The 144,179-nt window shown below is 40.1% G+C and overlaps 1 protein-coding gene and 2 long non-coding RNA genes across 4 annotated transcripts; 2 read left to right on the top strand and 1 right to left on the bottom strand.

Annotated features, from left to right (window-relative positions):
* The first annotated feature begins 31,568 nt into the window (after positions 1 to 31,568).
* Positions 31,569 to 34,289, top strand: LOC132075824 (uncharacterized). Its single transcript, XR_009418829.1, has 3 exons — positions 31,569 to 31,638; positions 31,724 to 31,770; positions 33,968 to 34,289. It is a non-coding gene; the product is annotated as an uncharacterized LOC132075824 (long non-coding RNA).
* A 21,846-nt stretch (positions 34,290 to 56,135) lies between these two features.
* On the bottom strand, positions 56,136 to 61,071 carry LOC132075711 (uncharacterized). The gene is made up of 3 exons (XR_009418809.1): positions 60,990 to 61,071; positions 57,547 to 57,757; positions 56,136 to 56,684 (listed from the first exon to the last, which is right to left on the bottom strand). It is a non-coding gene; the product is annotated as an uncharacterized LOC132075711 (long non-coding RNA).
* Positions 61,072 to 64,574: 3,503 nt separating this feature from the next.
* Positions 64,575 to 120,271, top strand: UBE2E3 (ubiquitin conjugating enzyme E2 E3). 2 transcript variants are annotated; one of them, XM_059475826.1, is made up of 6 exons: positions 64,575 to 64,764; positions 66,049 to 66,251; positions 68,404 to 68,454; positions 114,741 to 114,873; positions 116,593 to 116,740; positions 117,758 to 120,271. In XM_059475826.1, the coding sequence occupies exons 2-6, from the start codon at positions 66,058 to 66,060 to the stop codon at positions 117,853 to 117,855; spliced, it is 624 nt and encodes a 207-aa protein (XP_059331809.1). In that variant the 5' UTR covers positions 64,575 to 64,764; positions 66,049 to 66,057; the 3' UTR covers positions 117,856 to 120,271. The 2 variants fall into 2 exon arrangements, with proteins under 2 accessions (XP_059331809.1, XP_059331810.1); XM_059475827.1 differs by lacking the exon at positions 64,575 to 64,764 and adding an exon at positions 65,172 to 65,225.
* Positions 120,272 to 144,179: the final 23,908 nt, after the last annotated feature.

The raw sequence follows: 144,179 nt of genomic DNA, 5'->3' as shown, positions 1-144,179 counted from the left end.
TGGGATTTTAAGAGTATTTCAGTCTCTCTGTTTAACTCACATGCCTTGCACTTACTGGAAAAGAAAACCATTGTCCGTTTCTAAGGATGACTGCACAGGTCACTTCCACACCATCCAGCTCTAGCTGGGTGTCACAGCTCAAACAGCTTGTCACAACCTGGACAGGCTGTGTGCCTGCTCAGTCTGAGCCAGCACTGCCTGCAGATGACAGCAGTGCCCAGCAAGTTACAGCCGAGTCCTGGGGGATCCTGTCACCTGCAGCAATCCACAGGAGGGACACCTGGACAGGTTAGCTTCACAGGGCTTCTTTACCATCAGGAATTAAAGTTCTCCAGAAGAGACAAAAGATTTTTCTCCTGATCTATTGCCACAGTGGCATCACAGTGCTCTATATAACAACTCATGTTTTAATCCACCCCACCACTCAGAACAGTGAGAGGCTATATGAGTGACACACTTGGGGACAGGTCTCCTTAAATCATGAGCACATGTACTACAGCACAGCAACACTCCTGCACTCTACTGTGTTATTTAAGGTCCATGAAGTTTTTACATCATTTTGCATGCACATTGTAGCTATGAGGTTTTATCTTCATGGAATTCAGAATCTATATTGTTCCAGAACTTCTCTTATTTTGTGTTTACTCTGCCTCTGATAAACTTTAAAATTTTAGCTTGTTGAATGCATTATTGTGGGACAGTGCTAAATCTATGCAATAATTAAATTCAAAGATGAGTGGTGGCTTAATGTACCACTGTCTGAGTCAGACTTTTTGATAGGCTTACTTATCAAAGCAAAAAAATAGTTTGGATTCAGTCCAAGGTGAGAAGAGCAGTGGTTTAGGAAATCAAATATTAGCTGTCTGAAAACAGAAGCAAAAGAACCACCCACATCATTTCAGGCAACTCCTGGCATTTAAAGAAAATTTGAGTCAGTGACTTATACACTAAAAAGGTGTCTCTTGAATTTGGCTTACCCAGATGTACCTAGCTAACGATTTTTACTATTGAGCACATGCTGTCAAACTTGCATATCAAAGAAACAAAAACAATGTACAATATTATAAGGTAACCATTGTGAAACAAAACGCCACGAAATATAACTAAGGATGTATGAGGGTAGAGAGCCCTCAAAAATAATAGTAGAACTTTTTTCAAGGGGACAACCAGATGGCTCAAGAAGAGTGCAGCAATGGAGGAATCTACTAGTTACAGTGTCTGTCTACCATAATGTTCTCAAAGAGGGCAATAAATGTTCATCTTTTGCACAACATGTTTCTATTTAAAAAATGGGAAAACTGATGATTTTTTTATTTATAGGACACATTTATTGACAAAGTTATTGATGGTAATAGAATTTTTTTCCCCGGTAAGGCTAGATTCTTTTGCTTATCTTCTTTCAATAGGATTCTCTTCCCTCTTAGTCCCCTTTGGGGACTTTGGGAGGCCTTTCCAAGGTTGTTATGGATGTGTTACATCTGTAATATATACATTATTATTGCAGCCTGTCAGCCATACTCCAGGAGCTGCCAGGTTGACTCTTCATGTTAACTTCACATCAGCATTCTTGTTGAGGCTAGTTTCTCTAGAATATAGAGCAAAGCCAGAAAATATGTATATCTCTTACTGAAGGAATAACTCCTTCAGTAATCCCAATGAGCAAAACCACCTCTTTTAAGTCTCATTTGTGAAATCTTCCTCTCTGCATTGGCTTGAAAGTGTTACTGCCTGCTAGCACATCCAATTCAGCTAATAAGGTAATGTGCTTGAAATTTCCCAAACTATATAGAACTGCTCTCTAATACTTAGCCTTTCTTTCTGCTGAATATTGTTGCTTCAAAGAAGGGTTAACACAACCTCCATTAGGAAACCAGCCTTGCAGACGACACAAATGAGGAGGAACTCAGACCAAAAGTATGAAGTCAGGGCAAAGATACACACAGCAGGCCAGTGCAGCCCTCCCACAGCCAGCCCTGAAGCTGCAATAGCCAAAGGTATTATCCACAAACAGGTCAAGCTGCATTCACTGGGAGGGATGTAGGTGTAGAGCACCAGGGAGATTACATAAAGCAGCTTTGCAGTGCTGTGAAAAAACATCAGAGAAATGGCAATCTCATGGGGTGAAGACAAGGAAGGAGAGACCCTCCATGTATGATTAAAAGCAAAACTTTTAAGTCTTTCATAAAAACAGAAGCAACTTATTTCAGGACAGCGTTATACAGACTACATCTGTCACAACTAAGGAAAGGTTTTTTGCCAGAGGATCTGTCAGTAGTCAGCTGGCAGACAGACAAGATTTCTGGGAATAATCACAGCTAGAAAGCATCACATTTTGTGGCAAGGAACATGAGAGGGATGGACATGCAAAAGACATCAACAATTGCAGAATTAAGTGGGCATGGCCTTCCTTCTTGTGATGGGATAAAAGACTTGCTGAGAGGGAAGATAATTTCCATGCAGCAGAGTTAAAAATAAAGTGAGAAATCTATGTATTGCAAGGGTACTGAGGCAGTTCCAGGACACGGAGATAAGACTATGTGGGTATGTACTTTAACTCACATTAGCTTCCTCCTTTTTGTATCTCTGCACCTGCAACTTCCTCATATGTGTCTTATCAAAAAGCAGGAAAGACAGTTACAAATATTTCTGGTTTGACCTCTTAACTATTTGATTAGAGATGGAGGGAGATTAGGGCCCTTAATGACACAGGAAGGAAAAGCTTCTATTTGCAGAACCCACTGGGTAGCAGATAAAATCATAAATCTCTACCATTGAACTGGATTTCACCAAAAGTGTGGATTTATCACTTGGCTATATATTCAAAACGCACAAAGTGGGATGAGCTAAGGGAAGCACATTTTCTCTGTTTGCTGAATTCATGCAAGGTCTTGCAAGTAACACATAAATGAAGTCAGAAAAGCATTTTGTTTCTGTTCACATCTCTGAAACAGGCCAGCAACTGGAAAGTGCAGCCACCACTTTGAAAAGCAAAAAGGCTCCAAGGACACAATGGTAAGAGTAAAAATTCTAATAGTTACATGCTATTAAGGTGTGCAGATGAAATGTAGAAAAGACACACATGGTGTCTCTTTGCAGTGAACTGGTGCACATAACTCACTGGAAGTAAGGGCACATGCAAGCACTGGTGCAACACCCTTCAGGAAAGGGCACTCAGGGTATGTCAACCAAAGGCTGAGAAAGAAGCATTCAAATTCTGATAGCAGCAAACATTTAATGCCAACAGAAAATGATTAATTGTTCATATCTGTGATAAAACATCTTTTTTTCCCCCAAACAACCCAAAATTGATCAAGTGAGAACAAGCTGCCAAAACGACACCCACAAAGATGATTTCAAGGACAAGTTCTATCTAGAATACTCATGCACTTGCAGTGAGGGAAGAATCACACTTTAGGCTACTTTTTTATGCAACATATATATCTACACACAAATTAAAGCTGAACATAGGCTGAACTTCTCACAGTTTGAAATGTGGAATTCAGATGAAGTCCCTGTTCCCACAGCTGATTCACCAGCCCTTAACTAAGGAGCCCCTACCCCACATAAGCCTGATCAAGCCCTGGAATAAGGCATGGCACAGCATTTTTGCACTGCCAGGGTAAAGGGTGTGTTCCACAGAGGACCGTAGGAAGCTAGAAATGGCTTCTGTTTCTTGGGAAATAGGAGCTAGGAATTAAGAAAGACCAGAAGAGGGACAAGAAAATTGCTGGAAAAAGAAACTTGCCAAGAAAATCTCTGGGAGTTATGGAAAACCAGTGACATTAATCTGGTTCATTTGTTCTTTCCCCACATCTCCAGCAACAGAGATCTGGAAACGATGAGCTCACAGCACCTCTGGTATTTGAAGTGTATAATTTTTCAGGCAGCCAAGCTTGCATTTTCAGACTGGAACAATCTGACAGTATTTCCTTGGGACAGAGGCAAGAATATCCTATACAAATTCAGTAAGAACTATGCTGAAAGGATGAGAAACAAAAATAAGTAGTTTTAGTCAAATTGTCAAAGCTCTTTTTCTCCCCTAATTTATACCAGGAGTTGCATGGCCCAGAGCAACATGAAAAGCTAAAAATTGTCACATGCACAGCACACTCATTCTTTTTGTGGGCTTGGCATCAGCTCCTGCTCTATTTGTCACTTTGGTCCCAGCTCAGAGAGCACAGGAACAGGCAAGAACCAGCCCAGCAGGCTGGTGGGTAGCCAGGACACCCCTGGTGGTGCAGGGCAGGCTCAGGAGAGCAGGGGCCCTGCCTCAGGGACCCCTCCATCCATCCCTCCTCTGTTTTTTATCAAGTCCTGCCCATCTGCAGGACTTCCCTGCTGAGACACACACAGGAGCACACACACACAGACACTGCTGTGAATTGACTTTTCAAAAAAAACCCAAAATGCATCCTTGGTTCAGCAATCATTTCAAGATAAGAGGTCTGTTGAACATTCATATAACACCAGATCCAGAGCAAAAAGCAGCAGCAAATAACACCTACTACTGCTCACCAAAATACTACTTTGCATTAATTTTTTTTTTATCCACGAGAGATTTTTTTCTGCAACACAAAAAATCAAGAGACCTTCTCTCATTGCACTGCTTTCTGGAACACAGGCTGTATATTAAGTTAGAAGACCTATACTTTTTGGTGATTCAGAAATCACCTCTTGGACCACAGGGTCTCACAAACAGCTTTTAAGTGCTACTTATTTAAATAACATGACTGCCCAGAAAGGAAAACAGTGATCAAGGAGCATAATGCACCACTTCTGTCAGAAGGTGCAGCCTTATTTGCTGCATATTAAAATTACCAAAACCATTTACCAGACCTTTACAGCCTCATATATTCAAGTGTAAGATGTAGTTCTGCTTGGAAAACTAGCCCAAGAGTAATGGTTTATCATTGAGTTAAACCTTTACTATATTTACTCCATCTTTATTTTTCTCAATTTAGAAAAATAAAACAAAAAAATGTGGAAGAAGTGATAAAGGTGTATGTTTTCTAGCCTCTACACTTTAAAACTACAGTAGGATCTTCCCACACTTACAACATGATCAATACAGAGGGGTAATGTGCTAACAAGGTTTTAAGAAATGAAAAGGTTGTCCTTCTGTCCTTCTTCAGCTTTACATAAAATGCCATGAACAAAATCAGCAACAAAGTCTTTTCAGAAGAGGAGGGTTTTGCTGTCATATTTCAGCTACAAAAAAATCCTGTTACAACTCCATAAATGCATAATCCACACAACTGGGTTTGAAGCTCCCCTCATCTGCCAGCCTATCCCCAAGACAGAGGGAAGGGCTGTGGAAGAGAAGGAGCCCAGGACAAGAGCACTGGTCCTCTCCACTCACCTGATCTTCCTTCTATGGAACAGGCACAGCAGAGCAAAACAATAAAACACACAGATTATAAACAGAGAGGTCAACTGTGACCTGCAGAAGTGAGAAGTCATCTTCTAACCACAAAGCTACCAGTGTAGCCTCAGGACTGTAGGCACCATCTTGCTTGCTCAGGAGGTGTTTAAATAAGCTCTTGGTTTTTGTGCTGGCTCCACTCTGAGGACAACTTACCTGAGTACAGAACCTGAGTACAGAAGTTCATCCCTTTGGTTTAAAAAACCAATAATTTAAGTGTCAAGGACTAAATTTGTGAAGACAGAGCTTCTTTCTTATGATAGGACTTTGCCTTTTCATCAATAGAAGAGTTTTGCAGCTCCCAGGCATGAAATAGCCAAGGAACCAAGGAACTCTGGGGGTCCCTATGCAGGAGGCCAGGCCACCAGACCATCCCTGGATCTGCTCCAGAAAAAAAGCTTTTTCTTCTATAAATGCAGCAACAGCTTTTAGTTACCAGAAAATTCTTATTAAACAATCTCATTATTTGACTCTTCAGCTCTATTTATGCAAAACATACTATTACAATTGTTCTAGTCAAACAGAAGAAATCAACTTGTTTCATGCAAGGCTGAAAAACAGGGATCAGGAGAATTCAGAGTAGACCAAGTAGACCAACACTTTTGACATGTCAGAAAGGAAAGACCCACAAAGCTTTTCATTACTGCACAAGAATCGTCTCAGTCTCTCTTCACCCAGCAGCACTTCTCACCTATCATTTCACCTGATCCTTTCTAAAAGCCAGCTCATAAAAACACAAAGAACTGATCAGCTGCAAGTTGTGACCCAAGATGAAATCCCCACAAGGTTCTGAAAGAATCACTGGAACACATTTCCAGGAAGAAATGTCAGCCTCTGTCTACTGAAGAAGGCTGCTTGTAACAAAGCCCATCTCCCACTTAGAGCAGCACAAGACCATCCACTTTTGTATCCCAAACCAACACACTAGAAATCAGTCCCAGTGCACTTAATTACACTCTCTGGAGCAAGTGAGATGGTCACTATACCTCAGGCTGACATCTGAGAAAACCCCACCAATTCACAGGATTTAAATACGTGAACTGCATTGGAAAAGCATTAGACAAAGCTGATCACTTCTGTCATGTTACTAACAAGACTTAGTTTGATGCCTTTTCTCTCTTTTTTTGCCCAAATTAAGTTTAGGAAGTTTGGCTACTGCTGCCAGGAGACTAACAGAAAACAAGATGGTTATCAGAGACAAATCAGAACAGCTGCAACTTTGAGCTTCATCTTACATTATATCCAGCACAGACCAGGTAATGTTGAATTAACTTGAAGCTGTAATGCAGAACGAGTACATTCATAGTGATACAACTCTTGATGAGACTAGACTGATTGCAAAGACTTCAGCAGGTCAGCTGTAATGAAGCAGTTCAGCCATTATGTTCCCTACTTTTGACCTATACTCCCAGTATATTTTAGAGTATATTACAGTCTGGCATTTTGATTGAGAAAATTAATCTGTTCTTAGAGCAGTAGAAAGGTTGAATGGTTTGCAACAGTTCAGTTTGCCCTGCAATAATATTCTAATAAATTTTTTCTTATCTCAACCCTGCACAAGGCTTGCACCCCTAATAGTAGAGAATTTACTAACATGTCAATGGTGCTTCCTTCCCTTCCCCCAGCAGGCAGGGAAAATATCCTGAGATGATGAATTTCTCTGCCACATTTATATATATGGTTACCTTTGGTTTTACTCTCCGAATACACCTCATTTTCATACATAAATATTTGAAGGAACTACAATTTTATTTGCTAGATCTAAGATCAATGCTCTTGTTAAGCTTTTTTTAAAACTTGAAGTGATGCATTGATAATAAAAGAAATGAGACTTGTGCAAATGAGCTTAAGACCTAAAAATATTGAGGGCTAGTGCCTCTGCCAGTGTAAGTCAGCACACTTCCCTTGATAAAGCTCTGTTAGTTAAAAACAGCCAGGATCCAGTCCCACCTGGATTGCCTCCTAGGTAGATAAAAGTAGTGCTGAACTCTGAGGCATGAGCCAGTACCAAAGAGATTTCAAAGAAACTGCTTGTGTTTCCCCAAAGTTAAGCTCAGATTCAAGCTACCCACTACCTCTAAAGAACATTTTATTCTTTAATATATTATTTAACTACCTTTTATTCAAGCATACAAAGTCCTTGATGAACTTGCTTGAAAAAATTGTACATGGAATAGTCCAATAAATACAATTCTGTTTTGCAATGGTATCAAGGATCAGTAATTATATCCTCTTACTCTGAAACATATATGATACTTGATGTAAAAGTGAACACGGCTCTGAGCAGTCATTTAAGAAAAAAAGAGAACCTGTCAAACTAAATATCATAATCCCGTGTAGTCTGATCATAAAATGAAATACTACTGAAAACTGACTGAAGGTTTTGCTAAACTACAGGATAAGATCTTGGCAAATAAAGCTGCTGCAAATGTTTGAAAGGATCTTATGCATGTGCTGGATCATGCAGCAGTTTAAAGCACTTCCTTCCATTAAAGAGCTGGGGCCTCTTTCTGTAACTAACATGCTTGAATTTTATCTTAGCCTGTGTAGGAAACATTCTTTTGCATCACAAAATACTTCAATACTGTACTTCACCAGAGGTTAGAATCAAGTTTACTTACTTGCTTGCTCAAAAATGACTGAGAACATTAATATTTTGATGGGAAAAGGTACGATATTGCCCGGTATTTAATCTGCTAGCTGCATTTCCGCAGTCTCACAGCTTAACAAAAAACAAACTAAAAGGCTTGAGTCCTGCTCCTGCAGGCAGTCTGTGCACAGTCCCATGCAGGAAGTGACAGTGTGAGCTAAGCTCCCAGCCCTCAGGACAGAGGCCAGGTGTAGCAGCGTGTCCAGCAGCTCCCTGCTGCACTCCTACCAGGCAGCTTGAAGAAAAAGAGTTGCTTTTCACTCAGATGTTACAATAACAAACATCCAACCTTATCTACGCAAGGCAATGTACACAAAAGCACGGTACAAGGCTACAGGAAAGTCATCTTTATTTCTTTTAGACAACTGAAATGGGATTGCAGACAGTGAATGATATAGCCCTTCCTCCTTTCAATGTCTTCACCTTAGTGAACAACAGCCTAGCTCAATTATTTGTAGAAGATATATAAAGGCTGTTGCTGAAGGATGACAAATCAGTTATCAGAAACATCATCTGAATATATACAACGCCTTCTAGAATAGTCTAAGATCTATCCTTGTGGCAAGCTTATTTGCCAAATGAAATATTTCAAATAATTACACAACTACAGAAACATATATGGAAAGGTTCATTATAGATAATTTCATTTAAATTCATTCTTCATTGCTTCTCAGAATTTCCTAGGCCACTCAATACAGCTATATAGCTCAGAAGAAAAGCAAGCCACCTTTTGTTAAACTTTAATAGAAACAATGTAGCAGGTTTTATAGATACAACATATCCAGAATTTATTCACTCCTGACTACAATTTAGGGATTTTTCCTTTGCCTTCTGTTTCCTTGATAGTCTCGTGCCTACAGAGATTTTGTTTCCTAATTTGGGAGGGGCTGTGAATGCATGCATGCTGAAAAGTACTATGCTATTTACATAATTTTGGCCATTGACTTCAATGAGAATGAGGCTAGAGCCAATAAGGCATGTCACCATAAAAGCAGCTTGCAAACTCTAACTGCTCATTCTTCCCACTCTGCTAGGAAGGTGAGATTAGTGATGCCATTATCATTGCCTTACGCTGCAGAAAGAATTGTCACAGCAGCTGAGAGACTGCCAAGGGCCTCGGAGGGAAGCAGCGTTTGGACAAGGAAATAGACTCAAAGAAGCTCCTGGCTTCAAAGGGCAAAAAGCACTTTTCATTCCTCTGAAGAGAGAAGCAAGATTTAACTAATAATAAGCCTATCAAGTGTTTAGGTGGAAAATTAAGATAGGACAAAGGCACAATAATGATCTCAAACATCTTAGTGGTATCTAGCTTTTTTAACATTCCAAAAAGCATCCATACTTATGTAGATAAAAATGATAATGTAATGAGAACTATGTACACTTCCACCATACACTCACATTTAATCTGCCGAGAACATGAAGGAGATGTCTTAACTTTGTGTGTAGGTGTAAGTTTTGAACATTTTAGAAACTTAAGCAACTTGAGTTACATGAATCTGTACATAAAGTACAGGAATTAGTACACAAAGTACATGAATTATGTCGCCCATTCACTTGCATACATGCTTGGCTATGAATGCCAATAGAAAAGATAAAAGCACTACCTCAGAAATTTCTTTGAGCACATGGTTCAAAAATTTCACTGCTTTAACTAGGCTAGTGTTTCACTCTTCTGTAGTCTGTAAGTACCTGAGCAAACCTTTCCTCCCTTGTGCATTCAGATTTAAGCATGAGATTAGTTACATTTAATCAAGACTGCATTACTGTTTGCCCCCTGCAAAGATGACAGCAGCATGGAAGGTTTATTCTAATTTTTTTTCCAGTGAGTCAGCCTAAAATTAATACAGTCCCATCCCAGAAATGCACAGAAATTAATATAAAGACTCCATTTTAGGCCTGATACCAAGGCAAGTAAAACCAAACCTAGAAAATTACATACACATACCTCAGTGTAAAAAACCTGAAGAGAAACTGGTTTTTTTGCATGTAGAAAAAAAATGAGTTTCAGTGAGCTGCTAAGTTTTAGAATAATTTCTAGGAAAGATACCATAGGTGAAATCCAAAGAGGATTTTAGTGGTTTCACCTAAACCACTAAAAATTAGCATTTCCTCTTTACTGTCCACTTCTCTCTAAACACATTTCTTTTGTCCACCGATAAGTCAAGGCATGTAAATTCCTCTTTCAAAGTATGGCCTTTGCAGAGTTAAGAGGAACTGCCCCAGCAGTTCAAACAGAAGTAGTTGCAACACTCAGAATTTGCCATCTGACCAGGATTTGAAGATTGATGCTAGGTGGCAACAGATGGGTCAGAGCTACCTACTCCCAACCAAATTAAGAACCCCTCTGCAAAGGAGCTAAACTACTTCGATACCATATTCAACTTGAGAATCTATAAAAACACTGGGAGGGCAGTAAGGGGAGGGACAGGGAAGCCTTGCAGGGAAGGAGGAGTTTGGCCACAGCTGCACCACTGGAGAAAGAGGGGATTCTGCACTAAATCAACCATGCATACATGTATAAACTACACTGCTGCTGAGCTGCAGCATTCAGAGGCCTCATGAAAAAAGGATGAACCACAAGTCAGACATGCAGTTTGTCCCCATATTGATCTCTGAAATGGGCCCTGTGTATTTAGTGAAACAACAAGCACAGGAAACAAAACTCACCAATGAGGAGATAATGGCACATCAGTTAATAGGCAGCAAAAACAAAGGGTGAAGGGATGTGCAAAAGAGCCAACAGTGCCTGATATTTCAAAAGGTATTTCAGAACAGAGTAAGCATACCTTGCCCTTAAGCAAGCTATAAATAAGCACATGTTAGAGGCATCACTGAAAGACAACTCAAAACAGAAAGCACTGTCAGGCAAGTGTATTTTTGTATGTAGATCTCTTGCTCATACTACAAAGGAGCCTGAAACACCTGACCTAAAATGAGGAGGAAGTGGCAAAGACAGGGCTCTAAATGTTCAACTCCAGGTCAATACTACTGAAAAATATTCTTACTTCTACAAACCTAAACCCAAATTAGCAAACTATTTACAATTAAACAGATTTGCTGATAACTAAGCCTATTGCCTGTCTATGCAGAGCTAGGATGTATGCAACACAAAGACCAGTCTGGTGGTTTATAGGCAGATTTATTTCACCTTACAGCTTCAGCCACTGTGAATGTTAAATCTGTAAAAATCAGATTATAATCAATATAAAAATAACAATCATAAGAAAAATGTCTATCCTGAATTATGATAGCATAAGGTCTATAATGGATCAGATAAAATGAGAATCTTTTCATTGCTCAAGTACTAGGTTCAATCTCAGGGACTGTACACATTGGCAATGAAAAAGCAGCTTTACATCAGCTGGCTCCCTGCTAACTCCTGTCCCATCTACAGAGATCCTCCTTGGCCTTCTGCAGCCAGCAGGCCAGCTGTGCTGCTCCACTTCTTACTGGATGCATTTCAGTACCAGAAAAATGAAACACTGCCTGGAATAGAAACTGCCCTGGGCCAGCACTGTCCTCTCACAGGCAGCTGGCCAGCCTGAACACCCAGGTCTAACACAGGACACTGTTATCACCTCACTTGCTGATAAAAACAGGCAATCAACTTCAGTTGCACAATATTTCATTCAGCTACAGAGCAATTCTGGGGAACTTCTGAGAAGCGAGTGCCTGTCTAAGCCATGCTGCTTTGCCATATTCCTTCCTCTTTTTGCTAACCATACCAATACTGTCTGGCACTTGGATTGCTCTGCCTTGAGAACACTCATCTTGCAATTACACTCAATGCTGTTTGCTGGAAGGCTGAAAGCTCCAGCTGCAGAGAGGCTGCACAGAGCAGCTGCTTGCCAGGAGCAGAAACCTTGGAAAGTTACACAGAGAGTGTAATTAATGATGCCTGCTCCCTTGACCAGGAGAACACTTGGACCCAAGATATGAAGCAGCAATTACTGAAGTGCACTTGCAGAACCACAGAAGAGAACTCTAATGTAATAATAAGCAACAATATTCTACAAACTGGGTACATGTGATGCATCATTCAAATGATTACTCACACTGATCACAGGCAAACAGAGGCAGAGATATCACACACTCAAGGAAACAGTGCCAACCCAGCAGAAAAAACCCCAAAATATTTCTAATAAGAAAGGAGACTTATGTCTTGAGATGACTGGGCTTCCTTCCACATGATCTCATCAGATGATGGACACTCTATCTTCACAGAAATAATGGCTCTATCTGCATCTCCATATCCTGGAGATGCTAGAACTAGGCAGGTCTTGGCAGGATCTACTTTTATACTTTAAGGATGCTTTAAAAATTGCCATTATTATCATATCTGTAAGCATTTCTTGGTGCCAATGAAGAAATGCCAAACAATGGAAGCTACACTTACTCTTTGCTTCACAGTCACATTTTTTAAGACAGAGTAGAGACCAAGAAAAAGAAAACTCCCACTCCTCTACTAGTCAATGGTATAATTGTCTTTCGTGTACCTCAAAATCTGGAAGGTACACGAGAAATACATCAGCAACTCAGGTATTTGAGTGCTCCAGGCAAGATGTGCCACTTATCACCAAAGTCAGGATTACTGTGCTGGACTGAATTATATAATTATGAGAGAACACTTTCTGAAGGAGAAATCTCAGACTTGGAACCCTGAGTGCTCAGGGTGCTCACCTCAAACTTCCCTGCACCACTGCAAGAACTATTTCACTAGAGGTTCTTTTCCTTTTCTTCTGTCAACCAGCATTCAAGGAACAAGGTGAAAACGGGAAAGGTGTGGTTTCTGAGGAAGATGATTAAGTTTCTCCAACTCGCTCTTGAAGTTTTGGGTATGGTGACAGACTCCAAATGTTGGAGAAGAAAAATAAAAATCAGGGATGGATCAAACCTGCTCAGGACAGTTATTGCATGTGATGCTTTTCCTAAGCTGAAGTACAGACTACACCAATCTAAAGATATGAGGTATTAAAAAAACATACAAAAAAGTAGACTAAAATCTCAAAACTAGTAGGTCAAAACACCTTCCACAAAGGAGTTAAACTGAGGCTGTGGGATTACTCAAGCCATGTTTGCAATGGCTTGGCAAGTTCCTGTGCACTTGGTGGTTTGAGAAGGGTCCTTGCCAGTCCTGGACACAGCCCCACAGCAGGATGTCTCCACATCTGGCAGTATTTACTATTGCTCTCTGCCTCTGGCAGGGAAGGGAAGAAGGAATGGGGACTGGCACATGGCCAGGGCTCTTTAGCTGGCCTGAGATCCAAAGGGGGAATGGCTTTCCATCTTCTCAGCCATCAGCTCCAGCTGAGAGCTGCACTGAAACAGCTTCCTTTGCTGGCTTATCCCAACTCTAATACTGTAGTTGACATTAGAGATTCATTTAGGGACGACTGCTATCAGTGCTATATTGCTTCCATAAGCACATCAAAAACCACACTAAACCAGTGCAGTTTTAAAAACCAAAGTTATTCAGAAAGGGAAAACCTCCAAACAAAAACAGCTAAACCCAGAAGAACTTTAATGTATTAAGAGTTTGATAAACAAATCATGACAAAGGAGTGTATATCTCAATATGACTATAGCTTTTCTTGGTCTCCCAGGGTGAAAATATCTTGACTTGTCAACTTTCCAATCTATTTATGAAGTGAAAAAAAAAATTGTAACTTAAAAAAAGAGAAAACATAAAAGAAAAAGTACCTCTTTGGGCAGGGGAATAAATGTGAATAACTTCTAGCTTGCTCAAGGTAAAAGGCTTTCAACTCTAGAGAAAGAGTATTGAGTGGCATGATATCCTGGAACAGAGCAGTAATAGAAAGTGGTGATTTACAGTACTTGAGAAAGAGAGGGTAGAAGCAAGACCTAGTTGGCACAGTTTATCATTTGACCTTTCTACTTCTCCACACTTGGGCTGATGTCTCTCTGAGAAGAGACAAAAGTTAGGTTATTTCTGATCTGCAGTGTTGCAGAGTTTTTGAGCAAATCTCCAAACTAATGATAAAACAAATTTCAGTGGCCACAAATTCTTTTGGAGCACACCTGTAAAATATTAAACAATGGTCCTTAAAAAGGCCCACTCATTAATGTACTCAGACATTGCCCATAAAGTCTCAAGTTGGTAAGATTAAGTCAGACTTTTTTCAAAGTTTGCATTGATAAACCCTGAATGTATTTTACAGGTTTTACATCTGATGAGATCACTTCTTGTTTTCCTCTGCTTCAAAGCACACAAAACTCAGGACAAATTCCAACCTCATTTAAAGTCAAACTGGTTGGCTTCAGATGGGAGTAAAGCCCAGGTCAGAACTGGCTCTACTCCTGTATTTCGTGAATGAAAGAGACATGATCTCATCAGGGTATTAAAGATCCTTTATAAGATGAGTTTGCACCTGTCAAACACAAAGCTAGTGTGTACAAAATGAACCTCATAGTACATGAGTCCTCACAGAAATGGCAATATCCCATTCACCATTCAAATGGAAGGAAACCTAAGTGGTACATACAGCACACTAAAGTTTTAGGGCAAGGGTAATTTGACAAAATTAGCAGATGTTGAAAAAAATTATTTTTGCTCCCAAGAAGTACTGGGCAGATTCAGTTTGGCCAGAAAACACTTACCATGATGATTCAGGCATACAGGAGAGGTGGAAAGGCATTTTTACAAGGGCATCAATCTATAGGACATGGGGTAATGGCTTAAAACTGAAAGTTAAGTCTGGGTTAGATATAAGACTAAACTCTTCACTATGAAGGTGGTGAGACACTGGAACAGGTGTCAGCAGAGAGGTGGTGGATGCCCCATTCCTAAAAGTGTTCAAGGTCAGATTGAATGGGATCTGGTCTAGTGGAAAGTATCTCTTACTGACAGGTATTGGGAGTGGAACTGGATGGTCTTTAAGCGCTATGATTCAAACTGGAAAGTTACTTCAATTGCCAAAATTTAATGCACTTCTCACATCCATTTCAAAGTTTTATAGAAAACAATGTTTATAAGGTCTTATTTCAACATGCTCACAAGGAAGTTTTTCTGCCAGAAACAATTCGATTTAATTCTTCTTTATATACAGAAAGCCAGTATTCAAAGGCAAACAAGTCAGTTATTGTAAAAGAGAAACCGTTATACTGAATAACAAATGACCATTTCAATGAAGGGTTGCAAGCTTGAAATGGATTATTTGTTAAAATAAAAATTAAAGAAAAATACTAATTATCTAAGAATTGAATCAAAATCAGTATTTAAATTTAAAAAAAAACATAGTTTTTGCTTAGCCAAGCCCCTTCTTCAACAGGATTAAACTGCTTAAATAAGTGTAGCTACTTTTTGCTTCAGATAATGCTGAATCAGATTTGTCATCCTCTATAAGATAAATTGCATTTATTCCATCTAAAAGGAACATCGGTCTTGACTACATTCTTTCTTCATATTAAGTGTGATGTACTGTTATTCTCATACAGCACTCAGTCTCAGAGCAGCACAGATTGACATGGCCATCCCCCTCTGAAGAAATAAGTGTCCATATGCAGAGCTGCAGAGAGGACAGAGCAAAGAGCTGCTTAGAACACACAGGTTTTTCAGGCACATGCAGAGGAAATGAAGGTCTGTATAGCTCCTGACTCTGCACAGATTAATTCTCACTCTTAACCAGACTACAGATGCACATTAATGCTTTTGCTGCTGTACCAGTAAGTGTCAGTAAGGAGAGTCATCATGCCTAATTCCAGAGCTCAGCACAGTTATTTGTCAGATACTCTGGGTTAGAACCATTCTGTTTATTCAATCACACTATAATAACTGAGAACTTCAGTACAGTTGACTGGGCATTTATTGTGGACTCACCATCTCTCATGGATCCAAATGAATAGGGACTAAGTACTAAACCACTGAAAGTACACTAATTCTTTGGAGTATTTCTGGTAATGCACAAAATTACTTTTGACTGCAATTTTAAGAAACAGGATAGGTGATTTCCTAGTGGGTCAATTTTGGGATGACAGCTCCCCACGATCACCTTTTCAGCTTCCACTGGGAAGCTTCTATTTCTATCCAGTCAGAAAAATGAGGTGACTAGGACCTTGCATGCAACCTTGGGGCTAATACTGGCAGGGGTGAGTACTGCTCTTGGTGTCATATTTGATCAGAAAGAACTCCCATAATAGTTTGATCCTGCTTCTTAAACATCATATCCTATTCAGTGGCAAGCTGTTAAGCCCTACTGATAATATTTCTAGACAGAGATTAGAAACAGCCTTTGTATTTTGTGGCTTCAAAAAAAAAAAAATAAAACTTTCTCAGCTTTGGTCTTTCCACATCCCAATTTATTTGGCTCCCCATGGCCTTTCCCCACTTTCACCAATAGGAAATCTTGTAATAACACAGATGTTCAACTGTTCCTCCTGCTTTCCTCTGCACTGACCTTGCTGCAGCACCACATACAAGGCAGCCAGGTTACAGACCTGTCATTCTAATGCACAGCACCAGGAACCACTGAGGTGATGGAAACCAAAAATCCAACTCACATGTAAAGGCATTTAAGACATGGGAGAACAAGTATAGAGCTTTCACTTTTTATTATGCCTGACTTTTCCACCCCAATTCCTCAGACAAATTCCAACAGCACTGACCTATGTCAATAGCTACTTTTACCTTGCAGTTGACTGTGTCACCTTCACTGCAGGCTCACAAATTGATCTATGATTCCCTTTTTCTCCTGATAGTTAGACAGCAGCAGATTGTGGACACATCTCAGTTAAGCAGGAAATTCTATCGTTTGACATAAAGGCAGGGGTATCCCCATAGAACACCTTCCCTTCTTTTATCTCTAGAGGGTCTCTGTTTTTCCCTACTATTTTGCCAGGCCTGAATCATCAAGTTTCTCAGTGTGGTGCCCTGTTATAACTTTATCATTAAAGGAATAACTGCATTTTATACACAGTAATCCTCACAAATTCTCTATAACGCGGGAGTGTTATTCATGCTCCTTTTATTTCAACTCAAAAACATTCTATTCCTGCTCTAATACAATGTTACACAAACCTGATAAAAAAAAGCCCAATTACTATAACAGGAAAACATGTTCAGAACTCAAGAGCAAGGCTGATAAGCAGCCAGATAACACACTAATGAGTAAAATTCCTGTCTTCTATTAAGCGGTTAATGAAGGTATCCAAGACACCTGTAGCATTTTACAAAGGAAAAAATAAAAAAGTCCAAACACAGCATTAAAAAAAAATATACAAACTTGTGGTATATTAATTTATCCACTTTGAATGTGGATTAAAAATATAGCTAAAAATTAATCTTTTGATTGTACAATCCTTATCTGGTTATATAAACTACATAATGGAAATTGGTCAACAGAAATATGAGAGATGCAACAGGTAAAGACTACTGAAGACTCAGATGTCACTGCATGCATGAACTAGTTGTTCACCAAAACACATTATTGTACTTGGCCTTCATCTGTCCTGACTAAACAAGTGCACTTGGAAAGTGGAGCAAGGCTGAGCCTTAGGAGAGAAGGTGTGGAAAGACTCTGGAGCAGCCGTTGTGGTCACAGGCAAGCATCTCCTCCCAGAACTGCATTTAAGTGATTCTGGTACTGCAAATACTTAGTGCAGTGGGAGAAAAAGACCCCGGAAAAAATAAACAATACAAGCATGACAGCTGTTCTGATTTCTCCACAGAAGTGATTTGGACATGAAGATAGTGGTGAGAGGAGCAAGGCAAATGTGGTGTCATATACTAAGCTTTGTATATGACACCAAACTAATGACCACAAACAGCATCTGTAGCACAGCTCACATAAGCAATACTATCCACCTTAAATATCCTGAGGGTTGTAAAATCTGCAACTATCATAACTTCTACTCTGAATATTTGTTTCTCTACGTAACAGTGATAATTGTGCTTATTTCTTCCTGTTTGTTAGGTAAACAAGTAGCAATGACAGAGCAAAAGTCAATCATGACAAACCTTAAAGACTTGTGATAAATGGCAGCAGTTAAGGCCATTGGAAAATAACTCTACAGGTAGCAATGCTCTCTAGCTCCCCATCCAGTTTGCTCTCACAAGGTGTGGTGAAAAACATCCATCCCAGTAACAGCCATGAGAACCACAAACAGTGTTTTCCATCTAAAACCAGGCAGAGCAGCCAGCAGGCAGAAGCATCACAGAACACAAGTATGTTGGTTTTCCCTGCTTTTCCTCTGCAACCATGGGCATGTATTTGTCTGACTCTGTTTCTCCTCTGCAAAAATGAAGATAACTACACAAGAGCTCTTCAGAATTTACTAACTCTTGAGGGCTATCAAGTACTAGATGGAGCCAGCAAGAAGTACAAGAGAAGGCTGGCAGGCTGCCTTTTCCACAGGATGGGGTAATGTCTTTGACTACATGTAGAGAAGAAATTTTTACAAGCACAGTGAGACACTGAAACAGACTAGCCAGAGAGGTGATAGAGGCCCCATCCCAGGAAACATCCAAGGTCATACTGGACAAGGCTCCTAGCAACCTGCTCTAGTTGAAGATATCCCTGCTCATTGAAATGGAGTTGAACTAGATGACCTTTACAGGTCTTTTCCAACACAAATCATACTATGGTACTTTAAGCTGTGATTTCACTGCCCTTGGTGTTTTCTCCTCTTGTCCACTCTAAGATAAAAATCTGCTACTGATTTAATCACCAGAAAAGGAGAATCAGTTTAACAGGCAGCAGTTTAATACCTTGAGAGAGCTTAAATAAAAACTTTCTAATAATGAAGCACTGACTTGGGTCTACTAACCTCGTACTTTGATCTCAACAGGGTAAATGAAGAATGAGGCTGCTACATGCTGGCCTTAACATCAATTTGTCCTCCCTCTCAAAGGTCTGCATTTAGGCCTCAAACACTCAGAAAGATGACATTTGTGCTACAGAACATAATCAGTATTGCTGTTTTAGGCATACCAAGTTGAGGTTTCCACACCTGTCAGTGTTAGATACAGATGGTTTATAAAGACAAGAGCTGCAGCCAGAAGAGAGGGCAGTCACACCAGGGCTTGCCTGCTCTGCAGCACATCCCTCTGTCCCCCCTCCAGGCTCTGCCATGACTGCCCACAGTACAGCACAAGGCAAAGTCCCCACAGAAATGGGGCCTCCTCTGTACCCTCTTCCACAAGGGCAATGGGAACTGCTCAGACAAAGCTGCTTTTGGAGCCACAGCCAAAATCCTCACCTCACTGAGTCAAATGGGAATGTGCCAATGACTCCCAAAAGGCTAAACTTCTGCCTTTGCTGAGACTATAATGTATCCACAGCCTTGACTCACTTCCAACACCACACTGATATTTGGAGGCTGCAGAAACATGCACATATTCATTGTTCTGTATCAATCAGATAATCAATACTCAAACTGTATCAATCTCCATTTTTATTTCAAAACAATTTCCAGAAGCAGGATGATATTTTAAAATTTTATTTCATATTGAATTATACTTTGAAATAAATCCTTATAGTTAATTTTATAGTTATTGTTAATATTATTTTATGTCACAGGTCAATGACAACACTAAATACGACACATTGTACTGAGCCATGTCACAAGTTTTATAAACGTGTCAGATTAAGTCACAAAAATATTCTCATTTTTAAGGGTGACTACTGGTACTTAGAACACTTTAAACTCCTAACTTTATTTTCTAGGTCAAAAGATTTCCTTTTACCCTCTGTAATAAGCCTTGTTGTTATTTTCCAGATCAAATTATTTCTCAACTGAAGAACAGCTGCTTTCAATAAATTTGAGCTTCTAGTATGAAACTAAACAAGCTTCTTTCAACTATGGGATCTTTCAGGGACTGCAATTACTCAGAAATAATGCAAACCCTGTTTGTATGTTTTAGTTATATATAAAAGCACATTTCAAACCGAAGTGCTCTTTTAGTCAATTTAAAGTTTCAAGTGCCTTCTAATATACTTAATTTCAAGACAAATTCTAATGTAACTTATTTCTGTCTATGGAAAGAAAACATAATAACACATTCTGACTTCTAACACAAGATGTTTCCATGTAAATCAGCTCCATGTCTGAGATAAGAAATTCAAGAAGTTGAAAAAAATCCAGTTTATTAGAAAAGGATACTTCAAATTTTGATTTAATAACTTGGAACTGGTAAAAGTTATCATTTTTCCTCCACAGCAGAAAAGTTGCTAAAAGTTTCAAGTTTCTATGTGACTCTGCTTTTCCAATACTTCCAGGTTTTGATTTATTATTATCCAGGAACAAGCTTCTAAAATCATTTTTGCCAATAATGCTGTAGCCACAAGGAGGAACATTTTACTGAAGGGAGTCAGAGCAGTGCAGTGCCAGGGAGAGACCAGGAGTATCTGCTCAGACCCAAGCCATGCTCTGGCCATTAACAAATTTTCCATGAGCAAAGGAATTTCCAGAGAAAAGAAGTTTCTTACTGGACCTACATGTTCTCCCACTGCAGGTGGTCACTTCCTTTTCATAAAGGATGTCATCCCTTTCAATACCAAATGACATTCTGTAACCAGCTTCCCATCCAAAATACTGGCATGAGATTTTACTCACATTACTTTCCCACCATGCAGCCTCAACAACACTGCCCTGGTGTTCCCAGGAAAGCAGCTCCCTTGAGAAAAGGACTTGGACAGAACAGTGAAGTCCCAACTCCTTTGTTCACCACAGGCTGTAGCTCCCCTCAGATTTCTTTTGACTTGCTCCAGCAATACCAAAAGGAGGAAAAATCATTCCTAACTTGCAAACCTAGCTAATCAAAGCACTACACATCCATTTTGACTAAGTGGAAGAGCACAGGCCTTCTCCGGGCCTCTTCAGTGCAGAACACTCTTGGTACAGAGTGAAGAAATCACTGCCTAAACAATGAGATACCATTATTATTTTGTAGGAAAAATAATGCATATAGACAGAACTGTGCTGAAATTGAATTGTACACATCAGACTATGGTTTCATCTGGAGCTTCTCTCATTATTTGGAGCAAGCCAGGAAAAGAAAGATCAAGGCAGAGGAGAGAAGGCTGGGCAGCATGCACAACAGGAAGAAACAGCAGAAGATTTAAAGGAGGAGTGGTTTCAGCCAAAGTTGAAGCAGAACCAACCCCTATCTCCAGGCTCAGACCCAAGCATTACCAAGCACAGCCATCAGTGCCCACAGAGGACAGCCCTGCTGTGGGGACACCCTGCCTCTCCCACTGCCCACCCCAGGGGACAGCAGCCACACTGCTCCCAAACATACTGTATAACCACTCACACAGTAACCTCCACACAGCTTAGTCTGCAGTAAATCCTCATCAGCATTTACTCTGAGGAATTAAAGGATTACTTCACTAGAACTGCCTGAAATAAATACCCTGAAGACAACTTCTTTAATAGTTTACTAAATGAACAAGCCCAGTTTAGTTGATGCATCCCTAAGAGCTGAACAAGATTAAGCAGTGGCCTCTTGATGCCCTCTCCTAATTAATCCCCATCAACCTCACCCCAGCAGAGGCCAGAGCAGACACCAGGCTCCTCCTGCACCACATCTCAGGTCCTCCACCAGAGCCCTCACCTGCCTTCCCTCTGGGGCAGCACCCAGCCTGCTTCTCCTGCTTTTGAGCACCAAGAACTCCCTTCTGCTTTAGCCAGCACCAGTCCCAAGAGCCAGGCTGCACATCTCTCTGTCAGCACACTACAGGGCTGATCCCATAACACTTTACTGCTGCAAGCAACCCTGCCAAGCTTTCATTTACATCAGGAGCCAGACAGCTCAGGAGAACTAAGAAGAGTGCAAGGACGCACAGAAAAGGTTGGGCTCTTGCAGTCCAATTGCTGTAAGCACACAACAAATGTACATTAATCTAAGATTCAAGCTCATTTAGATTTTTTTACATCCAAACCATTATATGAAGTCTGAAAAACTACTAAGCATTCTTTTATATCTTTAAATCAAGCATAGCTTATGCCCAAATGCTTCCAGAAAATAAGCTGAAAGCCCAACCAAGCCAACCTCTAGACTGCAGATATTCAGCACCATTACATTATAGAGATTCCTAAACTCCATAGTTTGTGTCACATTCAAGCAACAGCAAAAAAAAAAAAAAAAAAAAAAAGCACAGTGGGGAGATGTTACAATTGTTACAAATTTTTTTAAGAAAAAGAAAATCTAGCCATCCTCTCACCCTTTTTGTTATCTGAAATGCACTTGTCCAGAAAGGGAAATCAACACATCCAGTGGAGTCATCTCAGCTGGGAATTCATTATTAAAATTCAGTTATTAGTGATTGCCTATCCTCTTAGCCAATGTCATCTCAATTTCATAGCATAAGCTTCAGACCAGAACACAGTAACTCAGATGACCACTCAATACCAGTCAAATGCCTTGAGGCATCCCTAGATACTTATAGGAGTTGCAGGAGACAGAGAAGGAATGTCCTACCCAAGGGGCTTTCTACATGTGAACCATGGAGACCCCTGCACCACTGGCCTCATCTCTCCCATCTACTTCTCTTTCATGGAAGGCGAAGCTCCATGCTCATGTTTATTCCAGGCCAGGTGCCAGCACAGGTGCACCTAAAGTTAAGATCTCCAAGTCCAAATTAACACTATTCAATCTGTCATTAATGGAAATACACAAACTTCCCAGCTGCTCTAATTCAACATAAGAAGGGTAGTGACATGGCTTGAGCTGATGCCAGGAGCTAAGGAAATACCCAGGCTCTCCAGGGATTCCATTTTGTTTCCTTCAGACAATGATCAAGACCTGGACTAAGCCCCGTGCCAGCTGTTACTAGCAACAGCCCTCAACCCAGCCACAGCCATATCAACCATCTCCACCAATGCCCAGTGATAACACAAGCAGAAACCCGCACACTCTGCCCCACTATAAGAGAAGTCTATTTCTGGAGCCTTAAAAAAAACAAAAACACTGGAACTCTAATGAATTTAGTGGTACTCATACTTGCACCATAATTACAGTGTCTATATATGCACTGTCTAATAATATAAATTCTCATAAAAATTTTGGCTACTCTGCTTCTTCCTACAATCATCAGGATTATGGATTATTCCTGTGTTATGAAAAATAACTTTTGGAACACACGGTAGTAAAAATAAAATAATAACAGCACAGCTGGAGGCACTTTTTCTGCAGCTACAGTCTTTTTTTGTATTTTTTCTTGGGTTGTCCATTATATCTTTGAGCCAGTACAATATATCAGTATGGTTTTCATATAAATTTAAATTAAGAGAAAAAGTAATTCCCAATCATTTGTAATAGCAGCAGAAACATTTCATCTCCCTTATGAGGCTTCCACACAGACCACATGGAAGCGGAACTGCAAGAAGCCAATTTCATCTACTTTGCTTGCAATTTTGAAACAAGAGAAATTTTGGCATCTGCTGCTAACAGTTCAAGTTCACAACCATTTGTAGTCCCCCTTGAGAAGTGTCAGGCAGTAGCTACAAAAATGTTCTGTAGGATCTTGGAGATTTCAGTATAGGTTATGTACAGGTACTTTCATCACTTTTCATGAAGTGTTCTAAGTGTTAATAATGAAATCGGCCAGAGCCTATTAAACACTGTCTGAAGTGACAGCTCTGCTATATTATTACAGTGTTTGCACAGCAATCATTCTGCAGGTTAAGTTATTTTAGGATGAGTGGTGTTTAAATTAAATATAGTCCCCTGTGTTCTTGTTTCATTTAAAGTCTTCCACAGACTGCCTGTCTCAACATTGTGCAGCATCAGTAAGTTTTGCTGAGTCTCATTTGTTTGTTTTGCTTTTACCCCTTAGTATTCTTTTTGTCAGCTGAGATGAAGAATTTGAAAGAGTCCTGCTGTAATATTTCACAGGTTTTCATAGCACAAACCACCACAGAGCATGAATGATGGTGGAAACCAGGCTTAAATAACTTGACCCAAATAGCACACGCAAACACGGCACACCATCTTAGCCAATCTAAGTATCCAACGACTTCTACAAAAGTCAGTGCCACATTGGGCCAAAGTGAACAAGGACAGCAAATCCCAGGTTTGTTCTATCCAGGTCTTTCTCTATAAGCACAGATAACAGAAATACTGTATTTAAGTTCTTTAAGAACAGCTTCCATCTCTGCTATGTTGTTAACATGGCTGTACACAAGTACTTACCTACTTAAGAGCATTTTTCAGAGGCATATTATCTCCTTCAGACAATTTATGGCATTAATGAGATTTAACTAATAGCTTTCTTGAAAAGTGAGTACACTGCTGTAGTTGTGATCCACCTATTTCTCAACAGGGAAATATTTAAAGTTGCAGTCTATACTCCACTTTCCCCAGTGGGTTGAAAACCCATAACAAAGATTAGCAGTGTATCCATTATTAATACTTACTCAAGCACATTTTAATAAACACCACATACATATGCATATAAGTACATACTCTACATCAGCCTCTGAATGCTCATGGCAAGGTATTTCCCAGAGCATACACAGCTCCTGCTATGGCACCAAGTAGATTTACTGTCAGCTGAGAGACAGTCCAATTTGTAGGAGCAGAAAGAGTAAAGAGACCAGCACTGTGAGGCTGCAGAAGAGCAAAGATGGAAACAGAGCAATGAGTTGGATGGAGGTCTGAAGGATGGGCCCTTCCTAAAGACACTGCTGAAGGACAAGCACAGCCCACAGTGGGGGAGGAGGACACAGCCAGTCACAGGGTTTAGTTCAGATTTAACATGAAATAACTATACTAAGGCTGGGGTGAATGAGGGAGAGAGAAGAAGCAGAATACACTAACAATAATTTTTATTACCATGAGAGCTATAACAAGACTAAACCCAATGGAAACAATTAAAAGGATAAAAATCTCTCCCTAACACCTGAAGATACTCCAGCAGTGCAAGGACCACTGCATTCAACTCAGCAAAGTTCAAGTAAGTCAAACCCCAGTACCAGTAGTTTTTCAGAAACAGGACAGACCACAACCAAAATAAACTTACACACAGTCAACACTATAGCACCATATCTATACAGCCATATTAAAAAAAAAAAATTAAAACCAAGCATTTCAAAAGACATTTGCTTAGGAAACAGTTGTGGTATCTTAATGCACTTCAGCCCATACTTTCTCTATCAAAGTTATTCATCATCCAGAACCTGCAGCCTCAGAGACATAAAACCACAATAACTTACCTGCCCATCCTGTGGAAAGGAGCCTACACAAATCTGAGGACAGCTCCATGCTCCCAGCAGCTGCTATACTGCAGCCAAACCCCTGCTCACCCCCAGACACTGGGAAAAGCCCCAGGCCGTGCCCATCCCGACCACTCAGGCTCTGGCACAGCTCCTCACAAACAGCTGGGCACTGGGAGCAGCCCAACCTGCCCCAGCTGGGACCCAGGGCCAGGAGCCACCAAAGGCAGGCACAGAGCCCACACCTGAAGCCCCACAGTGCAATGGCGATTATGCTAAATGTCACACAGGTGGGACCAAGAGCGCTGCAAGTGAGCACAGCTGAAATGGGTAAAGAAAAGTGCTGTGTCACAAGTTTTACTGAGGGAGTAGTTTCAAAGTATATTCTGATTTTTTTTTTTCCCTTTTATGTCAAAATTGAGTGTGTGGATCTCTAAAGTCACAGTATAGAAAGATCATGTGGATGCTCCTGAAGGAGCAGAAGGCAGAAAGGAAAAGGCAGTCCAGGGAATACCAGGTGAGGGACACCAATAACAATGAAGAAACTGAAAAATTTATGGCATTTTAATACATGTTGAATTACCTATTGTATTAAAAAGGCCATTCCTACAATTCAAGATGAATAGTGGATTTTATTCACATCCTTTTTGAAACATTGAACCATGGAAAGCTGGGCTTCGAGTGGTTGGGCAGGAATGACATGAAATTACCAAAACAGCTACTTCACATTTACCTGAATTTGTATTTTCACAATAGTAAGGCTTTTGGAAATCATCTTTAAAAATATTTGTTTTCTGGATGCTCAAAGTAACACCTTAGAATGATTCTGCAGTTCTGAGCAGACAAGATTGTCACTCCTAGAGCTAGACTCCTTTTAGCTGTCATGAGATGAGGTTTCAAATTCCCAGATAACTGAAAATCTTGACACACACCACATGTTCCCAGAGTCTGCCATGCTAGAAACACTGCTGAACATAGTAGTTCCCTCTCAGCTGAGTATTATTTAAGTCATATGTGGATATTTGTAGGGTCAGGGGCCTGGGCTATAAAGAGCTCATGGGATATACTGTAATAAAAATGGGAACTAGCAAATTCTTGCTTGAGTAGCATTTATGAAGATTTATTGTAAAAATATGTAAACATTAAGTAATAAATGTTGTAAAATATCAGAATGTTACAGGCTTTAGCTGCTCTGAGTGAAAACATTTTACCTAACACAGCTTTTAAAATAGCCCATGAATATCCATGCTTTGCCACTGCTTTTGAATTGAATGATCCCTCGAAAGCAGCACCATAAATATTTCCACAAATGAGTGATCTGTTCACACTATATCCCCTAATGCTATCTTATGGCAGAGCAATCAAATAACTCACATGTCACATCACTGCACACAGCAACAATAAGGTGTGCTCTGACTGGGTTTTAGCACATTACTAAGAGCTGCATCACTGGTTGTCTCTGAGGATCTAACCTGCCTTTTTAGAGACATATTTCTTGACAGCCTGTCAAGAAAGGCTGGAGATGCACATTGAAGAAAGAATACCTTTATCATCTCATTTTTTTTAGACATGATGAATTCTAATCTGGGCTGAGTCTCAAAAAGATCTGAACAAAAGGATGAATAGGAAGTAAAAAAAGAGGATTTACAAAGGTGTTTTTATAAAATGAAGTTTTAAAGGTAGAATATGCAAAAGGAAATTTTTATCCATCAGTTATAAAATCTTCTAGTCTAGTCAGTATTTTAAAATATAAGAAATTAATTTGCTGCATTTATACAATTGTTAGCTTTTTTAAAATGCTCTCAAGAGTTTCTTTGGAGACAATGACAATTGTAGCAGCCAGACAAACGCACACACAAGGTTCACTGAAGTTGAGTGACTGAAGAAAATATTTCATGGCTGATGTTCACAAAACTCCAGGTCTCTGCTTGATCTTTCCTGCAATGGGTTCAGGCTGAAAAGGGGGCTTTGGCATGCTTTTGGCATTTTTTGTTCTGTCTGCATTGAGCAGATCAGTCCTGAGGAGAGAGGTGCTGAGCATGTTCACCCTTCCTTCGAGCTTTTGCTCTCCAATGCCCCACTGTCAGTCAGGTTTGATGAAATCAGCAACTTTGCCCTAGAAATGGGCTGCTTTGGGTGCCTACACAGAGGCAAGGAGAGCTTAAAATTGTCCTTGTACCTGGTGTGGCAAGACCAGGGAGGTTTTCCAAGGCTCTGTACCACCAAGTGCTGTGGCACTTGCTGAGTCTACCCAATGTCTGCAGCTCCCTAGTGGGAAGCTCTGTGGGAAACCCGTTATTCTTTTTATTTTCAAGTAACCACTGAAGAAAGCCATGTGGTGGAGATTGATGTCAAATGCCAAAGAGATGAACAAAATCAGTCTGGTCTACACTTGACACCACATCACTTATTGATTTTTTATTTCAAAAATGAATGAAGTAAAACACTGCTTTAATAAGGTTCCTTTTTCAGAAATAAAGAATAAAGCATTCAGAGGCACAAGTAGGGAAATTATGAAGGAAGAGGAGTTAAAGTCCACTTAATGCAGTTTTCCTTATAGAAGCCATTCTTGAGAGAGATGGCCTGGTCTCCCTCCCCTCCTAAAAGGAAAGAAATAGTCCTGCAGGTGGACAGCAAACAAAACTTCAACTAGATCGATTATTTCAGGAGACACACCCTATGCTGAAGTAGCTAACAGTGCTGGCTGACTGACCTCAAAGCCAGTCCTTCCTGTGAGGAAAGACCTTTCCCTTTACGCTGCTGCTGGGGAGTGTCCTCAGGGGCTAGCTCTGCCTGGCAATTAGGAAGCTGACTTTAACATCACAGCATCCAGTGTGATATCTAACTTTGCCCCTGGGTCAACTGGTAGCATCAAGGACATTACCTATTGGCTAACAAATAACAAAAATGAAGTGTGGTTGTAGAAATAATAATACTCATACAACAGCACAAAGACCTATAGGTTGTAGGAAAATTAAGAATACCAGATGTTACTGTTCTTTCCAGTTGCCACGCAACCACAGCCGCCCTGCTATGCTTCACCCTCCTAATCTCCTTAACAGCTAACTCTAAAACAAGTACAATTAATTCCCCAATGAACAAGACAGGACATGACCCAGTCCCATGGTTACAGGAGTACTTTGATTGTTTGTATGTAAACACTGAACAGATACAGCACAAGCACGCAGCGTGGCACAGAGCTGGCATTCTGTACAACAAACACAAGCCATTGTTGCAAACTATGAACTTTCCTGTAGGGCAGGTTTTTACAACTACTCCCAACTCCTATTCCTTCTGCTGCTTAGGAAACACTCTGCCAGCTCTCTGGTGATGCAGGCAGCCTCTTACCCTAGAAACCCAGATAGAAGAGAGTGTGCTGCACTTCAGCTGAGGGGCACATAGAGGCATTAGGACACACAGAGCCCACTTATGCCCTCTGAAAATAGCTTTATGAATAATGATCATATTTTCTCTTTTAAGAGCAATGTCTCAGGTGATCTGCTGTGTTGTGGTTTTAAACAAATAGTTTCTGTACCATATGTATAAAAACATGGTTGATACAGCTGTGCTAAATCAGATCACTTCCATTATCAATAAAATGGATGGTGAACAGTTGCTTCTGCTTCTAACAAATATTTGTGCATGTTTATAGATTTAGAGAAAGTAATAACTACACAAAAATCCCTTTGATTCTGATTTGTTCTCATTTGCACCAGGCTTAGACCCATGATACTAATATTTCTTACATAGCTTCCTGACAGAGTGCAGAGCTGGTGAGCAGCCACAGAAATTATTCAATTAGCACTGAATATAAAGATATCCCAGGGTTTCTGATTCAGCATTTAAGATTGTATTGTAAGAACTATAGATTGTACAAGTGACATGCCAGTTTTTTGCAATGTCTTATTTCACTATATGGGGGAAAATACATGAAAGGGGAAAAAAAGCTGTTCCAATTAATTTTCTATGAATTCAAGCTTGGGGGGAAGCATGTATTTGCATATAAACTGTGTAGCAATAATAATGATGACATTTCATATTTCAGAAATTATAGCTTTCTGATATTTTTAAAGGTGTTCTTAAGTGATAAATACTTCAGTTAAGTATATGATAGATATGCTCTCAAACATTTACAGGTGGTGAAAATTCTCTGTGCATCAGCTGTACTGGAAAGAGCAACATATTTGGCTGTGCAGTAGGGTTGTGTTAAATGCTTTCTTTTTCACACCTCCTGTGAATATCCTGTTCCCTCTCAAAACTTCTCATGATGGATTGCTATTCCTGCTTTCAGCCCACTGCCAGAAGTCACCACATTCTCCCAGTGTAATCAGATTTCCCAGGCCAATGTATCCACTTTTGATATAGAGACCTTGACAGTCCTGCAAAAACCGGGAAAGAATTAAACAGCTACATGTGCCAGGGTCTCATCTTCAGAATACCAAAATGATATGCTGATAAGGCACCAAGAGTACACCCATGCCTGGAACTCTTATTCCAAAGATTTCTACCAAAGGCTTCCAAGGCGTGGTTGGAAATGCAGCATATACCCTGTTGTGTTGGCCAATGAAGAGAAGAGCAGAACTGACTGGTTACTCCCAAAAGTGGATGGTTGCCTGTCAGTTTGGGGCTTTTAAATGGAGGTTGGTAGGAAGCAAGTTAGCATGGGCAGGGATGTTAGAATTTAGTTAGTCAGGGAGCAGCATCTGAACTATGTTGTGTCTAAGTCAAATAGATCTTACCCTTGGCTTCATAGCACAAGTATGTACTTGTCCAAATTATGGTTTCATGAGCTCATCAGGTTTTAGGGTTTGCCAATTTCCCTGCGCTGTTATTCAAAGCAAGGTTCACAGAAAAAAAATCACATGCTGTCTTCATGAAAGCTCTGCATAGCTGTGTTCTAGAGCCAATTCACACTTCAAAGTCAGCCGTGATCATGTTAGGCTATAACTTTTCACAGCAGCAAGCACTGGTGCCATGATTTCCTATTACTGTTTCTCAAGCACATGGAAATGCACAAAGTAATTTTTCAGTGTCATACAAACTAATACCCAAATCAATTAAAACAATATTTTAACATTCTGATTATATACTTAGATTATTAATTGCTAGTCCTGTCCTCCTTATATTTTCCCATCTTCTCATTATCTTGTTATTGTAGTGGATGGAGGATAAGGGAGAAAGACAAACCTGAGTGGTGTTGTAGCCAGAGGGGCATTTAAAATATTGCTCTGCACCTGGGAAACAGGTTTAATTACTGGTGCTCTCAAAATGTTTTAATGTAAACAGGTTTCCTGGTGGATCACATTTGCTTACTGAGAACTATCATCCCCCCAAACACAATCCACTTTATGATGGGGTTTAAAAGGCAGGTATCATAAATTAGAGCAATGAAGCTTTTATGATTAAAGATGTTTCATCTGCTTTTAATGCCTCAAATTATAGAAACTATAACAAGCCTTCCCATTAAAATTTAAATAGGATTAAGAGTCTGAAATTCTCTATAGAGTAGGTGTCATAAGCCTGATTCTTTCTGAGTTGGTACGGAGTACAAAGGAAGAAGGCAGCTCCTACCCTCTTTTGGGCAGTTTGGAATTGGACTGGCTGTTGGTGTGTAGGGGGATAAAATATAAGTAAATAAAGGTAGTATAAAATGTAATTTTACCCCCTAAAGAGTTGCACCTGAGCCAATTATTAAGGCTTAAGTGCAGGCCTGATGTTAACAGGCCACACCTGTAGCCAATAAGAAGAGTATTATAAAAGAGTGGATTGGATGGTTGAGGGGAACTGGAGTCAGTTGGCTACTGCAAGGATAAGGAAGAGGCAATGCCTAGAGGAGCTGCCTATGGGAAGCATCAAGGAGGTACAAAACTCTAGTAATATGGAACCCTTGCAATGTAATGACAATAGAACTCTTGCACTATAATGATAACATTGGTGTGCTTTAAAGAGACTGAGAGTACCCTAAGCTGTACACCAGAGGCAGTGTTTGATGTTGCCAGGCTGGGCTGTGCCTGTGGCTGGTGCTGCTTGCTCTGGAGGCACTACAGCACACTGCCTGCTCTCTGTCCTGCCCCTCCCCTGCGCCCCAGGGCACCTCTGGGACCGGCAGCACACCTCCTTCTGCCTGGTCCAAAAGAGAATCCACCACTAAAATACCTGCACCCAAATTCAGAGAAGATTCTGATTACTCTGTTGTGTTTGATTTATGTAAGCATCTAATCCTATTCGCGTTACTCCTGGTAATAATTCTGAGAGCAGGTTTCATATCAAGCAGTGTTTGTCAAAAGTAGATTTAAAGTCTGTAATTATAACATCTGCTGCCACAGCATATTTATATTCTGCTCATCCATTCAAGATACAGAAACATGGATCTTATTTGACCAAGCACCTTTAGGTAAGGAAGCTCTGCTTTCAGATCTGCATATTACCTCAGAATTTAAAGGGGAAAAAAGTAAAATAAATGAAATTATTTCACGTAGGTGGTACATGAAAGAGGAACCTCAATTCATCTTATAAATTATTCATGGTGAGTTATTCACTTGACTCATATAGAGATAAAGAACGTGATTTTTTTATACTATAAAATCTACTCAGACTTAAAACCTGTATTAATATGAAGTAATGTGTGATTATAGTTGGAGATGTACTTTTAAATAATTCTTGTGAAATTCTACTTTACTAAGGACACTTAATAAGGTGTCTGTTCCTTGGTAAGAGCGCTCACATGGAAAGCATGCAAGTGAAATTAAGAATTCAAGAAAAACTAAAAGTCACACAACTTGATAGACAAAAGTTCTTTCATTCTTTTGAGGGATGAAGCAAACAAGGAAAGTCTAAAACACTCTAAGGGCATTCCTCAAGATTTCTGTTGTGAGACCACAACCTTCTCTGTGTGTACCACAGCAGACTTTAGAAACTGTTTGCATTTTTGGCAATATTTAGTAGTTCAGACTCATAAGATCCTTTTTGCTAAATTATGGAAAGTCAAAACCTGATCCTTCCAGCCTTTAATCATGTTAACAATGGAACTATGAACATTCCCACTGATTTATGACCAGATTTATAGTTCAGGTGAGTGAAAATACATACATACTTGCACATTAGAAGCCTCAGAATCGCAACATGGAACCTTTTAGTCAAACAAGGCCAGTATTTCAGCACTGAAGCACTGCTATCAATCAATGCCCCACTGAAACAGAGCTCTGAATTCAAGACAATCCTTTTCTTAGTAGAAATATCTCCCAGAGCTCCACAACTATAAGAATTTGGAACATTTTCCCCTATATTCATTCATATTTATACCATTTTGGCCTGCTTCAGCATGTTAGGATCAGGACTGAACTTGAAGATACTCTAAGTTTGATTAATACTTCATTTTCTTAGCTGAGATCCAGTGTCATGCATCTTACACTTGACTAAACACCCCTGTATGAGTGAAAACTCATCTCCAATAACTAAAATCCTTCACTGATCAAATATAACTCTGCTAAATGAGAGAAACTGAAGTATTCAACAGCTCCAGAAACCTGTTCACATGTGACAGCACAGACTGGAGAGATGTAATAACAGCTTGCCACTCCCTACCACACACACCAACTAGTTTCCATGATTATCTCATATTTTAGGGTAATTATTAACACTAGGGAAACTGGATAGATGGTGAAGCCATCTAGATGGTGGGATGGGAAATAGCTTTTCTGTAGTAAAGACAGCAGTAAATCCTTTCAAATTTGCAAGATTATTGCCACATTTTATCTTTCCCGGGAAGGTTCTGGCCCACCAACTCAGCAGAGACCAGTGTCATACTTTACTGTCCCTCTGTCCCTGATCCAGTGATCAGGATGTCAATGTAACATTGCTGGGCATGTTATGGGCTCCTCTTGGTCCAGTTTACCAGATCACCATTGCTTCTGTTAACCAGTGTGATTAAGGCCAGTATGAACTTTAGGCATGTGCAGTCACGTTTCATTGCAATAGAAGGATTGTCACTAAGAAGATTGATAAATTGATGCAAAAGAAACCTGATATGCAAAGTTATACCCAGACCTCTTCAACAGGATGTCAGATATTTCATTCAGTTCCCTGTATTTTATTTAGTGATACAAATTTTGATCAAAAGACACCTTTCTGCTTCAACTTACAAATAACTGCAAGATCTAAAATTACCTTTTTTATAATACATTAATATTAATAGGTCTGAATTTCATCCAGAGAATTTAGAGAACTGTTTATTTTCAAGGAAATAGTATAAATCAGTAAGATAATTATCATTAAGTTGTCATTCTATTGTATTAATTTATTACATCATTCATTTCTAGTAGAGGCATAGCTCAGAATCAGAAATTCACCAAGGAGTTTTTATTTTGGGTCCTAAACAGCTGATCTTCTGTCTTTAAACAGTATTTTTGCTTAAAAGTATGCTTTTTAAAATGGTATGTGTTAGAATTGGCAATTAGAAGTTTTAATTATAACGCAGAGTTTTAGCATAATTTGTCTCACCTCACCTTTTTTCTGTCAAGAACACTGCACTTTTTCCCTTTCAGATATATTTCTAATAATTGCTATGAATTGGAAGTACAAATTCTTTTGTGCTTTACTTTCACCTTTCAACTTTTAATCCAAAGAATTAAATGCACTTGCAAAGGATTTTTCCTTCAATAGACACATATTAGAGACAGGCTTAAGCTGCAATGTTTGCATCTGTACCTTCATTTTCTTTATAGGCACGAGGGAAACAACCAATAACCTGTATAATTTTGGAAAAGAAACAACTTCATGACAATTTAGAAGACAATTTCAATCACTTAAAAATAATTTCTTCTAGCAAAGACTACTAAAAGTTTCCTCTCTTGAAATCTGAAATTCAGCAAAGAGATCCATAGCTGATCATCTCCTAATCCAAACAAGGCAAAGCAGAGAGCAGGAAGCTCTGTGCCTCTGGTCTTTTCCTGCAGCTAAGCAGCCACCCTGCTCCTTCTAAAAGTAATCAAAAGGGATTTGGACATTGCTAGCATACAGACATAGAACTGTCATCACAATATTAAAACACAGAAATGAATGTAGAACAATCTGAGAGTGTCTAGCCATGAAAAACCAGCTTTTATCCTTCAGCTAATTACTTCTGGAGAAAATTTTTGATCAAATCTCATTTTTAACCTTGCTGTTAGTTGGTGAATTAGCCTGTTTTTCTCAAGTGGGTGTTGGCTGATAACAATGTCTTATCTAATGTCATACATCTTCAAAGACTTCTATTTTTTAAAAGAAGACTTACATTGGGAAAGAACAGGAGGTGTTTCAAGATGTATGTGTCCCATGATGTGCCTCTCATGGAAATTTTTTTTTATTTATCACTAAAGCAAATATTTGAATGTTCTTCTCAGAAAGGACAGCTTTTTGTAGAACAAATTGTTTCATAAATACCAAGAAAAGTCATTATTTTTGTGTTCTTAACCCAAAACTTCTATATTTTGGGGAGGAAGTAGGGAGGGAGGGGGAGAGGATAGGAGAATACTGATCAGCTAGAAATTGTTACTAGAAAGAAAGAGAATTACTTTTGCTACTGTGAGAGGGACAACAGCAAAATAGCTTTTGCAATGACTTTCTAAATGGATTCATAGTTACAGTGCAGCACTGCACACTGCAAAGTTGTTTCTACACTAAACATCAGCTTGGATATGCTCACATTTTTTGGAGTGAAAACAAGTGTGCATTTTTCTCTAGAGGACTGCATTGTGGCAACATTTGCCTTACAAATGTGACATAGAATTTCATATTCTTTGGGTGCTTGCTGGAAACGGACCCTGTACCATAGGTTTGAAAATTCTTATGTATTAATTGCTGCTTTGTGTTTACACACAGATTAGCAGGCTATCTAGTACTTACATTCTTGCTAAGAAAAATCTTCTGGGAATGTGAAACACAGACTTTGGCAGTTCCTTTACCAGGAGACAGAAATGCAAAAAAATGTGCAAGTTAATCTGCATTTGGTCTGTGTCAAATGTTGGATTGCAAGTGTACATGATGCTTACCCAATTACTGTTCTGTGTGAGGGAAGAGTAGAAGAACAGTGCCAAAACATTGCACAAAATTCAAAGTTAGCAACTTTTTACAGTTAAAAAGGTGTCTTTGAAAGACCTTCCTATAAATTTTATAACTTAAATAAAAACTTAAAAACTTTAAAACTGTGTGGATTATTTAGGGCTTTCTATTATTGCTAAATAAGGACATTTTCTGCATGGTTCTATGCAAACCCCTTGTTCAGAAGAAAAGTTTTGCAAAAGGCAGTAAATAGGCACTTACCTATTGACAGTTTCTTTTGCAGGAGGCAAACCTAGTGAACTCCCATCTTTTTCAAAGAAAATTTCAGTCCTGGATACAGAAATTGTATTAAAAGTTAAGATCCATCTCCTGTAAACTGCAGGTTGTCTGCAAATATCCCCTGAGCCAATGTGTCCTTGGATCCTGCAAAAGAGGACCAGAAGCTTTAATTCATGGTTTATAAATATTGCTCAGGGTACTTGTCTTTTCAGTCCTTCTCTGTAATTTCTTCCTGTGTGAAGTACCAAGAATCAGCTTTTTCCCGCACAAGGATCAGGGTGGACACAGCTTGAGCAGAAATGATGGCTGAACCTGGTAACAAGATGTGGCCCACACCCATGGACTGGAGACAGGCTGAGCACTAAAAGATCTCCCAGCGTTTCAGATGCTGGTCCCTACCATTACCTCAGTGCCTCAATGCCTCTCATCAATTCACTGGTGCACACTGCTCTGGCTGTGACTGCTCAAAAATAGAAACTTAGACCACCACATTCAAATTTCAGAATATTTTTATAACCACAGTGGGTACAGAAACAAGATTTCTTGTATTTTAGTGAGTGCTAAATATGATCCTCTCTATGGTCCACAGCAGAATGATTAAAACACCATTAGAAAACCCAAATATCCATCTCTGTCATATTTGCTGCACTGCTGCTACCTACCCTAACCCTTCCAGTTAAGCTTAGGAAATTGGTTGCAGAATAAACCTATTTTAAAAATTGCCATAAGTTTTATTCTAGTAAAACATTAAACTTTTTGTTGTTGCTGTAACCACAATACAGCATATGAAAGGATATTTTTCTGAGTGACAGCTGAAAATCCATTATCTGTATCATGTGCAGCAGAAATTTCACATCCATGCTCATCACAGCATTAAGGGCCTGAGAAAAATCTATCCAGTTCAGTGACCTATTATCCATGCTATTTGATTGGATGCAGCCAATGCTTTTTCCTCTGAATAAAACTCAGCTTTAAAAATTTTTAAGATTTCTTTACCCTTTTAAGGGAAATACGAAAGATATGCTGTACTATAGTTGTATATCATGCTAAAATGGTATGGTGCAAATCATTCAATATGTATTGAAAAAAAAAAAGAAAAACTGTTTCCCATACATTTAAGGGAACCAGTACTTAATAATGGTAAAACAAATGGAACCTGCAAAGTACTTTAACACCTGAAATAGAAGCATTAAGTTGCACAGTTTTGAAACACAGCAGTACCTGTAGAGACAGAAAGGAACATCGTGGAATTTCAAAAGTCCCTACATATGTTTTCAACCCACCCTTCTGTCAGCATGAATGTCATGATGGACACATATGTCTGCAGCTTTAAATTTTGGTCCCTCTATTCCTTTGTTTGTAACATAATACCTCTGCAGAAAAACAGCCCCAATAAGAAACAGGGCGATTTCTCACACCCTTATTTCAGGATTTCTGCTGCCTTTTTTCCTTCAGTCATTGCTCTGCCTGCATCTGAGCAGGCTCAGTGGGGAGCTGCTCTGTAGGAGCAGAGGGCCAGCCCTGCAAAGCACTCTCACTTTGGCAGCATTATTTGCTCTGTTGTGTGCAGCAGCAGCTTGTCCTCTGACAGGCAGCAACTCTGCAGGTTTTGTTTGCAGGGGGATAGAATATAAATAAATAAAGGTAGTATAGAAAGTAATCTTACCCCCTAAAGAGTTGCAGCTGGGTTCATTATTAAAGATTAGGAGCAGGCCTGACTTAACAGGCCACAGCTGTAGCTGATAATAAGAAGAGTGTTACAAAAGAGTGGATTGGTTGGTTGAGGGAGCTAGAGTTGGTTGGCTACTGTGAGAAGAGGGAAGAGTCAGTGCTTAGAGGAGATGCCTATGAGAAACATCAAGGAGGTATGAAAAACCCTTCCACTAAGGAGACAACAATATGAAACCGTTGTAACATAACATTTTTTGACTGTGGCTACAGGGAAAAGTTCGCAAATAGTGATGGCTTTGACTGAAGTAATATTGGAAGGAGCCCAGTTATTCCTCTTCTTTTCCCTACTGAGACTGGCAGTGTGCACCTCAGGAAAGTGCTGTCCTTGTACAATGCACACAGACTTTGTAGTAGTTATTAGAATACAGAATAAAATTTTGGCAGTGTTCTGTATTGATTATGGATGAACTGCAATGGTATCAGTGAAGCTGCCTTCACTACTGATTGCTTCCCATTGCATAAGATAAGACCATTCACAGTTAACAGCTGTTTCTTCACCTTTCCTCAGAAGCCAGAATTATGGAGGTGCTTGTGTGCCCGCTGAAATCAAACTGGCTGTTAATGACTGCAGTGCTCACAAGAAGCCTACTTTTATATTTAATCTTTTATGGCAATATATACCAATAAGATTTGTACCATTCCACTTAAACTTTCAGCTTTTAAGATACACTTTTCAAACCATGAAACCTATGGATAAATTTTTCAGTGGGTTGGGGTGTACTCAAGAAGAGAATAGCAGGACAAGAAAGACAAACAGGTTGCAAAAGGGATTTAAGGGATGAGAATATCAACAAGGATACAGAATCATAGAAATTCCCTTAAAATTCCCATGTAACATGCTAATAAAGGATATTAAGTACAGAAGTGTCCTGAGGGACAAGACAGATGCAAATATTAAGAATGAAGTAGTAGCTAACCTTCAGGTTTTGGATTAGCATGTGCTATGATTCAAGAAAGTCCATGGAAGCCCATCAACAACAGTCACTACTCCTTTCCTTTGTCCAGGTCCACACAGCAAAGAACAACTTAATACTCAGGCTAAGAGGCTTAAGTATTGACTTTTACATAATTTTACTGCTTTTCTGTCACCAGGGCTACAGCTATGACTATTGCTACTACTGGTAAAGAAATAAAAGTTCAGCTTTTGCTGAGTGCTTTGAAGTATTTAGGCAGACAATGCAACTGAACACAAAAATAATCATTAGTTTCTGCCAGGGAATGCAACAGAAAAATCTAACACAATTCAAGGTCAACATTTTATAAACAGATTATATAATATTTGTTGGGTATGACAGAAGAATGGAATGGTAAAGCAGAAAGTCAGAAGCGACTGCCATAAAACATCTTTGTTCAGTTAAAGAGCAATTTGTGATTGGAATGTAATCAATACTGGAATAGAATTATTTTTATTTATCCCATAGAGAAGAAGAAAAAGTAAGTTCAGGTAAGAAAACTGTAAAATTATTTTTCTTTACTGATGGTATTTAATGCTTTTTGTAACTAAATGCAGAGCACTTGGGAGTTCACCACCACTATCATATTCATTTTATAGACACTGAAATTGAGATACATGATCAGAACAAGTAGGTTACAAAAAATATATATCCAAGAAATTGCCAACACCAAAGAACAGACTGTGGAGCCAGCAGGCAAGTGGATATAAAGAAGAGAGGGAGTGCACATGTACGCCATACTAAGCACCCACACAGTTGCTATTTGTCTATTATCTTCCACACATAATGATCTCTCTTAAAGCAAAAAGGTAGCCATACAATCTCTATCTGATTCTTATTGCACATAATTGTTTTCCTGCATTTGATAAAACAGATTGAAATTACTGATGCATTCTCAGATTGTTTCTCTGGCCTATTTTATCAAATGCGTTGGCTAAATCTGTGTCAAGTGGCAATTTTGCCTGGTTGGACTTACTGTGACTGTCAGACATTTAGGCCATTTCACCAGTGTCTCCATAAGTAAGGAACACTGTTCCAAAGTCCCAAATAGCTGACAAGTGCACAAAAGGTATATTTTCAGTTCAGCAAACTTGCTATCATCACTTCTGTTTTTTGTTTATTATGCAAACCCAGTGGCATTCAGTATTTCTGTACAATTGATAATTGCTAATTATGGAAGAAAATGTTATCTGATTGTCAACCATGGAATCAAATGAATTGAAAATATTCCATCAAGCATTTAACAAAAGTGTAGAAAAAGCAGACTAAAAATAACAATGAATGTGTTCTTTGTGTTGAAAGATCATTGGCAGAAGTAAATCACACAAAATTCAGATACTTATTGCTTAATCATCTCACATTTCATTAACCACAGCTGCCAATTGTCTTGTGCAATGTGAATTGCTTTTCCTAATGAAAAAAAAATTGTAGGCTAGAAATCAGTTTCACTAAGATGCAGTGTTAGAATGCAAATATTAATTTCTGAATTAATTCATGACAGAGGGCTTGGCCAACCTGAGCTAATCACACCCCTGGGGTCCTCTAATCCTCTAAAGCTGATTATCTCATGATTGTCACACCCACTGGGAGTTGCCTTTGTCATTAGCAAATTCAAAACTGTAGTTTAAAAAAAATACAACTTGTTTTGATGCTAAGGTTGGATAGTGAATAGCAGCTCCAGCTCTAATCCTTTGGCTGCCTGACAGGAGGAAATGTACTCTGGTATGTTTTGTTGCTCCCTCAAAATTGCTAGGATTGAGGAAGAATGATCAGCTACAAAGTCAGGAGGCAAGATTATATACTGATAAGACAGGTTTATTCCCCCAAACTTAAAGCAGATACCAGTAATAAACACATGCTATCATCTTTTTTTTCCCCATTCATTATTTTCTGAGTTTGTTTTGAAGGCAAATTAGCATCAAGATGAAGCTATTTGTGCAACAAAAATCATGAATATGGTTGTACAAGACACATCTCATGATGTCCTCGACAAAATCTGTACTCTATCAAGACTGTACAACCTGCAGGTGGAGTAGATAAATTCACAGAATGCATTTGAAACAACTGGAAGTGAACAGGTGACATCTGTCTCCAGCATGTACTTCTTCAATTTATTTACTAGACTACATCAGTAGAGAACTGAAGTCAAAGATTAAAGCACACTGCTGGGGCATTTACCCATACACAGCCCCATTGTGAAGGAGTTTCTCCATGTGAGATAATTTTAGTTGTGTTCTGTGAAACTCATGATGTACAAACACTATAAAATTTGAATCTGTGTCAAGCTGCAAAATTGTGTAGGGAGGGTATGATTTCAATTATTCATCACAGTTGTTCAATTTGCATTGTTTTCGTGCCCGCATTTCCAAGCTGTTGGAATTTGTTTGATACATTAGCTGTCTAACCACTGTATTTAAGTGCAGGATAGTGGCTTACCACTCCCTAATCCAAACACTACTTGTGTCTCATTTGAACTGTTTACATTTCTTATAATGACTCTGTATTTGTGGGATTCTTTTTTCCTCACTGTTTGTTTTAAATAAAAATAGAATAATTGTAGGTGGGCAGAGGTGTGCCCTCAGTTGCAGGTATGGGATATGCTAGAATGTAAAATCTATTATTTTTGCAGCTGGTATATGAGAACACTGCTGGTACTGCTTTGAAATTCTCAGAAATGCTAGTATGACATATTTATTTTGAATGTATACATACATTTAAGGTCTCACTCAGCTGTCGTGTCCAACCTATACTGCAATATGGAGTGAGTCTGCTTATGAGATTCACACTTATCTCCTGAAGATTGCATAGGAGATTTGAGACTCCTTCTGCATGAAAGCTTGCAAGGTGCAATAAAATGTGTATTGTGTGGAAACATGTGACGTGATCTGCAATGTGCATAGCATGGCTCATGATGTTCCAGCAATATAAAGAAGTGCATGATCTGCTGTAAAAGTGTAATTGTGCGTGCTTTACAATTAATTTTGCACGCAACCTGAAATTTAGGCTACTAAATTGGTGTTCTTTCTTGAATGAGCTGAGAAATTTTTATCAGGCAAGTTAAAATCTATTCTGCCTCACACCCTGATGATCTGTTCTCTGTCTACTGGCACTGCATGCATGCTGCTACTCCTGTGAACATTTGTACTTCCCTCAGGTGTGCTGCAGGGCCTGTCCTCAATGGTCCACATTGGATATGCATGCTGAGAAATCCAGGCCGCACAATGAGAAATTTGCACTGGATTTGGTGAAGGCACCACTTCTGTCTCCCACAAGATACTCCACATATATGTACTATGAAATTTTCATTGTAAAAATGACATCAAATTTTACCAAAACAAAGGTAGCACTGTAGTAAAATTGTGCTAAATACAGAAAGACACACATGCACATGCAGAAAATAAGGTCTTGAAGATACTACAGAATTTTACCAAAACTCTACCTACAGAGGTGGCAAGATTTTTTTCCTCAAATCTTCCTGATTCTGCATGAAATTGGAAATGTTGTTTCACATAAAATATTTCAGGTATATTTTTGTTATAAACTTTTAATGGACTTGATAATCATAATTAAAGTTTTATAAATTGAGTTTATTCTGAAAAAAATTACTATTATAATTTCAAAACCAGTGCTGCCAATCTCCCCAAGTCTTTTTATACATGATATTTTCATGCAGCCCCAGCTCCCTCTTGCAAACACACATGGAATCTTTTAAATTTTAAGTGAATTACTCATGTTAAAATAGAAAAACAAGAACTGAAAATTCAAGGCTTTATGCACATGGACCAAATGAAAACCAGCCACCACTGGCCAGAGAAAACTTTTTTTTAAAGTTGTTTTACAGTGACAGAAAAGCTTCTATGCTGAAAATTATAGAGAAATACTAAATACCAATTTCTCTGAATTAAGAGTCATATCACTCCATCAAGTTATCCATCTATTCAAAAATGATGACTTTAAGAGGCTGCTTTGCCATGGATTTTATAGGGTAAGCTAAAAAACCTGCAAAAATCAAAATCTCTAGGGTCACGCAAGAAATGAATATCAGATTGTATGCAAATCAGAATTTAAAATAATATATATTTTTCCTTACATAGCACTTTGATGGGTTTGTTTTTTTAAAAGCTACTTATCTGAAGCAAATTATTTATTGCATCTTAATACACTGTGAAATTCTCACAGGAAATGTGGACATCTAAATTAGCATCATATGACAGTGAAAACAATTGAGCTGTAAGAACTGAATTTACAATTGTATTGGTGAACCCAAGTCTTTCCCTGTACTTGCCAGTGATTTAATTCCTCAGCTTTTATTCTAAAAAATGTTTTTTTTTCTGATTGCTTTAGAATCTAAATCTTCAAACGGTTTTGATCATTAAAACTTGTAAATCTCTTAGAAATTTTTCAAAATATTGATGCATTCTACACTCTCTTATTCTGGAGAGTGAAGAATGTGTGTGTGCAAGCACAGGTGCTTGTGTGTGAACACACTTTCCTCAATGTGTCACCAACAAAATGAACAGTCTGTCTTTTGAAGTATGACCAAGCTTTTTACAATGCAACTATGGAGCAGGAAAGAGAAATGAGATTTAAAAAAAAAAAACCCTCCCTTCTTTTGAAAGCTGTGTATAAACCAATAATTTACCATGGAGGGAGGAAATAATTTTGATGGATAGGACAGGTTTGGGCAAAACACCTTTTTTTGAAAAGATTTTTTTTTTAACTTTTCTCAGCATCATTGCAGCACTGAGTCACCTGTTTGGTATCCAAGACAGAATCTGATCTGAAACATCTTTAACAGTTTATGGGTGAGCATAAAGAGATGGATACAATGTTCAGCCATGACATCACATTTCTTCGTAAAGTGCCTCACGTAGAGAAAAGTCTTGTGATGAAATTGAAACATGTCAACACTGTAGCACACTGCATGACTCAAATGGAAATCAGGTGGTAAAAACATCGTTTAAAGCTGCAAATACACTATTTTTATTTACTTATATTTATTGTGGCAAAACAGAGGCCTCGTCAGAAATCAGGCTCACTCTGTGTAAGAAACACATTTTCTTGGCTCCAAAGGAGAGGGAGAGCTTGATAGCTTATATTGCATATTCTATAGACAGTTATGTGGACCCTATTGGCTTCTATAATATTTTGAAAATGCATTCACAATAATATTGTATTTCCATGCTAGTAATGTCAGTGGGAGTCCTGGTAGTATGCTATTTAGGCACACTGAGAAAATAATAGGATTTACAATAGCTGGCAATTTGTTTTCTACTGCCACAATGTCTGCTTTTGTTACAGTCTTTGTAGCTCTTAGAAATTTCTTTCTGGCTATTCTGTTCATCTTTCCCACAGAAACATTTCTTCAGTGTGAATTGCTTCAGTATGAATTGCAGTGGTTTTGCTGCCATGAGTTTTTATTACTAGAACTAATACAAATAGTGCAAATGTTTTTTCCAGAAATAGTAATTCACATTTTTAATGTTTGTGGGGCTGATGGATGGTCTCACCAGCAGTACTAGCATGCAATTTCAGAAGACAGAGAATATTGCCAAATCCTGGTAGAATGCTTGTTGGTTGTTCTTTTGTCCTTAATCACTTCCAATTATTGGAGGGAGCTGTACCTCCAGGTTCTTTATTTACCCATTGCCAGGCCATTTTGAGGATTTTTTCATATGTGATAAATTAAGAAGGGAGGTAAAGGAAAAATAGCATTTGTCTATTATATTTTATATAAAGATCTGTAGTCCTAAATTTCTTTTTGAAAGTCCTTTCCAATCCCATAGCAAACTGACTGTTGCTCTGGTCACCTGCCACACATGGATAAGAGTAATTAATTTTTTTAATTGCTTACCATTTTCTTCAGGTTAATCAGTCAGAGCTGTCTTTCTACATAAATGGCCAGCAGAACTGAATTCAACACTAGGACCCCCAGACCTAGCTAGTCTCAAACCCAGACCTCCCCAACTCCATCTACTGACCAAAGATGCTTGCAGCCAGTGCCTGAATCCTAAAGGAGTGTTTCATTCTGTGGCCTCATCCCCTGACTCAGCAGCCAATTTTTCCTGCTGGGCAGGGATGAGTCCAGGAGAACCTCAGTAACTGAGTGTGAGGCTGGACTCAGGGCCAGCCTAGTCAGATGGCATTTGGGACACTCCTAGCTGAGCCAGCACCATGGGACACAGCCTTTGGTCCCGAGGCCAGGCTCCAGACAGGGACCCAGTGGCACAGTCTCACAAGTGCCCACTGTGCACTGGGGAAAATGCATTTAAATATTCTGTCTTTCCATACTCAAGAAGATAGAAACTCATTTAGTAAAAGATGATTATTAGAAGTTAATTTGCTGTATTTTTTTCTGCCAAATTACCAATTAATGTAGCTGGAAAGAAGTATTTTACAGATGTATAATCAAGCCCTGAAAGGAAAGCCTCAATTGAAGCCTCTAACTATTAATGTATTAAATTATCATGATGTATCTTCAGCTGATTATATCAAGCACTCTTCTAGAATTTGAGGAAGTAGTAATAAATTAAATTATAAATTACTATTGATTATTTTTTAACTTATTATCCCCTAGATTTTGATATGAATATTGCCAGCTGATGCTGAGATATAGTGAACATAGGCAATGGTTTCAAACAGATACCTCTGCATAATAATTGTGTATTAGGGCTGCATTTTTATCTATGCTCCATTGCTAGGTCATGATGATTTATGGCAATCCTTTTCAGGCATGAATGTATGCACATGTACACAATAGCAAGTTCTCTTCAGATAGAGGAAGAGAGCTAACTACAAGGTTTTAGTTTAATTTTGTTTATCCAAAACTGCTATCAACACTAGGTTTTATTTAATGCATAAAATTACTAAGATAGCTAACAGGTTCTATGATACCTAAAAAGTCATATTTGTATCACTACAGTTATTCTAATAAATATATTACTTATTAATTTTTAGCATAAAAATGCAATCATTTTACAGTACATAAGGGTGTTTTATTGGTCATTACAAAACTCCATTTTCTTTCAGATAGCTCCCTGAAGTTTTGTCTCTCAACTACAGAAATATTTCTGAATGCATTTTTAGAGTCACAGGTCAAACTATCTAAAAAAGACCATTTGAAAACTGACTTTTGAAAGTGGCCGGCTACATGATTCTGTTTACCTTAGCAAATTCAGCCTGGAAATGTAATCACAAGGTTTCATAGCTTGGTGGAAAAGTACCTTTGCATCCTACTTGTCCTAGGCTGTCCATATAGTCAGCTTTTAATAGGGAGGGAAAAGCAGATGCAGAAGATTATTGTGTCTTGAGAACGTCCATATAAAACAGAGATGAAATAATAAAGAAAAATACACTTTTCATATGTATGTCTAGATTAATATTTCTATCTTAAATTTTAGTAAATATTCAGAAACTGCATATACAAAGACTAGACAAAAAGGTGAAAGTAAATGCACTGTAGTGTTTGTTGCTTAAGTCAATAATAAAGGCCTGTTTTTTAGCTATAACCATAAGAATTTCACATGTAGAAGTATTAAAATTTCACAAAAGTAAGGCAAAAATGGCATTGAATAATATTAGTAACCTTTGGATTTTAAAAAAGAAACATCTGAAATATTACTTAATTTTACATAGAAAGCAGCATAATAAAAAAAAATCTTAATTGAAAAATGGAGGCACCAGAATACAACTCTGGAAAAATGTTATTGAATTATTAAATTATCCAGGAATGGTTAACTTGTAGAAAGCTCCTAAAGTAAATCGGAAGAGTAAGCATCAAAAACCACCAGCAGTCCTTCCTTGGTCTCCCTGTCAGACCTTGCTTACAAAGATACATCACCTTAATAACCTCTGTTATCATCAGTAAACCTTAACCAGCACCTATAATGATTATTTTGAATTTTAGGTGGGAAGCCATGAATATAAAATCAAGTATTGTAGATAATATGCACTGCTTTTTTCTTGCAATTTGTGATTATCACCTTCAGAAGCCGTGTGAAAATGTTCTGGCCAGAAAGAGAAAAAGTAAAGCTAAATGACAATTCCTTAAAAAAAGGTTTGAGAAAAGCAGAGGAGTGATTCTAGGGAAAAATTAAAAGTATGGCAATTTTTAAGAAGTCTGATGAGTCAGAAGAACATTCCTGAAAAGGTGTCCTATTCTACAGAAGAGATTTAAATATCTTCTGGTTAATGTGTAAAATCTTGCAAGGCAAAATTGAAGATATTCATCTTATTCAGTTCTTATTAACTTTTAAAATAATAGGTGGATTCAATTACTATCATCAACACTATAATCTGATGCCCTGTTTTCAGTACAGAAAGTGAAAAATTTATTTCCCTGTACCAAAGAGCTTTATGAATTAGGGTAAATCAGTGAATCATGACATCAACAGTTCTTGTCATTTCCCTACTTTTTCTTGTTTGCTATACTGTCTTACACCTTTCACTAAGTATGAAAGAGTGGAAGAAATGAAAATCTTGAAAAAGTAGCCTGACTCACAAAATATTATAATCTAATGTCCACGTCAATAAAAATCAAGATTGCAATAGTTCCTGTGAATAAAAACCTTGTGGATTATGGAGTTAACTCTTTCTAAGGGATTGGGACAAGCTGTTTTCCTGGTCCCAGTGGCCTTATTTCCTTCCTGAAGGAAATTACCTCAAAGCAGTGGTAGACATTCCAAAGGTTTTTGCAAAGAGCATGAAAAATGTATTAACTGCTCATGCAGTGTGACACCTTACCTGCTGTTATTCATTATTATGTTTAGGAACAGGAATAGGAAGTGCTGTAATTACAAGCCCCAGCCCCCAACAGACCCTTCACCCAAAGTTAGTGGAATATTGTTGTGTTCAATGGTTTGTTTTTGTTCTGCTCCAGGGAGTTCTGTAACCATGAGCACACTGGGAGGGATAAGAATCAGAAAGAGGAGAAAAAGAGCACACAGCATAGAGAATCATTCTGCAGTTGACATTCCAACAAGGGGATGACAGCCAGGCACCATTTAAAGCAACAAAACTGTTCAGGAGACATTGTGCACAGCAGAAGAGCTGTGTATGTGTATGTAGTTGGTGCATGCAAATAAGAACTGAAGATTGATTCCTTTTCCATTATCTATGAAACTTAGATAACCATTTCCTTTAAACAATTAGATAAAATCAGTATGATCCATCTTGGCTTGAAGCAACCCAAAACAACAGGGCTAATGTCTTCAGAATTATTAGCTTGTTTCCAGCACTGACATTAAAAAATATTGCACAAATTTTTACAGAGTTTTAAAGGCATATTTAGGTAGTTTTCTATTAATAAGACATTATTGCAACATTGCTATAGCAACCTAAAAGTTATAGTTGAAAAAAAATTTTTAAGCCTTTCTACCCAGGTACTTCTAATTTTCAAAGCTTTTTGAAAATCCTTTAAATTGCTCACTGGTTTCATTTAAATACTTTAAGTCTGTTGTTAATAGCAAACATTTTAGAAAAGTTTTTTTGAGAGGATTGTCTTGCTTGAAAAATCAGAGTGTAAGAATATCACACCTTGCATTAAGATGTATATTCAGAAGATGAGGAAGTATTCAATGAAATGAGTATAAAGGCAGATATTGAAATGATAAGTAAGGCTGTAACTTTATACAAAAAGTAAGTCAGTAAATTAAAACTGTTAAATCCTTAACACCTGCAATACTGTCCTAAGCAGAGAGGTTAACATAGGACAGAGGGCAGTATTAAATGACTAAAGGAGGCAGCATACACAACAATATAAAACACTATGTAAGCACAGGGTTATTTTGGGAAACAATTTCTCCACTTGTGTGTACAAACCCTTATGCTGACATAGGGCCAGATTTACTGTGGCAGAAATGCAGCAGAGATGACAAGAAAGCCCACAAGCCTGTCAATGGGAAGTTTTCCCTTCAACAAGTAGTTTTCACTCAAAAGTAACAACAGTTTTCACCTACAGACCTGTATGCAGGGCCAAGAGCTCAGCTCTGTGGCACACCTTGGCTACCAGGTGAAACTGCTGTGCCTTGTCTGAAGGCACACCTGTGTGGAGATTTCTTCTCCTCCTCATGAAAGAATCCATAGGCAAGGTGGAATAACATAGAAAACTCATTATTTTTGTTATCTGCAAGTGTTACCTTGAGGACAAATTGGTCATTCTCACAGCTGACATTATCCTTTCTGGCTAAAAGAGAAAAATCTAATTTTCTCCAAGATGTAAAATGCTTTAATTTTTCCAGTCTTCGAGCCAATGTTGAATTGTGCTCTTCTGGACACAGGGAGACAATCATGGAGTGTATCTCCCTACTCCAGAGCAGAACTAACCTATTTCTAATAGATGTTTTTCTCTAGCACCTTCTCAGAAACACTCCATGACATCACAATCTCACTGACAACCTGCTTTATTGTTGCATTGCACTTAGGAAGGTGTAGTAATCTTAGGAAGGTTTTCCTGATGTCAAACATAAATCGCTCTTCCTGTAATTATGCTGAATTTATCTCTTGAAGATAAACTACTGTGTTCAGCAGGAGATGATGTGTGGATGATGATGTGGTGACTTGAGAAAAGACATCATCACTCCTCAATGTGCTACTCTTACAAGACAGGTGGCTTATATTTTCACTAGAGATCATTCAGTTGAAAAGACATATTCATCTGAAGGGAATAGTCCAGATTTCAAAGAAATATAATTTGCTACTGCTGATTTTTTTTTCAGTTATACACAGGATATATTATACAGTATTGTATACAGTACAATACAAATAAACAATCTTACAGAGGATTTTGTAGGGAATGTTTTCTGTTTGTACAGAATAAAAATTAGGTCTTGAAGGAAAAAATGCAAATTTTTCTTTACACATTTAAAAACTTTTTTTCATAGGTACTGAACAGCCTACAGAAAAAGTCCCTTATAAGTAGACACATACTAATAGACAATAAAGACTGGAGTGTTCTCAAACATCTGAAATTTTTTCAGGGTGTAAGTTCCTTGATTCCTTCAGAATACACCTAGAAAAAAATAGTCCATTCATAGCATTTGTTGACAAAAAATGATGATTTCCTATTTTAGGTAAATAAAAATTTTACATTTCCTAAGGTTAAAGGTTTCTAAACACAGCTGTTTCTGGCATATTCAGAGAAGAAATACATATGGAAGAGACACCGACTAACATTCTGTTTCTTTCTGCTGAGTAGTTTATCAAAACATCTGACTTCTTTTCTTCAGGAAAAGATGACCACATTTAATTAGTTAAATGCTTTCTGCACAGCTTTTACTTGCTGGATTTTACACCTCTGGATATTGATTTATACCTCTGGCAAACAATGAATGAGAAATGTAGAGAAGAATATACAGGCTAGCACTGTTCATCTGTGGACTGGAAAAGACTTCAAACTTTGGGGACAGAAGGGGACTCAAGTAAGCTTTTACACCAGAAACAGTGAGTTCAATTTGCACATCAGTCCCCAAAGAAAACAGTAACATAGGTTTGGCTGGGATAGAGAGGATGTGATCAAAGACATCAATATGTGATGGATGTAGACTGCAGCAATGACAATCTCATTTTTAATAAGGGTACTGAAGCTGCTGTTGTTGAAGGTTTAAATTCAGCCATTGTCTCAGCAGCCCAAAGGGATGATAGCAGCATGCAACACTGTGAATATAGTTAAGAAAAATAAAGGAGCTATTACATCCCAGAATCACAGCTACATTTCTGCATTGAGGCAATTTGGCAATTTAGTGACACCAAAAGCTGACAAAGCAGGAGAGGCAACTGACACACACTGACACAGAGAACCATTGGCAGTACAACTGCTCTTGGCAGGGAATGTGTATCCAGATCCAGACCTGCTGCAGTGTAATTGCAACTCCATGGAAATCAAACATTTAAACTGTGCAAACTGGGTCTGAATTCTATCTTTCAGGTTTTATACCAATTTTAAATGAGCCTCCTCTTTTTTTTTTTTTTTTTTCTCCAGGACAACAGTATTTGGTCTAAGTGCTTCCAACGGCATGGAAAGATGACAATAACAGCAACTTTGGGATTTTTCATGGTTCTGTGCTGCTCAAGGAAGTGCTGAATTCATAGAATCACAGAAAATTTTTTGTGTTGGAAGAGACCTTAAAGTTCATGTATGTCCAAAGCCATTTAGGGGGTCCATTAGACCAGGCAGCTTAGGGCCCCCTCCAACCTAGCCTTGAACACTTTCCAGAATGGGGCATCCACAGCTTCTTTGGGAAAGATGTTCTAGTGCCTCACCACCCTCATAGTGAAAAATTTCTTCCTTATAGCTAACCAAAATCTCCCCTCCATCAGGCTGAAGCCATCACCCCATCTTCTGTCCCTTTATGCCTCGGAACAAAGTGCCACCCTAGCTTTCTTGTAGGCTCCTTTAGGAGCTGGAAGGTGCTCTAGGGCCTCCTTGGAGCCTTCTATTCTCCAGGGTGAACAACCCCAACTCCCTCAGTCTTTAAGGGCAGGACCTCCAGCCCCCAGATCATCAACTAGTGACTCAACTGGTATCATTACATTTTTTTTCTAGCTAAAATAAATATTCCTAGGGATTCAGCTTTCACAGCTCCATAAAACAGGAATATGTTGTGGGTTAATTTTCCACATGGAATATTTCACACAGCTTTTTACCTAGAGAAAGAATCTTCAAGGGAAAGGCAAACTAATGACTGAAGATGTTGGCTGACAAGGGCAGGTTTGTAAAAACAAACTGGTTTAAATTAAAAAAATTTATATTAACCATTTAGTTAACACTGACTCAAAATACAATACAGGGGTGCCCCCTCTTACGATCTAGTCATGCCTTTTTCTGTGCAATCCTGTCCATGAAATTCTATGGTGTTCAAGAATTTTAGTAGAATCAGAGGCCAGAGAGAAATTAAAATTAATAACTAGTCACTTTCTGTGAAGAAGGTTATATAGAAATATGCTTGCTGTCATAAGTGTTAATTTATTACTTACATGACACCTAGGGTATGCTGAAGCAGGGAAACTGCACTGGAGTTAAAACATGTTTTCTCTTCCTTTTCTTCATTCCAACTAAGATATATGATGTTGCTACTGAAAACCTATTCAGATCAGGTCTGAAATACATTTTATATATTCTGAGGAAAAAAATAACTAAATAAGAAAAGTCATTTATTTACCAAATCCATGCAGCCATGGTATAACTTAAACCAAGGCAAAATGTTATGAAATAAGAATTGTGACATTCCACACAGGTGTAAATACATAATTACACAAGAATGTAGAGTGTACAACAGACTGCAGAGGATGCAAAAAATGTTGCCATTTTTACTCAGATTAATATTTAACTGTCACTAAATCCACCTAAGTACAATTTCCATTTTTTCTATATCTATGGTTTTAGTTTAGAGTATGTGTATCTATGAAAATATCTCACATGTACTCACTGTTCCTATAAACATCAAACAAAATAGGAAGACTTACACAGGTGCATCAAGAGTCCTGAAGGAATGTTTGTGAAAAATTATCTTTATGAAATCCCAGCTTTTTATTTTTAACACGTTTTCTGGTGTTTTCCAGCACATATTCCTGTCCAGGAGTGATTCCCTGCCATGTTGGTAGGACCTGGGCTCATTCACTGTAAGAGAAGTCCATTCTACTGCAGACCACAGTGATTTCTCATCATTATGCACTGCACAGCTACTTTACTGCAATTCATGTCTTTTCAAGTGATTTAGGTATTTTCTGCTTTGATTTCAACTGGTATATTACTTATTTTTGCTCATTATTTCTTACAACATGTTTCACACTTGTAAGTTCTATATTCCTGGGAAACACCTTTATTAAGGACTTCATAGTACCAAGTTAAAACTGAAATATTCCAATAATATGCTAAGGAATCTTCAACTTGCTACTGTCAAAAAGCAGTGCAACTGAAAGCATGTGTTTTCTTTCATCTTCCTAAAATATAGGTAACATATAGAAATGTTAAAAAACTATGGGAGCCATTTTTATAACTATAACAATTGCTTAATATTCCACTGCAATATGGTGATCAAGAAACCCCAAAGATGATGCCTTATCCAAAATATTTTTTATCTAAACAAAACAGTAGATTAAGAAATAATGCCTCAGCAATTCTCTGAATCTCAGAGTCCATTAAGTCTTCTTTCTATTAGAGTTGCACATTATGGCAGACTGGTTTTGATACTCAATAATATTAACTATATACCATAAGCTCATTTTTCATTGGACACCAAAGAACAGGAGAAAAAAAATTTCAAGGCTGCACCTGTGAAAAACCCCAAATGAAAAATTTTATGAAGAGTCCACAGATGAGAGAAACACATACTAAGACTATAATCTCTGTAATACCTAATACATTGAGTCCCTCAGTTCTCTGCAGGGATTTTCTACTATCTAGTAAAAGTAAAATCAAACTGCATTCTTTCTTTTCAGATTAACACAAAATAAATTTTTTTTCTGTGTGGTCATCTTCTTTGATAAAACTTAAAGATGCTTTAAATCCTTTATTCCTCTTCCAAGTTTTGCCAAAGGCTTAAAATACATTTGTACAGTATAATCACAGAAATTTTGTTTCCTCAAGAACCCAGTCCTCAGAGCAAATGACAGAAGAACTAACAAGGAGCAGTTGGTTTATTATGTTGAGTGGTGACAAGGCTGGACAAGCAGGCACTTAAATGGAAAGAGCTGGAATGAAAGGTCAAATGAGGCAGTGAGGTGGGTGGCCAACCTGACACATGAGCACTTAAGAATATGAAAGCAGACAAACACAAAGAGAAAGTAAGAAAGATGAAAAAAATCAGAGAATAGAAAAAGAAATAAATATATAATGGAGGAGAATATGAAGATTAAAAACTAGCTTTTTGGGGAGTAAAGATTGACACTACTTAACAACTAGACCCTCTGGAAGATATAATCTCAAATTATCTGCAAGAATGTTCATTCATCTTCACGCAAATTATGTGAGGAAAAAGAGGAGGGCATCTCAGAGGAGATGTTATCCACTCAGTTCTTCCACTTCTCTGAGGAAACAGCATCTGCTCAGCACTTCCAAAGCAAAGAAGTGAAAACTAGATTTATATAACAGCTGCAGATGTAGACTGCCAGGAAGTCAAAGTAGTTCATTGCTTCTTCAAGATGTGAGTCTAAAAATTCACAGCTCCTGTGATCCACTGGGAGCTTGTTGGGGGCTGTAACAAACAGTTGGAAGAACTCTCCGGTGGAGAATAGCAATTGTGGGAGCACAGAGGAATGATGCAAGCAATGGAACCTACAAAAGGAAAAAATCTATCTATTTCACGTGGCACAAGAGATGGCAGTTTTCAGAGGCTCTGGATGTCATTGATATTCTCTAAAATGGAGCAGAGAGGGTAAAAAGGAAGAATGTTGCACACTGAAACTGCAAGAATGAGAAGCTGTTCAAAATAGGTATTTGAACAATGCTGGAAAATAATCTTCAATTAAAGAAGCCTCATGCTCCAGAATTGCCTTGGGAAAGACATCATGGTGAGAGAAGTTATGGAGCTCTGTGAAAGCTGATGAGTAACTATTAATCAGTAAATATAAATAGTCACTGGCACTAGTTTGGAAATGTTATAAAAATGTGAATAATTGTAAAGATTACAATTAACCTGCTCTGACAATGAAAAGGTCTTGGTTTTATTCAGTAATTTATTGTGAATTTAATGCTAATTTAAAACCTAAAAATGCAACTGAATTATTTTAATCCATTCCTGACATTGGTTTGATGAGGGCCAGAACATCTCATCAGCTCTTGCAGTCTCCTTGCTATTTAAGAACATTGTGGTGGGTAGTGCTGAACACGATGTAAAAGCAATGCTCTCCATAACCGCCCGTGCCCACCGTGCTCTTCACAGCCACGTCACTGGAGCAAGTCCCACCCTGCACAACTGTGGAAAGGCAGACATCAAGAGAGGAGTACAAGGGCTGCAGCTCTATTTGCATCACCTACCCCTACAGAGCTGAGATCTCTGTTTCTCTACTGCACTTTTCCAGAAAAAATGGCATAGTTTGACCTTCCCTATAACAGCAACTATTGAACAGTTCTCTCTTTTGGTGACAGGATAAGTACATGATCCAGAGGGAAGAGCTAAGGTTAGCATCTCATTTTCAACTCTTGAAAAGAAATTAACTCCTTCTTCAAAAGAAAATGTAAATTTTATTTCCAGAAAATAGTCCCACAGGGAGTCTGGGCAGTCAAGCCTGAGGCTTGGTTGTGCTTCAGGGAAATGGGGAGGAAGGGTATTAGTAGTGCTCCCCTGACTTAAAATTAGATGCGTTTCACAACAACCCTTTCTTCTCCTAATTTTAAAACTGATTATTTTCCAACAAACTTTGAATTTTTAAATTCTGTACCTGTTTCTAAAATTACTTTGGCTAGATTACATAGCCATGAAAAAGACAGCCCAGAGGACACAGGTTATCCTGTATTTCCAACTGGTGGTCTCAATAAGCCTTAACAATATGCACTGATTAATGGTTCCAAGCACCCTGAAACATAAATAGGAACTATTCTTGTTTTACAGATGAGGGAATTCAGACACAGAACAGCTCTGGGACTCTGGGGTCAGAGTGCAGCAATGCTATCTGTCTCATCTGTCAATCTCTTCTGCCCTTCCCACAGTATATGATCTTCTCTCACAAATTAATAACCAATATTACAACAGGCCACAATTCTAAATTTGCTCTTTCCTTTCCCCAGACAGGGTTAACCTGACTTATTTCCTCTTCTCACTCTCCATTCTGACCTTTTCTGCTTTCCTCTTTTCTTCATTGATGCTTTAAGCTGAGTACATTGTGGGGCTAGCAGAGCTAAAAGAATATGTTATCCTCTAGGGTAAAGGCTTTGAATGTTGTGATCATTCATCTCTGTTTCTGCAAGGGCCTCAGAAGTCTCGATGTCTCCTGCTGTCATGAGACTTACCCTTGAGTTTAGGAGAAACACTTCACAATGTAAAGTAGATGGCAGGAGAGAACACTGAAAATAAGCTGTTCCAGGAAGTGACTAGAAAACAAAGCTTCTAAATTGAATAATGATATTCTGAAACTGACCCAAAATCTGTGGAGGGCCAGACTACAGAGGGAAGCAAACCACTTAGATTCCAGGCAGCAGGGTAACTACTAGTGAGGAGGTACACCCAAAGACAGAACAGAAATCTCCCCTTTCTAAAGCTTGGCAGAAAAGAGCTATTTATTTTTTAGTTGGAAGCTCTGTTGTATGAGGAAATGTTTCTAACTTGAGCACACTTCTGAGCAACATACAAATTTGCTTCTTCAGATATGATCCTGGGAATCTCTCAGCTCCTTTGCCAGGTGCTGAAGCATTCTGTAACAAAGGTGGACAGGCATCACCCCAAATCAGAAGTAGGCATTTTTTACATTTCCATGGAGTGCCTTTTCCCAGAAATCTGTCCATTTCTTTGAAATATATTAAGTCCTGTGACTGCTGCATGGTTACTGCCAACCAAAGAAGGTTGATCTATTCTGCTAAGAATGCTCATGTCTCCCTACAGTACAGTCCTTCCACTGTCACTGCAAGTGCTCCAACTCATTTCTTATTTTTGTTTCTTTACAGGGGGCAGAACCAGAGATTATCACTTGCCAGTCTGGGGCAACAGGCACAAAAGCACTTCCTATTCTGCTGGATATTGCTTGTATGAACCGTGCCTTTCAATGGTTCAGGATGACCCCAGGAATAGCACAGTAACTGCTAAGAAAGAACGCAAAGAAAAGAAGTTGTGTTGCACTTTTAAAACTCTTTATCCATTTACATGTTTACTTGCTGTGTAGAATTCTGTGAAAGACAAATTTGTGAAAGTAAAGGCTTGGGACAAGAAGCCAATGAAAAATAAAACATAATTAAAAAGAGTTTTGTTTGTTTCAGAATTTCTTTATTGAAGGAGATATCAAACAAGTGTTTCAGCCAGGGCCATATTAGCACCATAATACTTCAATGTGAAGATTGAGAAAGGTAAGCAAATAGAAAAACATCTATTTTTTCCAGAGACTTAAAATGCACATTGCAAAATTATTAAATGGATATGCTGACACTTCTGATTAGCTGAATAATTTTGGTTCTATATCTTCTTCATCCTTGATTTTATACTGAGACAAAGTACCACACCAATGTACCAGATAAATATATATTGAATATTAGGAGAGATCATAGGTAAAGCATTGAGCGGAGTTACTGGCTTTTCTCAAAACAATCTGGCCATCTATTTATATGTTGGCATTTAAACACTTAACTTTAACCTGTGTTCCAGTTCAATACTAAATTACATTAATTTGATTGACCAAGATGTTCTCTCTTAAAATTTCCACCAGTAGGATTAATACAGTCGACTAGGAAGAACATTACTATTGAAAATCATGATCAGCCTGACAGCAAAGGCCAGAAGTTCATTCTCACACATGGCTGAAAGAGAGACAAAAATAAGCAGACCTCAGGAACAATGATCTCCATTTAGCTAATTAATTAAACAACGTAAGGTAACTTAGGAATAAGAACACCCCGAGAGATTTTTGGTGGCTTTCAAGATCATGGATACAGTACAAAGTAAAGTCATCTTTTGATGTTAGATGAGTGGAAGCAGCTTCATTGGCATATTTTTTTCCTGCTGTTTTGAAGTTAGCACCATGTTCTTATTTGTTCTGTCATAGCACAGTCCTCTCTATTTTTATTTAACCCAAAAGCACTCATAAAACCACACTATGTTAATATTCATGTTAAATATGAGTGAAAACATAACAAATGGTAGTAAAAGATAACTGTTCGAAATTCCAGTACAAATAGGCAATACTACAGGTAGTCCGATCCAAGCAGAGCTGGCATGAATTAAGCTTGCATTTCCTACACTTTCTCACCAGTGTTGCACAGAACACAGGGGCATCATTTCGGCTCACCTCCAGTTGGAGACATTAAAATACTTTAAATTTTGGCTTTAACTGACACTTTCATTGGGCTAATTATATTTTAAACTTCCACCTCAAGTTCCTGCCCCACTGTGCCATCTTCATGATTAGTGTATTCTGTGATACACGAGTGCAGACATACAAGTCTCCTACCTGAAGAGATGGAGTAGGTTGATTTACATATTTAAGCATTGTAAGTAAAAGCACAAACTGCAGTGCCACACTGCATTGTGAAGGAGGACTCCAGAAGCAGGTGGGATTACTGCACTGGAAAACACACAGCAGTCAGTCTGCTAACAGACATGTGAATAAAGGTAGGGAAATGACACAATGGCTATCTAAGACCAAAAGAATTTGAGAAATACCTGCATTCAGCAGTGCAGCTATGCCCTGCAGGGGCACAGAGAACATCCTTGGTGTCTCATTCTCTGCTGGGAGTGCAGGTGAAACAGCAAAGTGGCTGACCAGAAAGGACACTCATCCACCAGCTGGCACCCAGCCAGATGAGCAGTAGTGAAGGACTCCAGAGAGTGCCTGGTTCAGCTCTCACTCAGAAAGAGGGTGCTGCTCCAAATTCTAAAACGGAAATTCTCATCACAAAAAAGAACAATAGCTCGAAGAAGAGTTTGTTGTTGAAACCATGGGACAAGACTAAAATCAGACTGGTCTCACACCTGCTAATCATAACTTCTTTCCTGTGCAAAGATTTCTGGCTGGTGATACTAAATGAGCTACTTGAAGACAGTCACATCTTGACATCACACAGACGGGGTGATAAAAATGACTGTAACATTAAAGCAGCTCAATTCTAAGTTTGCACCACTTCACCACTCAAGTACTTCAGAGAAACATTTCAACATACTGAATGACAAAGAGAAGGCCTCCACTTGCCCTGAGGATCCAATCCTCTCTTGCTCTTGAGTTTTGCTAGTATATTTCCAGGGCCTGACTTTACATCTTAGATGGCTTTAGCTGCAATTATTGGACACCTCACCACTCAGGCTCCCTGCCTGTATGCAACTGCTCCAGCACAGGAGGTAGCAGACCAAATATGTGGGAACACTTCAACTGAGGCTGCCCTCCCCTCTCAGCACCACCGTGGGTGGAGATCCATTCTCCTGTTGCCACTGGCAACACAGGACACAAGTCCCTACTATAGGAACAAGTCCCACTGACCAGGGCACAAAAAAAACTCCTGGGAGTGCAGCGCCTGCTGCTATTGCAGAGACTGCCCAGCATGCTCAAGTCAGGGCTGTGGAAGACCAGCCCTGCCCAGTTATTTGCAGGGGTGATTTATCATGATGGGGCCCTGATTTGACTTTCCTGTCCCTTTGTGGGAGATCAGGCCTCCTGTACTTCTGAAACACATGAAGGGAGTGCACAAATGCAGATAGTTGTTTTGTTCCTAGTCAAAAAAGCAAGATGCCACAAAGCTACTCCACAAGAGTCTTTGGTAATCCTGATCTCCATAAGCTAAAAAAGGTATTGCTTTTCTTTATTGCAAAACAGCATCAGTCAAGCCAGTCTTTACACAGTGCAGACAGGATAATGGGAAATATGTAGAGGCCTTACCCTATAATTAGGGTGCTTTCAGAAGTGTCCCTAGCTTTCCAAGCAGACAAATGTAAAGCACTGTGACTCATCAGTAGAAGGTGTGATGGCTCTCAGGAAATTTGTAAGATCTTCTTTAAATGCTGATAGGTCCTTTCCTCAATGGGATGTTAGAATTTGAAGAGCCTGATGGGGACTGAAGTGCCACAATGCTGATAAGCCAGATAAAGCTGTTTGTGCAATTGTCACCAGCCCTAAAGGCTATGAAGGAAATCTTTTACTCACCTAACCCCAGGGAAATAAATAGGTTAGTCAGGCTGAGACAGTAACGAGCTGTCCAGGATCCTTTCTCTTAATAACACACTCAGGATGGGCCAATTTAGTCACATACTTTTTAATTATTATTTTTCTATAAAAACATCCATCAGCTTATGAATAATGTCTGCCTCATGTGTACATTTCTTTCTGACCTCAACTTGGTCAGGTGAATTTGACTTTATAATTATCTTGCCTTCCCTTGGCTGGCATCAACAAGGATATCAGCTCAATTACTACCAGCCTATTCACTTTCTGCTTTCACTCAAACTTTGGTCTTCTGGAGCCAGAGCTTTTATGGAGCCAAAGGTTTCCATCCTAAGCAGTCTGTAGACAGCACTAAGACATATGCTTGTGTGTAGACTTACACATAATTCAATCTGAGATAGTTTAGGAGGGGAATGTCTCTATTTGTAACAGGAAAATGCAATTTTCACTAGGCCTTCAACATTATTCACTATTACAGCTTTCAAAGCAGATTATCACACGCCAAGAATGACAACACAATTTTACTACACCCTGTGAGCAGAAAAGGGGCAGATTTCATACTGAAAGTTTTCCAGAAGTGCTGGTCTGCCAGGGTTGCATCTGTAGAGATACAACATGCTCTCCCTAGCTTATGATTTACACACTGTACTGATGAATATACACCACAAAATAATTTAATGAAATTTATAATGTTACTTATAGACCTATTGTTCTCACACTTTGGTACAGGTAAAGTCTGTATTTACATTTTACTCTACTGTAGTCAAGACCCTGCACTAAAAATGAAATGCATTAAAGCAACTGTAACTACACATATCTATACATCAAGGAGAAATTTAAAATTAAAATTTCAAGGGAAAAAATCCTCTTGCTTACAGATGGAATAATGCTTATTTATTGAGGGAAATATCCTTATGAAAGTCAAATTACTTTTGTCCAGTAGCCAAGAACAATTCCAATTTAATTTTTCTTGTTTTTCCTAAAGCTTTTCAAGTAAAATGAAAACTATAGCAATTAAAAGTTGTGAATACAAGCTGCTTTCCACAAAATATAAAGTATGGATTTTTTAAAGCACTGATACTCATTTGTCACACACAGCACTGAATTCATATGAATGACTACAGGAACTCCAAAGGGGCCACTGTGTCTTTTCCCTGCATCAATAATCCACACACAAGGAAAGAATTTACAAAACAGAACACAAGAACTGCATGTGAAGACTGTAATACAAACATATCCACATAACTTTGTGCTTTGAAAACACACATTTATCTGACATGTTTTTGAGCACCTAGTGTTAATCTGTCCATTAAAATCCAGCAGCCAACTGACCATTTAGTCTTCCAGTGTGTAAAATGCAACTGTCGAATACAATGTATGCTGAACAGAGGGACTTATGGTCTACTTCTTAGGATTATGGCGAAGATTAATTAATATATGTAGTGCTTTAGTTCATGCTAAGTATTTTTCCATGGATTTAGATACAGCAGTATTCAAAGTTAGAAAGAATCCTAGCTAAACAGCTAACTCTTGTGTTAAACATGTCATCAAAATTCTCCTCCTGATTCTATTCAAGCATGCAAGGATTCAGAGAAAGAAAGATATCCTGAAAAGTCCTGTAAGAATCCCAAGTTCCAGGCCTCAGGACAGGCTGCATTACAGCAGTCCCAAGATTACTGCTGAGCTACAGCAGCCACCAAAAAGTCATTCTTCAAACAAGAACAACTGAAGCACAGCAGTGCTCTGGCTCTTGCCTTCATCTCTTACACCCAGCCCTTTCCCATCCTTCCCCCACCATATTCCCATGCCAAACTTTGTAAGGTGGCAACATAAAACCAACAGATGGGCAAAACAGCAGCTGACAAAGGCACCAGGAGGTGGCTTATCTAATATCTGTTATCATCTTATTGCAAGGGTTCCATACTGTTGTCTCCTTATCACAAAAGTTCCATACCTTCTTGGTGTTTCTCATGGACAACTCCTCAGAGCACTGGCTCTTTCTTCTTCACAAAGCAGCCAGTTCCCTTCTCCCTGACTCCAGCTCCCTTCTCAGCCAGCCACCCCACTCTTTTATAGCACTCTGCTTCTCATTGGCTACAGCTGTGGCCTGTTAAAGTCAGGCCTGTTCCTCATCTTTGATAATTGGCCCAGCTGCAACTCCTTAGGGGTAAGATTACTTTCTACACTATCTTCTTATATTCTATCCCTCTATACCTGTCCACTGCCACATTGACTTTATTTCTCAAAATCTTTCCTCAGCTGTTCTTGAAATTCTTGAGAATACAAATGAAGTAGGGGGCTTTAGTTCTTTAGGGGTTTACTTTTCCTTCATAAACCCCAAAGAATCCACAGCATCACAATGTAAGAATAATCAAAATTATGGTGAAGGCAAACAGGATGAGCTGCAGTTACTGTACTCCCGTACTCCCTTCTGTAAGTCACTATACCCCTTTTTTGGCCCAAGATTTTTGCATCATCTGCTTTCCTACAACACCCTGTTAAAACTGCTAATTATCTTGGGACAAGACACACTAAATATTTGAGAAAGAGCTACCTTACAAAGAGCACTAGTTGCTACTGTGACATTACCCACAAACAAAAACACAACTAAAATTTTACCCCGTCCACTTAAAAAAAAAAAAAAAAAATTATTCATTTCCTGGTTCTGCAACTTGTCTCCATTTATCTGTGGTGCTGTAGCAGGGGTCCAACAGGGGCTTTAACACAACCTGGAATGGAAATACACTTAGGACAGAAAGATGCATTTCCAGGTGTCAGGAAACTATGACTTTGTACTAAAAAAAATGAAGTACACAACTGTAAACATTAAGTAGAATTTTCAGTTGAGCTGCTCTTAATCATGAAAAATGTATGCTCGCCTTTTTACCACCTGTCTGCCCTTAAAATGATTTGGGCCAGGAGATCAAAATGCTTTTCACCTGGTTTTGGTCCCATCATTTGCCATCTAAGAACGTCACGTCAGATGGAGGAGACTCAACTCTAAATTCCTAAACCTAGAAAAATATGTTCAGGTGTCTGTGCAGTCCAAGGCAGCTGTTCAACCTCTGTGTGCTAACAGAAATTTCATATCTGTGCTCTGACAGAACAGGGAGGGAGACAGACCCAAAAAGACACTGGGCTTCTGAAATAAACACCTACTTCTGAAACAAACATCTAACCATCTACAATCTTTTGCAAACAGGGCTTCTTAAAAACATAACCCAAAGAACACAAAAGCAACAAAACAGAAACAATAAAGGCAACTGATTGGGAAAAAAATGTAGGCCTGAGCCCGAGTGCCCAGGACTTCTTAGGAAAGCTCTGCAATGCCAGCTGCACTTCCGCAATTTGAGCACACAATAAACTGACAGAGAAAACACATTCATTATTCTGTACATCAGTTAAAATTACACTGAAGTCAGATTACGAGGGATATGAAAAGTCACAGAGATGTAGATTTGTAACAATGGCCACTAAAATTGGCATTTTTCCCTCTCCTTCAAACTGTACCTTTCACTGCAGCCTTCTTTCTGTGGATGACAGCACAGAAAGAAAGAACGCTTTCTTTCTGTGAATAACAAACATACCCAAGGAACATAGAACCTCATAAGAACAAAGTGTCATCCTCTGAGGCCTGATGTCAAATGAATGAATATTCAATCAAATAAATATCTCTTATGTCCACACATTGCTGTAGTAAATTCATTTTAATATTGTAAAAAATGCTGGGAAAAAAATAAAATCTAGAATAGTTTTTCTGTTAGTCTCCATTAAATGGGCTTTCTTAATTTTCACTTTGTATCCTGAAAGCCACAAAAGCCACACATGCAGTAGCTGATGTGGTGTACAACTCTTGGCCAGTCTACTTTCATTCTGTAGATGTACTTTCTTCTACTACTTTTTTTGGGATGACTGCAAATTTCCACCTGAAATAATTTAAAAAACTTAATCCTGACTTTTAAAGTTCCAGCAAGCTTTATCTTGAGCATCATCAACAGCATGGGAGGAGGGGAAAGGGAAAAGGCTCTCAGTGCTGACTGATAGATTTTTGATATTGCTGTGCTTCCCTTTTACTAATTATGCCCAGATTGCTCATCATGCCAGATACTGTTTATGCTAGGAATTTTCTACAGCATACCTCAGGGGCAAATTGCCTGTAGTGGTGAGCTGGGAATTCTCTATAGCCTACTTTAACAAACAAACCTCCAGTATTCCTCCATGTCATATAATTCAATTTTCCTGCCAAATCTTCAGCATACTTTTCAACTGAGTTAACTTTAACTAACTCCAGTGAAGGATATTCCTTGACATTCCAATTGTTTATTCCCTCTAGAGCATGGTATATGCTCTCTGAGCCCTTGATCTTGCACAAGCTAAGAAAACACAGTAGTTTTAAGTCATTAGGCTGTTGATGATGAAAGCTATCCAGGCAAAAGCCCTTGTGCTGGACAGCAACTGTTAGTCTTGAGATTTCATGTAAATTTCACAAACATTTACAGTAATTGTTAATTTCTTCTCTGCAGAAGCCAGTTATCCACCACGTCAACCTCGTCTACTTTTCACGGATAGATAAAATTTTTTATAAAGAAATTGTTTTTCAATGCCAGTGTGATCAAGCTCTAAGACTGGAGTATTTACATTCTCTAAATTGGTGGATTGCTTTGGGCAGTGTGAGAAGCTGTTCCAGAACACACCACCACCGTGCATTTGGAACGGGCCAGAAAACAAACTCATCTCCACACCACACCACCTTTCTGTGACACCGCAATTGCTATCAATTGTCCCCTTTCCTCTTTAAAACATTTGTTATTTGGTGTGCTGGCTGCTCGCAGAACAGCTAACTCTGGTTTTGATGCCGAATACTTCTATTCGGAGTGGTGAGGCTGCAGGGTGGCTGGCGTTTATCCAGTTCCCATGTGTGACAGAGTGCCAAGGGCAGGCGTTTGTGGCGGCGGGGTAAGAAACACCACGGTCCCGCACCTGCGTGTCCGTGCCCCGACACGAGGCACGAGCCGAGCCGTGTGAGGTGCGAGCCCGGCGAGGCCGAGGGCTCTGCAGACCGCACGTCCCCCCGGCATCGCCGTTGCTGGGCACCGGCGCGGAGATTCCCGCGGCGGCCCGGAGGCTGGAGCCCCTCGGGAGCCGGGCTCCGCTGACGGCCGCGGTGACGCCGGCCCGGGCGGAGCGGCCATCGAGGGGCGATCCCACCCCCCGTTCCCGGGCCGCCGCTTTGTCCTTGCCCGGCCCGGAGCACGCGCGCCCCCGGCCGCGGCGGGAGCGCGCCTGCGCGCACCCCGGCGGCCGGCAGGCGGGAGCGAGCGCCCCCTCTCCCCTCCCCCGCTCGCCGGGAGCTCCGCCGGCGGCCGCAGGCAGGCGGGGGAGCCCGGGCGGGGCGGGGAGAGCCCGGGGGCGGCCGGGCCCCCTCCCCGCCTCCGCTCCGCGGCGCGCTCCCGCCGCCCCCCCGCCCCGGCCCCCCGGCCCGCCGCGGGAGCCCGCGCCGCAGAGCGGGGCCCGCCAGCGCCACCCGCCGGCCGCGGGGCCGCACCGCGCCTCCCCCCGTCCCCCCCTGCTCCGGCTCTCAATGTTCCACACTGCCCGGCCACAGAGCCGCCGCCGCCGCCGTAGAGCCCCCCGGCCGCCTCCGTCCCCTCCTCGGGCGCCGCGGGCCCGGCCCGGCCCCCCGCCATCCCGCCCCTCCGACCCAGCAGCGGGACAGGACGCCGGCGAAGGTAAGGGAGCGGCGGGCGAGGCGGCCGCCGCGGCGGCTGGGCGAGCGCGGTGGGGGGAGGCGGGGAGGAGGCGGGGGGGCTGGTAGAGGAGCTTTGTTCTTGTTTTCGGCGCTCGCTGCCTGGCGGCGGCCGGGGACGCGGGGCCGGCCCGAGTTCACGCCTCACTTGGTGCACACGCACGGTGCGGAGCGGGGCCGGGCGAGCCGCCGCCGCCGCCCGCCGAGCCGAGGCGAGCCGAGGCGGGCTGGCGCTCCCCACAAAGCGCGGCCGGGCGGCCGCCTGGATCCAGCCCTGCCGCAGCTCCCGCCGCTCCTCCTCGGGCCCCCCCGGCCGCCGGGGCAGCCCCCTCCTTCTTCCCCCCCCCCCCCCCCCCCCCCCCCGCCTTTCACGATCGGCGGAAAAATGTCGGTCTGCCTGGCGGAGCTGCGCGGGGAGCGGCGGCGGGGAGAGCTGTGCAGAAGGTGCAGTTTGAATTATGCTTCTTCCCCCTCCGGCAGCTCTGTGGTGGCCAAATGCAGTTCTCGCTGCTGGCCATGTAAATAACCGGGGCTGCTGCTACCCCAGTGGCTTTAAATGCGTCGCGGGGCTTTTCCCCTTACTAAAAAAAGCCCTACCACCAATAAAAAACCAAACCTCGTTCCCCCCGTGCCAGCCCTTTAAATGCTTAGAGAAAGTGTACATTTCCATCTGAAATCAACCCAAGTGTTACTGGCAGTGTATTTTCTCGGAGAGAGGGGAAGAGGGGGGATCTGGCGTTTGGACCCAATAAAATGCTCTGCTCCAGTGTAAATATTTACAGGTTATTAGTGACTTTTTAAAAAACATTTTCAGTGAGGTTTGTTATTTACAGTGTGTCATAAGTTATTAATGTTCATTGCCTAAGTACCCTGCTAAATCTGTCTCATGCCTTAGAACAAAGTCGACAATTGGCATATTGTTTAAAGTATGAAAAAAATGTGAGTGGGTTTAAAAATTGGAAATATCTGTATTTTCCGAAATGTAAATATTGCTTTGTAGCTGTCAAACTCCAGTCCTCAGGCATGAGACAAGGAAGTATATTTTGATTAATTTCTCACTGAAACTGACTTGTCACCTATTCAAAGTTTTCTGGAACTTGGGGAACGCCAAGAGAGAGTCCTGCCTTGTATGAACTCTCCCTCTTTTCTTCCCCAAAAAAGTTCTGCATGATGTCCAGTTGTAGGCAGAGGTCAGTGGAGCTTGGGGAATGACAACAGAGAGTCCTTCCTTGTGTATTAACTCTGCCTCTTTTCTTTCCCCAAAAAGTTCCTCACGATGTCCAGTGATAGACAGAGGTCAGACGATGAAAGTCCAAGTACCAGCAGTGGTAGTTCAGATGCTGATCAGAGGGATCCGCCTGCACCTGAACCGGAAGAGCAAGAAGAACGAAAACCCTCTGCCACCCAGCAGAAGAAGAACACCAAACTATCCAGCAAAACTACTGCTAAGCTATCTACTAGTGCAAAAAGGTAAAGGAAGGAGTGAAACATCCTGCAGTATTTTTGCACGGTATTTGGAGTCACAGTACTTGTGCTGCACTTGTCAGGGCAGAGGCGTTCTTCTTGTAAAGCTATGTGGAAGGGAGTGAACTATCAGCTTGGGTAGTTGACAGGAGCCTGCTAAGCAGTGTTTTAATTAATCCAAGTCTTGGTGGGGTAACAGTTACACAGAATGGTCCTATGTCTTTTGAAGAGTTGGTACAGAAGTTGGTAACTTACAGGCTGACTGGGAGGGGGGCACCTCGGTACCTTTTGTATTGGCAAAAATGTGTGAGAGAGCTTTGGTGCTTTTTTCCTGAGTTAGGTTTCCATGCCTGATTGGTATAGGGTGGAGTCCTCCTGGAATATTTTATTATGGTTGGTAGACTGATGACAGGCAATGCTGTCTAATTAAAGAAGTCATAAAACCCCAGTGGCTTCTCTGGGTCTTATGAGGGCTTTTCATGATGATGCACAGGAGAGCCTTACACATCTTGAAGGAATGGGTTTATTCTGCCATTCTCCTGGGAGAAGCTTAGGTGGGTTTTCTCCATTAGGATCTGTGGATTTAAACTGGGATGTTCTACAGGTAGCCTCTACCTTTAAGTATGAGAATCTTCAGAAAACTTGTTTAGTTGTATTGGTTGCCCTTTCATTTGCATATAAATTTATTGGCAGTCTGGCTCTCAAGACATATACTCTGGTAATTTTCTCAAAGATCAACTGTATGAAATGCTCAAACTTTAAATTCTTTAATTCCAGCTGGTTTTGGAGATGAAACATAACTTTCCAGTCCTTTCCCTGGAATTGCTTTTCTTTGAAAACGTTTACAAGTATCCTGTAGCAAGAAAAGTTGTAAAATAGCTGTAGTAGCTTCAAATTTTGCTTATTCAGTGTGACTGTTGTAGTTCTGACTTTTACAAACACTTTGGTAATTTTGTATTGGACTTAAACTTAGTAAATTCTTTTTGAAATATGTTAAAATTGCTGCAGAGAATGGCTGCATGGCTTTGAAGACTTTTGAGCTTGTTAAAGAAACCCTTCTGAAGTAGGACTGGCTAAAGAGGAAAAAGTTTTGCAACTACTATGTAGCACTTGTAATTTGTTGTTACTTGTTTTTATTTGACAAGCCTAAGATACAGGTTTTTGACACAGAGTTTTCCCATATTGTCTTTTTTTCATTTAATTGTTGCAAGTCTAATTCCATGCATCTCAGATAGTTCAGTAGGCTGAACTTATTGGTATTAATTCAAGGACATCCAGAGCAGTTTCTGTTAGCTCATCTTTTAACATCTGCTATTTGCATGAAATTCACAGCATTGCTCTTATGGGTCCTTTGGTGAAGTCTTGGTCTTTTTAAGAGGAGTTAACCATGTGTATTTTGAAATTTCACGTCTTATGTACTTGGATAAACTTAAATTGACAGGAAGTTTTCAGTACTCATTTTGCAGATCTTAACTCCTTGGGAATGTTTGTAATAGAGTAAAGTTATGCATAGATTATTTCAAGTTATTGTATCAATTTTTATCACATAAATACAGCTACTGTATAAGGTTGCAGGAGGAAAGGCAGCAGAAGGTATGGAGAGAAGCAAAGTTGATCCAGAGAGATTATTCCAGTAACAGAGACAGCCTGGCAGATCTGCAAATCCACTTTTTAAACACACTGCAAAGTAATAGGTAAAATATTGTGAAGAGTGTGTCTGCTGCCAGCACGGTTCATTTGAGCCTCAGTCACAGGTCCTGTAGCTCTGGTTTAAAGTCATTGTCAAATCTGCTTGTGCAGGCTCCCCCCCCACCCCCGCCTCATTTGCATATTAGCTTGAAAAGAAAATCTCCCTGGCAAAAAGTGCTCGGATGTGAAAAAGACTTACTTTCCTGAATAGTTGTGGGAAATTTCTACCCAGCTCAGCTGTAAGCGTTCAGTTTACATGCAGCGTGGAGCAGGAAAAAAGCTGCAAAGTTTCTCAGCTGTGGGATTTGGGTTATGCCTCTGAGAACAAAGAGGAAGCAGCCATGTTAGCATTACTGAAGGCAAAGCCAATCTTGCATTTAACTGCATGGTGGTAGAGGGCAGTGTAATTCCCTGATTTATTCTATAGACTATCTCAAATGCTTTGTGTCTGTTCTCATTTCACCAACAGAATCCAGAAGGAGCTAGCTGAAATAACCCTTGATCCTCCTCCTAACTGCAGGTATGTAATGGCTTCTTAAATTGTGGTCGGTGGTAGGAAATAATTGTGCTCAGGTTAACAAAAGGCAAACTTCGTGTTTATGACGGGTGACTGTTAGAGATTGCATACAGAGGATTGAACAAGCACACACAGTGTTTGAAACTGAAGTTTGATATTTTGTTTGCATGTTGGAGGTGTAGTTATTAGTGATTGATGTACACAGTGAAATCTGTTCGGTTTGTTGTTCATAGCTGGTCACTGCCTTTGTGAAACATTATTATATGAATGTCAAAATATGCTGAAGCTTTCAACTAAATGTCTGCATGTAGTTTGAACTGGGTTTTTGAGTGCTGAGTTTCTAGAGTGATCTTTTCATTCTGAAGTAAAGAACTGTATGTGATTTTTATATGCTTTCTCTTAGTATGTTGTTTAACAGATAAACTGAGCTATTGCCTCTAAATTTATGTAACTGTTGGTCAAAGTTGTAGTCTTTTGATAAAAAGAATATTTCTAAGGAAGTTCCCAACTTGGGAGGCACTTCTGTTTGGTTTTAGAAAATAAAATTTTAAGCATGGAAGGCTGAGTGATATAGTTTTAAAGTGATGGTTTGGAATTGAAGCACTTGATCGGTAGGAAAGTTAGATAGTAGCACAGTTAGACAATTTCTTTAAATCTTTTTAATGTTTTACTTTTATTTAAAGGATATATAAAAATTCTCATTAGCTGAGAGTATCCTGTGTTCAGATTTGCAGTAAAGCTAGCTTTAAATAATGTTGCTTTCATTTGAGACATCTCTGTAAGATTTCTGACTGGAAGGTATCTTAATAACTCGTGTAACAGTGAGCCATGGATGTGTTTTTAAAATTTGCTGGAAATGCTTTCTGATTCTGTGTTGGAATTATTTGGCTTTTGAATAGTTGGTGGGTGTTTTTGGAATTTGATAAAATATGAGCTGTTCCTCTGTCTCACTAATCCATGAGTGCAGGGGCTAAACCAAAGCAGTGTTTTATTGAATTTGTGGTGAAGGCATCTTGTCCTGAGGACTATGCTGTAGATTGCCTGTGGCCATCTGATGTATTTGCATGTAGGCTCTGTTTGTTTAGGGTTTGGGGTTTGTGTTTTTGTTTTGTTGGTGGGTTTTTTTGTTTGTTTGTTTGTTTTGTGGGGAGATAGGTTTGGTTTGGTTTTAAATAACTGCTTTAGATAACTTTAAATAAATTACTGGGATCTAGTTCTGTGTTGGTCCTGCACTTTATATTTGGACCATCAAAGAGGCATGGCAGAAGAGAAAGTATTTAAATGAAATAGAATCCCGACGCTTTGCTTACAGTTGCCAAAAAGATAATTGTAGCAGTTTTGGGTACAGCAAGTTACAGCTTTTAGAAAAAGAAGCTTTCTCACTCTGCAGCACTATCTGATACTTGGATCCCTGGTAGAGAGTGTTCCTCTCCTATTAGCACAAGGAGTATTGCAGAGCATTTTGCTTATGAGCTGGTACAGCCAGATGCCCAGGAATGATGTTGAGAATGATGAAACCCCCCCAATGTGTCTAAAATTATTCAAGTTTCTTTGCTACAGAGAGTAGGAAAAAATGTTATTTTTTTGCCATTGTGGAAATCAATGCTTCTGTTCCCATAGGTATTTTTATGAGGAATTTGGTGGATTTACTCAGTAAAAACTTTATGATGACTGCATTTTTACCTTTTGCAAAAAAAAAAAAAAAATCTACAAGAGAAACAAGCTTCTGTAACAGGAGATCTGGGTTTTCATGATAAACAGTTTGAACAAAGTTTCAGTGCCCGAAGTATTTACTGTTCCACTGAAACTGACTTGTTAGAAGGAGCTTTTCTGGTACCAAGAAGTAAATGCAGCTGTGTGTTATGTGCAGAAACAATTGGCACTTTTACTTTCTTATAGGGTGTAGTAGCACAGATTAGGCTACAGACGACACAGCAGGCTGATGAGACCTCTGCACTGCTCATCATGCAACAAGCAGCAGAATACTACTTACTGCATTTCTTGTGAAAGGAAAAGAATTTGTAAAAAAAAACAAAAAACCAAACCATTTAAAAGCCTATATAATTTGGGCATATTCACATGTGCTTTAAAAATAAAAACCAGGTGTCTAAGTTCTCCCAGAACTAGTTTTTCATGCACAGTTGTTTCTCTTCCAGTTCTAGAGCACAATCTTATCATTTGCAGTCCACATATTGCAAACTTCACAAGAATACAACTGGCAACTAATGCTCTTGGATGCTGATAGTCCTTCTGCTTACTCAGTTACATAAGTAATGAAAAATTAGCAATTTTTAAAATGCAGTAATGGCACATATAAAATGTTAAATGTTACTTTAACAGGATCCAGTACAAATACTAAAGTACAAATATGCTGAGCTCTCACATATCATGTTAAATACTGATATCTGCTGCCACTTCTCACCTGGCAATGCAACTGCCCAGAGTCACCCCATGGGAGTGACCCGAGGCTGATTTATCTACTTTAAAATGACACCACTGGCTGCACTGTGATTCTCATGCAAAAGAGGTGTAGATTTCCCCAGCAGTTGCTTTTCCTGCAGTCACACCTATTGCTGTAACATCTGCTTTATGAAAATGTCAGAGCCCCAAGAAAGCCCCGTTCCTGGGTGTGCTGAGCAGGCCTGGGCTGCACACTGATTTCTATTTTAGGCACTGGAATAGCAGAATGACAGGCACAGTAAAACTGACTAAACTGTAGTTTTTCACTTGCCTGTCTCAACAAAAAGGATTGATTTCTGATTCTGTTAATTGGACAATGAACTGTTGAAAAAATCACGTTGTCATGTATCACGCTGTCATGTTTGTGAGCAGTGAATATGAGCTGCATCTCGGTACCAACTGTAAAACTTAGTATCTTCATGCTGATAGCTTTACTCCTTAACATGAGTAGTACTAAATTCCTGTGATTTTGGTGTGATTTTCAAGAAAGATAAAGCATCAAAAGCTATAAAATTAAGTTCAGTCTTAGGCCACTAAAGATATTGGAGAAAAATTAAGTGCTGCTTTCCATTCATGTTTTCTCCTGTTCAACATAAAAGCCTGAAACATTACTGTCCAACATACACCATAGCACTAGGACACATAGGTGTAAACTGAGGACAGGTATCTGCTTCCATTTTTTCTTGGTTTTGCAATCTTAACTCAAAGCTGTGCTACTTGATATAGTGTGCTGTATTTAATTTCTTTTGTGCCTTTAATAGCATAAAGCAAAGCTAAAAAGACCTTGGCCCTATTGCTCCTAGACAGCTCAGTTTCAAACCATGGCCAAGCACTTATACACACTTCAAGGTGTGGAAGTGTGCCAAACCCCACTGTTACAGACTCTCAGGTAAATGCTGCAAAGATTTTGCACGTAGTGTATGGTAAATCTGGGCTGCAGAGATGCTCTTAAATAAGTTTGACATATCTGGAATAACTATTTTCAGCTCATAGCATAAAACTGTTTGGATCAGAGGTCACTGCTCTGTAGTTAGGGTTTTGTCTGAGGCTGCTGTTGAGACCTGCAGCTCAGGTGGAGCAGGGCGCTGCTGTCTCCAGCTCTCATTGTATTTCCTGGATTTTAGGGCTGGCACAAGTGGGGCTGTTCCCAGGGGTGCTGTGATTTATAGCAGCTTCCTTTAGCTGTTCCTGGCTGCCCTGCTGATCTACAATAACAAAAATGTGTATTCCCGGTTTTCTTTGCTTGCTCTTCCTCATTTCCATTCCTAAATTAAATATTGTTCTTCTCTGTGGAAAAGTTTTTGAAGTTCTATTTAATAACACTCATGTCAGCTTAGTTTATAGTTTACAGCCCATTTGCAACAAATCCACTTTAGTGTAAACTTTGCAGGAAATGAATGCAAACACCAAATTCAGTGTATCCACTCAGAGCTTAATTCATGTGGTTTAAAAAGTGGTGAGTTGAAATAGTGTATCTTTCCCAGGTAAGCGGGAGAATGTAAGTCTTTTATATCCTGTGCTGTAAATTTGCTTTAATCTCTTCTCTTTACTAAAATGAAAATCAGATATTTGAAAGCAGATGGTTAAAAAGAAAAAAGTAAAGTGGAAAGGCCAGGCATAACACATGCCTTGGAGCACTGGTCAGACAAACAACTTGTTTTCTTTGTAGCTGCTGGGAAATGGGACTTAGTGCTAAGGGAGAGCTACTTGGATCACCCCAAAAGCTCCCTGCTCTGTCTCATCTTCTAGCCAGTGAGTGCCTGACCTTACAGGTCTGTTGGAAAGATTTTCCTTAATAGGGATTACAATATTGATTCCTATTTATTTTCAGGCCTTGTATGCTAATATATACTAATGAGATTTCTTGAGCAGTACTACAAAAGTGGCAGTTGATGATTTTGCTGTTTGTAGCCTCTCCTAGACTTGCAAATAGGTTGATGGTTTATGGGTAGTTAGTTTTGAAATTATGTATATTAAAATAACACTCCAAAGTATGTGGACTAAGAACAAATGGAAGGAAGATGTGTAAGGGGTTTGTTTTAATACAGGATTTTTCTGCTTCCTAAGAACTGCATTTGTCCCTTTCATTACTGCCACATCTTGGGCTAATTCCACCCTGCAGAGTGTTGCCATCACCAGGGTCTGGAGTTTGACACAAAGAAGAATGCCTGCAAAACCCTGGCAGGCGAACGCTATTACTGCTTTTGTTATGGACCCATGAATCCAGATGTGTGTAACTGTCGGACTGTGCTTGTTATTCCATCAGTGTGGAGCACTGCAGTGTGTGTTTAAAGCAATATTGTGAAGGTATTCCTCAGACCAGCAATTTAAGCTCTTTCAGTTGAGCTGTCTGAAACAACGAGGAGCAATGAAAAATTGTGCTGGTGGTGCAGACTCGTCCACGTGCACAGGTAGCGCTGGATTTGAGCTAATGCAGCCTCGTGTTTGTGAGGAAGGTGCTGCAGCTAAGCTTGCAGAAGCATTCCTTTTGTTAGCATACTCTGCCTGCAGTAAGGTTATAGACAAATGTTTACTCTGCAAACAGTTGTGCCTGTTGAAGATGTTACTGCACAGCTGTGGTTCGCTCCAGTTCTGCCACGGAGGTGACTACTTCAGTCAGAAAGTGAAGCAGATTCATGTGATTACTCTGTAATGCTCCCCAGGGAGGGAAAAAAAAGGAAAAAAAATCATCATCCAAGTTTGCTTAAATGGTTTAAATAGGTGATTCAAATGAACTCTGCTGGGTTTTTCCTCTCTCCTCTCAGACTAGGCATTGTTCACACAAAGCTTTTTGCCACACACACCAGGATATGAATAAGCCAATCCATTCCTTTGTCTCTCAAATATAGTAAGTTTCCATCTCCCCTTTGTCAAAACCAGGCATTCTGTTGCTTTTATGAAATCAGGAGGAGAAAGAATATATTGCATGCAGTCAAATAGCAGGCCTTTATACAGTAGCACAAGTGTGTGCCCTCTTCACATGTATGCTTTTTTCTTCCACTCAAGCTGTTGACTTTTCAGATTGGTGTAAGTTTCCCAGTTTTGTGTTTATTCTGTTGATTTCTTGTTGGGCAAATGTCTTCATAGTACTAAATACCGAATCCCAGTGAAAAAAAAAAGTCAGTTTTTCTGGTTTCCACCTCTGCAGTGAATACCCAGTTGTGAGCACTAAATGGTTCCCTATAGAAGAGCAGTTGATTAAGGTGTGTAAAAGACAGTTATGTTTAAAGTATGTCCCCAAATGCTTGTGCTGAAGCTGAATGGGCAAAATTTTAAAAAATCACCTGAACTCTACTTGATAATGTATCTTGTGACACACTATGCTTTTTATTGTCTCTCCCTGCCCAGCACTGTCACCACTGAGTGCAGTAAATGCATTCTGTGTGAAAAGACGGCTGAAATTTGCAGAATGGTTTCGAGAATACAACCCACAAGATTAGTTCTAACACTTCCTTCCCTATACAGAAGTTTACAGTTAAAAAAATACAGTGAAGAGGGTTCATGGCTCCTCTCCAAACATATTTGAAGTGACTCTCAAATGAATATTGAAATTTTACTTGTTAGTATTGCTCATATCTGATTTATCTAGAATTATTTCTCCTAAGCATTTTCTTCCCTTCTTCTTCTTCCTTCCTTCCTTTTTCTAACCTATAGAAGACTATAGTCCAGGTCAGAGTAGGAAAGAGTGGTGTAATTTAGCACAGCAATCAGAAGTCTGGTGTTTTTGTATTACCGTCCAGTTGGAGAAGAAACCTTTATGTTACAGAGTGGCTTTTACCTTATTTGCTAGTAGTGAGTGAAACTGCTTAAGTAAGAGGGATGATGCAAATTTAGAAAGGCATTTTAGTAAAACATTTAAGTGTTAAGTAGAGCCAGACTGCACTGATATTTATACTTTCATTTAAAAACTGCACTAGTGAAAGATTGTGTAACTCCTGAGTGTTTTGAATTGTGAGAATATTTAAATTACTTTCTTTTCAGTTGAGACTAGCTGACAGATCTACTAACTCAAAATGCCTCAAGTTATGGGAATTTTTTTCCCCTCTGCTAGTATTGACCTCCTGCAAGCTGTAAACCAAGGTTTTTTATCAGCCCCCACACAGTAAATTTCTCATGCAAGTATTATTCTCAGTGGCATAATTAAGAGAGGGTTATGCAACACAAATCAACATATTTACTCATGGGAGTAAGTTTTCATGCCTGCAGATTTGCAGGTTTGACACTTGTGTGAGCAGTGTCCACAGTACTGTCCTACCTGCTCTGAAACCTGTGTGTTAGTCCAAAGATTGTATAGATACTTGGCTAGTTTATAATAGCACTACTGTCAAAATGAAAAGAAAATAAATTTTATGTTTTTCTACGTACTTTAAAGTTGCAGAAATGGTTCAAACACGTTTTCATTCAGCTACTGGTCTTAAAGAACTGATGCTCATTTTGTCTTATCTGGAAACAGTAGAAAAGCCTGACCAGGTTTTTAAACAATTCTTTAGGTACTAGTGCAAAAATTTGTGAAAATGCCAATTAATGGGTCTTAGAGTTAAGGACAAATCTGCTTTTTGGATTTGTATAACTGTACAAAGGCCCTGCAGGCTCTGTGACAAAACTGACTAAAGTATGCCAAGTATATGTATAGTTCTTTCTTTTTACACTCAAGCTGTGCATTGCTCACCCCTGCCAGCCTGTCATACTTAGTTTGTGATCAATAGTATGTGTGGCAAGGTCCTAGCACTGAATGCTTCCCCCTCTCACTGACTTGTCTCTGTGTATCAGTTTCTCTACTATTATAGACTTGGGAGACCTACTTCAAATTCAATTTAACGAAGTGCAAGTACAAGAGAATCAGCTAAACAGCATCAAACTCTGTATATAAAATTACCTAATCCCTATAAAACTGATGTGTGGAGGTTTCCTGGAGCTGGTGTAACGTGGGTTTGCATAGATGTGGAACATTTTGAGACAGGTAATACACAGATCATTAAAAATACATTGAGCATATTTTCTGAGTTCAGGGCTGGGTAGGCAGGAGCAGGAATATCCAGCTGCTGTCTCAGACAGAGGCATGTGTACCATTAAGCTCTCCAGAAGCTCTGCAGTTCCTTTACATTGATGCCTTACTTTGAGCCAGTAACTGCTGGTGATAAATGAGTCCTAGCCTGCTTGCATTAATTTGGATTAATTTTCCCTCTGAAGAGAGTGCACTATACTGTTACCTAGTTCAGAACTGTGGCTGGAGTAGTTGTTAATTTTATAGCACTTACAGTTAAACAGGCTGGCCAGACCTTTTGGGAACTAAGATGCAAATTCAGTTGACAATGATTAAGCTACCATTGTAAGCATCACTTTCAGCAACAAAGGAGGGATAAGATTTTTTTGATGAAACAGCAAAGTAACCCGTAGTTAGCAGTGAGTCACTTTCATGTTGGAAGAATCTGTAGAGGACCATCTGACAGTCCCTAGTAATTGATGTTTCCCTTATTGATGAGGATACTAGCCTAGAGCATATAAATACTGCCTTTGGAGTTAACAGTGGGGACCAAAGGGTTGTAGCACATTGGAGGACAGGACTAGAATGCTGACTGATGGGGGCCAATGTAGGAAGTGACCTTAAAAATATTGTGTAATTTAATAATGAGAACTGCAAGGTACAGCGCTTTAGTAGGCTTAATTAGCTGCACAAATCTATGGGGAAAAAAGATTGGATGAGGAGTTCTTCACAATAGGTGTAGCCTCTTTGAGGATCATGTGCTTTGAAGGAAGAAGGAAAGGAAAAGATCGTCAGATATAGAAGAAAGTTGCTGCAAAGGAAATAAGGCAGTTGTTGCTAGTCCAGGGTTGGTAATTATGACAAGCAACTTCAGTTGCTATAATGAAGACCTAATATCAATGTGGGAGTACCTGGACATAAAGACAGCATGCAAAAGCTGGTGGGTCTGCATTGCCAGAGGTTTTTAAGAAACAAAGGACTGACAGGAGCAGTTTAGATATAGTTTTTTCTATTTCAAGCAGGAAATAGACTAAGTGACCTCTTAAAGACCAGTTTGACCAAACTAGCATTAACACTGGATTTAAATTATAATGCTAAAGGAGAGCTTGTAGGGAAGTGATTCTCATTTCATTTAAAAACTGTAATTTAGTCAGGGTTTTGTAGTATAATCATCCTGGAAGATATACAGGTGCTATGATTCCAAGCAGTAGCAACAATTATTTAAAAAGTCATTGGAAGTGCACAAATTTTGTGCTGTTGTCAGTCAAAAAAAGCAAAAAAAAAAGATTTTTCTGCTGATTTATTGTTCCCCTCTGTCTGTCTCCTCCCCCCCAATTTTGGCATTGTTTTAATTTTTACCTCATCTTACTTAATTGCACAAATTTGTTACCTTCTGCTAACTAGAAATTAACTAGGCACATGTTCTCAGTTCTCCAGAAGTGTGTCACCTTTGTGAGAAGCAAATAGCACAGTAGATCTGCAGTAGATCTTGAATTTTGATGCCGCATACGCTCTGTGCTTGGGTGCTCTGTGTTTGTTACCCAGGCCCATGAATATCTCTAACATTGAGCTAAACAAAATCAAGAGGCATTTTTGTCCTTATACAGAGGCAGTTTGCAGTAGCTATGCAAGCGCTAATGCATGTTGCCCAGCACCCCAAATGGATCAAGCACATCAGAAAGCAGTTGTGTAGTGCTGTCTGTGCCCATGGATCCTGGCTTGAGGCACCCTCTGGAATCAGAGCTCAGACGATTGTAGTGAAAATGTAAGCAGCCTGGCAGGTTTCCAGCTGATGAGTTAATGCTGCTATAAACTTGAGTAGTTCCTCTCTGAGGCATGCAGAAGGGTGCAGGAGCTGGGAAGGTAGCCAGCAAAGTCAGAGAACAGAGCAAAGCTAAAGGCCAGCCTCAGGGATTCACAATGAATTGTCTTGGAGGTGAGTTCCTCCCTTGCCAGAAACCCTTCATGTAGCTTCAGTGGCAGGGCTGGAAATCAGTAAGAAAATTAAGGCTCTCATTCAGTGCAAAGCCAGCCTGCCTTTTGGGAGCTTGTTTAACATAGCTTGAGCAAAGGTAGTTGTGCCCAACACTCAGGCCCCCCTGTGACTGACTTAGCAGTATAGGTGCTGCAGAAAGCCAAGAGTTCTCAATCAATGCTGGCTCCGTTTGCTGAGCTTGAAGCTGCAGTGAGGTGGTTTAGGTTTGAACTCAGGTTATCACTTCACTCTGAAGCCTAGACATGGAAGCCACCAAAATGTGGTAGAGTGAATCAGTAGAGCATCAGCTGGTCAGATTTCATCGGACAAATGAAACATGGGTGCTCTCCTTTCTGTAAGGGAAGGTTAGCAGCAGAAAGCCGGTTTTGTTTACAATTTCAGTAAAGCATTTATGCTGTGAATGCTTTGAGCAGAGTAGATTTTAGAGGGTGTGGAAAGTGTTACAATAGATCAGTAGCTGTGCAATAGGACAGATGTTCAGCTGATAGTGGTTCTTGCTGTGAAGGCTGCTATTGTGGCAGACTGGACAGGTTCCTCCCCAAATAAACCTTTTCTGACTAAGGGCCTGTCTGCTGTGTCCCCACTGCCTGGGGTTTGCTTTAGCTGCTGTTTGTCCTTCTCCCTGGTATCCCAGTATCAAAGGCTCCATCCAGGCTGGAGGATCCAAGGGATGAGTGAGTCATGCAGGGATGGTTAGCTGACACAGAGCTCTGTGCTGTCCCTGTGCATCAGTGCCTGTCCTAACTTGTTCATAGATACCTAGGCCATATCTGTACTACTTCATTAATAGCAATGGCAAAAGCTGTAGTTGGACATTTCAGATTTAGCAACATCTTCCTCTAAAGATACCCTGAGGGCCCAAAGAACTAACATTCTTATGCAAATACCTGTTTTTCTGTTCAGAGCTTTGGACTTAGAAGGAAAATAATGAGTTTTGGTTTGATTTCTATAAAGCTAGTGCAAAGAGAGGTCTTAAGAGACTAAAATCAACTTGCATTGAATACTCTAAATCTATATTCACATGGAAGCAAATCTAAGTGATCTGTTACACAGCACAGCCTGCTGCACATTAACCATTGCTCTAATGATATATATTCTTATGCGAAAGGTAGAAATATTGCAGAACCTAAAATTCTACAAGCGTGATTAAAAACATTAATCTGAGAGGGTGGTCTTCACTTGATAAACTGTTTGAAGCACAGTCTGTGGCTGAAAAAATGTTTCTTGTCTGGAGTAGAAATTTTGTATGATACCCATACAAGTTTTATACAGCCAGGTAGTGCTAGCTCCTGGCTAGCTTCCCTTCTTTCACAGAGTCTTGGATAGCTGGAGTAGTATGAAGAGTTGCAGTAACATCCTGGCTGCTGTGTATTTTGAGTGTGATTTGCTTCTTCCTTTTTTTTATAAGCCAGAATTCCAGGTGGTGTACTTAGTTATACCAGAGCAAACACACCACAACTTGTTTTTTTTCAAAAAGAAACAAGTTTCTGAAAGTGAAAGGGACATCATCAAAACAAAGCAGTGATTTGTTTGATAATAGAGAGTAGCAAGCCTTAAATAGATCCATATGTGGAGAAGTCGGTTACTTTCAAGGTTCTCTGAAAACAAATGCAGTGAAAGCATTTTACTTTCAAGTGTTTGGTTTATTTATCATGGTAATACTGCAGACTAGCATTATCTAAAGTCTTTGTTTTCTGTTAGACCTTTTTGGGTTTTGTTGTTTTAGGAATAGAAGAAGCAAATTAATTTCTTATCAGTTACAAAGCAAGCTAACAGTAGCAGCTCTCTATACTAAAACAGCTGTTGTAGGCTGAGCACCATGTGGTTCTCCCAGATGTAAAGGGCATTCTGGCAAAATTACTGTTCAGGGACCAGTGTGCCTTACTAGGAATTAGAGAAGGTAGGGTAAGAGATGGAGAAAATAGAGATGTGAGCTGTACTACTCTGAGAAATGACTTTTCATCCTTCTGGACACTGTTTATGCCGTTTGCATTGCCTCTGAATTTCTCTGCAGGCTGTGCTTGATATCTTTGCTGTAGATGGCTACTGTCTACTTTTCATTCAGGCAGGACTGTAAGAGAGATTTTGATAACTCTGGGGTTTTCTTCTGACAAATGCAAGTTGATGTGCTTAATTTTTCTTAACTCCCAGATTCTGACCTTGGAAAAATAAGTATAAATAAAATCTCTTATCTGGATTGTCAGACTCAGCTGTGCTTGTACTCTTTGTTTTCAAACATGCAAGTAAGGAGACAGGAATGACTGTGAATGCAACTCTCTCTGCACCTGAGATAAGCTGGATACCTCTCTGCTAAAATCATCCATCCAGGCTGGGCAGCTTTCCGGTAAAGATGACACAGGCCCACCAGTGTGATAGCAGCTGGTTCCAGGAGGTGGAAAGATAAGAGTGCTGTTTGAAAAAAATGCACCAATAGAAATATAATTTGGGTTTTCTGCTTCTTGGAACTGTGTGAAGAACAGGTAATTATGAGAGACTGTATTGCCCAAGGTCTTAGTCCAAATGTATTTATGCCCAGAAGAGTTCATGTTTGTTAACTTTGAAAGAGCCATTGGCTTTTGAAGCCTGAATGAAAAAAAAAAAGGTAACTCTAAATGGTTCAGTGAGCAGTCCATGGAGTGCACTGAATGTTATTTCTGAAAGTAATTCTGTTGGTCTTTTTCTGCAGTTGGTTGCTGATCACAGACCAAGGGGTCAGTTCTGGTTAGCTTTGCAATAGATGCCATAAACAATGAATGCTTGACGGGTGTCTGAGAGATGCTGTGCTGCATCTGCTTGTGCTTTCCATATGCAACTCTGTTCCCTTCAAAGTCATCTGGCAGAGTGCAAAGCACCATGAGTCATCCTGGCACTGCTGGAGTGTGTAACTACAGTCTCTTAGCTAGGTGCAAGCCAGAGCCTGGCTTTTAGCCAGTTTGGATGCAGAGCAGGACACAGGAACACCCATTGTGCTGTTCTGTCTTAGGTGGGTGGATAAACTGCAGTATGAAATTGCACCAGCTGCATGTGTTCCTAAGAGGCTGAAACCTCTGTTAGGAGTGAGCATGTTCCTGGGACACCCCAGCTCTGCTCCAGCACCAGACTGAGCCAGGGCACCTCTTTCCCCTGCCGAGGAGCAGTGCCGGGCTCAGTGTGCTGGTGGTGCAGCCATGCTCTGCTTGCAGTGTGGCTCCAGTGCCTGTGCTAACAGGCACTGTGCCTCTCAGTCTGTCAGCAGTTTCTCTGAATTTTTTTCTAGCCTCTAAAGTTTTAATGGTGGAGTCTGGATCACCACTGGAATAGAAATTTGGGGAAAAAGGTTTTCCTGAGGGAAGTTTGAAAGACAGAAGCTTTACTATAAAACCTTTCTATTCTCATTTTTGCAATCTGCAGTAAGTTGTTCCTGATAGCATTAATTCTTCTGGCAAGTAGAGTTAATTTAGGTGTTAGTCTTCATGCTACTGTATGAATTATAGATTTAATTATGGTCCAGGTGCTCAGAGCTTTGCCATTCTTCTATATGTTAAATATAAAGAAAAAATAAGTCTGAGTAATTTTTTGGCTTACTGAATAAATGTAAACACTTGGAAACTGTGCCAAAGTATAAATAAATAGAGGATTTACTTCACAGAGAATATTATTATCTACTCCAGGGTATTCTGCTTTATGGGGAGGATTAGTGCTTTGCATTATACTGAGACACGCCTTTTTACAGCTATGACTCTGCAGCAGAAGATTAAAAAGTTTTCCCTTAATTCCTTGTGTTTCCAAATTTTCTTTTGCAATTACAGCTCATTACTAGGGGCCAAAGGTTGATTTGAGTTAACATAGCTGTAACGAGAAATGCTCTCTGATTCCCTGGTAGGTGTAAATAAACAGCCTACTTGTAGTATTCCTCTTCTTCTGAGTTACTCAGTCTTTTCTGCCTGACAGTTTTGTCAGTCCTTGAAGGTTTTCATACTGCAAAGATACTTAAGCATGTTTGTTTCTTGTCCTAAACCAGATTTCCATCCTCTTTTCTCCTAAAGTATAAGAAAATTTAATTTTTTATTGCAATTTAATTCCATGAAACTCTTTCCATAAATGTCTGTTCATAATCAGGCTGGATATGAGAGCTTTGAAAAACCCCTTTTTTTACTGAGATTTCATTGGATATTTGGGCAAGGGGCAAGTATATGAAGTATGTTAAATAACTGGGACTTATTTCTCTTCATTCCTCTTTTGTGTCTACAGTTTTAATTACTGCCTTTCTGCTTTGTGGCCCTGAGTCAGAGGAAGCCCACCTTTCTCACCTTTTCCAGGAAACTCTGTGTGTGTTTAAATGCTTTTCTGAAGGGAATGTGAATTGGCCTTGTTTCAGCTGCTACTAAACACCACTGGACAAAGCCTGTGGGATAATATGCCTGGGTATAAGATGCCTGCTGCAGTATTGGGCACAAAAATAATTTAAGACTATACTTCTTTAATTTATTTCACTATTAGCATGCATGCCATTTATGGATGCAGTAATATGAAATTTTCATATGAGGATCAACTAATTTATTCTTGTAATTGTCCCCTTATACTCTTTCTAATTTGTGAGTCAGAAAAATGTGTGTCATGATTTCATTTTTCTTTTGGGCACTGCAGCTACCCTCAAGAGTCTGCTCTTCCTTAGACACGAATAACATATTTGATGCATCTCCTGAGGAAGCAGCCAAAAGTGCATGTTCTGACCTCATCTTTAAGCCTTTCCATTTCCTTTATTCACACTTAATGAAGTTACTATCATAACCATTAAAGATAATTGTGTAAAAGTAGATTATGTAATTATTGTAGTTGTACTGGTTTAGTATAAAGTCAAGTATTGATTCTGATTCTTTATTTTGGCCCAGCATGGAAATGCTAGTTTGCTCTAATTGTTGGATTTGGAAGTCTGTGTTGGTTATTTGAGGTAACTAGGGAGGTTCTTTCTGAGGAAATCTGAATGGTTTAGAGCACTTTGATACTTTTGTTTGAGAAAAGAAAATAATTTCCATTGAAGAGACCCTGTTTTAATGTCTCAAAGGTTTTTCCTCTGTTTGTTTGATTCTTAGTACAGGGAATAATTTACAAAGGTTTTGCCAGTATCCCTCAGGTCAGTTGTGAGTCACTGGTATCAAAGCTATGGAGAGCTGTGCAGTGTCTTCTAGATATCACTGGTGTGAATGGATCTACAAGTGGGTTCTTTCTTAAGCTTTCTTGATGCACTGCACTTTTTGGTTGGGGAAGCTACATATGCAATTTCTTTATTTGAATAAACCTCTAATGTGGTTAAGTTTAGACTAAGATCTGGAAGTAAACTCTTCATAGGGATTTTCCTGTAACAGAGCTTAATTTTGCCTTCTTTTATGTGAGCATAATTTTAGATCTTGAAGAACCTACACTTTGTGGGAGGTTAGTGAATGAATGGGCTGGAGACTGACCATGTAGAGGCTTTCAAGTCCTTTACTCAAGAAGGAAATGCAATTGATGTCAGCATGTTAATTTGATGGAGTACATTTATAGGAAGCTTTATACAGCTGCTGAGTGTTAACTTAAAACCATGTCTTCATTTGCTACCTTTGTTTGTTTGCTGTGTTCTTAGGTTATTTAATAAAACATGCAGTAAATCACTGGAAAAATTCCTGGACTTTGTCTTCCAAACAGCTATTGTTGTCAATGTTAAGGATCTTCATGTCTTAAACAAAACAGTCATTTTTCCTTATAGCAAAAGCATGATTTTGAAGAGTTACTTACTATTCATGTGTTACTGTGTATTTTTATTTTAAAAGTGAATTATATCAACTGGGTCTTTTCTGGATTTTGAAGTCAAATCAAGTCACTGTGACTTCTGGAAATAGAACTGCTACTGTACAAAATCCTAATTAGTATAAAAAACATTCAGAAAAACATTCCAAGTCCGTGTCCACATTCTTCAGATTCCCTTTGTTTCTGAAGGCCACTGTGGGTTAGTGTGCTGTATTTCTGTGTCTGTGGTCAATCAGTGCATACAGTGGTGCAGTGCATGAGACAAGGTTGGCTTGGCACCGCTGAATTGTCATCAGTCCGCTCTTGTTATTACTCATAAACTGTGCTTGGCTGTAAGCACACTATAGATGCTCCCTGTTTAGTGCTCAGGAACTCTTTCCTTGGAAATTGTGTGTCTTTTTAATGTGTCATGGCTCAATTATCACATTCATTTTGGCTGCCAAAATAGCCATATATATTGTCTAGCAAGTGACAGCCTGGGCCTTTATCTCTTTCTGGCTGTTTGCCAGCTGTTTAATTGCAGCCCTGTGTTTGCTGTGTGTCACATCTTATGGTGGTCTATTATACCCAGCTAAAACAATATTTTGAAAATGTTTCAAATGTAAACTAATTCTGTGAGACTTTACATCCTGTTATTTACATGATCTGCTAGGAATGTAATGTAGGTCATTTTCCCCCCTACAAATACGAACATTTGTACCTTGGATCATCTTACGAATTTCCAGGGCAGAGAGAAGACAAGATGGGGATGCAGAAATTCTCTCTCGTCCCCTTGAGAGATGTAATTAAAGCTGTACACTTGTCATGCAATTTTTCATTTGTAGTTTCTAAGACGTTTTTAAAGCCAAATATTCTCTTTGTTCTGCCTTTAGAGAAGAGCAAGCATACAGAAACTGAGCTGAGATCTCAAAAGGAGTAGCAAAGCCTGTGAGCCATATTTCTGCCCAAATGGACACTTTGGGTGAAGGTGATGTTGGAGTTTGTGTGAATGGTGTCTCACTGAGGCGCAGAATGGTGCAGGTGCTGTTTGCACACAGCACATTTGGTTTGGCAGCCACCTGCTCTCCATTGGGAAACACCTAAGGCAGGGCTGGCTCTGTGTCCTGCCACCCCACCCCAGCTGGGGGACAGAGCCACTCAGTGTGAAACCAGGATATGGGAGGGCCAAGCATTCCACAGCACTTAGGTGTGCAGGGAATCCTTGGGCTAACTGAGTCCAGTTTTAGCTACCTCTCTTTGTACAGATATTAGTGTCTTGCTCATTTTTTGCCAGAAGAGTTGTTATCTTGAGAGTTTCAGCTCCTGGATGGATTCCTTTGTGGTGCAAAATGATTTAGCCTTAAGAGCAATGGAGGTACATGAGCTAACAATCTTGGCTATGTAGACTTTTTGGCAGAAACTTTGTTTTTCCACTGCTTTAAGAGGAAATCAGGATTTGTTCTATTGCTTGTTTATAATAACTGTTTAACAAGAAAGACGTGATAAAAGTCTTGGTAAACAGCTTTGCAGTTCAGAGGAAGACAGAACAGAAGAGCACTTAAGAAAGATCCCATTTTTGTACAAAACACTAGATTTATAATTAAGTAGTAAGGCTTAACCTTAAAAAAAGGAGAAAGAACAAGTTACCCTGTGGGCAGAATTAGACCTACAGGATTTTTTTTCTTCTTATTTGGAGGGGAAAGGCTCCCATCTAGCTAAAGCCATCTAGTGTAATAGGAAGATATTAAAATGGGCTTTTTTAAAGGAAATAAAATTATTAAGAATGCTCCTAAACCTTCTGAAAAATCCAATATTGTGTGAGGATAATGTACTCAAGCATGTGCATGTATGCTTTTTCTGGTTCATCTGCTAGAAAAATTGTGATAAATAACCCCCTTTTAGCATATCTTTTTGAGAAGCTGACCTGTTACAAAGTGAACATTCAAAGGTATTTGGGAGAGAGTTGTACATATATGGGGCAGCTGGAGTGAGAATGGTTGTGGCAGTTCTGCTGTGCTGTCACTGCATGTCTCCTCAGGAAATGCATCAAAACAGTCACTAGTATATTTTTTTGTTGCATGATCTGCATAATTCCAGTAGTTTACAATGTGACCAGTCTATCCAGTGTCAAAAAAGGCCACTTTGCTTGAGTTTCTGCTTGACAAAACTCCTCATTGTTCCATTAAGCTTTTGTGTAAGGGTTGTATTTAGCATGTTTTGCATGTGAGTTTCTTACATATCCTAAATCACTTTACTTTCTGGTGAGTCTGAAGACATCATCAGCTACGTTTTGTCGTATGCAGATGAAGTGGGTACTGAAAGGCAGCCTGCAGAAACCCTTCCTCTCTTCATGCTGCCTGGTTCGATAAGGCAGGTGTGCCTGTGTGCCATCGACACAGAGGTGTAGGTTTTTACTTGATTTGTTAAGAAGTTTTTGTTTCTGAAGAGAAGTTCCAACACTCAGTGAATAGATACCCTCTCATTGAAAAACCCTTACGTGTTAGATGTGGTCATTGCAAACTTATGGTGGCTTTGGGGAAGTGAAGTTTCTTTACTATTAGAGATCTTCAGATATCCCTGGGATTTGGATACTAGGAAGTTAAATGCCAGCAAAGCTTGCACAAAGCCCAGCTGGCAAAGCAATGATGTCAATTACTTGTCATGGCGGAACATTCACTATCTACTTGACAGCAGATATGAAGGACATGATCAGGACAGGTCACAAGATGCATAACCCATATACCACTACAGGCTGATCAAGCCTCAATGTTGAAATCATGAAATATTAATCAAATGCAGGAAACTGGTGGGAAGCAGGGTGAGAGCAAATACCCATGCTGCATTTGCTGTGGAACTGTTGAAAGGTGCAGTGTGGTGCGGCCAGAGTGCAGAACTGTCACAGACCAATGGTTCAGACTGGGTGTGGACCAGCTGCAGTACTGGTGCTTCAGGGTTTTGCTTGGCTTGTCATGTCCCTAAGCTTGCTGTGCTTCCCGTTTCAAGTCCTGTTTCACATGCTGCCTTCATTCACCATTGGTGACTTTTTGCATTCTCTTCCTCTCCCAATTTCCACAGCTGTGATTTCAGTAATTGGGACTAAACACTGGCCTTTCTTCAGTGGAATTTCTTGTATCATCATAGCTACTTTCTTTGGGGATTAAAAAAAATAAAACCAGCAAAAGAACGGAAAAAATGATACATCCTTGGCAGAAACATGCAGCGTGTTCAGGGTTAAAGCAGACCAGGAAAAGGGACACTTCCCTTTCTTGTAAAATTAGCTTTGGTTTCTAAGATCCATCACGCTGGAATGCAGCCCTGAAATGCCAATTTTCTTCCAAGGAGGAAGCAGAGCCAATTGACTTAAACTTTTAGTTGCATCTGCTGGCAATTTCCACCAGAAGCTAATTACAGCTCACAGCTATCACCAGCAGATGACTGACTAGTTCCACCTCACAAAAAAAAGAAAGTTTAAACCCACACAGAGGTTTCTTTTTCCTTGAAATTGTAAGACTGGGGTAGCATTTTTCAAGCAGGTGTTTTACACATACAAAGAGAAATCTTCAAAATTTAGGTAAATTATTTTATCATACAAATAATATTTCTACATCTTTCCAAAGCTGGAGGTCATTTATTGGGCTTTGCACTGTACCCCAATATCATATCAACACTACACATTGTCTGCATTTTTAAATTTTGATGTGATTAACCCAGCTCACTTTCTGTGTTGTCAGTTCTGGAAATTACTTCAAGATAAAATAGCTCAGACCTTTTTGCTTTGTTAATGCTGCAGGTTTGAAAATGCTCATGGGTACTGAAATATTTGCACCTCTTGATACTGTGGTTCCACAAAAACGAATTTTGCAAGAGTGAACCTTTTCAAGAGTGATTCTTTTCAACAAAGAATGGAGCATGACTTTTCTTGGCTAGCATCACTAGGTGGCGTTGCCTGGTAGTCTAAGAGCTGAGAGTCTGAAAATATATTAAATTAATGTAAATCTGTAATTTAAACATTTAAATCTTTCACTGTGTATGTCTTAGGTTTTTTTTTTTTTCCCCTTTTCAATCCTGCTTCCAATTGTTGAAGAGAGGGTGTTGTGCTGAAGTGTTACTTCTGCCTGTTGCAGCTCTTAAGCAAGTAGTGAGTGTGCTGTAGTTTCTGCAGGTTCTGCTCTTCCTTGGCTTGCTTGAGCACTCCTTGAAGTCGTGTGCTGAAGGATTGAGGCTCAGCCAGAGCTTGTGCTGCTGTTTCATGCCTAGTTCTCTATACACAATTAGCCTCTTTTAATGGCATGCTGAAATATTAGCAGAAGGACTGTTTGGAGGGTGCCAGGGCATACAGGCAACAAAAACTCTGCCAGTATGACTTTATAGAAAGCTCCTGGTGCAACATGTGTTTCTAAAGTAGGATGTCCACTGTTACTACAGACAACATGAAAAAACCCCAGAAGTGTTGTTTGGGGCTTTCATTCTGTTGTTTATTTTGTGGTTTAGACACCATGCCACATTTTTTCTTCCGGGCTGGTTTCCTCTGTTTAGTCAGTGGTCAGTCATGCTCTGGCAGCAGCAGTAAGGTGACACTGCTGTGCCTGCACGTGGGGCATGACCATGCCTGCACACTGTTCTCTGGTGTGTTTTTCCCAGGCAAGGCTGGAGGATACCTGCCTTTCATATAAGTAGTGTATTTAGCTGAAAGCAAAAAGATGTCAGGTAGGTGGATTTATTCAGGGAGGATGGTAAGGAGAAATGATGAACCAAGCAGCTTTTGTTCAGCTCCATCACCTGCCTCTTTTAAACTGTAAGTGAGAATTTGGCATAACCTACTCCCTTTTCTTAGTTCACTAGCACTTTTAATTTAAATCATCTCCTGCTTGACATTACAGTTATTTTAAAATTCTTTCTCAACCCTTTGCAGATGTCTTTATCAGTCTACTAAAAATCAAATAATTATTGTGGACAAGAATTGGTATAACTCACTTGTTTAGTTTCTTAGTTTAAATAGTATTTCTAGATAATGTCAATCAGTTTGCCTGTAATTATACTTAAGTGTAGGGAGTGTGCACACCTCTGGTTGTTTTAACACTTGTATTTACAAAATATTTGTAATATATTTTTAGAGTACAATATTTTTAAAGACTTAATGGTAGAATCTTAGTTGTAGGATAATGTTGAGGGTTTACAGTTTCGACATCTATAAAGCAGTATCACATTTCACAAAAGAATGAGGAATAAAAAAGCCAAGTTAAAGCAACCAACAAACAGTAACCATGTACCAGACGCTTTTGATGCAAGTTGCTAACCAAAGCTTCTGTTTATAAAAGAGATTTAGAATTTGGTGCTAGACCTTATTTGAACAACTTTCTGGAAACCTGTGCAGTGTATTTCTGTATGTGAAGGTAGCTCTTTGCAAAGCCTCACTACAGAGAAATGTCAAATACGATCTGGGGGGAGAGCAAGGTTGTTTGAGAAGTGCAGCACAATGCTTAACAGCTTCTCGTGTGCTGGAGTAGCGGTGTAAGAATACCAGGACAGGAAAACCCTTAATCTTCTTTTACATATCCATGTTTTTAAATCAGAATAATGTGAGTAGCTATAAATTGATCAAGTCACTTATGAGCTTATTTTTCATTGCTTTACACCAGGGAATTAATAATAAAGGTACAAAATTTGGTACAGGAGAGCCCTGGTAGGAAAGGTATGTATTTGAACACCCCAGCCAGTAAGGTACTGAAGCACATGCTTGTATCCCATTGAAGGCACTGGGTTTTGAGCACGTGCAGAAACACTTCCTGAGCTGGGTCTCAGGGAGGGGAGTCAGTTAAGCAGAGCCAAATGCAGAAAGAGGAGGGGAAACCAGCATGGTGACTGCCAGTGGGAAATAGCTATTCTGTTCATTATTTTACAGGGAAAAGCTCTACCTGTAGCCGTGCAATGCACTGCTAAAATTTGTACCAGACCTCAAAACCTCATCTTCAAATACGTCTGATCCCCAGTGCCTCCACAGGGGGTGTGGCCCAGTGCCAGGTCAGTGCATTTAGAAAGCATAGGCTTTGGTGCCTGAGCAGGGAAAGGAAAGAGAAAGCAGGGGAATGAGGGCCTGCGTGCTGTCCCCTTGCTTTGCCAGCTTTCTTGTTGCCGTTTCAGAAACACACCATTCAGAGGGATAATATTTCTGCCACACCTCCATCCCACTGTGCTGTCTGCAAGCAGGAGAGGCAGAATTGTGGAGCCAGTAGTTTTGAGGAACTGCTCAGAACATTGCTGTTTGGAAGGACACTGTTTCATGAGCATAAAATCAAAGGACACATTCAGTGCCAGTCTTTTCACCCTAATTTTACATGAAGGCTGAATGCTCATTTAATCCTGTTTATTTGGGGGCATTCAGCACATAATACTAAATGTGCTTGATTTTTTTTTTATTTGCAGGTCACCTTTTAATGGAGCTGTAAAAGTAAGTGTAAACTGCACCTTCTATTGTCATCAGTAAGTGCTGAAGGGTGTAATGCTCAGGGCAGGAGTGGCTCTGGGCTCCCATGTGGGACAAGGATGGGCAAACCCTAGCACTACCCAGTAAGTAAGAGGGTTGAAAGGCATCATGGGCTCTTGTTCATTTGCACTGTCTGTTTGTACAGGCCTTTTCAACACTACAAATACTTCCTTTTGGTTTCTTACTTGGGATACTTCTCAGAGGCCCTGTTGTGCTAATCCTAACAAAGACATGTCCAGAAGGACAGTTTTTGCACTGAAGAGTTAATCTGCAATAGCTAAAAGTTCTCCTGCTTGGTTGAAAAAGAGATCTGGATAGCTTATCTTGATATCCTCCAGGTCAGACATAATTAGGAAACAGAGCTCAGGCTGCTGCCCTGCTCAGGGAGGTAGCACATACCCCTTTCAGAGTGTCTTACAGAGGAACTGTGTCCTTGGTAGAAGTCAGTTAAGTACACTTTCCACATGATGGATGCAGGCAATTCCTGTGTTTCCTACCTACAGTGAAGAGAGTATGATCTGGATGCACTTTGCATGTATGCCAGAAATGCAGGTGTGGGCCAGATGAAGCACTCATAGATCTCAAGCTCCCTTATCTCCTCCCTGACTTGCAGCTATTGAATTCATTAGCAATGTGCATAAACAGGAAATGACCCAAAGGATGCTCAAATTCACAGTACACTGTGAATGCTTTGGGCTGTAATCTGGATGAGTGGTGGAATAAAAAGTCAGGTCAGGAGTCAGTTTCTTTCTGAGCTGCCCTCTTCTGTCACAGGAGCAGATTATAACCCTGCTGCTGCAGATCCTCGTCATTCACTCCCTTCCTTGGCAGCTCCTGTGGTTGAATAGGAAATGTCTGCATATCTGTGGTGATGGGAGGAGATGAGAATTAGGATGTCTCATCCCAGAAGATCATCAGTCCCTTTCAGGCACCAGGCAGGAATGGGCAGTGGCTGCCCAGCTGCCTCTGTTCTGTGTATCTGGTGGGCCTGGGCGCTGAGTGCTGTTCCTCTAGCAGTTGTGTGATTGCTGAAATCAGGATTGAGTTCTCATTTCTTAAAGAAACTGTGTGTGTTTATTTTAAATCACAACTTTTTGGAAGAAAACCCCACTGTTTAACCATGGCATTTCCAGGAAGGTGGGAAAATGCCAAATGGAAGCAAATGCACTTTTTACTGGTTGTGAGAAGCAGACTTGAAGATCTGTGTTACACGTGGCTGCCATCACTGCAGAAGTTGTCTTCCTCAGCACAGGGCTGAGCTTCCCTGTGTAAAGTCAGCATTGTAGGAAATCATATAAAACAGATCTGATGTCTTACCTCAGCACCAGACATGGGAATTTCTCTGTTGGCTTTTAATCAGTTGCAATAATAAAAAAAAAAAAAAACACTTTGGCTTGTCCTCAGCACCTGAAACACACCTTTATGATTGTCAGTGATTTCATCCCAGCTGTCTTTTCAGATCCAAACAGTTTGGGTGACTTTTGTGGAGTCTGTTCTGTGAACATGGAAGAAAGTCATGTTAGATGCCAGAAGCAGGGAGCTGAGAAAAGCCTCAGCCCTTGTGCAGGCAGGCAGGGCTGTGTTGAGGGTCAGTGTGGTGTCAGCAAGCTCTTACATGGAGTCATGTGCATATATGAAAAGCATTGACCAGACTTGTAGGCAGAATATACCAGGGGATTTGTCTTGATTTCCTGCTGGCTCTGGGAGCTGCTCTCCCTGAGAATGGGGGTGTGGCTGGCAGCATTAGGAGCAGGGCTGGGGCAGTGCTGCAGTGAGCTCCCCTTCCTGTGCTGCTGGCAGGAAGGCAAGGAGCATGAGGCACAGGTGAGGTGCCAGGCCTGACAGAGAGGGCCAAAAGGCAGATCTCCACAGAGGCATGAATACTGTAAGGGAACACCAGCTGGCCTAACTTCATCTTGAAGGCTGCCCTTCAGTACAGAACTGTCACTGCATCCTGTGAGCTGTGTTAATGCAGCAGAGTCTAGCACAGCAAGGGCAGGATGGCCAGTGCCCTTGAGAGGGACTCCCTCCACACCCTGCACTTGTGTGGAGAAGACAACAGGAGCATCCTGGAGCAGGAAGACTGGGAGAGTGTTTACTCAGAAGGAGCTCTTCCCTTGCCTTGTATCTTCCTGTGCTCCAGGAAAACATCAATACTCGAGTAAATTGGTTTTTTTATTTTTTTTTTAATTTAAAGAAAAACCCATTACTTAAAAGGTTCAACTGGAGCTTATCAGGAGGAAATACTCATGTCTCATGCAGGTACAGAGAGGTTGGTGCAGGACATTTTGTGTGCAGAATGGTGTAATGACACTTGCATAAGGTGCTCTGCCTGTCTCCCAGCTCAGACCCACGGTGTTGTGGCTTTATTTTTTTTCACACTGTGTGAATCAACTCAGGAGCAGGAGGTTGAAGCAGCAAGGCAGCTGCTATCCTCTTGGAGACAGGGAAGTATCAGCATGCCACCAGACCTGCTTATATTACATGGGCAAAACATCTTCAGTTCCCTTCTTCTGTGTGTTTTTCATCTAAAGGTTAGAGCACAGGCTGAAAGAAGAGGGACTTTGAAGGGCAGAGCCCTCTGCCTAATTGTGCATTAGGCCCTTTACAGTAAACAAACAAGTAGGCTGTCTCCTAAGTGGTCTAACTGCTATTGTACAAACCCACAAAGGAGTTAATGGTGCTCAGTTCCTGATTTTCCTTGATGTTCACAGAGCTCCCAAGCACCATCTCTGCCTGGAAGCCTTCTCTGTGGCCAGGGAGACACTTGCCCTGTTAGGTGTGAGACAAGGAGGGAGAGGATCATTGTTTCCAGGGAAAATACTTTTGGCAGATGTGAGGTAGCAGGAGGGAGAGCGCCCAGCAAAAGTGGAGAAGCACACCTAAAAGATCAGTTTGTCCAGCCGTGTCCTCTGTGACCATGGGTGACTGAGGGCCTAGCACTTCTTTTCATGTGCTGACCATGCTGCAAGGAGCAGCAGCCTGCTGCAGAGGGGAAAAGCAGATTGGCAGCCTTCTCCCTGTTTGGCCCTTGGCAAGATGTGTGCCCTCAGGAGTGAGCTTGGAGAAACGCTTCCCTAGCAGAAGGCTTGACAGCAATTTAAATGGCTGATCAGGACCAAAGGAACCTGCTTTTGCTTCCAGCACTGTGTGTTGGAAGGCAGCCCACCTCTCCAACAGTCTCATCCTTTTCATGTTCTCTGAGGCAGCTTCCACCGTGGTAACTCTGCCTTGAAACACATCTCAAGATCCTGCTTTAGAGCAGAGAGTGGCAAAAGGCTGGTGTGGGTGGCATGGCTCTGCTTTGCAGTTACTGGCCACATGTGAGAATGGCGCCTGTTTCAGCACTGTCCTGACCCATTCTCCAGACAACTTGCTTTTCTGCATCATCCCAGAGTTTCTAGAATCTCTCTTATAACCCCTGGCTTTTAGTTGGAGGCTTCAGGATTATTTTATTTTTTACAGCTTTTCAAATTGTCCAGAAGTCCTGCTGGAATTCTTGATTGGCTTCCAGGTCTGGCATAAAAATGTGCTGAAATATCCATATTCTCCACTGTCTTCTTTTTGTTGCTGGACAGGCAAATTGTTACTTGCCTGAGCTCTTACTTCCCTGCAGAGACCCTGGAGATGCAGGAAAAGAGCTCAGCAAGGACCTCTGTGTAGGTAGAACAGGGGACAGAAGCGTCCTCCTGGCTGCTAACAGTGACAAATGTTGTGGGGAGAAGCACTGTCTGTATTTGTTTGCATTAGGAGGACAAGGAGACATTTACAGCGAGAGGAAGGAAAGCACAGTTTAAGTATATTTAATATTCATTTGAGTTTAAAACCCCATAAATGTTTATAATCAAATAGATAATTAAAATTTACTGAAGTATACCTTCAACAAGGAAATATTGCAAGCTAAGGGCTTTGTGATTGCTTTGTTGATGGAGGATGGACTTGGCTGAGGTTATTACAGTATCGACTTGAGGAGGATGGATTCGCTAGTAGGGCGGGTGATCTTGTCTGGCCTCAGCCAAGGGAAAAAAATGAGGGGAGTTAAGAAACTAGTGCCAGCTTGTGGCATTGGCTGAGTAATCTCAAACAGCCATAAATATATTGTAGCTTTAAAGTTATAGAAATATATGGTAAGGAAAAGGAAGGTTTCATTCAGCAGACAGGATAGTGGCAGTCAAGAGAATTAGTTTACATTTTTATTAGGCATTCTTATTAAGGGAATGGGAGAGCAGGATTTATTTGCTTCCTGACTCATAAGGCTTATTGGGGATGTTTCAGTACTGAGATCCTTAAGCATCTCAGACTAATGAAAAGATCATTTCAGGGCTCTTGAACTGCTTTATGGCTTGTGAGAACAGAAAAGATGTGTTTATTTTGGGAGAGATTGTTTAACTGGTAAAGAAATGTTCTTAAGCACTGGCAGAGCAATATGCCAGCAGTTGTCACATGCATATGTAACACCATAGCTGAATATGGATCTAATCTGTTTACCAAGAAAGTAAATAATAAGATTGTGGGATTTGCCCTTGCTCAGAACAGTGAAATAACCTGAAGAGATTTTGTTTCTTATGCCAAGAGATTGTATCTTATTTGGAGAGATTGTAGAGGTTCTTACAGATTTTTCTGTAAAACAAATATCAAATCTGAAGAAATTATAAATAGATTTTTATCTAAAGCACTGGAGGTCTGATTCATTTTTAGTTTTATTGCCTCTTTTTACATTGTTTATTAATTCATTGACTAAACATTCATTAGCTATACGTTATGAATATTAATAATTTAGTTGTTAGTTGTTAAATGTTAATTATTGTTCATTTATTAGATATACATTAAAGTATACTTTATGCCTTAGATAAAAGCACAAATTTCCATCTTTTAATTAATTTTGAATCAAGTAAATTAATTCTTACTAGCATTTCCTAGTGTCCAAATTGTGCATTTGTTTAAAGCAACTCCACTGACATCAGTGACATTACTTGAGCCTCAGACAACACTGAGAACAGAATTTGGTCAAAAGGACTGAAATCACTTGTTCATTTTAATAATTCTCTGCATAGCCTATGCCAGCAAAATATTTCCATACCAACTAAATATACCATTATAAACCCTGCATGCATCCTGTGATATGCTAGAGATTAAAATAGCTCTGCTGAAAGCTTTTCAACCTCCTCCATTAAACTTGGGAGGAGTATCTACCCAGAAACCTTTTAAATAGGAAAATGTCCTCAGTTTTGGATCTTCATTGGCCTTTATTGCCTTCTCTCTTCTGCCCTGTTGCATGTTTCTTGGATTTGCCACTAAAAGCCATTAACAGCTCAAGAGCTAAACCTGCTCATCACATTGACATAGGTAGTGAGTAGTCCAGCTTCAGGCTGAGAAATCAGCTCCTCTGCCTAGATGTCCCTGGCTTCCTGAGGCTAGTCAAGGTCTCTGGTAAATCTTCAGAAATGGGGACAATAGGGTCTCCTCCTGTAGTGTGTTCTGCATGGAATGTTTCTAAAATTGTTCCAGACAGTGTAAACCCTTACCCCTCTAGGAACAGAAGGTAACACTGTGTATTTTGCTGATCTGATTTATCATTTTAAGGCTCTATTTAGTCAACGTCCTGCTGCTGGCATTTGTTACATTTCCCAGATAGTAAAGCTGAGCCTGATTTTCATAGACAGTGGGAAAAGGGTTCTGTCTGCTCCACTCCTCTCCACAAGTTCCCACTGACCCTCCGCTGACAGCTCCTCAGCACTCATGTGAATTCTCCCCATAAGTCTGGACCTGAGCACACAGCTTTTGTTTCATTTTTGGACATGCCTTTGTATGCTGCTCTTCTAAGTAAGAATCAAGATTGCATCCAGCTGCTCCAGACTATTTAAATTTTTCTGAAAGCATGTTTGTCCTGGAACAGCCCCACTGAAAGGAACAGAGGAGTGGGACATGCCAAGCGTCTCCTTGGCAGCTCTGAACAAACCCTGCCTGATAACATGTTTCTGTTTGTTGTTCAGCAGTGGAGTAAGTTTATTGAAATCTCAATGATCATAATTAGGGTTCAAAAGTTAACGTTGTGTCAGCACACAGAAAAGACATTGGATGTTGCCTTGGAGTCAAATTTCAGGCTTAGTGTCGCTAGTTTCTGCGTGAGGGTACATCTGCCAGGGCAATGACATCTTTAATCTCTTCTTCAGCAGGTGTTCCCATCTAAGACTGGTAACAGCTCTAGTAGAGATCATCTTGTCCATCCTTTTGGTGCAGAACATACAGAGGCAGGCCCTCAGGTGCTGAGGGAGCAGTACTGACCCCTTTCCAGCCAGACTTTACTTTCTATAAAATCCTGTGTGAGTAGCTTCATTTGATGAACAGCTCCTTGGAATGCAGTGAGTGAAGTGGTAGAGTCCAGTTTACTTCATCAAATACCAAATTAGTCTCTACCTCAGCAGAGTTTGTTTTTGGTGTTTCTCTGATTAAAAAAAAAAAAAAAAAAAAAAAAAAAAAAAAAAAAAAAAAAAACCAACAAAAAAACAACCCAAAATAAAACCAACTAACCACAGAGTTTGAGGGTTTAGTTTTCAGTTGTTGGGTCTTTTTGGCTTATTGTTGTTACAACACCTGTGGGATCTGTTGAAGTCTGGAGACGGCATCTGACCTGGAAAATGCCTCACAGTTACAGAGTAGGGCACAGCCCAAAGGCCAGTGAACACTTTACAGAGAACTTGAACTTCTCAGCATCACCTGTCTTATGCCAGGCAGGGTTGATGTAGCACTCAGCTGGCTTGTTTCCAGACTTCGTTCATGGAGTTACCATGAGGAAGGCCTGCTTCTCCCTCCTTCAGCACTGATGTGTCATATATTCCCAGAGCAGAGTGTGGCACTGAGGTGAGTTTTGGGAAAAGCAACTTTAATACTTTTCCATATTATTTGTGTGCACCACATGCTGGTGGAGTTTTCTTGCTGCTCTTTGCTTCTTACTCTGGTTGCTTGCTTGATTTTGGAGATGGCTGCTGGAGCCTGATCATTCTTGAAGGTCATAATTCAGTAGCTGTGCAGAAATCCCTGAGAATGTTTCTGTAGGTTGTGTGTGTTGTGTTGTGCTTTTGCCAACGTATCTTCTGTGGGTGTGTCTGAGCTGCAAGGCTGGGATACCCAGCCTCAGGTACATGAAGAACTTTCTTTGTCCTTCAGGGAGAGTTGGTTTAGTTCAGATGCACTGCTGCTGGGATAATTTTTTGTCTTCTTCAGTAATGCAGCTATGTTTTGAATCTAAGTCCTTAGCTAAAGTAAAAGTACAGTATTTGAGAAAACTAAATCAAAAGAAATCAAATGTTTCTGTTATGTGTTTAAAAAGAAGCGTTTACAGTTTTATTTATTGAGATAGAGGGTGGATGAGATAATGTCTTTACAGATGAAAACCATTCTTACAGATGGGGGTCTGCAGAGCAAATTATTCAATCCTTAGTCTTTTTGTAAATATTTGAGTATTGCCATGTATCATCTCAAGCTCTGATTTAGATACAAGTTGCAGAAAAGTAACATCAGTGTCAGGTATCTGAAAGAAAGCAGGAGGCAGGGAAGCAGCACTGTGCAGGGCAAGGGATGTGGTCAGGGAACTGAGAGCAAGCAAGGAAACTCTCTGCATATTTGGCTGAGAACTGACTGTGAAGAAATCAGAGGATTTTTTATGTCTTACCATTTTTAGGCTTTCTTACAAAAAATGAGGATTTGGAGTACTAAGCTCAGAAGGAATGCAGCTGCTGCTGCTGCTTGGACAACTTTACAAATACTCAAGTGTAAAACAATTGCAAATCTGAATGTGCAAACAGGCTAATTGCAGTATCTCTAAAACTGTACATACTACTGTCCCATACTGTACAGTGGCTTTTTCTGTTTGTTTTTCAAATTGAGGATGCTGGTTTTGCCTGTTTTTACGTGCATTTAATACATCCTGTTATATTTTATTACTTGTATATTTGCCTCATTCTTCTGTTGTGACAGTGGCATTAATTTGATATCTTTCCTAGCAAAAAGGCCTTGTTATTCTCCAAAACTTTTTCTTCCTTATCAAAGTTAATGATTGTATAACATGTAATTCCTTTTAGCAGTGGAGCTGTTGCCCTCGTAACTCTCTCAAGGGATATTAGTGGTGAACTCAGCTTGGCATGTGAGCCATAGCTGTTCTCTGGTATTTTGGTATTTTGACTGGCAGGAAGCTGGGTATAGACACTTTGCTGTATAGGTTATGGGTACAAAATATTTGTCTTACTAATAGGTGGTGTCTCTGAAATTGTGGAACATTATTTAAGACAGAGTGTACAGTCAGGTAGTTAAAGGGAATGTCAGGAACTTACAGGAGAGTTTAGACTTAAAATTGTCATGTGTAACTTTGAATTTAGCATTACCTAGTTTATGAATATTTAATCATCTCCTCTAATATTTCCTTGTCATTTTCCTTTTCATTTTTTATTCCTTACTATTGAAATATTTCTGGATTTAAAAGAAAGACTTTTGAGGAGAAATAAATGTTGACAGGAGGAATATAAGCACTGTTAACAGATCAAAGTATTTCAGGTAACTGCAGCAGATTTGCATTGATATAGTTTTGAGATTAAGATGCAAACAGCTAGAGGCTGTTTAGACTCATCATCCTCTTTAGACTTAATTTATAGTAAAAACATTATTAATTTCATATTACGCAACAGACATAAGCCAGCTAGGAAGTATTTTGCTGGTGTGGGGAGGGAAGGGTTGAAAGTGAAAGAATGGCAAGGAGGATGGTAGATTCCATCAAGTGACCTTGCAGCTGGGAATGCCAAGGCCTGGAGAATAACAGTGTGGGAAACCATATATTATGCCTACTGCTGTTTATCCTTTGTTTGTTTGAGAAGAGGAATTTCTGTGTAGAGATAACACAGGTATTTACAGAAACTTGGAGGCCCTCTCCCAGACATGCTTGAGCTCCCTGTCTTGGGAGAGAGATCAAAACAGAGATCATAAAAAGCAGAGAGGAAAATAACAGCATGGTGTTAACCCATGTGTGGCCCTTTGATAAATGGGTGCAAACAGGAGCCCTGGTGCCCTGCCTGGGACTGGGCTGAGCCTGGCAGTGCCTGCGCCCTCAATTTGGGTATCTAAGGCCCAATTTGGTTTTGGGATCCTCTAGCCAGTGACGTAGTAAAATAAATTTACTCTTTGCATTTCAGCTGTACTTTTTTTGTTGTCTTCAATCAGCTGTGTGTGTTGATTCACACAGCCACCTAAAAAGAGGGTCATTTGACTAGAAATTCAGGAAGAAAAAACACTATAGTTCTCAGTAGTTGCTTTTAGTTGTATGGCATGCCCAGAAGTAAAGCTTTGTAAATAAAAGTCCTCCAGTTTGAATATGAGTCTAAGGTGAGTAATTCTAAATGTAAGCAAGTTGGAATCAGTGATGGTGAATGACACTTTGGTACTGCTGTGTGTCTGATGTATTTTCAACAGATAGGGAGCATGTAACTATGTCATTTATAATTAATGTTTCTTCCTTGAATCTGAGGGATTGTCTAGGAAAAGGAATTTTGTCCTCGTGGGATAAGGATTGCCTTCATTGTAAGAAGAGTAACAGAAGGATTACTAGGGGCATATTCAAGGAAAGGGCAGAAGATCTATTTGGAAGAGATGGGAGGCATTCAGCTGAGCCAGATGGAGGAAGAGAGGTAGAGAAAACGTATGCACATTCTGGGAGAACTGCAGTCAGTCTCTGCTGGCTGAATTTTTAGTGAAGACATACTTTTTTTCTTGCATTCCTGAAGGGAGGTTGAGAAGGCTGTGAATAGAGTGGGAAGGTGTAAAGAGCTTGAAAATTTGAACTATAAGGAAGCTGGAAACATACAGTCTGCAGGAGTGGTACATTAGCTTTGTGGACCAAACTTGTCAATATTAGTCAAACAGCAAATAGATAAAGCTGGAGGCAAGTCAGTGTTTAAAAGCTGGGATTTATTTTTCTGTTGGCTGCTTTCTGATGCCAGATAGACAGCTATGTTTAGATTATTTATGCTTGGCATATCATATGTACCATGTTGTTTAGATACAACCCTTAGACATTCCTGCTTCACCTTTTTCCTTGACTCTATGATCTGCTGCTTGGAGCTGTGCCCAGAGACCATTCAGAAGCTAAAATCCAGCCTGTGCCTGTTTGTTAGGCAGCACTTTATTGGAAGCGCCAGCAAAATTGCATCCTGGCTCTTATTTGGGTCTGAGGATGGAGGATGACCTTCAGAGCATTAGGGATTTTGAAGGCCGGGATATTTGCAAGGTAGGTCCTTGCCACACCATTCCTGCTGCCTGGGGAGGGTCTGCAAGAGGCATCCCAATGGCACTCTCCAGAGCCTGGCAGGCTCACCCTTTTCAGTGCTCCACAAAGTTCTCCCCACACGACACTGCAGGTCTGGTCAGGATCTGTAGCTCAAATATAATTGAGCTGAGTGGATTAGTTTATGACTGTGTAGGCAGTAGATTTTTAAGTGACTAATGTAATTCTTGTTCGTAGGAAGGCTTGGCATAACCGCTTAGTTGATCCAAGAAGCACAGAAATGCCAATCTATAGAGTATATATAAAGGTTTCAAAAGGGAAAGAAGAACACAAAGAAGCATCATCAAAAATATATCACCATGACATGTTCCACTTCATAGGGCTAATTGCTGTCTTTATACCTTGAGTGGTTTAGCACCTTGTGTAAGGCATGGATTGCTGCATCTTCCATGGCTCAGATGAGTCAGTGGTTATTGGGGTCATGCCAGGTGCTGGAGGTCTCTCCAGGGCAGATCTTGAAAAGGATGTGCGAGTTCTGAAGTGTTTGAGAGGCATGTGAATGTGTTATAGATTGACTGCTTCAGAGCATGCTAGGTGATCTATCTTTTCAAAAAGCCACACTCATAAAATTGCTGTTATAACCACTGAAATTTGTTAACATTAAAAAAAAAAGAAGACTCATGAAAGTGTTTAAGGCATTCAGGATAGCTTGGGGAGCCAAGTGCCCTGGAGGAAAATGGTGTAAATCTTTTTTGTTTTTAAATATGCAAAAACTTAGGATAGGCTCCCGAGAGCTGCCAAGGATTGCCAAGATTGACAAGGAAAGCTTATGGAAAAAGTCAGAAATAACTGATAGATCAGCTCAGCATTGACTGTCAGCAGGAGAATAATACCACATTTTGCAGTACTTCTCTTCATAGAATATATTGTAAACAGTTTTTTACTTTTAGTCTGATTGAAAAAAAGCAGTGTTGCTGCTTTAGCATTTCATTTTTGACACCCATGTGGAAGCCCACATGGGCCTCGAGTTCGTCACAGCCGTGGAGCTCAGGAGCAGCACTGCCTTGAATGAATGGGGCTTCTTACTTCCTTTCTCCCAAAGGCACAGAGGATGTAACATGTAGTAGAAGGGGCCAGTCATTTCCCAGTTTTGCTGCTTGGGCCATGCCACCAACAGAAGGATTATTTCATTTTGTACCTGCTAAAAGAGTGGCTTCATGTCACCACAGTCTTCCTGGATAGTCATCCACATGTGACCACAGCTAATTCTATGTTTGCCACTTCCTTTTAGCCACAGAGGTGTTTTAGTGAATACTAGTGTTTGCTTTAAAATGTAGTCAAATTGAGATCATGATTTATGTGTCACGTGGTTTGGGACGTTACTCCAGTTGAGTGTCAGTTCTTATAAACTTGATGTTTCTGAATGTTTTTGAATATCATCTACTAAGAACCATATTTTAGGTACTTAAGGTAGTATTTTGGAGAAGGGAGGTGAGATGATGCCTGCAACAGATGACCTTCAGCCCTCAAGAAATACAGAGTATTGTAGGCTTGCTTATTACCTAAAATGCATGCATCTAAATACATTTTAAACTGAGTGCTGATAAAGGTTACTTATTTTTATAGTATGTAATTGACAACATCCACAGGGTAGAATTTGTACAAAATAAAAGTGAAGGTATCGCTTCCACTTTTAGTCATGGCAGTCTTTCTGCAGGTGGTATTTTGCCCAAGGTGAAAACTTTTGTCCAAAGAAGTTTAAATAAAGCAATGCTGATGTTGAACAGGACATTGCCACTGTCCAGCTACCAAAAATCTGTATGTCACCCATTCCTCTTAGCTCTGGGCAAAGGCTACATTTCCTACTACATCCCCTTCCACAGCACAGCGAGAGCATGGTCAGACATTTGCTTTGCAACCAGCTGCACATACAGAGATGCTGCCAGCTGCTTTCTATGGTGTTTCAAAGCCCTCCCAATCATTCCAGCTGGAGGATTCATGTGCATGGGGTCTATACTGGGGTCTATATTCCCACTTTGTACTGAGTCCATCCAGTTACTTCATAAGTATCCCTGTGAAATAGGTTGTATCAAAGTGACAGTCTCCTGTGTCAGCAGTACCGCAGGAACTCATACTCAACCAACTCTTCATCTTTTTCACTGTATACCCCAAGAGAAGACATTTAAAAATAATTTTCATCCTTGTAAATTGTAGACTTGTATGCTCAGTGCTCTGCAGAGTATATATCTTGCATTGCCACTAGCATTTACTTGGAGTAAAATGTTGTGGACAAAGCTGTTGCATCTAAGTAAATGTCTGACTTGGTCCTTGGTTCTCTTTTCATCCTCCTATAAGATTTTATTTTAGGTTATTCTCAATAAGTGCAGCACTTGAGTGGCCATATGTTTGGCAAAACACGGATAATTTACAACTGTTGTTTGTATTAATTTTTGTAGTTCTGAAGTTATTTTAAAAACACAGCCTAGAGGACTTCTTCCAGAATTAATGTTTTCACATAAGTTTGGAAATGCCCATACATCTGCTCAGATCTCCAGAAAAGTGCATTTAGTTCATTAGTTTCATGCTGAAGTGTTAACATTTTAGGTTGTTTTATTAGGAGAGAACAAAGAACTCCTGTCTTGTTGAAAATTTGTTACACAAAATAAGGATGAGGAGGTTCCAAAAGGGCTAATCCTAAGCATTGGAAACTGGATGAAGCTGTGCAGATTGGAAAGGTTTCCAAGACATCTGGTAATTAGCTTCCAGTTTTTATGGAGTCCTGCCCTGTGAAAGCTGCTGCTTGGTGAAGAGAGAACAGGAGTGAGATGAAGCCTAACTCTGAAAAGCTGGATCTTTGTGAACACAAATTATCAGCAGGCTATGGGAAACTCTATGACTATCCCTTTGGAAAAGTAACTCCTACCAATAAAAAAGTCCAGTATTTCTCCCATTGCAGTATTGTCTTTTGTTCTGGCATTTGCTTGGCACAATGGGGAAAGGGTACAAGCTATCAAAGAGTTCTTTCTGGCTGTCCCTGCCTGAGCCAATGTGCCAGCCTGCCCCACAGCAGCTTGCCGTGCTCCCCAGCAGCTGCACCACCTCTGGGAGCTGCTGGGGCATGACTGGCTGGTTCCTCCCCTGCCCAGCCCAAAATGCCAGAGAGGCTTGGCACTGCTGTCAGAGCCGGCACCTGGCAACCTGCTCCAGGGAAGTGAGGTAGCATGCTCACGTGCAAGGGACCTAGAGCCAGGCCAGAGCTTGAGCCTTTTGATATTATTATCATTATTGCTGTTATTAATACTACTGCTGTTGTTACTATTTGGTTTTTTGTTTGTTTGTTTCATTAAGGACAATTTAAACAAGAAAGAAAACTTGCCATTTAAGTTAGTTTTGTCAGTTGTCTCTTGGGAGCACTTATCTACACCTGGTTAAAGGATAAGGAGTGTTTGTGGCGTTTCTAAAGTTCAGATGTATAAACCTTCAAGCACTGAATGGGAATTGCTGAAACCTAGTGCTTTGGTTACTTGTCAGAGACTTGGGAGACTACTTGTGTACCCTATTCTGCCCCTTATCTGTGCAGGTATTTTCATCAAGTCATTGCCCTGTCATGTTTATTATTCTTTGTGTAAAACAGAATATTTATCTTGTCTGCAGTAAAACCAAAATGATGTATTTACTACTTCCTTTTTTTTTACAAATATTTTACCATCTAAACATCAGCAGGCAGTCCCAGCACACTCACTGCTAGTAAAAATGTTTGTCTTTTCAGCTCTGAGTCTATTAAGTGCAATAAGCAGACAGCCTGTCTTAAGCTAATTTTATAGCAGTGCACTACTTAAAAATTAGGCATTTGCAGCAGAGAAAAAGTTCTATTGAGATTTGTTATCAGAAAGAAAATTATTTTTCCTAGATTGCAAATGTAAGCCAATATGTAGTTAATGGCGTTCACTAAATTATACTGACTGAAAATATGAAGGAAGTAGAGTTATGTATGAATATATAATATTGGGATATGTTGGAAGAGATTATACTTAATTTGTATATAACCTGATGAATTTTGCTGCAGTAGACATTATCTCCACTGATAAATCATGCTTATAGCTTCAAATAAAAACCATACACAGTGTGAGCCTTTTCTTCTTAAGATCACAGCCATTCCATGTCTGTGTTGTAGCAGGATCTAATTGCTGAATGTGATGCAACTAGTGCAGCTGCCTGAGCTATTGGAAAGAAGGATTTAGTGCCCAGTGTCTGTGCTGTCCATGTGCTTTTGATTTACCCAGGGTTGAGCTTCTGTATCCTGCTGCAGGCAGTAAAATGACACTTCCCAACAGCTGCCTCGAGTCTGGGCTGTGAGAGAAGGTGGCTTTTCTTACAATGGAGTTCCAGCATATCTTAGTCCAGGGGTACCAGTGGTCCAAGCTCAACAGCAGAATTCCATGAGGGTTGCAAATTCCCTAGCTTGTCCTAAGCAGTGGCAGCTCCCTTAGAGAGGGGTACAAAGCCCTGCTCCAAGGGCTAACCCAAACACTACAGCTATATCCACAGAGAACATTTGCTTTGAATATTAAATTATTAGTAGTAGAGGAAGCAATAGTTGGGCTGGATCTGGCTTTTCAAAAAACAGATTTTACTAGGTGAGACTGGTTTCACTCAGATGTTTATTGACCTTTCTTTCCCCTGAAATGATTATTATTTTCACATTTTTCTTTTGTGGAGTAAAAGAAACTCATATCAGACATTGATTTATGTGTATTTGCATGCATGATGCTTTCTCTATTCCTTTGACTTGCTCTGCTTTTGGAGCTAAAGTTGGTATTCCCAGAGTGTTTTAATGCTTTATATCCACACATTACATTTATATAGTCTCTGAACCAAGTGTTGCTTCATCTGTCTCCAGTTCTGCATTACACAAAGCAGATTCTTATCCTCAGCTGATTTGTTTTGAGACTCTCTAAGCACTCTTATTTAACTAGTGAAGTGGACATTGTTGGGCTAGTGTTTCAGAACCCAAATGGAGCCTGCCCTGTCCTGGTACATATGCCCATAATGTTGGATCACTCTCCAGCTCCCATGCTAAATGAACATTGTGGAACAGTGTCAGAGAGAGGATCCTGAGCCCTGACTTTATCCCTGCTGTAGCTCTGGAGCTACACATGCAGAATATAATTCTAGCATGTGTTAAGCCAGTTTGGGTTGAGCTGCTGCAGCCCCTCTTTTCCCTCTTTTGCCCTCCTCCCCACTGCAGCAGTTCTTGTGCTGGTGCTGGCATCTGAGCCAGTCTGCAGTCAGCTGCTGCTTCCAGGAGTCTTGGCAGCAGGCACTGGTTACTTTTCAACTTGCTCAGCACCACAAAGCAATTCATATCAAATAATAAGTTAGATATGTAAAAATTTTCAGCAATGGTAAACTTGTCCCCTGCACAGAATGTGAAGCTTGTCATCATTTTGCTCTAAGCAGAGTTTAAAGCTCATAGCCAGAGTTCTGGTGTTCATTTTAGTGGAAAAAGAAAAAAAAGTGAAAAGCTCATTTAATCAACCCTCTGTGTGGGAAATTTTGTTGGCCAGTGTGGAGATATAACTAAAGACAAACCTTCTGAATATATAACTGTTGTGCTGAAAAAGGTTCTCGAGTTTTGCCTAATCAGATTCATGCCCCTTCAAAACAGGTAACTACTTTCAATTCAGCTAGTCCACATGGTGACCCCCAAGCACGTTTGGAAATGGGCTGGACTGGAGAAGGTGTTCATATTGCATGCAAAGTGGAGAAAGTCTTGGTGTATGAACTGGGAAAGAACAATTCTTTTTTGAGAAATACAGCCTTTTTCTAGTTACAGAGATTTGCATCAGACTTTTAGGGCTTCAAGGTAGGCATGTGACACAGGGAGCTGTGGCATAGCATTTTCTGGTTTGTTGTGCTGTACAGTCTGATGTGGAAATTGACAGAGACAAGAGGAAGAAAGTATTTAAAGGTAATAATGGAATTACATTTGGGAGAAAGCCTGTGCTAGAAGGTTAGGGAGACTGGACCAAGAACTGACTTAGACACTGAAAATACAGACTTCTTTTAATGAAAATATTCAGTGCTCACTACAGGTTAACTTTCAGGAAGTTAGTATGAAACAGCTCTGTACAGAAGTGATATGCATGTATTAGAGCTCCTAAATCACCAAGTAGGTGCTTCTTATTCAGTGTGGAAATGGAGGCAAGGTTATCTGACTGACTGGTTTTGTCTTTACTTCTATGAGGCAAGCTGGAACTTCTTTGCTGAAGTTGAATGCTGATTTTTTTAGAGGAGGGGGAAATGCAACTTCTAGCTCTGGTGTTGTGAAGTGGTAGAGAAACCCAATCCGGGACATCCTGGAGGTGGAGGAGGAGATTCCACTCTGGGAGCACCAGGCATGTTGGGTGTTCACTGTCTTAACAGGTGGATACACACACATTTCAGTGCAGGTGATTTCTCAGCAATTCTCTCTTTCTTGGTCCTTCATGAAGTACCTGAATAAATCATGTCCTATAAATTGCACTTTATCCTTTTATGATATTAGAATCAAATTTTTCCACAACATTAATGCTGTTCACAAGTTTAATCACAGAGTCTGCCTTTGGGCTTTAATTATCAGATGATGGTGTTCTGTATTCACCAGTGTGCTTTCTGTCTTGAAAAATTGTTTGTAGATGTTCCTTTCAATTTTTGGAATGAAGGTACCTTCCTTAGAAAACAAAACATAATCTGCAGAGAGGCAGAAGATTTTTTAAATACCTTGGTCACATTTAATACATTTGGAATTGCCTAATAATTAGGTATTTGGTGTATCTGGATAGCTGGAGATTTTATTTGAATGGCTTAGTTAACTTGCAGATTTAGTCTGTTGAAAATTGCCCATTTCTTGTTCTTGGGCATGAGTATTTGTAAGTTTACTACATTTTTATAGCCAGTTGTATTTTTAGTCTTACTTAGGTCTTTTAGTGAAATTGTTTTAACTTCTTTCTTCCACCATCTGAAGGGTGTGCATAAGAGATGTTGGGAACAATATATTTTTCTCTTTGTTGACATTAAAAGTGTTATTGAAAATACTGGAAGTCCTAAGCTGGATTTCTCAGTGTCACCTAGCTTTGTGACATGAAGATTTTGCAATGAAGGATGGAAGCGGCTGATATCTGGAATATGAGGGTGCCCCAGAATACCTGAATGACTTACTAATAATGTAATCTCCTGAGGGTGAGGTGGTGGTCTGGGATCTGGGAGTTGTACATTGCAGTCATACTCCACAGCACACATCTTCTGGTTGTATTTGTGGGTGAACACTTTTACTAAGGCTTCACAATTTCTCAGGTACCATGTGACTCTTTCAGTGTGAATGGCTAGAATCACTGTGGAGGCTAAACATACTGAAAAACAAAATACGTGTGTATCCCAAATGAGTTTTGTTTGTGTTAGGAAGTTGAAAGGGATCCTCTCTCACAGAAGAAAAGCAAAATCTTCCATGTTTGCTAAACCCAGGTTCATCAGTAATTTTGAGTGAAAGAAAAATGGGAACTGCGTATCACTAGATAAATTTCTTCAACGATTTGGCCCTAGTACAAATTGAGTTTTATATCAACAGCAAGAAAATAGTGTTTTGACACTAGTACTACAGGTCTTTCAACACTGATGAAAGGGATCTGTTCTTTTAGTTTATGCTAAATTAAAGGTTTGTTATTATGAACACATGGCAGAGTAGCAGGAAATGTTTCCCTTTACTGACTGTCCTGCTCTGGTTTTTATTAGGTAGTGTGGATAATTTCTCCAGTGTAGGCATATGAGATGTACTTCTGTGCATATTGCAAGTTAGTTCATGCTGAACATTTGGTTTATTTTAAATTTCTCCATGCCTATGAGATTTCTGTGTTCAGAAACAACTCACATTTGGTAAACTCTTTTGTGTATTGCCTGGGTGCAACTCCTCTGTCAAGAGCATAGACATTGAAAATCTGATGTGTTTTGTTATGTGTTTAATTTAAGTATTTCTGTTGTAATTTAGCAAACTGTGTTCTGGTATTTAGTTGCCTTTTTGAAAGAAAAATTACAGGAATTCTGCCTCCATAATTGGCTTGGTTTGTTCTGGAAGATGGAAAGGACCTGCACAGACTTCTAATTACAGCAAGATAAGTCCTAGGAACTAGCAGGAATACAAGGAGGAAAGTAATCTAAAGCTATTGTTGCAATGAACCAATTTAATGGGGCTTTAGGCAGTGGAAATACTGTCAGCTTTCCAAAATACATTGCTTTCGTTTTCTACATATTACAGCTTTGATGAAATTAGAAAATTATTTGTTACTTAGCTTCCTTTGGTAACATGAGTGTATATTCTTCTAGTAATGGCAAGTTTAGCACTGGAGCTTCTAGTGGTGTAAAACACGTCTTTCCCTTCAGGGTGATTAATAGCAGATCTCCACTGGCTGAGGTTCCCTGGTGGTTCAGTGTGACCTGAACCAAACACAGCCCCGTGGTTGCATTTCTAAGCCAGAGCAAGCAGCTAAAGTTCATGCCCTACTCTGGCTGCAGGAGGGCAAATGACACCTGGTTAAGCATAAAGCTAATAATCCATGGATGGTTTGTGAACATGTATGATTTGGCCAAGTTAGTTTAGGCTGGACCAGCATTGTGCTTGAAGTAGCCATGCTGCTTCTGAGAAGCTCTCAAGTTGCACTTGTTTTGCATTGAACCATGTCCTTGGGCACAAGTCCTGCACTGCTTTACAACCAGCTGAATTATCAGGGGATCCATGAGGTAAAAATAGGTGTTTTTTTTTTTTTTTTTAATGCTGATTTCTAGATTTCAATCATAAGGACATTATAGACTTTAGGGAAGTGACACAAGGAGAGATTTGTACACTGAACTAGATCCTTAAATCCTCAATTCCACAGAGCCTCTGTGGATATGCTAGAAGCAGTAAATAACCTTTTCTAGCAAACAAATGTAGCAGGTAGTTCAGTGGCAGGTAAAATAAAAACATTTGTAGCTATATAAAGAACACAATAGACTGGAACTTTTTCTTTGTAAAAAATTGCACATAACCTATAAACCTTAATAATAGTGAGCACCTTATCAAAATATGTTTTCTGCACTGTTTTGATACATTGCCATAGACAGCCCTCATGTGTCCAACCTTAGAAAAATGCTGTAATCCTAAAATTAGGGCTATACTTGTAGCTCCTGCCAGTGAAAACAGAATGTTTTCTGTGTCTACAGGATGTAGTGCCCAGATTCTTTAAGTAGAAGTGCTTAGGCACTGGTACTGATAACATGAATGCTGAGAATAAGCACTGCAGAGAGCCTTGTAAACAAGGCATTGAAAAATAAAGAAAACATAAGTTTTATGTATGCTTGTCACAGGTCGTAGAACTGAAAGCCACACACAAACATATGCCTTTTAATTAATGTTCATTTCCTTTCTTGCACTCTATAACCAAATCCACAAGAGTGCCTCCACAATTGGAAAGGAGAATTCAGAAAAAGAAGGATAATGGACAAATTTTCTTCAAAATGTTGAAAATATCAAAGCAAGAAAGTATTTTGAGCATTTTCTATTCCCATGCTCAACATTAAAATGTAACTACTGCTAAGTGTTTGTGCTCTCTCTAGGCCTCACTGAGCAAGTCAGACAGCTTGCAGCAGATAAAGATCCTTTGGTTGCTTGTGAGATTGTTTTTTGGTCTTAAATTACCAACAGCATGACAGTGTGTATCTGTAGCTGGATAAAAAGGTAGTGTGCTACTAGATAGGGTTGTCTAGCTCTGTTTTCACTCACTTTCTCACTACATGGAGGGGTGAGGAGGATTTTCTCTAGTGCTGAGCTTAGCGGCTTGAGTGAGGAGCCAGGCTCCCCATGCTGTTGATGAAAGGGGTCACCAGAGGGAGATGGAGTATGTTGGTGTTAGGGAGTATTTAGATTTTCTGGGGGCTGTAATCACTCTTCTCTCTGGCCTGATTGTCTGGGTAGCCTGAGGGGCAAACATTAGCATCCACACTAGATATCCTGCATGGTAAATATGGATCTCCACCTCTGTGATAAGTTGAAGTTACTTGAGCCTGGGGTATTTTTCTTCTGCTGGAATAGAGTTCATCAAGCTCAGAAGCTGAGACAGTAAAGCAGGCAGAGTCCCTACAGATGGGGTCTGTACATTTACCTGAATTGTATATGCTGGTGGGATCTGTCACAGCCCCTTGTGTATCTCTTGGTGTCACACTGAACTAGATAATTCAACAGCTTTAGCTGTGTGTGTGTCCAAAACACAGTCTTTTGTGCTGGTAACATCCTGAGTGCCTTTCTTCCAGAAGGATTTGTAAAAGTCAATTTCCAAAGCTGGTTGAAGATTTTGCAGAGCTTTACTATACTGTACCATTATGAAGTGGATTTTTCAAGCACAAGGTTGTGAAACATGCCTGAGGGCATTTTTCTTTCTTTACTTAGTACTTCCATTTGAAATAAGAAAAATCAAAAGAGATATCTTATCTCTCTCTTAAAGCACTGACTTCACTTACACTGCTGTAAAAATTATATAGTGACAGAATTGTGGCTGAGCATTCTATGAAGAACTTCCCAGAGTTTTACTCTGGCTGAATCTCATTTTGAAATAAATGTTTGGGAAGGATGGAGGGAGGTCTTTCCTTATGTAATTCTCACCCCAGGTGCCTCATTTGGTTTGTTAGCTGCTGCCTTGGTAATAATGAGTAGAGATCTTTTCCAGCCTTTACACTTCTATAATTCTGCTGGCCTGGGTATAACACCTGAGGGTGGAGCCTTTGAGAGGAGAACATGAGAAAATATTCCACCACTTAAACTTGTGCCATGTAGACACCCCCAGTGGTTTTTTTTTGAGGTGTAGACCAGTACCTTTAGTTCTGTGATACCAATGACATTTCTCATAAGGCTTTTAGAGTCAGTCACACTTCACTGTTGGAAGCTTCCAAAAACAAGCACACCCACCCCCACAGTTTGCTATATGCTGTTGCAGACTCATATTCAATATCATAATAAAGCATAACACAGCATTAACATCAAATTTAGCCAAATTACATTTTCCTTCATCCTTTTTCTTCTCAGCACAGTCTCAGGACTATGAAGTTGCATTCTGTCACCACACTTTGAGTCTTGTGTTTTAGAGGAGGGCTGTTGACAGCAGTGCATTTAGTGAGTGCAGAAAGCAAAATGCTACCAGCATCATTGTAGATTGGAAGTTTCTTATCCTAGTTTCTTGTCCTGCATTTCGTTCCATATGGGCAGCTTCAATGCATTTTGATTTAATAGATTGTAACAAAAGCTGAACTTGGATTTCTGTAACCACTGCATTGGGAGTCTAACAGGCTTCTTGCTGGTGTGAATGCTGCTGCATCCACATGAATGCTCTTAACACTCTTCTGGAAAAGCTGTGCTTCATCTTTGGAAAACTTGAAAGCCAGGGTTCAGCAGAGTTAGGTTTGACAGACCTGCTGTGAACCCATGGGCCCCTCAAGTTTAACCTCATGTCTTTTCAAATTTACCATCTGAAGTCACACTTGTAAATTTAATCTGTTCTGTGGACTAGATTGGCTACAGCATGGTCATAAATCCTTTGTCTTGTCTGAATCAGGTATATATCCCTCAGTGAAGTGGCATAATGAATATTTGCTTAGGAAGCAGATGCAGCCAGTTAACTCTAATTTATTTTTAAAAAGCAATCCATCTTTAATGTATGAAGTAAACCTCCCTAATTCTGCAAATAATATTTTGTCATTTCAATTAAATTGCTTTGTTATTTTGTCTGAGATTTTTTTAGCCCATATTGTGAAAAAATTAATCAAGTGGATTTTTTATTGAGAAGGAAGTATTGATGCCTTTACTGAATTTATAATGTTCTGAAGCTAATTTAGGAGGATAGCAGGCTGTTAGCAATGGCCTGCACTTGTATGCTCTATAGCCAAAACACTGAAGTTGTCATTCAGACCTGTTGCTCCATCAAGATTTTGTGTTTTGTGGCTACCAGCTTATGAATGCCCTAGCTCTGATTTGGTAAGTGATTACCAGAGAGTTTGACCCTGGGCTGGTGCTGCACTTAATCGTGACTGATTCATTGGGCTGGAACAGATTTGATCCATCCATTTCATTAATTTGAGTGAAATGCATCCAGCTGTTGGGGGTGTATGAAAGAAAGGTACCTGACATGCAGGGCAAGAGAACTAACCTCTGCTTTCAACTATAAAGCAGTCATTAGGACATCTTATGCTGAAATTGATTTCCTCCACAGAAATTTGGTTTTCAAGCACAATACTAATTAGCTGTAAGCTTGATGAATGTCCAGAATTAATCGAAACATTTCAGTGGCCTGTGTGGGTTTAAAATGCTGTCGTTACTGCCCCAATATTTTCAGTTCTTACACTAATTGGTTTTTAGGGAGTGTGAATAAAATTATCTTCTGGAGTGACTGAAGGTACAAATGGTTCATTGCATTACCAAAAATGGACCTGTTTGCTTCTAGATTTCCCTTTTTTTTCCCCTTAAAATGTTCTAGTATTTTCCTTCCACTTTTATGTATGCATTGCAAACAGAAAGAAAGATTTTAGACCCAAACTTTATTTTTGACAGCACCTGTAGGTTTTTTTTTTTCTCTAGCTGTGCTCTGGAGGCCAGCATTCTATTGTTATCTACTTTCATTTTGGCAACAGGAAAATAGCTACAGCTTCATAAAATATTTTTTTGTTTTTAATAAATAGGATATCATACAAATTCCATTATTATTTTGCCCTGTTTATGAAAGAACTGCAACATTTGGTACATGAAATGTCTACAAGATAAAAAGCATCTTGGAAAATTATGAATTGAAAGTGAATTCATAATCAAAATTAGCATTTTTTTTCTCAAAAATGATCTTAATGTAAAAATAGCTAAATTTTGGTGGGGGGGGGGGGGGATTGCAGATCTATAGTGCAGACTGCTCATATTCCTTGTCTCTGATGAGTGTCTCCATGTTTGACTACATAGTAAGGATGGATGTCCAACATGTTGTGTTACAGACTGCAAACATATGTATGACAAATACATGGGGTGACATGGCATAGGAAGAGCCTTTTATTTGTTGGGAGTTTCCTCTGTGTGTTGAGCAGTTCCAGAAACCACAAATTCCCAGGCTGCGGTGTGGTGCCGTGCCCTGTCCCTCGCTTCATGTGCAATTCATGTGTGACAGTCCTCAGGGCCTGATCCTGGGCACCACAGAGGAGAAGGATGGGGATGCTTCAGCATGGCTGGGAAACTGCCCAGGTGGGGAAAACTGAAAGGATCTTTCACAGTGCTGTGTTATTGGCTTATCTGCATTGATGTGATCAAGCCATTGTGTCTGCATGAGTTCAGTGCTGTTGTTCTCCAGAGCAGTCAGTTCAGTAAGTTTGGCTCTCAGTAGGGTGGGTTCAGGACCCTTTGTGGAAGGTTAGGTTAATTTTTATCCAGGCTTGCTAAAGATTTGATTTTTTTGGTGGTTGTTCCTTTGGGGGACAAGGGGGAGGAGTTTTTTGTTTGGTTAGGGTTTTTTGTGAGGAGGTTAGATGGTTACTGTGTGATAATAGCGTTAGTGACAGCTCAGAAGTTGAGAAAATGTTGGGTCATTATCCATTCTTCCAAACTTTTACTTTAATAATAATTATGCAGTAACCCTTTCCCTAGTGAGAAATGCATTCTGAAAAGAAAGTATTTTTGGCTCGTTGTCTCATTGCCGATTGCCCAGAGGCATAACACAGATATATCCTGAAGAAACAGTGCTTTGGAATGACTGCTGCAAGAAGCTCAATTCCTTGTTACTTGATTCTCTAGCCCTTCCCTAGTTTTGCTGCCCAGAGGTGTAACACATTTCACTCTAGCCTATGAAACAAGTAGCAATAAATGTGTATCAATATACTTGAAAGCCACATTTTTTATGAAGGTGTGATCTGCTAAAAGCTTGGAGAAGATGAATATGGTCAAGATGTAAAACTCCTTTTGTGTACAAATATGATGGCATGGAAAGGGTGGTGTGGAAAAGGTGATGAAAGGGTGACGTAGAAGTTCAGAGCAATGACTCAAGAAAATAGATCTGGGGATATGTTTTGGACAGTGAAAAACCAGTATTGCATGACCATTCTATTTCATTGCTGTCTCTCCAGAGGGACAGCAGAGTACCTAGCTTTTGTGCCAGTTTAAAACACCTAGCCCACTGAAATCAGCTGGAAATTGGGCAGGTGTTAAAAATAATCAAATGGTTTCTATTCAATAAAATGAATGCTGAAGGAATCCATAAAATGCCTCTCTCAAGGGTACATCTGACTCTTTCTTTTCCTCTCCCCTTTTTTCTTTACACAGTGCCGGTCCTAAAGGAGATAACATTTATGAATGGAGATCTACTATACTTGGACCTCCAGGTTCTGTATATGAAGGAGGTGTTTTCTTCCTGGATATCACATTTTCATCTGACTATCCATTCAAGCCACCAAAGGTAAGGGTAAGGTTTTTATTGTGCTTATCATTTTTTCATGTGAGAAGAATACAGCTTGCACCAAGTGACTGCACATCACTTTCTGAATATCAGATCTGTTTATGGTCTCTTGAAAACTACAAGGTCCAAAATCTTGGCTTGCAGTCTCAGAAAAATTCCATCTAATTTACTTCTTGATTACCACAGTCAGTACTGATTTCCAAACTTCACCAAGGGATAAATGAGATGATGATTCTGATCAACAGGTAAGATTCAAGAAATTTTAGTTCTAGTAGAAGACAACACAAGACTTTCTTATGTTTCCTTCTTCTCATTCTAGCTGCTAAAATATATGTATAATAGTCTTTCGTGTTATGAGCCAGATTCCATATTAAATATTATCAGTAACTTTTTAAGAAATAATAAAAAGCTATAAAAAGTTCACATAGAAAACTGGAGCATTATGTTGTGTCTTAAAATTGGGTAAATTGGTGTGATGAATTTCCATTATTTTAAAATGTCTATTTATGACTGCTAAAATAAGCAATCTTGTTTGATAATGTTTTTGAGCAAAAGCTCTTCTTATTACATTAAACTAATCTTAAATTAAAATGTCAGTTCCTTGCTCAGAAATAGTATGGACATCTAATAAATTGTAATTTACTAATGGATATGAAAGAATGTAAAGATCATTCCCTTTTCCCCTCCCTTGCTGCCAAATTACAACTCTTGACCAAGTCACCAGAAAAGACACTGCAAAACTCTCATAACTAAATACATTTTACCACACAACATTCTACAGCTTACATCTTTGGGGGCTATAACTATGTTACTATAAATCTAATACCTTTTTACATTCCTAGAATGATTGCAACATAAAGAATATACACTCTGTATTTCACACTTCTCTTTAACCCACAGCATTTAGTATGTTCTGAATTAAGAATGTTATACTGAAGTGATGCACAGTTTTAGACAAATTCCTCATTCAAATCTTGTAGATTTTTTTAGAGCATGATAGTTTTTAAATTTTCAGGATACATTGTGGATTCTACTCCCCCCCCCCATCAGTATGAAAAAGAAAAATTTCCATATGTTCTTGTGCTTTGTGTAATTAAAGCAGTTACATTTTTCACTTCGTATTTGTGCAGAATGTTCACATGTTCTATCAATATTAGTCTGAAATAATTTAAGGATGGATTTAGTTAGTATAATAGCATTGTTTTGGCTGTATATTATATTCTGCCTAATGAAGGGTAAGGACAAAGATTTCATTGTTAATTTAACAAGACTAATTTTCATGGTCTGTATTTAGTCTTTTGAAAGAAAGAAAAAGATCAACTAATACTGCACATGCAGACAAATTCTGTGTACTTCTTTACCTTCAGAAATGACAGTGAAGTTACATTTGTGATTAGAATGTTCCTGACATGTGGTATGTTCATTAAATAGCTACCATATATAAAATAGGTCCTTGCTTTTGTGGGTACCATCCTGAGAGCCTGTGTGAAAGCAGTTTATGCCCCTAATCTCATCATGGTAGATTTGTTAAAGGCAGGCCTGGCTACAGAAAATAGTCACTCTTCTGTTAAACAATTGTGGTTTGGAAGCCAAGCAGAGAGGAGCTGTGTCTGCAGAAGCTCTGCAGAACTGGGAGTCCCCCAGGCTGCTCAGAGCCAAGGGGCACCATCCCTGGGCAGCACTGAATGACTCTCTGTGTCTCTTATGCTGTGATTTCAGGTTACTTTCCGCACCAGAATTTATCACTGCAACATCAACAGTCAGGGAGTCATCTGTCTGGATATCCTGAAAGACAACTGGAGCCCTGCTTTGACTATTTCAAAGGTTCTGCTGTCTATTTGTTCACTTCTGACAGACTGCAACCCAGGTGAGGAGCTGATAGTTCACTGAGAGACTCTCAGTCGTTTGACTTAGTTGCCATGGAATGTAATTTGTATATTTGATTGCATGCAGCTTAAATAAAATTTAATATTTTTTTAATTTGTGGTGAAGCACTCCATATTGGATATGATCCCTCTTTTAATGGTGTTTTTACTACTGTGACACAGCAGAAAGTAAGTACCACTAAGTCCTTTTTTTCCAAGATATGATGGAGAAAATAAGCTGATGTCATTGAAGGTCTGTATTGAAGGAGGTCCAGCAAAGGAGTGTTCAGTCCAGGAAAGGAGCAACATTCTTCTGAGTTATAAATCCTGCATGTTGGAAGAAGCTGCAGGAAGTCTCTTAAGACAGCAGTTGAAAGGCTTAATCTTGCAAATGTGAGGGATGTGATGTTCAGAGAGAACTCTCCCTGTTTCAAAGAGGCTTCCTTGATCCTGTGGGGAGGGGAGGAGCTCCATGGAAGCAGTACAGATTCTCAGCAGCAATGTGTGACCAGTGTCATTAGGCGATGGATGCTAATTGCCTGCGGTCAGGGCAGGAACTGAGCAATAGTGCTAAGGGACCGTTCATTAACAGAAAGTGGTCACAGTGAGGGAGAAATGGATCAGCCTCTTAGGTACAAAGGCTTGGTGGCTCCTGAAGGGCTCCCCGGTGTGTCCTGCAGCCCGAATGCTCTAACTGCCACTAGTCCTGTGCACCTCCCTGACAGGAGGGTGCCTGTTAGGGGCAGCATTGCTGAATGGGTCCTGCAGGCAAAGGGCTGAAAGCAGAGCACCTGCCTGAGGCAAGATTCATTCATATGCAGATAACCACAAGAGATTTTTCCTGTTTGTTTGCTTTGTTCATGTGTGCTTTCTTGGTAATGTCTTATATGAGGAGAGCTCCACTATATTTCTGGTCTAAACTATATTTTGGAATGGATGCTGTGTTTTAAAATATGTTTTATCTTGGGGACTGTTACTTGTGGGATGGATTCTGATGCATTTTCTCCTGCCTTTTGCAGCTGACCCTCTGGTTGGAAGCATAGCCACTCAGTACCTGACCAACAGAGCAGAACATGACAGGATAGCCAGACAGTGGACCAAGAGATATGCAACATAAATGACAAACTACTTGTGCAGTGTGAAGGTGCAGAAGGCAACTTTGCAGTGTGCAACAAATCTTTATAGCCTTTACAATACGGACTTCTGTGTATATGTTATACTGATTCTACTCTGCTTTTATCCTTTTGAAGACTGGGATACTGCTCCCCAAAAAGGTAAATGCTATCAAGAGTAGAAGTTTGTAGCTGTAGATTAGTTATGTTTAAAATGCCTACTTGCAAGTCTTGCTTCTTTGGGATATCAAAATGTATTTTGTGATGTACTAAGGATACTGTTCCTGAAGTCAACCAAATATTATAGTGCATTTTAGCCTAATTCATTATCTGTATGAAGTTATTAAAGTTAGCTGTAGATTACTAGGAATTATGTCATTTGTATTAAACCCAGATCTATTTCCAATATGTGGTACATGCTGTTGTGAAAACTGTTTTAACTTTTACCTTTGTCAGTTTGTAATGAAAGGATTTCCTTTTTCCCTTTGTAGCTCAGAGAGCACCCAGTGTATCATCTCAAACACAATAAACATGTTCCCCAAGGAGTAGTTTCTTTGTTTTCCTATTTTAAATTAATATTTTAATAAATTTAGTTATAGTAACAAGGCAAGGCTAATGTATCACAGATCCCTGTGGATAATTTTTAAATTAATATGCATAAGCAAAGGCTTGCTATTAAATATTTAATGCACACCTGTGGATTAAGTTTTCCCTGTTTTGTTTTTAACAGAACAAGTGAAATTTCTAAAATTTTATGAAATTTAATACTTTTCAGCTCTTTCTCAAGTTGAAATTATCACATTTCATATGCTTACTCCAGAAGTTAATGTAGCTGGTTGCTTCAGGGCCAGTCCTGCTCTCAGAACAGGCTGCCTCAGTCTTGCTACAAAGGTTTTTTGCAGGAGGATGGCCAAGTTAGAGATAGTCTGGTGCTTTTTTTTTTCTGAGTAAAGCAAGTTGGACTTGCTGACCTAGAGAACTGAGTTATCCATTGAAAAAGGTCTTCCAAAGCATAATTGAACACTGTATCATCTACCCAGAAAAGAGAGGAATACAATGAATTTAATCAGATTTATATGACATAAAACTGTTGTGGAGGAAATAACCTTTCTTAGTAAAAATGAAATCTGTGAAAGTGTTTTAGACTACCTTTTTCCCCCTTCACTCCTGCCTTGGAAATTTTGTAACATCTGTAAGTACAAAAATACAGCTTTATAGTACATACAGTTTAAAAGGTAGAGTCACTAATAGTTTTATAATTTAAGCTTTTATAGTTTGCCAGTCACAGTATCGATTATAAAAAAATACACTTGATTCCTTTAAATGATTTTAAAATTACACTTATTTTTAAATTTTACAGTCTCCCTTACTACCTGGTGTTTTTGGAGATAACATAGCACTTCCATCCATAAGATGCTCTGCTCATTTAATATATGAAAGCTGAATGTTAAGTTTAAATATTAAATCAATACAAAAAATACTAAAGATTTAGCTCTAAAATTAACCATTACTATACAGGTCCCTGTTTTTGTATCACATAACCTTTGACCATGAATTGTTCACCCTACTTTAAGTATTTCTACAGATGCCTGAAGGTGGCTTGAAGAACTGTGTATCCCAAATATTTCAACCTAGAAGCCAATCTCTCTTGGTAGCTACAAGATAGCTTTAGAGTTCAGGTTAAAAAGTGCAAAAGGGAATGAGAAACAGGATCTGGCAGGTGAATATGCCTAAGTCAGGTAACAGACTAATGCCAGGAGATGAAGTGCTGGAAATCACTGCTGAAGGTGACCAGAATTTCTTGTCATGTCATTGGATGTGTGAGAAATAGCACAGATTGGCAAAGAAACAAGGGGCTATCACATCCAGGCTGCACATCTAAAGTCTGCTCCCTGCTGACCATTAGTGCACTCGTGGGCCACAGGGTGCTCCTACACCACTCCAGTGACCTTCCAGTGGAGAGCAAACTATGGAGTTCTTGCACTAACTGTGTTGCCTACAGAATTTACAGATATTTATATCATAAAATATTCTGCTATAAAAATACAGGTTTTAATTATAATTTTAATGTGTTTTGGGTTTGTATAGTACCTCCAGCTTCAGATACCTAGGTGTACAAATGGGATGCCTTGTTAGTGTTGCCCCATCTTGCCTTCCTTCCAATTGGATCCTTTACACTGAATTCCCATCCTCTTTTTTTTTTTTTCTGTTGGTTTGTCATGATTCTGTTCTTTTTTAATGTAGATTTTTTTTGTGTGTAAATTTTATATTTACTGAAGTAAAGGTTGTTTTTGTGTAAACATTTAAACTTTAAAAGAAAAAGAAAAGAAGCTAATTTTGTTTCTCAAGTTCTCTCTGCTAAACCATGCAGTAGAAAGAAATTTGTATTGTTAAATAAATCAATTAGTTGTTAAATGAGAATGTGTGTCTGTTTTCATGGGGAGGGAAGAAACCCCTGCTGGAAATAGATCCAAAGCACTGGTTGTGAACAGCATCTGTTGTTTCAAACTATTTCCTTCCTGGCTGTGCTGGGGTGAATACTGTATGCTACCAAAGAATGGCACTGATCCTCTTTTACATTTTAAAAGCTAGAACAGAAAATTACCACCAATCACTGGGCTCTGTATTTGGGAAACAGTGAACTGAAATTACATTTTTGTGTAAAGCTAAAGATACTGCACCTGCCCTCTTCTCCATTTTGGATGGGCTTTTCTTTTTCTGTTGTCTTTGGGATTTGAATGGGGAATGCATGCATCTGGCTGGGAAGCTGCCCAAACTGGGTTCCATGATGATCTGGTGTGGAAACCAGCAGTCCCAGCCTCTGACACACCTGAGGAACAGAGAGGGGCAAACCCTTCTTCAGCTGAGCTGGTGGCTACATTCAGAGCAAATGAGAAGGAATGGGTAAATGTAAGTGTTTAAAAAAAAAATACTGTGCATAATGGAGGCTAATAAATATCAGCCTCGTTGTTCCTGCAGTAACATGTTCTTGGTGTCTCAGTGATGTGTGGTGTGCCTGATGTGGGACAGTCTCACTGATCAATGCTGACTAGTGATTGCTCCAAGTCTATAGCCTGGAAGGGGAGAGAGTCATAGAAAGCAAGACCACAGAGCAGCCCAAGCCAAGGGCCAGGCTAGTGCAGCCTTGTAAGGAAATCAACTGCACCAGATCTGGTTCATGCTCTGCTCCCTCCCTACCCTTTGGGGGAAAAGGAAACTCTTTCAGGCTTTGTGGTACACCAGTTCCTGTTCTGTACCAGCTTATTTTTGGTCATTGGTATTGCTAAAAATGAGACCAAGCTTCTTCCTTTCTTCACCTTCATGTGTGAGAACCAGATTTGTGGCCTCTCATGGGTGTTCTCACCTGCCTGCACCATGACAGGAAAGCTGCAGTGCTGAAGAAGAGCTTTGCAGTGGCTGGGTGCAGTTCTGAGCCACAGGGCAGCCCTGGCTGCATGGCTTCCCCAGGGCCTTGCCTGAGTGCCCTCAGTGCTGGAGGGAAGAAAGCTGCAGACCACAGCAGCTTCTACAAAGAGCTCATGGCCTTCTGCCTCTGAGGTTTTGTCTGTGTGGGCAGAAGCACCAAAGGAAGAACTCCTGACTCCAGGCTGAAGAGTGAATTCCGCCTTGCCTGCATTTTCTTCAGCAAAAATCATCAATGTACATTTATGTGAAAGGAGGAAGGCTTGTGCAGGAATTCTGGACTAAAGCAGTTGCAGAGGACAGGGACAGTAGTGTGACTGAAGTGCAATTTGATTCAGCCATAAAGCAGCATTGTATTTTGGCAGCCTGTGCTATAGCCAGGGAAACAGATGCATTGGAGAACTTGGCACTGCTTTACGCACAGCTTCTCCTTGGTGGCACCACTGGCATTTGTGTTGCACAGTAACTTCCAAGGCTTTACCCCACTCCCTTTCCTTCACTAACCACTGACTCAAGGTGGCTGCAGACAGCTTCCAGGGCAACAGGGGGGATTATGTAATAGAGCACTGGTTCCAAAGGGAGGAGCAGGGCACAGCTGCCTGTACTGCTGCCTGACCTTGCAGTGAGAGTTGGACACATTCAAGTGTTCAGCTTAGATGAGAGAGCAGATCATGTACTTGGAAAATAGTGGCTGGAACATTTGCAGCACACCAGGGCTTTTCTTTTTTTAATCCTTTTAAAGGGAAGCCTGCTTCAGCTTGTGTCTCCCCATCTCTCTGCATGCATGTCTCTGGAGGGCAGCTATGACTTCCTCTGCTGCTGGGTAGAATAGATGGCATCCAACATACTAGCAACAATTTGGGGATCCTTAAAAATAAAAACTGTCAGGAATAGATAGAAGAGGCACAGTATGAAAAAAAAAAAAAATATATATATATATCATATATATATCTTCTCCCTTCATGGGGACCACAGGCTCTGCATCTAATGGGATCTAAGATGTGGTGGGACCACATTTATGAATATAAATGCATAGAGTCTTCTCCTGGCTATTGCTCTTCCACAGCTGAGGTGTGGATGGCCTTATCTATTTATATGGTGTTTCCAAGTCTGTTCTCCTGGATCCCACTGATGATTTTATGTGTCATCATTATTGTCAGCTCCTAGTAACCTTTTCCTCCAGCCTGGAAAGTCCTCATTTATTTAATCTTGGCTTATATAGAAGATGCTCTGAAGATCCTGGTCACCCTTGTCTGTACATTTTGTAATTCTGCTCTAGCTAATTTAAAGGAATGAGCGCTCCACACTGCATGCAAAATATGAACTCAAAGTTCATCTGGAACAATGTTTTCCGGTTTGATCTGTTTGCCTGCACGTTAAGAATGTTTTGCCTCTTTGACCTTTATTGCTTAGCTGATGCCTTCATTAAACTGTTGGGAGAGGCTGGGATCTCTTTTCTGAGCAATAGCTACTTTAACCTTTTATGTAGATCTAACAAATGTCTTTCCCAATATCTACTGCTTTATATTTATCAACACCAAATTAATACGTGATCTTATCTCCCACTTCTCAGAAACATGAAATCCTTCATGACTCTTGGCAGTAAATTTTAGCTTAGTCTGCTTTGAATATTGACTCTGTGTGCGCTGCATGCACCAGGGGTAGTAGGTAACAGCAAAAGTAATAGCAAAGTGCAGTGGACAGGTCTGATTGCCAAGAAGTGATGGGTCCCTTAGGACAAATTATCATCTGGCTTCTGAATGGCACAAATGAAAGCAGCTGCCAACCGTTTTCATCAGTCTGGGCTTTGTCTCCCTCTACAGAACAAATGTCAGGTCATTATTTAAAGAGGAGCTCAGCGTGGGTAAATTTCCAGAGTGCTGAATGAGCTGTCATCCTGGAGATGAGTTTTCTGGATATCATATATGTAGACAGGGTGAATCACAAATCTTGTGGGAGACCATTCCTCTGAACACAGCCATTGGATCTATATCTGAAGGATACAGTTGGGTAGGAAATCTGAAGCCTAACATGTGTTCACAGTGCCAGGCAGCAGTAGTGGGGCTGCAAATGTAGAAGTGATAAATGGGAAGGGAATGAAGCTACTGCTGAAGTACAGCAGAGTGTGATGGCATTTCTTACACTCAGGAAGGCAGCTTTGTGCCAGTGCAGAAGTCAAGGGTTGTGTTTATGTATTCCAGCATTTTAAATGTGTGTACTTTTGTGAAAATTTGCACCAAGCTGAGACTGTTGACCACATGCTAAATAAAGGTTACCAGTACTTACCGTTCCTAATTTATAGGCAGTGGACTTAAAGTGACAGACAACTTTAAAATTGTAGTCTGAGGAGAAATATTAATACACCCTATGCTATTCTGCTCCTTCCTAGGTTTCCCTGTTAACTGGGAAGCAAATGTACTGCCTTTCACTGAAATGATCAGTTACCACAGAAAAGTGACATTTTTATTCTATTCACTATTACATGTTGCTGTTTTCAAATAGCACTTTTTTTCATCAGTATGGATTTGATGAAGAACTAAAAACATTAAGGTATCAATTAAGCTTCATTCATTGATTACTGTAAAAATAACCTGAATTACCTCTCTTAAATAAAAAACTTTAGTGTCTGGATCCGACCATAAATAAAAACTAAAGTTAGGACAAAACAAGTCCAGTGCTGGCCTTGTTTAGTCCAGCTAATTTCCTACCTTTCCATGTGGGAAACAAAAAAAAGTAAAGACCGAGCCAGCGAAACAGTCAAACCCCGTGAGAAGTTTTCCCTCGAGTCGCCCTTCCCAGACGCAGTTGTAGGGGCGGGCCGGGCGCCGCGAGGTGGCGCTGCCGCACCAGCCACGGCCGCGCCGGGGCCTTTGGCCGCGGGGTGACGGAGCCGCGGGTGCGCTCCCGGGACGGTGCCGCAAGCCCCGCAGGCCCGGCCTGTGCGGGAGCTGCGCCCCGGGCTCCCCGCGCCCGGCAGAGCAGTGGGAGAGGCTGCGAGCCCGCACCGGCACCCTGGGTGCAGGAGGGCGAGACCCCGCGAATTCCCGTTCCCCTTGGGGATGGATGCCTGCGGGAGCGATTGCTGCCCGTTCTGCTCGACAGCCACCGCGCGTTGCACTCTAAGGACGGACATTTCGCTCAAAAATGTATTTTACCCCAAAATTGTTAAAAATTAGAAGTTGCAATAGATTAAGTGAAGTAGATCCTCCCAGCCCCATACTCCATCTCTCTCAAGTTCATTAAGCTGCTTAGCTCCACAAAGTTAAATAGCACTTACATAAATCCAACAGCTCTAGGGAACACGAGGCGTTGGTGCACTGGCCGGTGCCTGTCAACTTGTTCATTTTCTCGGAGTGTCTCTTTCTCCTCAGACAGACAAACCATATATTTAGAATAGTGGTGCTGCTGCACTTAGATGCCACTGCTTCCAAAGAGCAGGCTGTAAAAGAAAATAAATTCACAAGTTAAGAAGAGATATTTTTTTTTCTATCTCTATTAGCTACCTTTCAAAGTTAAATCTTTGCAGATGGATAGATTTAGTCTAGATGGAGTAAAATATCATGTTCGGTTTCTATTTTGTTTAGGAAATTAAATATTGGACTCCTGGCATCAGTAAGTTATTTTCACTTTTTTTATAGGCCATATTCATTCCTATGTCCCACAATAAAACCAGGCCTTGCTGTCCACTGGTTTTCTCTCAGTAACAAAGGACTCTGACAGTGCTGCTTCCTTTCCTCCTTTGCAGCCCATTCTGCTGCTGGGGCTCAGAGTTCATCCATACCTGTGGCATTTGTAGGGGGACTACTGCTCTGTAGGCCAGCAGCTTTTCCAAGATTTTGACATGTATTTGGCCACTTGAAGGGTAACCTCAGCTAAACATGGTAAATCAGGTAAAGCTCACAGAGGTGACTTGTGTCTCTCTCAGCTTTCAGCTCCAGTGATACACTTGCTTACTCAGCCATAGTGCCTAACGCTGTTCCTGTTTACCCCTCCGGCAGCAGTTCCCCAGTGTAACAAATGGAGCGGTGCTGGTCTGGCACTCTCTGTTTAAAAATGACGTATGGTGAAGTATTTTAAATTTACCAAATTGCTAATGATTTTCAAAGGCTTTAATTGAGTGATTATAGCAGCCATTGATTTTTCAGGCTTCAACCTACACTATAATTCAGACACTGCGCAAAGGAAGTCATGCACAATCGGATTTAGCCATCATTCACAGTGAGGCTGTGCAATTACCATTGCAAACGTCAGGTATTGTGTTTGCCTTATTAACTTACATTAGGAACCTGTAGTGAAGCTGTGAAATAGCAGTTGTCTTAAGACATTTCCTGTGGTAGAGTTTTTATTAAAGACATTTACATAGCCATAAACTGCAAAGGAGGATGTTTGATGCAAATTGATGAGATTTATGTTTGAATGTGTTGTACCGTCTGCAAATGTGCTGGAAATCCTACAAAAGTACTGCTACATTCACAGACTGCATTGGGAGGAACCAGCACTGCCTGGCTGTGGGCTTTTTAAGCATTTAGCAATTTTGACAGTCAGCAGCAGTGCCTGATAAGCTGGTTAAAAATGACTGGGTTTTTGCAATCAGGCCAGGATTCAGGTCAGAAGTTGGGCACAGAGCAGTACTGTGGGAGATCTTATGACACTATATCTAGGCACTGCATGGCCCATCTGCCCCACTGATGAGAAAATTGCTACTACATGAGAAACCTTCTTGCCCACTTAGGTATTGGACTTTCTTAGGGTATTGGGTATTGGACTTTCTACCTACTGTCAAGTCTGGCTAGACTTTGGGAACCATCAAATTTCAAGTTAGAGGAGGAGTTACAAAGAATGGATGAGCATTTCACAACCCAACTCAGCTTTTTGTATAGTGGCAGTCATTCAGAGCTAAGGAACATTTGCCACACAGTAATATAAAAACACTCACAAAATGATGTCCCAGCATATACCGCAGTTGAGATGGCCACAACACACAGAGTACCACCACACAATTTCAAGCAGCTTCAAGCATCTGCCCATACAGAGTAACACTATAACACTCCAGAAGGCTTCATGCATCTGCTCTTTCACGTTCTTCAGCACAACCTTTCATACCCTCATATTAATGCACTGCACCTGTGTGCCCCTCATGGCTCATGCACTGCACCTGTGTGCCCCTCATGGCTCATGCACTGCACCTGTGTGCCCTCTGCTCCCTGTGGTGGTTGGTCAGTGCCCCTGGGCACTCCCTGGCTCGTTACCTCCAATGCTGCTCACCTGTCCTGCACAGCTGCACCCACTGGGGATGAGGCTCCCACAGCCCCACTCCCAAGTATCACACACTGTGTACCTACAAAATGAGAATCAAATGAAAAAGGTATTTGAGAGCAATTTGACAAGCTATTCCTTGTTATTAAAGCCCCAGCTCTTCAGAGGGAGTGGATGAGGTCCCGGCAGTGTCCTGGGATGCACACATTTGTGAAACATGAAGCCCTGGAGACAGGAAAGTTTAAAATTCCTTAAGGTTACTACCTGCTCTCACCTGCTAGAACTGACTTTTATTGTGAGGATCTGACTATCCCTTGGAATCTAAGATTAATGACTTTTTTCATTGTAGTCAACTGAGGGAACTGAATTAGCTCTTTTCAGGTCTTGTCCCCCTGTTATTTTCACCCTTAAATTTACAGTAGCTCCTGCCTTCATTCTGTCGTTCCCAGCCATTTTTAGTGCTGCACTGGGAAAGAGACTTTGGAAGCTGTTTCTGCTGGTTTAAGACCGACTAATTTACTGTAGCAAGTGCCAAGCAGGCTGCAAGCACCAGATGAGTACACCTTCCTTGTGGTATATGCACAGTACAAAAGATTTTTCTCCCAAGACCATCCTTCCAAGTCTCACTGTTTTCTTTACCACCCACATTAAGCATTTTGAAAGAAGGGTTAATTTCCTTCAATTTCTTATTATGAAATACTAATGTGAAGGCAGCGCTGAGGTTAACAGTCACAGTGGCTGAGGGATGGGGAAGCAGAAGTGGCTCTGGCTGGCATGCAGAAGGTCCCTGGAGGCCATCACACTGGCAAGAATTATTGCCTGAAGGGCAATTACATTGGCAGGCATCAGCTGGAGCACAGTGCACCCTACTTTCTCACCTCATCATGCCAATTCATGCCGCCAGCTTTGTTCTGACACCCATCCTCTATCACAGGAGCAGGTGGCAAGGAGCCAGCTCTGCTCAGCATGGGAGTCTGTGCTCCTCAGAGAGCCCAGAACTGAGGGCCAGCTCAGCCTCCACTGTGGCTACAAAAATCCAACACAATGCAAAGGGCAGAAATAAAGCCCAACTGAATAGAACACAAAAGCTTGGACTAGTCCAAAGAACTTTTCTGTGAACGAGAGGAGCAAGACAGTGGGAGCAAAGAAAATAAAACACATTCTGGAGCTAGACCTGACTGGTGACAAATTGACAGATGGACAGCTCTTCTCCTCCTCCTAGGGAAAGGGGTGGTCATTCAACTGTGAGACAAAAGATGTGGACAGGAAGGTGCAGATTTCCCCATCCTGGCTTCCACCCTGCCGCCTTCTGAGACAGCTGTGGTCCCACTGGGCGTTTATTGCTCTTATCCCATGAAGGTTAGGGATGGGGTTGGGAGGCAGACAAAGCCTGGCCCTGGGTTGGAGATGGAGGCCACAAAAGGAGAGGCTGTGCTGCCCAAAGACTGGTCTCTGCATGAGCTTATCCTCTGGTCCCTGGCCAGGTGTCTTAGGCTCAGTCAGAGACCAGGGTTAGGGATAAAGCTGATTCTGAAACTGTTGGATTATTGCAATTTTTTTTAATAAATTAAGAAATTATGGGAAGACTGGAGGTCTAAGATTGAGTGGCTACAGAAAGTACCTGTAAATGAAAAAGAGAAGTAAAACAGTTCTACTTGTTGCAGACTAAATGTTATTTTTGCAGAGCTACCCTGTAGTAGTGCCCAAAATATGCTTTCATTTTGCTCCAGAAAGCAAGACATATTTTGATAAATAAAATAAATAAAAATCAATAGCACAGTTTAGTCATCATCCCTAAATGTTTACGTGCCACTTACTGGCATTTTGCCTGCCCTATGCATCTTTTTTAAATGCCTTCAGCATTAAGAAATGAATGTTCTTTTTCTGGAAGAACTCCACCTTAGCTGAAAATAAGGAGAAAAAAAAGTGGTAAGAACAGAAAAAATTAGTATTTGACTTTACACATATGTGCAGTGAATAGCCCAGATGTCTTCCATGAAAGATTTGAGCATCACCATCTAAATTTTTCTTTTGGCCCTACACCAGCTGTGCCGAACCCAACAGATACTGCACTGCTGCAGATGTGGGGGATTTGAGCCTGCACTAAATGAAAAAGCAATCATTCAACACATATCAGGCATCACATTGTTGAATCATGACAGGAAGCCCTGCTAGCTCCACTCTGCCCCACACATTCAGGGGCTACTACTGTGCACTGAGGACTAAGGACTGTCCCCACTGAGAGCTGCAATTTCCACCCCTCTAGCAGCTGACAAATGAATGACAGGCCAACCCAACTCATTAAACCAGCAAACAGGGAACATAGGGAAAAAAAGATGTAGCTTTTTGCAGCTGCCTTACATTACATCAGCTCAGTGTGGGGTCAGATATGCACAGAGCTGGGTGAGAATGGGTGAGACTGCATAGCTGTGGGCAGGGACAGAGACACAGAGACAGGGAGGGTGGGAAGGTGTCTGCTCTTCTCAGCAAAGTGAGCTGCCCTTTTCCTGCAGAGTGCTTAACTGCTTGCTTAAATATAAACAGTCCTAAACTGGAGCCTGTAAGCTTTTCAAGATGAGGACCCTATCTTCAGATTTGAAGGTTCTCTGCTCCTGTCAGACAACTGCAGATCTTCCTTTCCTTTCACATCGCTTTCTAGTGATATCCAGTTGCATTCAATTACAAACAACCTTGGAAATCTGGCACAGGTAGATCTTCCTGATTGGTTATCTGGAATGTCATATTAAACATTACATTATCTCCACTCCTTTAACAGATAAATCCATTATCTGCTGTTGGTGTCTGGTCAATTTTCCTTTCTACTGAATGCTTCTGTTTCATGATGGAGAGGCACATGCTAGAGCAGGCATTTCTAAGGCCTTATTTATTACCTGTCTGTGGTGCTTTAGCTCTCTCATTCAGACTTCATGACTTACAAATGGACTCAAGATACATGGTGAAATAAGTTGTCTTTCTCTTCAAATACAAATCCTGTTTTATTTCATTATTTCTATATTAATGATATTTATTTCTTCTTATTCAGACAGAGTAATGTCAGCAGGGCTTACTAATAGCTCCAGAAATGTGCATTTTTCTTTCCTCCTTTTTATACAAGTCTTTAGTAGACTTGTATAAAAACACAGCTGCGTTCTTTTTCTAGGCTGTGAGTTGCATATTTTTTCACAAATATGCATCAAATTTTGCCTTTTTTAAAATACCTGTAGCCTAGAAAAAAAAAAACTAGCAGCATGGTCTCTCTACCTATTTTAACATCATATATGCCTCTATTACCTAAAAGTGGATTTGAATGTGTACCTGCAGCACACGTAGAGGCATGATTTCTCATTCTTGTTCACTGTGGGTTGGAAAGTGTATTCAGTGTCCGATCCCCTCACTCATCACTTCTAGGTATTAGAGAGTGAGTTCCAGTGGACAGTGATCAGTAATATACACTGCAGCCACCCTTGGTTCACATTTCACTATTTTTCTTTCCTATTTGTCAGGGGACCACAGTGCCAGGCACTCCAGCCCCCAGCACACAGTGCCAGCCACTGTAGTGACATACACAGAGATGCTCAGCACCAGGATATGAGGGAGAAGCTTTCCTCTGAATGCATAATTACAAATTAGTTAGGCTTCTCACAAAAAAAAAATCGTGCTCAGGACCTGTGTGTTCATTTTGGGAAAAATAGTGCTGCAGGAGCTGAGGAGGTGGGAAGGGAAGCATGCAAAAATTAGCACATTAAGGGCTGTGCAAATAGAAGTCAGTGCAGTTTCAGATTCTGAGAGGACTTGAAGGTTAAGTCATTTGGGTAAGAAACATCAAATAATAAGTAGCACCTGGGCCCTTGCCTAGAATTTTGAGTACAGTCTTTCCCAATGTTCACATTAATATGTATTTTTTTCTCAATTCTGAATAATCTAGCTCCAAATGATCAAATTTTATGTGAGGTCCTGTTCCAGCCTATTTTTTCAGATGCATTCACACCAGCTAATTTGGGAAATCATCTGGTGAGTTTGGGCTTTTGAACTCAAACCTCCATGCTCCTGAGCATGTCATCTACTCCAGAGTCAATTCATTGCTAATTAGCACAAATCACAGGGTCATAACCTTTGGAAAATAGTGCTCATGCACAGTGCATTTCAGCACAGTATCCAGCACTGAGATGTGATTTGTTGGGAACACTGTTATAAATATTCTTTTGCGCAAGAGAAGCATGGCTAAGAAGAAAACCTTATCTAATCCTGTTTTATGCCACATACCAGATTAAATGTATCAATTACTATCATACAGGATCCAGATGTAAACATGCTGTCAGCTTTAAACAGTACTTTAATTTTATAAAAATATAAACCCTGTGGCTGAAATGTTTTTTCTGGTTTCTCTTTCCCATGTTGAATTAAAACATCAACAGCTGTGAAAGAATGTTTCCAACTATGCTACAGGATCTTATTATTAAAATAATGTCCATAAATAATGTCCAACAAAAGAAAATTTTATGTCTTGAGCTCTGCTTCTGCTGCACACACATGAACAAATACCAGGCTTAACAGTTCAGAATTCCCTTTCATCCCAAAACAGAATTATTGTTGACATTTCAAAAGTCATGGAATAGAAAAAAACCCACAAACTTTACAAATACCAAAGGGAATTTTATTGGGCAGTGGGCTGAGAGAAGATCAGGATTTTTCATTCTGGTGTCTCCATTTGCATGTGTGCCTTCCAGGGCACCACCATCAGCATCTGAGCAGCCAGAACAAAGTGGCTTCATCTGATCAAAAGCACAGAAGGGATTTTCAATAATTTCCATGAAAGATAATATTGATTAACATCATGTGTTCTTGCAAAAATTTGGTTACATCAAACCTATTTTTCTTCAATGAGGAAAAAAAGATCTTTTCTGAAAGATAAAGCAGGGACAAGTTCATAGTGCAGGGATGGTTAGAGAAAAAAGGTTTTGCAAATTTTGTGAACAATGCAAAATTAGACCCATAAACCTCATAGCTCTGTGAAATTTTTCAGTAAATACATATGTACACTTTGTAGGGCGTTTCCCTTCACCACTGTTTTGTTCTCATCCACACCTATGTGAAACTAGAATCACTTCCCCCAAGCTGTTCTGCTTTAGTCATTTTCATTTTTCTATGCATGAGTTTCTGATTTCCTCTCTTTATGTTTTGCATTTATCTATTTCTTTAGTCCCATTTATGGAGTCCTCCTTTCAGACCTCTTTCAATTACACTGGAGATTTATACACCCTGCTATTTCAGTGGGGAAAAGAAATATCCTTCTTTCTATTCTATTCTATTCTATTCTATTCTATTCTATTCTATTCTATTCTATTCTATTCTATTCTATTCTATTCTATTCTATTCTATTCTATTCTATTCTATTCTATTCTACCCTAGTTGAATTTATAGCTACTTTGTAGTACGATGCTTTTCATGCTTCTTTTTAGCCCAAAGGGAAAATATAATTAAACCAAGAAGAAGTGTCAGGCCCTGATCTGCTGTGCATTTGAGGGAACATTAAACTTTGCTGAGGAAAAAGACCCTCCTCATCTCTACCAAATCAAACATGCAAGAGTTTTCTTCCCTTATAGGCTTTCCATATCCCTCCCACATCTGCACTCATCAGATGAGGGCTTGTGTTGCAGGCATAGCCTGTGATCTGTTCCCTACTTGGCAGAGCAGAGCCCCAGCAAACTGCCTCAGGACATCTGAGCTCTCTCTGTGCATGAAGTCCCCTGGGGAAATCCACCAGCACACCTCCTATTTCCACTGAGCATTTACCAACCTGCTGCTGCCTACAAGGCAGTTAATAGCAGTCTCTTACCCACTTGGTGCTCTTTTGTAGGATCCCCTTTTCATGGTGCAGCTCCCACTTCCAATAGAAGTTATTTCAGCTTTTGGGTGCAGCTGTTTGGGAAGGGTACATTTTTTTTTTTAACTATATGTATGAATAAAATCTGGGACTGTTGCATTCTGGACCCTAGAGAAGACAAATACTATAATTATAAGAAAATCTTCTAGCTCATCTTTGCTATGTTTGGCTCTCTGAACAAATGTTACTCCAAAGTGAAAATGCTCTCACATTTCCCTTCAGATTCAGGATTTCAGTATCTCTAGCTATGCCATTGATGGCAAATCTCAAAGTATCCTGTTCTCACCGGAAGAATCTATTACAGATAAGGCCTTCAGTGATAAGGCCTTAAGTGCCATTCAGTGACCTGCTTCCCTGACTTCTCTCATTCCATGATGGCAGCCCTGAGGCTGCCGTGGCTCTTTGTACCTGTGTGAAAGTCCTGTCCTAACTTAGAGGAAAAGGGATGCAGCGTGCAAAGAGAAACTACTGATAGTAGCATCTGTGAAAATTAGGCCATTTTTGACTCTGTGCATATGCATATATTCTTCTTCATTTTATTAAGCAGAGTATTTCTTACCTACAAAATATTTGGGGCTGGGTCACAGTGGCAATTATGACAGACATTGGTGTACTGTCAAGAGAATCCATGTACTAACATAGCTAGCATGCAAATACAGACTTCAGAGGAAAAAAAGAACATCTTAAAGCCAGAAGTTGCTGACTTTGAATTGGCTATTTGGACTAAATTGAAAAATAAGCACAGAAATGCCCCTCCTGAAGATCTGTCTGGAGATTTGCTTCTGGATAACACAACCCAGAAGATTGTGTAAATCTCCAAGTCCTGTTCCCTTGGCATCCCTGTTTACAACTCATCCCGCAAAGGGAAAATTGTAGCTCCCCTTTGTGATGTGTAGGGTCTCCTTCTGACCTCCCCCCATTCTGCCCCACTCACACAGCTTCACTGTCCCTTGCCTTTTTAAAGACAGAAAGAGGAAAAAGCCCTCTCTCAGCTTTCCCCTCCCCTTCCCTGGCCGTGTCCCAGTGAGACACAGAATTTCAGCTGTCCCAGACCCCTCTGGGGGCGGCAGCACGCTGGTGTGCAGGGCTGCCCTCACCCCTCGGGCACTGGGCAGCACACAAAGCCCCCAGGCCAGGGGCAAGATGGAAGAGCAAAGCCAGGCTGGGTTAGGCTCTGGATACCCACAAAGTGTTCAGCTCTCTGGGAGGCTGCCAGTGCCCAAAGTGATGCAGGGCTGCTCTCGTGCTGCCTTTGTCCTGGCAGCAAAACCCCTGCTTTGTGTGCTGGTGGGGCTGCTTGAGCAATTTCATCTTAGAAACCAGGGAATCAAAATTAATCCTGCTGCTTCATGGTGTTATATTATTTGCCTTCATTTGCATGTTTTCCTATGTGTACCTCCCTATAAGCAGACAGAGTGTGACTTTCTTTTAAATTGGTTTGTTGTAGATAATAATTTTTAGTAGACAATAATTTGAATAGACTCATAGGTACTCAGATCAGCTGGGGCTGGAAGAGATCTCCAGGGCTGGTCCAATCCTACCACTGGCTCAATCTGGGTCAGCCAGAGCCAGTTGACTGTCCACCCAGCTGGGCTTCAAGTATTTCTAGAGATAGGGATGCTTCAACTTCTCTGGGTAACCTGTTTCTGTGTTTGACCATCCTCACTAGGTGAAGATTTTCTGTTGTGCTTAAGGGGAATTAATGTGTTCCAGTATTTCAAATAGTGTTCCTGAAACATGTTGCTTTCAGTTGTCAGCAGAGTGTCGGGTGGAAAGGGACACACACCCTGAAAAGCACAGCTGTGATTCACTCAATAATAGTGAGTGAAATATAAAAGCTTTACTACTGAGAGCTTTCCAAATTGAATGTGGTACATTCATTCAAAAGTTCTTTGTGTATAGGTCAAGAGAAGGATATTTTCTTTACTCTGTCTTCTGTCCTTTGTGCAATTCCCAATGCTCCCAGCAGCTCAAAATGATCTTAAGGTTAGATACTGCTTCTGCTTGTTATCAGGCCATTACCTTGTCATTCTGTCACAGTGGCAGCTGAATAACTTCAACATGACTGGTACAGTGCTATAAATATGAAGATGTTTCAAAACATTCCATACCACTTGCATGATATTCTGTTTCTTTTTTCTACAGATTTAATAATAATTTGAGAAAAAACACACATTATTTCCCTCAACCAAACTGGCAGAAATTACCTGGTCTACGATAAAGTACATGTCTCATCTAGTTCAAAAGTCCTTAATTTTCCTTTTAGATCCATCTTACACCATTTTATCTCTTTCCTAATCATCATAAACAGCCCTGCAGATGGATCAGACCCACTAACTCCACCAGAGAGGTTGTGCCACGGCTGTGTCCAGCCACAGCTGTCCTAACGCACAGAGTCAAGAGCATCTGATTACTTTGTTTTACTAGGCAGGATAATAAAGCTTTCCTGAGCAGCAGTGTTTACAGCAAGTGAACTATGCGAAATCTCTCCCCTCAACTGCTATTACACAGCTTGCAACCTTTCGTTCAGGAGATTAAGTTTGCATCTCTTCAAATTATCTCTTTGTAATTGGAAAACTTTCGTTTTGACAGAGACAATGTGGCAGCCTCCCTGCGAGCCTCGCTACAAGCCAGTGCTGAGTGCCATCTGGAGAGCTGATGCCGAAGTCAAGCAACAACATCCTGTCATATTTTATCTGGAACTTTGGAACAGAACAACTAATAGCATCTTAAGCTTCATTTGTCTGGCTCTCTCATGCTCTTGGCAGAGGTCATAAGCAATGGTGGCTTTGCTGAGTTGCTGCATCAAAACTAATTAGGTTACAGTGCTCACTGACAGAGCCTCTCGTAATGGCATAAAAACATCGGGCTTTAACTTTACTCATTATGTCAAGGTAAAGTTTTACACTCATAAAACTTGCACCTGTATCATCTTCTCAGTCATAATTTTAACGTCCATTAAAGTCATAATTTTAACATCCATTAACAGTGCTTATTCAGCTTGACAGACTCCTATATTTCACTTATCGACTCCTAGATTTCACTTTTCTCTTCCCTCTTTAAAAAGGCAGCTAGGGAGAAGTGGGGCTCATGGCATGAAGGCATGTGCCTGACGTTGCTGATGCAGAATTCCAAGCACAGCCTCCTTGCTTTTAACATCCTTTAGAGCAGCAAGAATGCCCCAGTCTGACTGGATGGGGTTTGGATGTCGGTGCACTGAGAATGACTCCTACTCCCTCTGAAGAAAGCCTGGTAAGGTGACCTTTTTACCGAGCTTATAGGAAATCTATTCTTTTACCAGACACTTTCAGTTTGTCTTATTGAATGAGTCAGTTCCAAAAATCTGAGTAAAATTAAGATAACCGTTGCACAAGGTTAAAATTAGGGCAATGCTCAGGGTAAAAGTCAGGGCACATCTTAACGGCTCTTAGTTCAAGAGAGAAACCAGCAGGAAAGAAGATTTCTGTCTGCACTGAGGGAAAAGAGAGAAGTAAGGTTTAACAGTTTCCTTCTTAAATGTTGTAAAACATGTCAGCAGGGGGCTGTGGCAGTAAGAGGAATTGTGCTTTCTCACAGCAGGGAAGTGGCACTTCACTAGACTGACTACATTGATTATCAAGATGAGGCCGTCTTAAAGAGCAAGCACAGCACTTAAACGTATTATAATGTGCAGAAAAATCATTATTAAAAAAGACAGCACTGAGTATTTGCTCTAAGACTTTCCACCTGCTGCTGCTTGAAGGGGCTATGGTAGTGGGAAGAGCCTGTGCAACTCTCTTTTTTACTTGTGTAATAAAAATATCAGCTGAACACTAGGGAGAGCTGACCATTTTGCACAGCCTGGATTTTGCTGGACAATAATGCCAGATTTGAGAAAGACATTGGAAGTGTGTAAGAATGAAGGTTAAATAAGAATTTATTTATATATTTCTCTGTTCAAAGTGATTACCACGCTGTTACTTAATATTTTTGCACTTCCTATTTATTGATTTATTTACTTTTTCCTTATGCCTTTTTTTCCGCATTCGGGAATACCATAAAACCATTGCACTTATAGTACTCTTAATTTTCTTTTAATTGAGAAAAAGGTTCTGAATTACATTAAATTGATCATTGCAGTTCAGAGCATTTTAGATAGCACTGCACCTTTAGACCTGTCTGATTTGTCTTAGTAGACAATGCTCTGGGTCAATGAAATCTTCATACTCTTTCTGTCCTATTTAATATATTTTATTATTTTAAAAAGATATACATTATTAAAAAAAAAATGGAACATTTTTGAGCAACACACATTCCAGTGTCATAAAATGGAACATATGCTGTTCATCCCCAGGAGCATTTCCAGTTGGGAGCTGTGTCTTTCTGCACATGGATGTACATCAGTGGTTGTGACCAACCGTGTGAATGAGTGCTATATGATAATGAACAGATGCAAAGAAATCAGATGTGGAATACTGTGTACATAGCAGGATACCTGATTACCTGAAGAGACAGGATATTTAACAGGAAAAATTCAGCATATGATTAATGATGTGGATGGACTGCTTTCAGACAGGAGACTAACATAGGCAAAATGTGTTGGTTGACAATACAGCATTTAAGGAGATTGTAGCCATCTGAGTGAAGAGATATTTGAGGATATTTAGATCCCCAACACCCTATGCACATAAACACACTCATTGCTTTACCGCCTTTATCTCATATGCCTTGTGATAAAAAAAATTAATTGTATGCATAAATATGTGCAGGACTACAGCCACATAATGGAAAGAAAGTAGTCAGCATGATATACACAACTCCAATTAAGAAGTGGAAATAAAAGGAATGAAAATTAAGACTGAAAATCAAGAGAGCTCTTGTCATGGAAATGTTTTCCATGGTTGATGAATAAAGTTTCATTGTTTGGCTTTTAAAACCAAAACAAAGCAACCAATTTCTTGATAAAAACAAAACAGCAACCCACACACCCTAAATGGGTCAGGTGTTCACCGATTGTAACCTCTACATCCACGTGTGTGTCTCCAGACTGGTGTTTTGCACAATCAGAACAAAAGCAATACCTTTGCATATATGCTTGGTAAGATCTACAAGTACAGATCATTTAGTCCTTTGGGAACATACGAAGTGCTATGTTGTCACAAGACAGTACAGCAGCTAGCACTTGTGAATAGGGAACTTAGCATGAACTGGTAATACTCCCTGTCTCTAGTCTGAAATTTTTTATTTACTATTATTTGATGTAGGAAACTTAAAATTCCAAGACTGCTCTCTTGGGACAGAAAAAATGAGCTGGGAGACTGCATTGTGGACTAATAAATATGGCCTGATTTGCATACATGCAGTAATATCACTGAGGACTTGGGGGAAGAAAAAAACCCAAGTGGCTATTTTATATTTATTTTGTGGATTTTTTAAAATGGAGTTTTAAACCAGAACGATATAATGTGAACCAAAATATATATAGTTTAGATTTCAAAAATATGCTTTCAGAAGAGAGGCATACTTCATTTCCTTTTTTTCTTAAACCGCTCAGCTGAAATACAAGCTTTAAATCTGCTTACCTCAGGGAAAAGGGTGTTGTCTAAATTTTCTTACCACACTAGAGGGGTTTGTTGTGACAACACATGAACAGAGGCTGAGTGAGGCTGCTGCCCATTACTCAAGCCTGCTTCCAGTGCAGGAGTGCTGTGAGGACCATGTGTGTTACAGCTGCTTTGTCCTATGAGGTAACTTAAAGAGGGACATAATCCAGCCATAAATTCACAACATGAATTCCCTGCTGTAGAGTAGCACTGCTGGATATAAATGTGCCACAGCCAATCTGTGCAAAGGCATAAAAACATGTTGGAAAAGATGGAGCAGGACTGAGGCACAGTGAGGTCATGCTGAGGCTCATCTCTGCTGCTGTGTGGGCACCAGGGTTTTCCCTCCGCCTGTGTGCCCAAGAGCACACCATAGCACATCCTACCCAGAGCTGCCCTCTGCTCTCCAGTGGGCAGAAATGACCATGTGAGGGAATGGCCCTCTGAAAGACTGAAGGTCTGGAAACTGAGAGGCTCCTACTCCAACTGTCTTTTCCCTTGAGTTCTCATGTTACACAGGAACAACTCTTCCCATCATTGACGTGGTACATGCTAATGATGTGCGCCACAACTTGCCTCTTTCAGTAATGTCTTTGTATCTCCCAGGTGCTGCAAATCTGTAGGAAAGCTAAGTTCTTCAGATCATTGTCCTTCATGGTGACAGGATTCATTTCTAACGTGCATCTTCAAATTAAAAACCCCCAAACATTAAGAAGCTGATAGTGGTTACAATTTTGACACCACTAATCAAATCCAGAGAGTAGTTGCTGTCACTGACAGAAAGGCACAGGGCAATAAAAATGGAACTGAGAAAAGGAGATGTGACTTAGACCTCAGCCTTTGGGGATGGAGATCATCAGGTTCCCTGCATGACAGCTGCAGTCACCTTCTGTTTCTTATTTTGCTAAGTTGTTTTTCTGCAGTTGGAGATGGGTGCTGAAGAGACATTGCCAGTATCCAGCCTTTCTGCCAAAAGTGGAACTGTCACCAGCGTTGTGCAAACTTGATTTGGCCTCTGAGCATGCTAAATCATGTTTGTTCTACATTGATAACATTCAGTTTATTTAACTGCCTTCAAAAGTCTGTCTAGATTGCATTCTGTTGAGGGATATCTCTGTGTGTGAGCATGATAGGAAATCAGCCAACAATCCAGGGTTCAGTGCTGGAGAAAGAGAGGCCCTTGTTCCCCCAGAATTCATGACATGCTCAGACGGCCTAGGTTAATATTGGATTTTCATGCTTCTTATAAGGATTTAGTTGAGTGAGTTTTCTAAACCCGCTCAGCTGGCACCACTACAAAATGAAGAACGTTATAACCTAGAGAACATACTAATAATCTCCTTAAATAAAACACATTTTGTTTTCAAATATGTTACTTCTATAGTCTGTTAACCTGGCTTAGCATCTTGTAGACTGTGTTCAGAGTTTGGTATTTTCCCATGCTCAGCAAGAACAAGCTTTGTTTCAGCTAGTATGTTAGTGTGTTTGAGAGATATGTTCTGTTAAAACAAAGGCCCGTGCTCCCACACCCTGGTAAGGAGAGGCAGCTCAGATTGCTAACAGTGCCAGAAATGTAGAGGTATTTCTGCTGAATATCTTCTAAAGAGATCTGAAATAAGCATCATCTAAGCCAGCCCAACTCTATTGCTTGGAGGGAATGTGATGTCTCCATCTGTTTTTATGTTTCAAACACAGAGTGCTGAAGCCTGTAAGATTATTTCACTAAGTAAGATCCTGTGGCTGCAGTAGGAGACCCAGTCATTTTGTGAACGCAGGTTTTATTTAGCTCCTGGCATTTCCAATAAAGACCAAATTCTTTCAAAGCCTCCATCTTTGGAGGAGATTTCTTCTTTACTTCTGTAGCTCAGCTGCCAGCAAGCTCCTAGGCCTGTGAAGAGGCAGAGTTCAGTCAGTGTGTTCACAATATGGAAAGTCACTGGCAAGGCAGCGAGGATTCTGTTGAGCACAGCACCCTCTCTGCCCATAGAACCAACCGTCGCTCTTATCAGAGGCAAGCATTAGTTCCTATATTTTTGCAGTGCAATGTGCATTTTCAAAGGCCTAGTTCTGAGAAACTAGAGGGTAAACCAGAGGGCTTATTCTTTTTGCCTCTGTCTTCTGATTTAAAAAGTAACTCTCATCCTTTTTGATTCTCTGGTTGCTTTTAGCTGCTCTCCATGTCTATAAATAGTTGACAAGGTGTAGAAACAAAGGCCATTGTGAATGTTGCTGTTCTTTCTGCCTGCATGAGAGGAAGCAGGAGAGAGGCAGCTCTGAAGTCATTATGGTTTCTCCTTTAATTTTTTGTTGCACTGAAGAAGATTCAGGAGACTAAACAAATAAATTTGTTTTAGGGGAACACATAGGTAAATCCATACTAGACCCGCTTAAATGCCCTTTATGTTGATAAATGAAGTTGCAGTCTGCTGCTAAAGCTTTATCTGCAATTGCCTTCACTCCCCTGTGTGTCCCTCTAACACAAGAGCTGACAAAAATATGCTAGAAAGCCACATATTTTGCCTTCAAAAGGCAAGTGTAAATGTCACCATAGCAACACAGAAAAGGAGAATGCTACTTTTTAAAAGTGGTAGTGGGGAAATGAGGAAGAAATAAACAGAGGGAGAATTAGGGGTTTACAGAACACACAAAAAGAGAGATTTCTAGAATGACTAAATGAACAGAAATTTGCCATGAGACACCTGAAGCTGCAGAAAAGTTTGTCTGAAACATAAGTACAGTGAACTAGGTAGCATATCTAAAAAAGTCAGAATTGTTTCATCTCCTGCACATTATATGACAGAAAATCCGATTAACCAGGGGTCAGACAGACCGTGGGCTTACCCAGGTCTATTACTGGAAAAAGAAACTTCTAACTAACAAGATCTTTCATTTTTATAAGCAGCTTGGGACATCCCACAGAGCTGTCAAGATTTGAAAGTTTCCACTGAAACTGATAGACATTAAATATTTTAAATAAATCCAGGAGAGCAGATGCTAGCATATCTGTCTCTGACTAGACCCTTTGGCTGAGAAGTTTTTCCTTCTGCTTGTGTCTTCTCTGGTGATGTAAAAGATGTCCTATTATGCTGTCTCAAGCATAGGTTTTCAGTGGTTTTATCAGTGTTCTGAATAAAAATGGTTTCAGTAAGAAAAAGGAAAATTGAGAAGGAGCCATTAAAGAAACATACTTGTAACTGTGTTAAAAATGTTCCACGACAATTTTGTTCTCATCTCATAAGAAAAAGCTGTGCTTATTTCCAAACCACTGTTGAAGATATTTTACTTAAAATGTTTTGTGTGCATCTGTTTGTGTAGGTGGTGAATCTGAGTGCTGCAAACTTGAGAAGCTGCTGTCAACAAACTCAAGGAGAGAAGAAAGAGCCCAGGGCTCTTTGGTGATTGGCAGATTCAGTCACTTAAATGCTGAGCCCAAAGCTGAAGCCTGAGCAGAGTCTGTTTCACAGAACCATGTGAATGCCATCGGAAACTTTTTTCATTTTAACTTGTTTAAAAATATCAGCCATCTGAGGACAATTCATTTCCAGGACTTTATATAACATGCAAAGTACTGTGAGGAGATATTTTTAATGTATTTGCAGTTTGCTCTAGTATCATAGAGCAGGGAGAATGTCTTAGCTTGTTTTTTTCCATTCCTATAGCCTGTACTGTAGATACAGATAATACCATTCAAGAGGAAACAGAAGGTTGCATTTTCATTTGGAGTTGACAAGTGGCACATTATTTCCCAATATATGAATGTAAAAAGCTGTACAGAAATAGAAAAATTTCTGGCTGCCATATTTACAAAACTAAAATGTTATTGCTAAATGCCTTAAAAAAAAGGTGAAAGAAATATCTATATAAAGATATCTTTCAGGCAGAGCTTGCTTCTGCCTGTATTTCTGCCTTTCTGGGGGATTTCTGCAGGTCATCTGAATGACCCACAAGAATCTTTCTAGACCTTCCTCTTCTTGTCCTCTACAAAGGCTTGTCTGCCCCTATGTAACAGATATCCATAAATGCAGGGAAAGGAAGTTGCTACTAGCCACAGTACTGCAGGTATTTTGGCTAGAACAATTCACCATTTCTTCCCTTACTCTGCAGCTATTGGCTTATGGTGAAGGTGGTTGTGAATCACAAAACTAAGATTGAAACAAAGGTAACAGAATGAAAGTTAAGCACAAAAAGTCATAGCACAGTCTTCTTAGTCCCTTTCATAAACATGCTGGTGGTTGTAGCACTAACGTTAGGTAAGAAGTCAGGAGTTCTGTTCACCTAGCAGGAAAGAACTGTTACCCAGTTCTCTATAAAGTCAAGAATTTACTGACCCATCCTATTTTCCTTATATAAACAAATTGATTTTTCACCAGCAGCAAATAGCTTGAGGCAATTAATTTTTACTTAATTATTTTCTAGTGTGGAGAGATGCAAATTTGCAAACCTGTCCTGTATTCTAATCACAAAATAGGCATTAGTATCACATCTACTTGCTGTGTTTCTAACCACAGAACCCGCCAGAGTGCCTTGTTTGCCATGTTCAATGGTAGTGGATGCAAACAAGCTGTGGTTTTCTGGGGAACAGGCAGACTTAGTGACAGCCACTGCAGCTCTAAGCCAGTTTTTAGAGCAGAACACAGTCCTGGAAAGATTTTTTCATGTAAGTCACCCTATCCCAACAATGTTGCTGGGTTCCCAAGTCAATCATAAATTATTTCCTGTACACATAAACAAGCTGCAACCAGCGTTTCCTTTCTCATGAGAAAGTTCCCCGTCCTGAAATGTACCTGCAGTTATTTCCAGTGAGAAACCTTGCTCACACTTTTAACACTTGCCAAGCCCTTTGGGTAAGTGCAGATCTGGAGCACCTGGGGATCGGTGCCTGCTCAGGAAAGTCAGTCATGATGCCTCACAGCCTCAGGGGACGCTTTCTGACTACTTTCACAGGTAGAAAACACAAAAAAATAAACCGAGGAGAAGTGAAAAACAAAACAACCCTCTGCTGCTTCCTCTGCTCTAGCCCCAGATTCTGCCACTTGACTTCCATTTTAATATTGGGAAGGCTGTGGATACATTTTTTACTATGAACTACTTAGTTCCCCAGACTTTACAGTATTGTATTTGCAGCCATAAATTTCAACCGGAGTTTGTTGAAAAAAACAATAATTTTATTCTTAATTCTGAGTCCAGTGAGGGGAAGTAGATTCTTTTAGAAGACCTGTATGAAAAATAATTGGTTTTTTTTAAGAGCACTGGAAATGGAATCACAGGAGTCTAAGGACATTTTTGGGAATGTCACCTTGGTTTCACAATATACAGCTACGTGCTGAGGGCACCTGTCTGTGGCAGGTAGCTAAACACAGAAAACAAACTCTACATGAACATTGCTGTATGCATGTTTTTTAAGGCTTTGGAAATATGAGCATGTCAAGAGAATGTGTCCCCTCAACAAGTTTAAAAATGTCTCTAAAATTGCTAAGAAAATAGATCGTTGAACCAAAATTGTAAGGCTGAAGCAGAGAAAGGAAAGCAAGACTATATTGTACGGCAATCTGTGGAGGAAGATATTGCCAGGCAATGTAAAGCAAACACATTTTAATGCTGCTCATTGCTTTGTGGCACATGAGTGCTCTGGCCACTCCGGCAGACTGTGCTGCCATGTAGTCCTGTACTCCTCACTACCACTTGGTCCCAGGGTCCATCTGGAGTACCAGCACAGCACTGGGTGACAAAAAACCGTTAAGAGTTTGGTACAAAGCAGAGAGACAGAGCACTGAAAGAACCGCGGCAGTGTTTGCAGCAGCTCCTGCAGCCCCCAGACAGCCTCACTGGGCAGAATGAGTGAGAGAAAATCCACTCCTGCCCCATTAGCTACATGAATCTTAATTGCTTTCTCTTGTAGAGATACCAAATATCTTTGTAAGCAGCGTGTTCAGACTGTTACATGCAGACGTACATATGATACCTTTATGAAATATGCAAATATGATGTGCTGGGCTATGATCTGATCTGCATGCGTATTTGAAAGCCTTTCCCATGCTTTGGTTCATGTACTGAACATTTCTGACAGTTTGTTTAGGGTAAACAGAGCCAATCTGTCAGCATGATTCATTACCAGCACATCTGATAAGTATGACTTAACTTGCAGTAGCCTTGTATGTTTTTGAAGCACTTGCCTGCTTTGCAG

Source organism: Ammospiza nelsoni, chromosome 7 (assembly GCF_027579445.1).
Source record: "Ammospiza nelsoni isolate bAmmNel1 chromosome 7, bAmmNel1.pri, whole genome shotgun sequence".
Lineage (NCBI taxonomy): Eukaryota > Metazoa > Chordata > Aves > Passeriformes > Passerellidae > Ammospiza > Ammospiza nelsoni.
The sequence above is the reverse complement of the archived record's forward strand: the minus strand, read 5'-3'. Positions and strand labels throughout refer to the sequence as shown.

What these genes read in the sequence shown, in the direction of transcription:
- UBE2E3 (XM_059475826.1), top strand. Translation starts at nt 66,058, where the DNA reads ATGTCCAGTGATAGACAGAGGTCAGACGATGAAAGTCCAAGTACCAGC. An exon ending in CTATCTACTAGTGCAAAAAG is followed by an intron (nt 66,252 to 68,403) that starts GTAAAGGAAGGA and finishes TTTCACCAACAG; the next exon opens with AATCCAGAAGGAGCTAGCTG. An exon ending in ATCCATTCAAGCCACCAAAG is followed by an intron (nt 114,874 to 116,592) that starts GTAAGGGTAAGG and finishes CTGTGATTTCAG; the next exon opens with GTTACTTTCCGCACCAGAAT.